The 137,122-nt window shown below is 45.0% G+C and overlaps 15 protein-coding genes and 1 non-coding gene across 24 annotated transcripts; 5 read left to right on the forward strand and 11 right to left on the reverse strand.

Annotated features, from left to right (window-relative positions):
• Nucleotides 1-13,522: 13,522 nt before the first annotated feature.
• On the reverse strand, nt 13,523-18,782 carry LOC131105601 (SRSF protein kinase 3-like). Its single transcript, XM_058053949.2, has 14 exons — nt 18,591-18,782; nt 18,413-18,521; nt 18,264-18,351; nt 18,083-18,170; nt 17,901-18,007; nt 17,297-17,453; nt 16,355-16,380; nt 16,226-16,282; nt 15,841-16,153; nt 15,130-15,227; nt 14,923-15,030; nt 14,780-14,849; nt 14,617-14,709; nt 13,523-14,289 (listed from the first exon to the last, which is right to left on the reverse strand). Exons 1-14 carry the CDS (start codon nt 18,766-18,768, stop codon nt 14,105-14,107), a joined length of 1,677 nt encoding a protein of 558 aa, XP_057909932.2. The 5' UTR covers nt 18,769-18,782; the 3' UTR covers nt 13,523-14,104.
• A 2,877-nt stretch (nt 18,783-21,659) lies between these two features.
• On the reverse strand, nt 21,660-37,090 carry ccdc120b (coiled-coil domain containing 120b). 3 transcript variants are annotated; one of them, XM_058053674.2, is made up of 12 exons: nt 36,905-37,088; nt 32,874-32,978; nt 29,767-29,857; nt 29,577-29,681; nt 28,981-29,111; nt 27,572-27,673; nt 27,356-27,476; nt 26,269-26,328; nt 26,017-26,170; nt 25,824-25,925; nt 24,158-25,183; nt 21,660-24,030 (listed from the first exon to the last, which is right to left on the reverse strand). In XM_058053674.2, exons 4-12 carry the CDS (start codon nt 29,626-29,628, stop codon nt 23,940-23,942), a joined length of 1,839 nt encoding a protein of 612 aa, XP_057909657.2. In that variant the 5' UTR covers nt 29,629-29,681; nt 29,767-29,857; nt 32,874-32,978; nt 36,905-37,088; the 3' UTR covers nt 21,660-23,939. The 3 variants fall into 3 exon arrangements, with proteins under 3 accessions (XP_057909657.2, XP_078650566.1, XP_057909586.2); XM_078794440.1 differs by lacking the exon at nt 32,874-32,978 and having other exon boundaries at nt 26,269-26,325; nt 36,905-37,090; XM_058053603.2 differs by lacking the exon at nt 32,874-32,978.
• trnac-gca (transfer RNA cysteine (anticodon GCA)) lies at nt 28,115-28,186 on the forward strand. The gene has a single exon. It is a non-coding gene; the product is annotated as a tRNA-Cys (tRNA).
• A 1,441-nt stretch (nt 37,091-38,531) lies between the features above and the next one.
• mbd1b (methyl-CpG binding domain protein 1b) lies at nt 38,532-47,227 on the reverse strand. Of its 4 annotated transcripts, none has more exons than XM_058053133.2 (17): nt 47,082-47,227; nt 46,112-46,589; nt 45,525-45,683; nt 45,110-45,242; nt 44,763-45,046; nt 44,557-44,639; nt 44,285-44,325; nt 43,867-44,007; nt 43,699-43,782; nt 43,544-43,564; nt 43,357-43,461; nt 42,652-42,813; nt 42,405-42,566; nt 42,237-42,311; nt 42,085-42,165; nt 41,655-41,741; nt 38,533-41,137 (listed from the first exon to the last, which is right to left on the reverse strand). In XM_058053133.2, exons 2-17 carry the CDS (start codon nt 46,420-46,422, stop codon nt 40,667-40,669), a joined length of 2,400 nt encoding a protein of 799 aa, XP_057909116.2. In that variant the 5' UTR covers nt 46,423-46,589; nt 47,082-47,227; the 3' UTR covers nt 38,533-40,666. The 4 variants fall into 4 exon arrangements, with proteins under 4 accessions (XP_057909205.2, XP_057909116.2, XP_078650567.1 ...); XM_078794441.1 differs by having other exon boundaries at nt 47,036-47,197; XM_058053222.2 differs by lacking the exon at nt 42,652-42,813 and having other exon boundaries at nt 38,532-41,137.
• Nucleotides 47,228-47,604: 377 nt separating this feature from the next.
• On the reverse strand, nt 47,605-52,505 carry cxxc1b (CXXC finger protein 1b). The gene is made up of 14 exons (XM_058053810.2): nt 52,358-52,505; nt 51,926-52,041; nt 51,756-51,856; nt 51,525-51,658; nt 51,261-51,416; nt 50,433-50,579; nt 50,249-50,356; nt 49,990-50,168; nt 49,071-49,278; nt 48,883-48,993; nt 48,759-48,808; nt 48,586-48,682; nt 48,300-48,452; nt 47,605-48,206 (listed from the first exon to the last, which is right to left on the reverse strand). Exons 1-14 carry the CDS (start codon nt 52,358-52,360, stop codon nt 48,060-48,062), a joined length of 1,710 nt encoding a protein of 569 aa, XP_057909793.2. The 5' UTR covers nt 52,361-52,505; the 3' UTR covers nt 47,605-48,059.
• A 448-nt stretch (nt 52,506-52,953) lies between these two features.
• LOC131106798 (uncharacterized) lies at nt 52,954-55,453 on the forward strand. The gene is made up of 4 exons (XM_058056641.2): nt 52,954-53,086; nt 53,701-53,868; nt 54,580-54,777; nt 55,173-55,453. Exons 2-4 carry the CDS (start codon nt 53,742-53,744, stop codon nt 55,451-55,453), a joined length of 606 nt encoding a protein of 201 aa, XP_057912624.2. The 5' UTR covers nt 52,954-53,086; nt 53,701-53,741.
• A 229-nt stretch (nt 55,454-55,682) lies between these two features.
• On the reverse strand, nt 55,683-62,850 carry tfe3b (transcription factor binding to IGHM enhancer 3b). 2 transcript variants are annotated; one of them, XM_058054215.2, is made up of 9 exons: nt 62,690-62,850; nt 61,096-61,320; nt 60,788-61,012; nt 60,285-60,380; nt 59,103-59,214; nt 58,607-58,663; nt 58,447-58,522; nt 58,214-58,361; nt 55,683-57,670 (listed from the first exon to the last, which is right to left on the reverse strand). In XM_058054215.2, the coding sequence occupies exons 2-9, from the start codon at nt 61,285-61,287 to the stop codon at nt 57,206-57,208; spliced, it is 1,371 nt and encodes a 456-aa protein (XP_057910198.2). In that variant the 5' UTR covers nt 61,288-61,320; nt 62,690-62,850; the 3' UTR covers nt 55,683-57,205. The 2 variants fall into 2 exon arrangements, with proteins under 2 accessions (XP_057910198.2, XP_078650570.1); XM_078794444.1 differs by having other exon boundaries at nt 62,647-62,846.
• Nucleotides 62,851-63,015: 165 nt separating this feature from the next.
• On the reverse strand, nt 63,016-67,878 carry gnl3l (G protein nucleolar 3 like). 2 transcript variants are annotated; one of them, XM_058053475.2, is made up of 16 exons: nt 67,740-67,842; nt 67,159-67,259; nt 67,036-67,079; nt 66,581-66,688; nt 66,387-66,503; nt 66,011-66,094; nt 65,784-65,919; nt 65,570-65,673; nt 65,315-65,459; nt 64,993-65,080; nt 64,339-64,516; nt 64,107-64,249; nt 63,889-64,025; nt 63,465-63,622; nt 63,206-63,380; nt 63,016-63,119 (listed from the first exon to the last, which is right to left on the reverse strand). In XM_058053475.2, exons 2-16 carry the CDS (start codon nt 67,169-67,171, stop codon nt 63,052-63,054), a joined length of 1,698 nt encoding a protein of 565 aa, XP_057909458.2. In that variant the 5' UTR covers nt 67,172-67,259; nt 67,740-67,842; the 3' UTR covers nt 63,016-63,051. The 2 variants fall into 2 exon arrangements, with proteins under 2 accessions (XP_057909458.2, XP_078650569.1); XM_078794443.1 differs by lacking the exon at nt 67,159-67,259 and having other exon boundaries at nt 67,740-67,878.
• A 267-nt stretch (nt 67,879-68,145) lies between these two features.
• Nucleotides 68,146-71,712, reverse strand: LOC131106522 (blue-sensitive opsin-like). Its single transcript, XM_058055722.2, has 5 exons — nt 70,354-71,712; nt 69,377-69,545; nt 69,129-69,294; nt 68,815-69,054; nt 68,146-68,466 (listed from the first exon to the last, which is right to left on the reverse strand). The coding sequence occupies exons 1-5, from the start codon at nt 70,730-70,732 to the stop codon at nt 68,362-68,364; spliced, it is 1,059 nt and encodes a 352-aa protein (XP_057911705.2). The 5' UTR covers nt 70,733-71,712; the 3' UTR covers nt 68,146-68,361.
• Nucleotides 71,713-71,863: 151 nt separating this feature from the next.
• Nucleotides 71,864-73,487, reverse strand: LOC131106464 (blue-sensitive opsin-like). The gene is made up of 5 exons (XM_058055590.2): nt 73,019-73,487; nt 72,770-72,938; nt 72,535-72,700; nt 72,231-72,470; nt 71,864-72,096 (listed from the first exon to the last, which is right to left on the reverse strand). Exons 1-5 carry the CDS (start codon nt 73,395-73,397, stop codon nt 71,992-71,994), a joined length of 1,059 nt encoding a protein of 352 aa, XP_057911573.2. The 5' UTR covers nt 73,398-73,487; the 3' UTR covers nt 71,864-71,991.
• Nucleotides 73,488-76,734: 3,247 nt separating this feature from the next.
• hcfc1a (host cell factor C1a) lies at nt 76,735-89,012 on the forward strand. Its single transcript, XM_078794445.1, is given in 28 exon segments — nt 76,735-77,087; nt 78,134-78,333; nt 78,772-78,920; nt 79,880-80,040; nt 80,124-80,332; nt 80,409-80,493; nt 80,575-80,681; nt 80,752-80,931; nt 81,014-81,270; nt 81,272-81,499; nt 81,572-81,754; nt 81,837-82,058; nt 82,178-82,282; nt 82,378-82,594; nt 82,688-82,824; nt 82,950-83,097; nt 83,179-83,399; nt 83,545-84,364; nt 84,453-84,598; nt 84,718-84,852; nt 84,946-85,168; nt 85,262-85,537; nt 85,612-85,718; nt 85,803-85,937; nt 86,003-86,188; nt 86,274-86,571; nt 86,648-86,711; nt 86,785-89,012. Coding segments are annotated over 27 exon segments (5,235 nt in total). The 5' UTR covers nt 76,735-77,087; nt 78,134-78,137; the 3' UTR covers nt 86,825-89,012.
• A 3,350-nt stretch (nt 89,013-92,362) lies between these two features.
• On the forward strand, nt 92,363-96,983 carry gata1a (GATA binding protein 1a). The gene is made up of 6 exons (XM_058074199.2): nt 92,363-92,457; nt 93,731-93,949; nt 94,048-94,539; nt 95,483-95,628; nt 95,700-95,825; nt 95,895-96,983. Exons 2-6 carry the CDS (start codon nt 93,736-93,738, stop codon nt 96,180-96,182), a joined length of 1,266 nt encoding a protein of 421 aa, XP_057930182.2. The 5' UTR covers nt 92,363-92,457; nt 93,731-93,735; the 3' UTR covers nt 96,183-96,983.
• Nucleotides 96,984-99,572: 2,589 nt separating this feature from the next.
• Nucleotides 99,573-103,842, reverse strand: adnpa (activity-dependent neuroprotector homeobox a). The gene is made up of 4 exons (XM_058088092.2): nt 103,476-103,842; nt 102,947-103,059; nt 102,770-102,853; nt 99,573-102,673 (listed from the first exon to the last, which is right to left on the reverse strand). Exons 2-4 carry the CDS (start codon nt 103,052-103,054, stop codon nt 99,704-99,706), a joined length of 3,162 nt encoding a protein of 1,053 aa, XP_057944075.2. The 5' UTR covers nt 103,055-103,059; nt 103,476-103,842; the 3' UTR covers nt 99,573-99,703.
• A 178-nt stretch (nt 103,843-104,020) lies between these two features.
• Nucleotides 104,021-108,703, reverse strand: LOC131138835 (DEP domain-containing mTOR-interacting protein). 2 transcript variants are annotated; one of them, XM_058088104.2, is made up of 9 exons: nt 108,507-108,701; nt 108,264-108,442; nt 108,070-108,193; nt 106,475-106,653; nt 106,179-106,391; nt 105,965-106,102; nt 105,825-105,895; nt 105,397-105,501; nt 104,021-105,312 (listed from the first exon to the last, which is right to left on the reverse strand). In XM_058088104.2, the coding sequence occupies exons 1-9, from the start codon at nt 108,587-108,589 to the stop codon at nt 105,187-105,189; spliced, it is 1,218 nt and encodes a 405-aa protein (XP_057944087.2). In that variant the 5' UTR covers nt 108,590-108,701; the 3' UTR covers nt 104,021-105,186. The 2 variants fall into 2 exon arrangements, with proteins under 2 accessions (XP_057944087.2, XP_078650758.1); XM_078794632.1 differs by lacking the exon at nt 108,070-108,193 and having other exon boundaries at nt 108,233-108,442; nt 108,507-108,703.
• A 676-nt stretch (nt 108,704-109,379) lies between these two features.
• mafbb (v-maf avian musculoaponeurotic fibrosarcoma oncogene homolog Bb) lies at nt 109,380-111,183 on the forward strand. The gene has a single exon (XM_058075950.2). The coding sequence runs from the start codon at nt 109,594-109,596 to the stop codon at nt 110,578-110,580; it is 987 nt and encodes a 328-aa protein (XP_057931933.2). The 5' UTR covers nt 109,380-109,593; the 3' UTR covers nt 110,581-111,183.
• A 17,887-nt stretch (nt 111,184-129,070) lies between these two features.
• fam83d (family with sequence similarity 83 member D) lies at nt 129,071-135,155 on the reverse strand. Its single transcript, XM_058065134.2, has 4 exons — nt 134,514-135,155; nt 133,279-133,446; nt 133,017-133,141; nt 129,071-130,924 (listed from the first exon to the last, which is right to left on the reverse strand). Exons 1-4 carry the CDS (start codon nt 134,991-134,993, stop codon nt 130,099-130,101), a joined length of 1,599 nt encoding a protein of 532 aa, XP_057921117.2. The 5' UTR covers nt 134,994-135,155; the 3' UTR covers nt 129,071-130,098.
• Between the last annotated feature and the right edge of the window lie 1,967 nt (nt 135,156-137,122).

A 137,122-nucleotide genomic window follows, 5' to 3' on the forward strand; every position in this document is an offset into this window, starting at 1 on the left:
TTGAAACCCAGCTAACTATGCCTTGTTGAACTGCAGTCTTTGTGAAACCCAGCTAACTATGCCTTGTTGAACTGCAGTCTTTGTGAAACCCAGCTAACTATGCCTTGTTGAGCTGCAGTCTTATGTGAAACCCAGCTAACTATACCACACCTTGTTGAACTGCAGTTTTTGTGAAACCCAGCTAACTATACCACACCTTGTTGAACTGCAGTCTTTTTGCAACCCAGCTAACTATTGCTTGTTGAACTGCAGTCTTTGTGCAACCCAGCTAACTGTACCACACCTTGTTGAACTGCAGTCTTTGTGAAACCCAGCTAACCATGCCTTGTTGAACTGCAGTCTTTGTGAAGCCCAGCTAACTATGCCTTGTTGAACTGCAGTCTTTTTGCAACCCAGCTAACTATACCACACCTTGTTGAACTGCAGTATTTGTGCAACACAGCTAACTATTAAACTGCAGGGTTCCTGCGACCAGCGAACCAGGCCTGTTGAACTCCAGTGGTTCCCGTGACCAGCGAACCGCTCCTGTTGAACTGCAGTGGTTACAGCGACCAGTGAGCCGGGCCTGTTGAACTGCAGTGGTTCCCGCGACCAGCGAACCACGCCTGATGAACTGCAGTGGTTCCTCCGACCAGCGAACCGTGCCTGTTGAACTGCAGTGGTTCCTCCGACCAGCGAACCGTGCCTGTTGAACTGCAGTCTTTGTGAAACCCAGCTAACTATGCCTTGTTGAACTGCAGTCTTTTTGAAACCCAGCTAACTATGCCTTGTTGAACTGCAGTCTTTTTGAAACCCAGCTAACTATGCCTTGTTGAACTGCAGTCTTTTTGAAACCCAGCTAACTATGCCTTGTTGAACTGCAGTTTTATGTGAAACCCAGCTAACTATGCCTTGTTGAACTGCAGTCTTTGTGAAACCCAGCTAACTCTACCTTGTTGAACTGCAGTCTTTTTGCAACCCAGCTAACTATGCCTTGTTGAACTGCAGTCTTTGTGAAACCCAGCTAACTATGCCTTGTTGAACTGCAGTCTTTTTGAAACCCAGCTAACTATGCCTTGTTGAACTGCAGTCTTATGTGCAACCCAGCTAACTATACCTTGTTGAACTGCAGTCTTTGTGAAACCCAGCTAACTATACCACACCTTGTTCAACTGCAGTCTTTGTGAAACCCAGCTAACTATGCCTTGTTCAACTGCAGTCTTTGTGAAACCCAGCTAACTATGCCTTGTTGAACTGCAGTCTTTGTGAAACCCAGCTAACTATACCACACCTTGTTGAACTGCAGTCTTTGTGCAATCCAGCTAACTATTAAACTGCAGGGTTCCCGCAACCAGCGAACCGGGCCTGTTGAACTCCAGTGGTTCCCGTGACCAGCGAACCGCTCCTGTTGAACTTCAGTGGTTACCGCGACCAGCGAGCCGGGCCTGTTGAACTGCAGTGGTTCCTGCGACCAGCGAACCGCGCCTGATGAACTGCAATGGTTCCCGCGACCAGCGAACCGCGCCTGATGAACTGCAGTGGTTCCCGTGACCAGCGAACCGTGCCTTGTTGAGCTGCAGTTTTTGTGCAACCCAGCTAACTGTGCCTTGTTGAACTGCAGTCTCTGTGAAACCCAGCTAACTATACCACACCTTGTTGAACTGCAGTCTTATGTGCAACCCAGCTAACTATGCCTTGTTGAACTGTAGTCTTTTTGAAACCCAGCTAACTATGCCTTGTTGAACTGTAGTCTTTTTGAAACCCAGCTAACTATGCCTTGTTGAACTGCAGTCTTTGTGCAACCCAGCTAACTATGCATTGTTGAACTGCAGTCTTTGTGAAACCCAGCTAACTATACCACACCTTGTTGAACTGCAGTCTTTGTGAAACCCAGCTAACTATGCCTTGTTGAACTGCAGTCTTTTTGCAACCCAGCTAACTATTGCTCGTTGAACTGCAGCCTTTGTGCAACCCAGCTAACTATTAAATTGCAGGGTTCCCGCGACCAGCGAACCGCGCCTGTTGAACTCCAGTGGTTCCCGTGACCAGCGAACCGCTCCTGTTGAACTGCAGTGGTTCCCGCGACCAGCGAACCGCGCCTGATGAACTGCAGTGGGTCCTCCGACCAGCGAACCGTGCCTGTTGAACTGCAGTGGTTCCCGTGACCAGCGAACTGTGCCTTGTTGAGCTGCAGTCTTTGTGAAACCCAGCTAACTATGCCTTGTTGAACTGCAGTCTTTGTGAAACCCAGCTAACTATACCACACCTTGTTGAACTGCAGTCTTTGTGAAACCCAGCTAACTATGCCTTGTTGAACTGCAGTCTTTGTGAAACCCAGCTAACTATGCCTTGTTGAACTGCAGTCTTTGTGAAACCCAGCTAACTATGCCTTGTTGAACTGCAGTCTTATGTGCAACCCAGCTAACTATACCTTGTTGAACTGCAGTCTTTGTGAAACCCAGCTAACTATGCCTTGTTGAACTGCAGTCTTATGTGCAACCCAGCTAACTATACCTTGTTGAACTGCAGTCTTATGTGCAACCCAGCTAACTATACCTTGTTGAACTGCAGTCTTTGTGCAACCCAGCTAACTATGCCTTGTTGAACTGCAGTCTTTGTGAAACCCAGCTAACTATGCCTTGTTGAACTGCAGTCTTTTTGAAACCCAGCTAACTATGCCTTGTTCAACTGTAGTCTTTGTGAAACCCAGCTAACTATACCTTGTTGAACTGCAGTCTTTGTGCAACCCAGCTAACTATGCCTTGTTGAACTGCAGTCTTTGTGAAACCCAGCTAACTATGCCTTGTTGAACTGCAGTCTCTTTGAAACCCAGCTAACTATGCCTTGTTCAACTGTAGTCTTTGTGAAACCCAGCTAACTATACCACACCTTGTTGAACTGCAGTCTTTGTGAAACCCAGCTAACTATGCCTTGTTGAACTGCAGTCTTTGTGCAACCCAGCTAACTATTAAACTGCAGGGTTCCCGCAACCAGCGAACCGGGCCTGTTGAACTCCAGTGGTTCCCGTGACCAGCGAACCGCTCCTGTTGAACTTCAGTGGTTACCGCAACCAGCGAGCCGGGCCTGTTGAACTGCAGTAGTTCCCGCGACCAGCGAACCGCGCCTGATGAACTGCAGTGGTTCCTGCGACCAGCGAACCATGCCTGTTGAACTGCAGTGGTTCCCGTGACCAGCGAACCGTGCCTTGTTGAGCTGCAGTTTTTGTGCAACCCAGCTAACTATGCCTTGTTGAACTGCAGTCTCTGTGCAACCCAGCTAACTATGCCTTGTTGAACTGCAGTCTCTGTGAAACCCAGCTAACTATGCCTTGTTGAACTGCAGTCTCTGTGAAACCCAGCTAACTATGCCTTGTTGAACTGCAGTCTTTGTGAAACCCAGCTAACTATACCACACCTTGTTGAACTGCAGTCTTTGTGAAACCCAGCTAACTATGCCTTGTTGAACTGCAGTCTTTGTGAAACCCAGCTAACTATGCCTTGTTGAACTGCAGTCTTATGTGCAACCCAGCTAACTATACCTTGTTGAACTGCAGTCTTTGTGAAACCCAGCTAACTATACCACACCTTGTTGAACTGCAGTCTTTGTGAAACCCAGCTAACTATGCCTTGTTGAACTGCAGTCTTTTTGAAACCCAGCTAACTATGCCTTGTTCAACTGCAGTCTTTGTGAAACCCAGCGAACTATGCCTTGTTCAACTGCAGTCTTTGTGAAACCCAGCTAACTATACCACACCTTGTTGAACTGCAGTCTTTGTACAATCCAGCTAACTATTAAACTGCAGGGTTCCCGCAACCAGCGAACCGGGCCTGTTGAACTCCAGTGGTTCCCGTGACCAGCGAACCGCTCCTGTTGAACTTCAGTGGTTACCGCGACCAGCGAGCCGGGCCTGTTGAACTGCAGTGGTTCCCGCGACCAGCGAACCGTGCCTGTTGAACTGCAGTGGTTCCCGTGACCAGCGAACCGTGCCTTGTTGAGCTGCAGTTTTTGTGCAACCCAGCTAACTATGCCTTGTTGAACTGTGGTCTTTTTGAAACCCAGCTAACTATGCCTTGTTGAACTGCAGTCTTTGTGCAACCCAGCTAACTATGCCTTGTTGAACTGTGGTCTTTTTGAAACCCAGCTAACTATGCCTTGTTGAACTGTAGTCTTTTTGAAACCCAGCTAACTATGCCTTGTTGAACTGCAGTCTTTGTGCAACCCAGCTAACTATGCCTTGTTGAACTGTGGTCTTTTTGAAACCCAGCTAACTATGCCTTGTTGAACTGTAGTCTTTTTGAAACCCAGCTAACTATGCCTTGTTGAACTGCAGTCTTTGTGCAACCCAGCTAACTATGCCTTGTTGAACTGCAGTCCTATGTGCAACCCAGCTAACTATGCCTTGTTCAACTGCAGTCTTTGTGAAACCCAGCTAACTATACCACACCTTGTTGAACTGCAGTCTTTGTGAAACCCAGCTAACTATGCCTTGTTGAACTGCAGTCTTTGTGAAACCCAGCTAACTATACCACACCTTGTTGAACTGCAGTCTTTGTGCAATCCAGCTAACTATTAAACTGCAGGGTTCCCGTGACCAGTGAGCCGGGCCTGTTGAACTGCAGTGGTTCCTGTGGCCAGTGAACCGCACCTGTTGACCTGCAGTGGTTCCCGCGACCAGGGAACCGTGCCTGTTGAACTGCAGTGGTTCCCGCGACCAGCGAACCATGCCTTGGTGAGCTGCAGTTTTGGTGAAACCCAGCTAACTATACCACACCTTGTTGAACTGCAGCCCAGCTAACTATTGAACTTCAGGGTTCCCACGACCAGCGAACCGTGCCTTGTTGAACTGCAGTCTTTGTGCAACCCAGCTAACTTTGCCTTGTTGAACTGATCTCCATGTTCTAATCTCGCTAACCATACCATGCCTTGTTGAGCTACAGTCTTTGTGCTAACCCTGCCTTGTTGAACTGCTCTCCTTGTGCTAACCCTGCCATGTTGAACTGCTCCTCTTGTGCTAACCTCGCTAACCATACCATGCCTTGTTGAGCTGCTCTCCTTGTGCTAACCCTGCCTTGTTGAACTGCTCTCCTTATGCTAACCCTGCCTTGTTGAACTGCTCTCCATGTTCTAACCTCGCTAACCATACCATGCCTTGTTGAGCTGCAGTTTTTGTGCTAACCCTGCCATGTTGAACTGCTATCCTTGTGCTAACCCTGCCTTGTTGAACTGCTCTCCTTGTGCTAACCCTGCCATGTTGAACTGCTCTTCTTGTGCTAACCTCGCTAACCCTACCATGCCTTGTTGAGCTGCTCTCCTTGTGCTAACCCTGCCTTGTTGAACTGCTCTTCTTGTGCAAACCTCGCTAACCATACCATGCCTTGTTGAGCTGCTCTCCTTGTGCTAACCCTGCCATGTTGAACTGCTCTTCTTGTGCTAACCTCGCTAACCATACCATGCCTTGTTTAGCTGCTCTCCTTGTGCTAACCCTGCCTTGTTGAGCTGCTCTCTTTGTGCTAACTTCGCTAACCATACCATGCCTTGTTGAGCTGCTCTCCTTGTGCTAACCCTGCCTTGTTGAACTGCTCTCCTTGTGCTAACCCTGCCTTGTTGAACTGCTCCTCTTGTGCTAACCCTGCCATGTTGAACTGCTCCTCTTGTGCTAACCCTGCCATGTTCAACTGCTCTTCTTGTGCTAACCTTGCTAACCATACCATGCCTTGTTGAACTGATCTCCTTGTGCTAACCCTGCCTTGTTGAACTGCTCTCCATGTTCTAACCTCGCTAACCATACCATGCTTTGTTGAGCTGCAGTTTTTGTGCTAACCCTGCCATGTTGAACTGCTATCCTTGTGCTAACCCTGCCTTGTTGAACTGCTCTCCTTGTGCTAACCCTGCCATGTTGAACTGCTCTTCTTGTGCTAACCTCGCTAACCATACCATGCCTTGTTGAGCTGCTCTCCTTGTGCTAACCCTGCCTTGTTGAACTGCTCTCTTTGTGCTAACCCTGCCTTGTTGAGCTGCTCTCTTTGTGCTAACCCTGCCTTGTTGAGCTGCTCTCTTTGTGCTAACCATGCCTTGTTGTGAACTGCTCTCCTTGTGCTAACCCTGCCCTGTTGAACTGATCTCCTTGTGCTAACCTTGATAACCATACAATGCCTTGTTGAGCTGCAGTCTTTGTGATAACACTGCCTTGTTGTGAACCGTTCTCCTTGTGCCAACCCTGCCCTGTTGAACCGCTCGCTTTGTGCCAGCCCTGCCCTGTTGATCCACATCCTGCCCTGTTGATCCACTCGTTTGTGCCAACCCTGCCTCGTTGGAATTCCACTCTGTTTGTGCCAACCCTGCCTTGTTGAAATGCTGCTCTGTTTGTGCCAACCCTGCCCTGTTGACCATACCCTGCCCTGTTGACCATACCCTGCCCTGTTGGGCTGATATATCCACTGTTGTTTTATTTTTGGGCTCGCTGTGTATGCATTGTTTTCACTGTTTTACTGTTCAAATTTTAATATTCATTGTGAAGCACTTTGTGACCTCCTGTCTGAAAGGTGCTATATGAATACATTTTACTTGACTTGCTGTTGAAATGCTCTCTTTGTGCCAACCCTGCTAACCATACCATGCCTTGTTGAAATGCTGCTCTCTTTGTGCCAAATCTGCTTTGTTGAACCACTCTGTTTGTGCAAACCATGCCTTGTTGAACTGCTCTTTGTGCCAACTCTGCCCTGTTGACCTGCTCGCTTGGTGCCAACCCTTGGTGCCAAGCCTTGGTGCCAACCCTGCTAACCATACCCTGCCTTTTGGAAATGCTGCTCTGTTTGTGCCAACCCTGCCTTGTTGAAATGCTGCTCTGTTTGTGCCAACCCTGCCTTGTTGAAATGCCGCTCTGTTTGTGCCAACCCTGCCTTGTTGAAATGCTGCTCTGTTCATACCCTGCCCTATTGACCATACGCTGCCCTGTTGGCCATACCCTGCCCTGTTGACCCACTCGCTTTGTGCCAACCCTGCCCTGTTGACCCGCTCACTTTTGTGCCAACCCTGCCCCATTGACCATACCCTGCCCTGTTGGGCTGATATATCCCATTTTTTTATTTTTGGGCTCGCTTAACTGTGTATGCATTGTTTTTACTGTTTTACTGCTAACCATACCATGCCTTGTTGAAATGCTGCTCTGTTTGTGTCAACCCTGCTTTGTTGAACCACTCTGTTTGTGCCAGCCCTGCCCTCTTGACCCGCCCTGTTGACCATACCCTGCCCTCTCTTTGTGCCAAATCTGCCTTGTTGAACCGCTCTGTTTGTGCAAACCATGCCTTGTTGAAATGCCGCTCTGTTTGTGCCAACCCTACCTTGTTGACATGCTGCTCTGTTTGTGCCAACCCTGCCTTGTTGAAATGCTGCTCTGTTTGTGCCAACCCTGCCTTGTTGAAATGCCGCTCTGTTTGTGCCAACCCTGCCTTGTTGAAATGCCGCTCTGTTTGTGCCAACCCTGCCTTGTTGAAATGCCGCTCTGTTTGTGCCAACCCTACCTTGTTGAAATGCTGCTCTGTTTGTGCCAACCCTGCCTTGTTGAAATGCCGCTCTGTTTGTGCCAACCCTGCCTTGTTGAAATGCCGCTCTGTTTATACCCTGCCCTATTGACCATACGCTGCCCTGTCGGCCATACCCTGCCCTGTTGACCCACTCGCTTTGTGCCAACCCTGCCCTGTTGACCCACTCGCTTTGTGCCAACCCTGCCCTGTTGACCCTCTCACTTTGTGCCAACCCTGCCCCGTTGACCATACCCTGCCCTGTTGGGCTGATATATCCCATTTTTTAATTTTTGGGCTCGCTTAACTGTGTATGCATTGTTTTTACTGTTTTACTGCTAACCATACCATGCCTTGTTGAAATGCTGCTCTGTTTGTGCCAACCCTGCTTTGTTGAACCACTCTGTTTGTGCTAGCCCTGCCCTCTTGACCCGCCCTGTTGACCATACCCTGCCCTCTCTGTGCCAAATCTGCCTTGTTGAACCGCTCTGTTTGTGCAAACCATGCCTTGTTGAAATGCTGCTTTGTTTGTGCCAACCCTGCCTTGTTGAAATGCCGCTCTGTTTGTGCCAACCCTGCCTTGTTGAAATGCCGCTTTGTTTATACCCTGCCCTATTGACCATACGCTGCCCTGTTGGCCATACCCTGCCCTGTTGACCCACTCGCTTTGTGCCAACCCTGCCCTGTTTACCCACTCCCTTTGTGCCAACCCTGCCCCGTTGACCATACCCTGCCCTGTTGGGCTGATATATCCCGTTTTTTTATTTTTGGGCTCGCTTAACTGTGTATGCAATGTTTTTACTGTTTTACTGCTAACCATACCATGCCTTGTTGAAATGCTGCTCTGTTTGTGCCAACCCTGCTTTGTTGAACCACTCTGTTTGTGCCAGCCCTGCCCTCTTGACCCGCCCTGTTGACCATACCCTGCCCTCTCTTTGTGCCAAATCTGCCTTGTTGAACCGCTCTGTTTGTGCAAACCATGCCTTGTTCAAATGCCGCTCTGTTTGTGCCAACCCTACCTTGTTGAAATGCCGCTCTGTTTGTGCCAACCCTACCTTGTTGAAATGCCGCTCTGTTTGTGCCAACCCTGCCCTGTTGACCCACTCTCTTTGTGCCAACCCTGCCCTGTTGACCCGCTCACTTTGTGCCAACCCTGCCCTCTTGACCATACCCTGCCCTCTTGACGCGCTCCCTTTGTGCCAACCTTGCCCTGTTGACCCGCTCACTTTGTGCCAACCCTGCCCTCTTGACCTGCTCCCTTTGTGCCAACCCTGCCCTGTTTACCCGCTCCCTTTGTGCCAACCCTGCCCTGTTGACCATACCCTGCCCTGTTAAGCTGATATATTCCGTTTTTTTATTTTTTCGCTTGCTTAACTGTGCATGCATTGTTTTTACTGTTTTACTGTTCAAATTTTAGTTTTGATTGTGAAGCACTTTGGGACCTCCTGTCTGAAAGGTGCTATATGAATACATTTTACTTGACTTACTGTTGAAATGCTCTCTTTGTGCCAACCCTGCTAACCATACCATGCATTGTTGAAATGCCGCTGTGTTTGTGCCAACCCTGCCTTGTTGAAATGCCGCTGTGTTTTTGCCAACCCTGCCTTGTTGAAATGCCGCTCTGTTCATACCCTGCCCTATTGACCATACCCTGCCCTGTTGACCCACTCCCTTTAGCCAACCCTGCCCTGTTGACCCACTCCCTTTAGCCAACCCTGCCCTGTTGACCCACTCCCTTTGTGCCAACCCTGCCCTATTGACCCGCTCACTTTGTGCCAACCCTGCCCCGTTGACCATACCCTGCCCTGTTATATATCCCGTTTTTTTATTTTTGGGCTCGCTTAACTGTGTATGCATTGTTTTTACTGTTTTACTGCTAACCATACCATGCCTTGTTGAAATGCTGCTCTGTTTGTGCCAACCCTGCCTTGTTGAAATGCTGCTCTGTTTGTGCCAACCCTGCCTTGTTGAAATGCCGCTCTGTTTGTGCCAACCCTGCCTTGTTGAAATGCTGCTCTGTTTATACCCTGCCCTATTGACCATATGCTGCCCTGTTGGCCATACCCTGCCCTGTTGACCCACTCGCTTTGTGCCAACCCTGCCCTGTTGACCCACTTGCTTTGTGCCAACCCTGCCCTGTTTACCCACTCCCTCTGTGCCAACCCTGCCCTGTTGGCCATACCCTGCCCTGTTGACCCACTCCCTTTGTGCCAACCCTGCCCTATTGACCCGCTCACTTTGTGCCAACCCTGCCCCGTTGACCATACCCTGCCCTGTTGGGCTGATATATCCCGTTTTTTTATTTTTGGGCTCGCTTAACTGTGTATGCAATGTTTTTACTGTTTTACTGCTAACCATACCATGCCTTGTTGAAATGCTGCTCTGTTTGTGCCAACCCTGCTTTGTTGAACCACTCTGTTTGTGCTAGCCCTGCCCTCTTGACCCGCCCTGTTAACCATACTCTGCCTTCTCTGTGCCAAATCTGCCTTGTTGAACCGCTCTGTTTGTGCAAACCCTGCCTTGTTGAAATGCTGCTCTGTTTGTGCCAACCCTGCCTTGTTGAAATGCCGCTCTGTTTGTGCCAACCCTGCCTTGTTGAAATGCCGCTGTGTTTGTGCCAACCCTGCCTTGTTGAAATGCCGCTTTGTTTATACCCTGCCCTATGACCATACGCTGCCCTGTTGGCCATACCCTGCCCTGTTGACCCACTCGCTTTGTGCCAACCCTGCCCTGTTTACCCACTACCTTTGTGCCAACCCTGCCCTGTTGACCCTCTCACTATGTGCCAACCCTGCCCCGTTGACCATACCCTGCCCTGTTGGGCTGATATATCCCGTTTTTTTATTTTTGGGCTCGCTTAACTGTGTATGCAATGTTTTTACTGTTTTACTGCTAACCATACCATGCCTTGTTGAAATGCTGCTCTGTTTGTGTCAACCCTGCTTTGTTGAACCACTCTGTTTGTGCCAGCCCTGCCCTCTTGACCCGCCCTGTTGACCATACCCTGCCCTCTCTTTGTGCCAAATCTGCCTTGTTGAACCGCTCTGTTTGTGCAAACCATGCCTTGTTGAAATGCTGCTCTGTTTGTGCCAACCCTGCCTTGTTGAAATGCCGCTCTGTTTGTGCCAACCCTGCCTTGTTGAAATGCCGCTCTGTTTATACTCTGCCCTATTGACCATACGCTGCCCTGTTGGCCATACCCTGCCCTGTTGACCCACTCGCTTTGTGCCAACCCTGCCCTGTTTACCCATTCCCTCTGTGCCAACCCTGCCCTGTTGGCCATACCCTGCCCTGTTGACCCACTCCCTTTGTGCCAACCCTGCCCTGTTGACCCACTCCCTTTGTGCCAACCCTGCCCTGTTGACCCACTCCCTTTGTGCCAACCCTGCCCTATTGACCCGCTCACTTTGTGCCAACCCTGCCCCGTTGACCATACCCTGCCCTGTTGAACTGATATATCCTGTTTTTTTATTTTTCGGCTCGCTTAACTGTGTATGCATTGTTTTTACTGTTTTACTGCTAACCATACCATGCCTTGTTGAAATGCTGCTCTGTTTGTGCCAACCCTGCTTTGTTGAACCACTCTGTTTGTGCTAGCCCTGCCCTCTTGACCCGCCCTGTTGACAATACCCTGCCCTCTCTGTGCCAAATCTTCCTTGTTGAACCGCTCTGTTTGTGCAAACCATGCCTTGTTGAAATGCTGCTTTGTTTGTGCCAACTCTGCCTTGTTGAAATGCCGCTCTGTTTGTGCCAACCCTGCCTTGTTGAAATGCCGCTCTGTTTGTGCCAACCCTGCCTTGTTGAAATGCCGCTCTGTTTATACCCTGCCCTATTGACCATACGCTGCCCTGTTGGCCATACCCTGCCCTGTTGACCCACTCGCTTTGTGCCAACCCTGCCCTGTTTACCCACTCCCTTTGTGCCAACCCTGCCCTGTTGACCCTCTCACTATGTGCCACCCCTGCCCCGTTGACCATACCCTGCCCTGTTGGGCTGATATATCCCGTTTTTTTATTTTTGGGCTCGCTTAACTGTGTATGCAATGTTTTTACTGTTTTACTGCTAACCATACCATGCCTTGTTGAAATGCTGCTCTGTTTGTGCCAACCCTGCTTTGTTGAACCACTCTGTTTGTGCCAGCCCTGCCCTCTTGACCCGCCCTGTTGACCATACCCTGCCCTCTCTTTGTGCCAAATCTGCCTTGTTGAACCGCTCTGTTTGTGCAAACCATGCCTTGTTCAAATGCCGCTCTGTTTGTGCCAACCCTACCTTGTTGAAATGCCGCTCTGTTTGTGCCAACCCTACCTTGTTGAAATGCCGCTCTGTTTGTGCCAACCCTGCCCTGTTGACCCACTCCCTTTGTGCCAACCCTGCCCTGTTGACCCGCTCACTTTGTGCCAACCCTGCCCTCTTGACCATACCCTGCCCTCTTGACGCGCTCCCTTTGTGCCAACCTTGCCCTGTTGACCCGCTCACTTTGTGCCAACCCTGCCCTCTTGACCATACCCTGCCCTCTTGACCTGCTCCCTTTGTGCCAACCCTGCCCTGTTGACCATACCCTGCCCTGTTAAGCTGATATATTCCGTTTTTTTATTTTTTCGCTCGCTTAACTGTGTATGCATTGTTTTTACTGTTTTACTGTTCAAATTTTGATTGTGAAGCACTTTGTGACCTCCTGTCTGAAAGGTGCTATATGAATACATTTTACTTGACTTACTGTTGAAATGCTCTCTTTGTGCCAACCCTGCTAACCATACCATGCCTTGTTGAAATGCCGCTGTGTTTGTGCCAACCCTGCCTTGTTGAAATGCCGCTCTGTTCATACCCTGCCCTATTGGCCATACCCTGCCCTGTTGGCCATACCCTGCCCTGTTGGCCATACCCTGCCCTGTTGGCCATACCCTGCCCTGTTGGCCATACCCTGCCCTGTTTACCCACTCCCTTTGTGCCAACCCTGCCCTGTTTACCCACTCCCTTTGTGCCAACCCTGCCCCGTTGACCATACCCTGCCCTGTTGGGCTGATATATCCCGTTTTTTTATTTTTGGGCTCGCTTAACTGTGTATGCATTGTTTTTACTGTTTTACTGCTAACCATACCATGCCTTGTTGAAATGCTGCTCTGTTTGTGCCAACCCTGCTTTGTTGAACCACTCTGTTTGTGCTAGCCCTGCTAATGGGTTTTGATTCTCCTCCGTGAATCACCACCTTATCGTGGTGGAGGGGTTTGAGTTCCCGAGTGATCCGAGGAGCTATGTTGTCTGGGGCTATATGCCCCTGGTAGGGTCTCCCAAGGCAAACAGGTCCGAGGTGACGGGACGGACCAAGAGTGATTCTGAAGACCCAAATGAATAAAAACAAGAGGAGGAACCGTACCTCACCCGGATGTGGGATACCGGGGCCTCACCCTGGAGCCAGGCCCGGAGGGAGTGGCTCGCAGGCGAGCGCCTGGTGGTCGGGCCTTCACCCGTGGAGCCCGGCCGGGCCCAGCCCGAAGAAGCCACATGGGATCTCTCCCTCGTAGACCCACCACCTACCGGGGAAAGCATAAGGGTCCGGTGCATTGTGTGTTGGGTGGCGGTCAAGGGCGGGTGCCTGGGCGACTTATTAATAGCCCCCCGGCTATGTGCGTACGCGCCAAACGGCAGTTCAGAGTACCCGGCCTTCTTGGAGTCCATCAGGGAGGTGCTGGAGAGCACCCCAGCTGGTGACTCCGTCGTTCTACTGGGAGACTTCAACGCCCATGTGGGCAATGACAGTGTGACCTGGAGGGGCGTGATTTGGAGGAACGGCCTCCCTGATCTGAACCCGTGCGGTGTGGTGTTATTGGACTTCTGTGCGAACCACAGTGCGAACTAAAAAAAAAAAACTTGGAAAGGGGGAAAAATATTCTGTGACAAGTTTGGGGAAAACTGAACCACCAAAGCAAATTGCATAATGAAATATCTTGCATATGTTTTTAAAAAAGTAAAACAAACTCAAGAACAACTTGTGTGTGTGAGGTCTTGTGTGTGCCACAATCACTTTCACTTCACAATCACTTTTTATTGATTGTTCGTGATCATTATTACAAATGTACAAGAAATGACTGAGTAAAATGTTGCATTTTGTGTACTTGCATGGACAATAAGGGACTTGCAGGTAGACTATTGATACTGTGTGATACTATTGAATGCAGATGAAAGAAGAGTAAGATATATTGTTGAATAAACACTGGCTACAGACTGCCGTGAGAACACCATCAACCAACGTGTCTTCCTTGTGTTGTGAGGCAAAGAATGGGAAAGAAAAAGCAAACCACGTAACATGTTCATGGTAAAAGAGGACAAACGCTTGTCACGCAAGCGTACTAACACGGTAACTGCATAAGACTTCACACTTATTGTGTCATAACTTTAATACTCCATCTTGCTGCTGTATCTACCATCTAATTAACACTAAGGTTGTAACAATACTTAGCAGATACTCATACAGTGGTACTCATACAGTTGGTCGCTGTGCCCGGATTCAAAGCGAATAAAGCTTTGCCTGTGATGCCAGCACCAGACTCAATGGCCTCCGATAGCCTCCAAGCCCAGGGTGGCATGGAACGCGTAAAGCAGACTTTTCAGGATGTGATCCACGGGTGTTGCAGACATTGAGCTGCTGTGGCTCTTTTTTCTGGCTGAAGCCGCAACATGGTCAGGAGGAAGGAGCTGAACTGGGCCGCTTCATCCTCGGCCCACTCGTACTTATCCAACAGAATTTCTAACAAGCTCCACGGCTTCAGCTTCGAGATGTGCCTCAGTTGTCCTGGATGGAATCGAGAACAGATTTGTCGATTCAATTGTTTATCCTTGGGATTTGAGCTTTGGAAATACAGTTGGGGTCAGAAGTGTAACATTCACTTATGATGGGCTTCAATGTCTTATTCGGTTTGAGTCCTTCTGATGGAACATCCTCATCAAAAGAGCAGTTGAAAAGAAGAATATACAACTTTATTCTCGTAATATTACAGGTTGGTTCTAGGGAATTTACGGGACTTTATTTTTGTAAAATTCCGAGTTTTTTTTTCTTGTAAATTCCTGACTTTGTCTTAAATTTAATGTTCTGACCAGACATCTTTTATTGACTTTTTACCTTTGTGGTTGAAGAATATTTTGTATTTCTTCCCAGAGAGGGCAAACTGTGACGGAAGGGCTCCCAGCAGTTCAATAATGTGAGCAATGTGATCTAAAATGACACAACAACATCTTATTTGTTTTGTCAATTACAAACACATATCCATTTGTAGAAGATCCACCTTCTTCACGGGAGAACGTGGCCCCTGACTGAGGGTCAAAAAGATAGTCTCCTGTTGCCAGCTCAAAAGCCTGTCGTATGCAAAGACGGACACAGTTGGTCTGCATTGCATTGAAGCGCTTAGAAAAAAGCTGCTCTTCTCACCATGCAGGCAGTACTCCAGATGTCAGCCGGAGTGCTGTAGTCGGCCCCGATCAGGACCTCCACGGAGCGGTACTGACATGTTTGGATGTCCTCGGTAAAGTGTTTGTGCTACATGGTCACACGGATGGCGTATAAGCACACAAAATGTTCTCTAGTCTGCAAATTTTTATAAAAAAATATTTCTTTCTGGTTATGTTTGTTACTCACCACCCAGCAAGCGTTGCCCAGGTCGGCGATCTTAATGAGCAGCTTGTCGGCGTTGTGTGGCAGCAGGAGGTCAAGAGGCACATCACAGTTGCTGCTTCCTAAAATACATTCAAGTATGACAGCACAAACAATCTGGACTAACTTTGTTTCATTTTCAGCAGATAGGGGGCTGGGCGGACTTTGATTAATCTACCAAATAATCTCTAATAACTCAAAATGGAAAACAGCACAAACCAGTATAAACGGTACTAGTTTTGGTTGGTCACCTTGTCCTTTTGTTTTGGGTCTAGTCTCGTGAGTTCACTTATCCTGCCCTTCTTTTCAGTCAGTCCGTCTTTGTACCTGGCTAAGCCATTTAGATCTGCACGGGTTTTCATATCAAATGATTCCAAAAGTATGAAATCCAAAGCAATGTTTCCAACATCAAACAATAAATAAATCCAATGAATCTGTTCCAAGCAGCCCAACAACATTTTGACCTCTGGAAAGTGCAACTGAGGTTATGTTTGTGCAGGCCTTTATCTGTTTGTGCTCAAAAGAACTTGAAAAGTTCGAAATGGATTTGGATGAAATTTTCAGAAATTGTCGGAAACGGGATATGGAAGAACTGTTAAATGTTGGGGCTGATCACCGTCTGGATCTAATCATTTTTTATAAAGGATTCGTTAACATTTGTTCATATGCGTCCACAAAACCAGCACCGCCACTGACCGTGAGGGGAAGAGACTTTGTCTGCAGTCTGGTGTAAAATTCCGGATCTGGGAGCCTCTTTGGGGATGTCTGGCAATGAAGAGGTGAGCTTTCTGTGATGGAGCGCAGGTGAGTCGGGCCCATCCGACAGCAGCAAGGTCTGCCTCCGTAATTTGAGGTCAGCAGATGGAAGCAGTGATTGACAGGTTGCGCTTCGTGTGCTGGTGGGTGTTGTGACCGTTTCATTTGGATTGTGGTCGCTCTCTTGTCCTTGTTGCTGCTTCTTCTCCTTCCTCATCAGTCGTTTGAGTTGGGATCTTGAAGCCTTGCTGGACTGCAAGGAAATGAGGGAATAACGAGTGATTCGGTGTGCTTGTGTGGGTTCCTTCCAAGTACACAAACTTACCCAATTTCCTATGGTTTGGAAAACGCCCGTAAGCCTTCCCATTAAGTTGGACAATGTCTAAAAAAAGGTTTAGGAGACATGAAATCGGATCTAAATATCTTGGTTGAAAGACTGAGATTATAAACTTACTTTTTTTTGTTTGGTGCTGGAGTCCACTGGAGTAAAATGCAAAATATTAGTATTAGAATATAAAACTCAGTGGCGGCATTATTCATTCATTCATTCATTCATTTTCTACCGCTTTTTCCTCACGAGGGTGCTGGAGCCTATCCCAGCTGTCTTCGGGCGAGAGGCGGGGTACACCCTGGACTTGTGGCCAGCCAATCACAGGGCACATATAGACAAACAGCCATTCACACTCACATTCATACCTATGGACAATTTGGAGTGGCTAATTAACCTAGCATGTTTTTGGAATGTGGGAGGAAACCGGAGTACCCGAAGAAAACGTACGCATGCATGTGGAGAACATGCAAACTCCACACAGAGATGACAGAGGGTGGAATCGAACCCTGGTCCTCCTACCTGTGAGGTCTGCGCGCTAACCACTCGTCTGCCGTGCCACCCAGCGGTATGATATGAAATCATAAATCACGGTAGGCTCATGTTTGGTGTTTTCCATCAATCAAACACAAATATATTCGTTAGCGCTGTAAAAAATGACGTGTTAACGGTGCTAATTAATCTGGAGTCATTCATTGTTTTTTTTGTGCAATTAAGGTATGCTCAACAGAGCAAACATGCTGAGCGGTTAGCACGCAGGCCACACAGCTAGAAGACCTGAGTTCGATTCCACCCATCTCTGTGTGGAGTTTGCATGTTCTCTCCGTGCATGCGTGGGTTTTCTCCGGGTACTCCGGTTTCCTCCCACATTCCAAAAACATGCTAGGTTAATTGGCCACTCCAGATTGTCCATAGGTATGAATGTGAGTGGGAATGGTTGTTTGTCTATATATGCCCTGTGATTGGCTGGCCACCAGTCCATGGTGTACCCAGGGTGGATAGGCTCCAGCACCCCCACCCTCGTGAGGTTAAGCGGCAGAAAAGGAATGAATGACAAACTGGGCTCACCAGGCAACGCAGGGAAGTCCGGCAGTTGCCACAGTTTGGTGTTGGCTGCCATTTTCTGAACGTAAACGTCATCCACCCGCAGGAGGATGTTCTCCGGCTTGATGTCTGTGTGAATGATCTTGCACTTGGTGTGCAAATAATCCAAACCCTGCAGAACCTGAAATATGGAAGGTAAACACAAGCAATTTCACATTCTCACTCGTGGGCAAGTTAGTCTGCAGTGAAGCTAGCATACAGCGCGTGTTTGGAAGCCCCCAAACGCCACACGGAGTACGGGCGGAGATTGGAGCCCGGAACCACCCGGCTGTGAGGCAGCCGTCATAACCACGAGCACCATCATGCTGCTCTATAAATAGGCCGTGTAGCCGCAAGATATGGGCCGGGTTCCCATTTGCATACTTGTATACTTACACTTAGCTTTTTGAGTGCACTCGACACATTCCCAATGCTAACAAGCAAAAAGAGCAGTTTTTTTTGCGAGTGGAGGATAATAAACAATAACTTAGTTAACTCTAAACATATACTTTGATTAACTATTCACACAAAGGTGCCGCAAGGCATGCTGGGAAACAGTCTTTCTTTGTACTTGTCCGTTACATGTCACCTGTCTGATGATGCTCTTGACACACGGAAGTGGAAGACCAGTATAGTTGGATTTGATGATCCACTTGAGGACGTGTTGGCCCAGCACCTCCAGAACCATGCACACATCTGATGAGCAATTAAGGACAGATGTTTTTTTTTATTATTTAACGACTTCATTAAGACGGCAGCAATATAGGATACGCTCCCCGTTCACTCCAAAGATCCTGAAGTCATCGATGAGGTGAACAACGCAGTCACGGTTCAAATCTCTGGGATCGCTGTCCCTCACCTGATGATGGATGGACAAATTCATATTCAAGCTCAGCAAATATTAAAGAAAATATATATTGTAGTACAATAACAATAAAAGGGTCTCACTGACGCATTTGAGAAGTTTGATCTCATCCAGTGCCGTCTCTCGGTATGTCGCCGCACTTTTCACCACCTTCAGAGCCACAAAACGGCCTTTTCTGCATCCATGACCACGCATCATTCATGAGCGGTATTCCGGATCACATGATCCATACTTACGTCATATCCCAGCAGAGCCACACGGTTGAAAAGTGGCCCCATCCCAACTTTTTCACAACCTGGTATCGGTCCACAAAGATCTCGCCAATGTCTACAGGATAATAACCTCCTGCAACACAGAATGAAAATGAAGGGCGTCCCCGAGGGGGCTGAGGGTTAGTGTGTGTGTGCTGTCTACCTATCCCGTATTCTGCAGGGTTCTCCTGGTCATCATATGGTCCCACAGCCTCAGGGGGGGCGGGATGTTGCAGAACGGAGACAGATTTGGGACTAGCAGGCGGGTCTGGAGCAGAGCGAGGAGATCTGGCTTTAACAAGGGCGGATATAGTGGCAGCGTACGAAGACGACATTTTCATCAGGCGGCTGGTGAGTCCAGACTGAAAGAGTAACGCAACATCTGCATCAGTTTGTCAGCAGGCTAACATCCATCCATTGAGGGCTGTTTTCTGAGTTGATTCATCCAGGAATCAAACACAAATAATTAATGGTTGGTCCACAAAGTATCAGGAAATATGCAAAAATGTCCATCAAAGATCCAAAGTCAAAGCTGAATATCTTGATTTACCTAGATCAGGGGTCAGCAACCCACGGCGCCAGAGCCGCATGTGGCTCTTCAGCGTCTCTGTCGTGGCTCCCTTCGCAATGCTCAAGTATTTTTTAACACTAGAATGAGAAAAATACGCATCTTTGTAATGAGTTTTGGAAAAATATCTGACTTTCTGTGAGTCCGTATACTAGCTAGAGTACTTGATCAACTCCACTTTTTCTCCTCTGAACTACTTTGATACCCCAAAATTCCCTCCAAATCTGGCAATCAATCAAAGTCTTGGGAGACACGCAATTCGTTGTGGATTTGAACACGTCGCTACACATTTCTTAAGGTGCCAGGTATTGAGGTTTCACCAAGATCATCACGCTTTGAGTTGGCTTCCATTACAGAACACTGTACTTCTACTTGTTGGATTCTGCTCTTAAAACTTAAGATAAACTTAAAATAAAGAAAGATTCAAACTTTTGAAAGTTTATCAGATATTGTTTTTAAATTATGTTTTGCGGCTCCAGCCTAGTTTTCTTTAGTGAGCGAGGGGGTAAAATGGCTCTTTTGATAGTAAAGGTTGCTGACCTCTGACCTAGATAATACACATACATATATATATAATATACACATACATACATATATAATACACATACTATACCTGTATAAAGATAACAGGTCTGCTTTCATGGATGATGGACTTTTTAAAATATTTGTGAGGCTAAATAAAAAAAAAAAACAATGAATAAGATATCAAAATATTTGTCGATTAATGGGATGATCGATTAATTGTTGCAGCTCTACATCCATCAATATTATCAATATCCTTATTCAGGCTGATGAGAGTTGAAGCCAATCTCGGCTGAGACAAACATTCAGTCAGACTTAAAGGTAAAGAGTGTGAAGTAATGCAGACTGCATGCCAGCCAGCCCAGTGAACCACTACACTGACCCCTCCAACATTTGGAATATGATAATGAATATGATAATGAATAAAAGAAAGTACGCCACCATTGTACCATTGTCCTTGCTAGTTGCTCAACTGCGCCCCTGCTGGTGGCATCCAGTCATGCACGATACGGAAAGGCACGTCTGTGGTGTCACTCGATGCCATGCGTGGGTTGTTTGTGTCGCTGGTTGTACGGCCTTGTTGGCTATGACATTTCAAAGGAGCCATGCGGCAAATGTGCACGTTTATTTTTAGCCAGACAAAATAGCAAGTCAAGCTCACAACTGAAACAGAAACTCTTCCTCGTATTGCATAAAGTAGGAAAGAAAATGAGTGACTTGGTAACTTTACATGTAAAGTTGTCAGGAGGACCAAATTACCAGGAACTCAAACTGAGTGTCATGAAAGATCTCTGCAACACTATGACAGCGACTATTATACTAGTTGTTCTTGAACATACTCCAACCTAGTACACGGCACAAGTACTAAACAGTAGAGAGGAGCCAACCTACCTGCTGTACGTCCACTTTTGGTCTCCAAGGAGGGAGGTCACACCGTGCACGTGTACACCAGGTCCCCCACCCACAGTCTCATAGGCTCCGTCTCGGCCTGCTGGGCTGTGGGACCCACAACACTTATCCCAGGAATAGCCGACCACTGGAAGAGCACGCTGCATTCTTGCATAGCTCTTCCTCCAACTGCTGCACCCCGCCCCCCCCTGCAGGGGTGCTCACGCTTGGTCAGCACACAAGCGTATGATCTGTCGCTTATGTTATTATATGAAATTAAGTTTTAAAAAGATGAAATACAAAAAATGTAACAGTAGTAAAAATAGAACAACTGCTTATGTTTATTCATGTGCTTGTTTTGCAGGGCTTCTTAAAATATGGATAATGTCTCCTCCCAGATCTCCTCGTAACAGCGCACAGAATCCATAACCCCTTTGCCATATGGTCGCAACAGTCAAGCGGTTGGGACCATTCAAAGAGTGATAAGAGTCATAAGCCAAAACTGAGGTGAAATAAACACAGGAAAAAAAAAACTTAGCAAGGCAAACCTTGTAAAAATTAATATTAATATTGGAAGGCTTTTTTTGTCCTAATCAATGCTTCAATTCCTGGCATAATACCCAGTCCCGTATTTTAACGTCTACACAGTAGTCTTATTATCCTTACTTAGAGAAGAGCGGGATCGGACACACTGGTAAGAAATGTCATAAAAGCAAGGAAGAAACACTAGAAATATGATTATGGAAATTTGGAATGGGGGTCCCTGTTGTTTACCTTTTGGCCCAGCGTTCCATACTGCAGGTTGCAAGCATCTTATAATCATGGTAGGACCTGGAGGGGGGCTCATTTTCAACTTGAATGGTCAATGAAGTCACCACAGTCACATGGAATATTACCAAATAGAACTAAAGAAGTTAAAATAGTTAAGAAAGAAAATAATAATACTACATTTTTGGATCAGTATTTGATATTTTATCAAATCTGTGTTTTTTTTTCCAAGTGCTTTGACCATTTTTTGTGGAGTTGCATACACAATTGCCAAAAATCTCACAATGTTAACCAATTCCTGGATAGAGATGGTGATCCGGATCGCCCATATCCCAATATTTCCAACAATTCCTGAAATGGACCTTTGTCCATGTCCAAAAGAAATACGTCCAAAAAACGTATTTCTTGCAGCCTTGTCGTATCCATCTTCCCATCCACAAGGTTTGGAAACCAAAATAAAACGGTCCACTCCAAATGTGTCAACTGCAAGATGAGACTTTATTGTAGTAGAATGAACGCACACTCATACGTACGTGTACATACAGTATCAGTATAGCCTGATGTCATAGACCTGCTAATAAAGGGAGGTACTTAAATATAGTTTTTCAAATATTAACAAGTCACACTGCTGAATATAACGTTTGTAACATAACAAATTCATCCCCGCGCTGACTGATGAGAAGGAGCCACAGTAGATTGCTACAAAGTCTTCAAGTTTAGGAATACACGGCTTTTAGAGCTACAGCGTTTCTTTTCAACTTGAAGAAAAATAAATTTTCACCTCCAGTGCACAGACTTTTGGTCTCGGCACAAAACTGTACGCTGTGTACAGTACAAGAAAGCGTATTGTTCCACAGGGTGCTATACTTTGTACCAGAGTAGAAAATACGACGTGGACATACAGGATGAGGGATCAAATACATTCAAACGAGTCAAACATTGTGTATGGCAACTCAATATGTCCCAAAATATGCTACCATTTTATGTCATAATCACATTTTCAGAGGTTTATGTTGCACTTTCATTAGAAATATAGACATTAAAAAAATCATACAAATGAATTGAAATGCTAAAATCATTGCAAATGGTAATAAAAAAAAAAGTATGAACTTTGACAAATAGTCTGGAGTGAGGCCTGCTCACGCCGTCATTCAGAACCGCAGCCCTCTTCTGATCGTGCCACTCGAGTCGGTGCAGACTCATGATTATTATTATTATTATTATTACCTGTGGTTGGTTGTAACAATGACTGTATATTGTTAGTAAGGGAATAAAAGCTCAGTACAATCCACACTATGTACAGACTCAGACAGGCGTCCCGCAGAAGACGACAAGGCTTCGTTTGTCCCTTTTAGCGATCCTTGGCAGCACTAGCGCCCGTCTCCTCTCCGGGTGACAAATCATCGGGAATTTAAGGCTTAAGATGTTCATAAAGTGCTCTCCGTACGACAGTCACGTCCACGCCGCCACCGCATTCGGAAGAACGAGCTGGTCTCTCGTCATACGGTCGTGTGCTACTGCCGTCCCGTAGATCTCATAACAGGCCTCGGCTTCTTCCTCAAAGTCTTCCATCTAGAAATGAGGCCGAAAAAGCTACAAATATCAACCAGCGCCGATGCCCATGAATGACATCAATTTTAGTGACATCATCAACCGCTCGAGGTGATACAGTACGACTACGCTTACGTACGGAGGCTTAATACGAGAATACACATCGTTTTTACGTGACCTTAAAGTCATCTAACCAACGTTTAGTTCTGCTCTATTAAAAATATGGAGGCACTCCTGTCTGCTACGCCGGTTAGCTAGCGTTCATAAAGCATACGTTTCATGTAGAAATATTACACGCTAACGATGGATCTGCGAGATGGAGTGACAGCGCTGCGCCCGAGATGGATCCATCGTTAGCGCACAAATCGATCGATTTCCACGCTCACAATGGATGTAACTGCCTTGCGCTGGAGACCGATGCTTTGGCACCACACTGACGATATAATCGTTATAACAATCGTTGATCTGCTAATTGCATACAATGACAGGGTTAGGGCTAGGGCTAGGGTTAGGGTTAGGGTTAGGGCTAGGGTTCACACTCCCCCCGCCGAGAACGGTAACAAAGTGAACTGCTTGACAATTAATCAAAGATTTGAAATTTGCATGCATGGACTTCTTGTTGATTCTCGTAAGTAACAACGCTCAGCGCTGCCATCTGTTGGCATCTAAACAAACTACACACATCCATCCCGGGCGCATTAATATACCATCCATTGTGAGCGCAGATCCATCGTTGGCGCGTGACATCAACGTCGACAAACGTGATCCACAAACACACCGGCATGTCGTAATACTTGGTCAACACACGTGATTCATGAGCAATATATTATTCCTTCTTCTTAATATAACTGTTCATATCCCACAAGATACAAAATAGTCATTTCAATGTGTAAAAAAGTATATCTCGGGAGAATATTTTTTTTTTGTGTTATCTTACGGCTCATGTTGGAGCAAAAATATATAAGTAGTAGAGCGTGGCCATATTGTTAGTAAATGCACCCCCGCCGCCTTAAGGAGTTACGTTGAGAGACTTGACGAGGCGTTTTGACACTGGACATCTACACTTGGTCTTCAGTCCTTTTCTGCTGAGGTTGCAATGTTTTATTTCACTGTTGAGGTCTCGTTGGGTCCACTCGTTTGTCTTAGGGTGGATGCATGGTGCTACCTGGAGCGTGTGTGTGTGTGTGTGTGTGTGTGTGTGTGTGTTCTGCTGCGTCAGACAAGGGTGCCTGGATCTGTGTTGGCTTCCTTCGAGGTCCCTTCTTGTGTTTGAGGAGTCTCCTGATAGAGGGACAGCTCCATCGACCTGTTGGGGAAACGAGAGATGTCAAATATCATGACATGAAATATGATGACATGAAATATCACGACATGAAATATCACGACATGAAATATCACGACATGAAATATCACGACATGACCTTAACACACACCTGCCGTGCAGCGGGTGCCCGTGGAAGCTGGCTGAGGGCGGCATCTGAGGCCGGTGGGGGTTGGCGGCTTCACCCTGGACAGTCTGGGCCTGTCCCACCAGAGGGTAGGGGTGCGACAGACGAGAGATCCCTGCTTCGTGGCCCTTGGGGGGGTACCCAAGCGCGTTCCTCAGGTACCAGTCCCTTAGCCCCTCCAGAGCCAGGGCTTTGTGGAGGCTCCGTGTTGAGTCTTCCGGGGTAGGGAGGGAGAACTGCGGGGGTCTTCGGCCGAAAGCGGGGCCGGAGAGTTCAGTCTGGTAGGGAAGCAGGTTGGGGATGGAGGAAGTGGTCGTACCAGACGCAGGAAGCTGCGACTCGTACGCAGACAGCAGGATGGCGTCCTGGGGTTGCTGCTGCAAAGGAATGAAGGGCCCGCAGGATTTGGTTCTGGTCACTTTGACCCTGCGCATGTCGGCTTGAGACCCCCGGCCCACCATGGGGCTGTAAGGAGGTGCGGCGCTCGGGAGGTGCACCTGGGAATGGGAGAAACCGTTGGCATGGGGGGCCACCCCTCCGCTAGAGGGGCAGTGAGGGGGCAAGTCCTGCCAGATCCTGCCTGTGGACTGGAAGAGGTGATGCTGGACTTGCATCCTCTGCTGCTTTCCCCAGATGTAGTCCATCAGCAGCTCGTTGTAGCCCGCCCCGGCCCCTCTGCCCCCCATGGAGAGACGCATCTTGGCCTTTTCTCCGGAGCCGTCGGCGTGTTTCTCGGGGCTGCCGAGGTGAATGTGGCGCAGCTTTCCGTCCGTGAGGGTCTCGGAGCTCTTGTAGGGACCTCCTTTTGGGTGCATTCCATTTCTGGGTGCTGGATCGTCGGGGAGACTGGACCGGTCTAGCAGGGCCTCCGAGCTGTTGCTGCGCCTGGCCCTGGAGTTGTACGGGCAGCCTCTGCGGTCAGAGGGGCCCTCCTGGGCCAGCGGTATCATGTATGGCACATCGAGACTGCCGGACCACTGCTTTAGGCCGTTGCCCCCAGGACCATCCGACCTGTGGGGGACAGGGGAGAGAATCAAGGTCGGTTGGCTGGCTGGGTGCTTCAGCAATGTCCTGGGGTTTTGATGGGGGGGGGGGGGGGGGTCCTGATGTTCCCACTCTTTTTTGTTGTTCTGTCTTATGTAAGATTCTTATGTCTTATATGATTATATGTGGAAAAAAAATCACTTATTGAATTGGTAACTGGGTAGGATTTACTAAGCTCTGCTTCTTCCTGCTCCTTTTAAGACATGTGTAGTAATAGGTGTTGTGTATGTATATATATGTGTATGAATATGTGTGTGTATGTATATATATGTATAGTATGTATATGTGTACATATATGTAAGTATATGAATAAATATTAAATGTATATGTGAGAAACCTTCATGTAACATAGTATGCATGTCTGTAATAAATTAAAAATAAAAAATAAAACCTTCATACCTGTCCAGTTTAAGGACAACACAGCCAGGCGTGCGTCATGTCCTGCGGCCACTAGGGGGCCCCCAAGACCGACATGTGTCATTAACTAGCCCAATCAGCTACTGAAGTACTGATACACCATCTGTATTCCTACGTCGGTCAAGGATGGCCCATTCCCAAAGCTCTTAATCCCTAAATCATGCCGAAATGAACCGGGATCAAACATTACCTGACATGAACGCTGATGGGTGCCGTTCGGGCCAAGAGAGGCGTGGCCGGAACGCTTCGGCCTTCAGCATTCGTTGTACTTCTTGGTAACGAGTGAGTCGGGCTACGAAAGGGCAAAGTAATGTTTTATGTGTTTATCCCGCACATCACGTGCGAGCCAAACCTCGCTAACTCCAAACGTTGACTTCAGGTACCTGACGGAGCTCGTGACGGAGTTGCGGCGTGTCCGCATTTCGTAGTAAATCTCCACAGGGGAGAGTTTCCTGCTGATCCTGTGGTCGGGACTCCCCACGGTGAGCCGAGGCTGGGACAGCGAGCGCTGGTCGGCAGCCACACTGGGGGAGGACTCTTTGGAGAGGAAATCCACAGACGTGGAAAAAGGAGGTTGACGTGACTTGGAATGTGAAATGTATAGCGAGCGTGTTCAACGTGAAGACGGGTCCTACCGTTGTCGTGAGACGTTGAATCCGACATCGAGCTTGTGCTCTCTGACATGACGCTATCTTCTGGAAGACAAAATAACGGCTCCTGTGAGTACGTTTGGATTGTTGCCGCGGGTTCAAGGAATCCTTCTCTTTATGTCTCGGCCCAAAGTCTAAAGTACATTTTGGGTTTTGGTCACTTGTGATATGAACGGGTTACACTGTACACCCAACTGTACAGTTCAAGTGCAGTAAATAAATACTCATGTGTACTGTGGTCCTTCTGCTGCTAAATGACAAGCTTTCTAATCCGTTAAAGACGTCCAAAACCAAAATAGAGTAATAGAGAAGAATGAAAGTACCCCCAGTACAGGGGTCGGCAACCTTTACTATCAAAAGAGCCATTTTAACCCCTCGCTCACTAAAGAAAAACATCTAAAAACAAACAAATATGTAGATTAAATATCTTTCAAAAGTTTGACTTTTTTATTTTAACAAGTTTCAACAGCAGAATCCAACAAATAGAAGTACAGTGTTCAAGTGTGATGGCCGCCAACTCGTAGTGTAATGATAGTATCATCTTGCTTAAACTTCAATACCTGACGCCTGAGGAAATGTGCAAGCAATTGCGAGTCTCCGAATATTTTGGAGGGAATTTGGGGGTATCAAAGTAGTTCGGAGGAGAAAAAGCAGAGTTGACTATCGGGTCTCACAGAAAGCCAGATTTAAAAAAAAATCATTACAAAGATGCGTATTTTCGCCATTACGGTGTTAAAAAAAAATACTTGAGCCACAACAAAGAGGCTTAAGAGCTACATGCGGCTCCGGAGCTGTGGGTTGCTGACCCCTGGTCAGATTTTCAATCGTGTTTCTCACCTTCTTTAGAAACGTCTGTCTTTGGCCCCGTGGTGGGTTATTTGGCAGTCACACTCAATAAAGAGTAGAGTGCTTTGTTTGGCCACTTAGGGACACCACAGGGCAAACTAGTTTGTTTACGTGAAATACTGTATGAAACCCGAGACGGTTTGTATTCGGAAAACCAAATCATATAAAAACTCTGAGTTTGACTGTATTTTATTTAACGAAGACCTCAGTTAAAGGTGCGTGTTACCTGTGTGACACCCCCGATGAACCGTCCTTTTGCTATTTGGAAGGTTCCTGTCCGAGTCCGCGTGTCGGTACAGGGCACCGCTAAAGATGGTTTTCATCTGCCTTCTCTGGGCGGCTTCATCCTGCAGACCGAAGGCCATTTGATCATTTGCGTTAAACCGGAGCGCGCAAGTCAAAGCCGGCGGAGCAGAATTGATATTCAAGGTTGACGACTTACTTCCGCCTTGCCGTTGGGCGGCAGGCCAGCCCTGCGCTGCACGGCGGGGGGTTTCTCCCCCGTCTCCAGAGGGAAGGCTCGTGGCAACTTCCCAGTCAGCTCCTGTGGAGGAAATCAATTAACTGAAATCCCTCATCGCGGCGGCCAAAGGATCGGAAGGATTTCATAAAAAGGACACCACTTAACAGATTGCTTTAAGTCGCTATAAAAACCATCCGATAAATGCCTTGCTGCTGTGAAGCCGTTATGGCAGAGGTAATGTTGCTGCCATAAAATACCCCTACAGCAGTAACGGGGGGGGGGACGTGAGTAGAGCTCACAATAAAAGGTGTTGGCAAAGAGTCTTCGACGGCTGTCAATCAAGAGCTGAGACAGACGTGCGTCTATAAGACGGAGACCAGTTTGCATTGTTTCAACAATGACTACTTCCGGAATCGAACATGAACAGGATCGTGACACCAACTTGTTTCCATGCATCAGGTGCAAAAAAAAAAGAAAAACATAGGCTGAGATGTCCATAAAATAAAATAGTGTCTATCCAGTGGGGGTGTAGCTCAGTGGTAGAGCGTTTGACTGCAGATCAAGAGGTCTCCGGTTCAAATCCGGATGCCCCCGGATACGCAGAAGAATAGTCTAAAAATACATTAATTAATTGTTTTCAATTGTATTGTACGGCGGATGAGTGGTTAGTGCATCACAGCTAGAAGAAGCGAGTTCAATTCCAGAAATTCAATTCCAATTTGCATGTTCTCCCTCCAGGTATTCCATTCTTGCTACTAGGTTAATTGTCCATAGGTATGAATGTGAGTGTGAATGGTTGTTTGTCTATATGTGCCCTGTGATTGGCTGGCCACCAGTCCAGGGTGGACCCCGCCTCTCGCCCTAAGACAGCTGGGATAGGCTCCAGCACCCCCCACAACCCTCGTGAGGATAAGCTGTAGAAAATGAATGAATAAATGGTTTCCTTCTAAGCAATTCTATTTTATCTTTGCGTTGTTTCCAATCATTTTTCATCTTATTTAAAGATGTACATACAATATGATGAGAACTTGATTGCAGATTTGTTATCTGAACTAAAGATACTTTGTTTTTAGTGCATCATTTTACATGATCTTTATCTTCAACCAAAAGCCAGAAGAAAGACACTTCTGGAAAAGCACCGCATTAAAAAAAAGTCATAGGCTAAGTCCAACAATGACCAAAAACAATAAAAATAAAGATTAAATAATAATAAAGTCAGATACTGCAAAGGAAAAAAAGCTGAAAATGTTGAGTCTCGCTGATTCTGTGGATTTTCAATAAGCTAAGATGCGGTTTGTAGGCAGTGCTAAGGTCAAAGGTTATACTACATAACATGCAAAGCACAGTGTGGTGGCGGGGGAGGGGGGTACTTAATACTTAGTACTCACTGCTTCCTGCAAGCAGACCAGTTTGAGCTCCTCCACGCGGGTGTTAAGCAGAGCCTCCAGGGCCTGCTTCCTCTCTTGGAGAGCCGTGACCCGCTCGGCCTGCAGCTTGCCGTCCTGGCAGCCTTGAACATCTACACGCATGACACATATGACACACATGACACACATGATACACATGATTACCCTTGCAGCAGCTACCAATTACATGGCAGCTTTTGGAGGGTGGGGGTGTTTTTTCCACTTTGACAATAGTTGTCTAGAAAGTGTGTATTTTGGGGCGTCAGCTCCCAGTCTCACACACACACACACACACACACACACACACACACACACACACACACAGCCGTGATAAGATGATCAGACAGCTGAGGTGTCGGCGTGAGAACAAAAGGCCTTGACGCTGGCAGCTGTTGTTCCAGTTGCTCGTTCCCTTGAGACAAACTCTCGTGTTTTCATTGGCTTGGACCGCCAGTAAAAACACGCTGGGAATTCCTCCAGGCCATTCCAGGCTTGTCCGGACACGAAGGTGTGTGCCTTCACACACACACACACACACACACACACACAAGAGTGTGGGAAGTCACGTCACGGCTCACCTGGAGCTCCCACCAAACCCATGGAGGTGATCAGATGGCCTTTGACCTCCATGTGATGTAATAACGGGGACTAGAAGGATTCACGCTCCCAGCCGCGCTCCCAACCTGAGGAAGCCAAATACGGGATCAGCCGCAGGATGAGGCGGACGCCCACATGGAAAAGTTGCGTTGTCCGTCATGTGTGGCTCACCTCGTATCGGCCATGCGTTGAGTCGGTAGGTCAGCAGTGGATGAATTCGGGCGTCTCCTCATTCAGTCGCGGCATCGGGAGACCTCAGGAGCTGACAACGGAATCCGTTGGGAGATATTTCAATGCATGGAATGTAATCTATGATTATACGGATTATAGGGGAGCATGATGGCGGACATGATGGCACACCTGCCAGGACATCCGGGTCGGGAACGTCTTCCCACAACATGCACGCTATGTGAAGGTGGGGGTGGGAACGGGGCTTTATATGTCCTATGATTAGAGCCCTGCCATTGGCCGGGGTGGACCCCGCCTCTCGTTCAAAGTCAGCTGGGATAGGCTCCAGCCGGGACAACAATTGAAATGGATGACATTTCGGAATGGAACATCGGCCGATTGACACCAAAGTTAACTTATTTCTCCCAAACTTGGTGGAAAGAAGAAACGGAAACACATCACTTTCTAGATTGACAATGTGACAAAAGTCTAGTTTGTTATCTGTTTTAAGTTCATAAATTATAAAAAAAAAAAAGGTCCTCAAGGCGAAGAGTTTAAAATTAGCTCAGTGAATTAATTAGCAAGTCATTTGTGAAGAGGTGCTGAAGTAATATTAATATTATATTCAGACAAAGGAGCTCCAACTGTGTGATGTACAAAAATAGCAAATGCCGGAGAGGACAAACTTTGCCATCACAGATTATACGCTGTAATCTGGCATACGACACACTTTATGAATGGGATTAACATTAAAATGCACTTTGACTCTTGCTTGATGAAACGTGGACCTTCTAAGTATCGTCCGACGTGCACTTTTGGTCACATGACAGGGTTTCATTAGCAGCCCAATTTAGGGCTGCCATCCAAAAATAGCATCAGTGTTTTCTGCCAAAAGCCTCTCCGTCGACAGCGCTCACAAATCAGCGGCAGAAACGAGCATCTTGCTGTCTGCATGCCAGCGGACTAAATCATGACATGATTCTGCTCAAGCCGCAAATCTCCATGGGAATCCTTGAAGGCCGGATCCAAACGGGCTCCCAGTTTTTAAGGAGAATTGGGGTAACACCTTCATGAGACTTAAACTGGTGGAGGGTCGGGTTAAACCGTGTTGGGTACGCCACTGGAAATTCACTTGTATGTACGGTGGAACCTCGATTCGGTTTTCCAGGAAAATCATTGCCAAAAATTGGGTTAAAGTGTCTAAATAAAAGATCCACGTATTGGTGACCGCGTCTCTGCAAAGATCAAATAGTGTTTCTTTTTGAGTCACAAATGTCATTCAGGGAATGTTCTAATCATGTATGTGTGGGGGCAGTTTATTTGCCCGTAGAACACACACAGAACAATAAACAACTCTGTGTCTGGCTCCTTTCTGCATGTGTTTCACTACAGAATAGCCTACAACGATGCAAAGAACTTTGACAATTCAATAGCGTTTCTCACCTTCATTTTTTTTCAGTGCCTTTTTAAAAGAGCCGTAACCACATGAGACGCAGCAGATGGCATTTAAACATCACCCAGCGCACCTCAGAGCTCCCTCCCCCCGCATATTGAAGATGCTGAAACGACCACAATCAGCCCCTAGCCGCTAGCGGCTAGCGTATTGGAGGCACACGGCGTTGGGCCGATGATCGGATAAGAGATAACGTATCACGGGACTTTACATACAAGAGAAAACTGCAAACCAAACCACCACGGGGATCCGACCTTTTCAGTTTAAGTTTTATAGTTTGGGAAAAGAGCAGTCGTCTCCGAGCTAGACGGGCTTTTTGGGTCAGACGAGAAGATCTAGGGTTTTGTTTTCCCGGCTCAAACTACATCAAGATTGAGGTGCGCTTCGTGTACACACGTACTTGGAATGCTTCCACCGAGTTTGCACTGACTCCCGTCCGGGGTCTGGATGAGTAACGTGTGAAAACCAACGCCATCCTCCACCTATTGACAGACTAGAGACTAGACACCGCTCAGACTAAAGACCACATGAGTCCTATTACACAGAACCAGATCAGCCATGGGGTTTCAAGTCATTCTTTCCAATGAGCAGGAGTTCCATCGGGGGGCTGCTTTGTCATGTCTGCACTCTGGTGATCTGCACACCTAAGCACTAAAGTCTCTAAGGGGGCAGACTGTTGGTGGAGTTCTTCTCCTGGACGGTTGCTAGGCAGCTCAACAAGGGAGCCAAAAGTCTGGAAACCGTAACGTTTGCCTGGAAAACAGGTGCTACCTTTTTACGTGTGGGCCTTAAACGCCCGACGCAGGGTGTCTGTATGGCCCCCACCTAGCACGGAAGTTAGCAGGACAAGGAAAAACCAGGGAACCCGTTTCCAGGACACTTTGTAACGGGGTGACACGGACCAGAAAGGTGATCTTCCAGATAAAATGGTGGATTTTTGGTTACAGTTCAGTCATCATCACCTCTGTGTTTATAGTTTAGTTTAGCGAGGTAGGCTTGATGTTTGTGTTGACTTAGGCTTAGATCTCCAACGGGATCCAACGTGCGTGACGTGCTGGTCTTCCAGCGGTTCCTAGTCATGTCCGACAACCTCTACAGACGTTTGCGTTTTTTTCGGGATGCAAGACAAACTTCACCCGGGTTTGGACAAAATGTCAAAATGTTTTTCATCCTTCGCACTTCCCAACTCTTGAGTGGCCAACACACAACAAATAAAGTTGGAATTCTTGGAAAATTAGTTTGCGGAAAACGTTACAATGTTACAGGAATCACGTCAAACTATTACGGGAATGAAGTCAAAATGGTAAAAATAAGAAAGTTGACATAATTTGGGAAAGAAACATCCTTTCATTTTCCTGACGTGATTCCTGGTGGAAAATGTTTGGACGCGTCCGCTTGAGCCGAGCTTGAACAGCTGAGGTCCGGAGCGCACGGGAGCAGCATTTGTCCTTGTCAATTTGTCAAACAAATGGTTGTTCAAACACCAAATGGATGGTGACGATGGGCACGCCCCCCCCTGTGAGGTGACTAATGGGACGGCCACTGGAGTTGATGTATCAGGAAGAAAACGCCAGGAAGACTTTATCCGAGGAGCGTAATAACAGCCTACGGGATGGGTTGCATGGTGCAACACGCCGTCCCATAAACAGCAACGCACCTCAGGATGAGCAGTGGAAGCACCAAGTGCTGGAACATCTGGAGCGCAGATGCCTGGGAGATACAGGTACACCAGCGTGGACCGCATCGCATTCCTTAGAGGAGCCTGAGGGATCAGATAAAGCGGGCGCCGCATCAAAGGGAGGATGGAGGCAGAGATATGAACGCCGGGCGATTATGGAACACATGTTTTGTTTTTGCACGGATAGGGGAAGGGGGTCGGGGGGGGGGGGCGAGGAGGTGCGGGGGCCATGTTGGTTAAAACATGAGCTGCGGTGCGAGCGCGCTTCCTCTGTGCAGCTCCGCATCACACGAATGCAAATCAACAAGGAGTTTAATATTCAAGTCTGCCGGGCCAAACGCTGAGAGAGTCTGTGACGCGGGTTCAAATCCCGCGACGCCTCGGCTCGCTTTGCGGCTTCTCACATTTTAAACGGCCGCATTCAAAAGGGAAGCCGAGGTACATTTTGTTGGCGTCTCACCAGGATTACCAGGACTCCGCTGTCACCTTTGATAAGGCCCTCGGTCTCGATAGAACGTCAGTAGCTTTACGTAAGATATAGCCACTGATGATCCAGTGGCGGGTTTCCAACAAGGGAAAGAAAAACTCGAGGAAGTCGGTATCACGTGATGTTGGTGTTTACGTTTTACTGGGCATGCCCCATTGACTATTCTGGTTGATTATAGCGCCGCATGTAGACACGGGATTGGAATATTCCTTTCGGAAAGGTCATTCGGAAAGTCAAAAACTCCTCATGTAAACGTGGCTAATGATGTACCTTCTTTTTAATTGTCCCGCCAACGGAACCAACGCATCCACATCCATAAGTCTTCCTGAACTTGGGACGAGGTGCAGTTACTTCATTTTGGAGGATGAGACGCCAAATACCAGGAGAACGTCCTAGTCAGATATTACGTCACGAGCCGGGTCGGTGAAAGACGACCATGAGCCAACGTTGTCAGATGCCGTTTCAGGTCACCCGGAACGCCGTTGCCCTGCGGATGAGAGGCTGGAACATGAAGTGTTCCGTGTGGCCCCCTCGGGGCTGTGCGAGTGTTTACACCAAGTTTTTAACCGCTTGTTCATGCAAACAAGCCTTGTACGACGCCCGCAGACGCCGCGCTACGTCGGAGTGAAGTTAGGTCAAGAGGCGTGTTTATTCTTGCTGCCGGCTTGTCGTCACCGTCAACAAACTGCCAATACACACAACACGCTTTTGGTCGTAGAAGAAGATACGATGCTGTCAACTAAATAATGGCGTCGTACTAAAATATTTTACATGAACTCATTAAAGATGTACTAAAACATCTTGTACGTTTTTTGCATAAGAGGTGATGATGCAAAAAACACGACCACAAGGTGGCAGAAGTGGATTTTATAAGAATTGAGTCTGCATTTTTCTCATAGAAATCCACGCGGGCACAAACATAGTTGGGTACTAGACATTTGTACAGCCCCCTGTGCCCCCAAAAGGGGGCCCGCCCCACTGATTGAGAAGCACTGATATATAATCCAAGAACCCTTGAAAAATTGAGTTAAATACGCAGGTGGAATTGCGGAATCGGAGCCGATGTCTCCCTGAACCACAAGTCCAGGCGTTACATCTGGTTGAGGATTTCGTAGTACCGTGAAGCGGTTGACATCTCAATAAAGTTAGCAGAGCTACATCCGTTTCGGAAATGTTGGGAAAATCGGTCCATGATGTATGGCGTCAATAAATGTGAGCATTTTTGCATTTATTAAAATCACTCAATCCCGGACATTTTTCAAAAGACAACACCTTCAGTGTCGGCCATTTTGGATGACAGATTGTGAGGCAGACTTTTAAATCTTTGAGAAAAATAAAAAAAGATAAGATCTGCAACAACGCCCAATATTTAGCTCCATTCTCCCGACAGAACGATCCCAACACTTTCATCCACGTTTTAAGGTTTATCAGTTCGTGGTCGTTCCTCGTCAACTCGCCGTCGTGGAACAGCTGACACGTAAAAGAGCAGCTGAGACACGTGACGCTTTCACGCAGCACAGGTGAGGCCGTGCGGTCGTCACCTTAACCGTCGGTGTTGACACAGCTGCTGCTGTTGACAACACCGACGGCTCAACGCCAACCAAGACGGGTCGCGACCGCACGTCTCCCGCTGAGACGAGAAGGACGCTGCTTCTTCGGACAAATCCTGACGACTTTGTCTTGTTTGTTTGATAAGCTGCAGACATCTGACTTGGCTCTGCCGGCTCCAACAATATCGGACACTTGATAACAGCGGCGAGTCGGAGGAGTCATGGTCATGGAATTGAACATTTTTAACTCATTTAAATCATTTAGCTTTTTACTGATACTGAAAATGTGCTAAATATGTTTATGTTTTGGCTAATAATTGGCTTTATTCAAACAGAAAACAGTATGTTTTTTTTTATACACCGTGAAGGATTGAAGCCGCGAAATTCCAACCGCATGGCGACGGCCGACTATACGGGTTATTTCCCTTCAACCGTTCTGGATCATCCATGATCATCCAGATCCAAAAGTTCTGAACCCAAAGAGCCGTTGCACGTCACGCTGACAGGACCGTGTCCGTTTAAACCCGACCGGGCAGCCGGCCCCCGCCGAGCTGAGCGGCTAAAGCGCTACACGGGTCCTAGCGTGAGCTTATTCTGCTTTCCATATTCATCAAATACGGATTCATAACACGCTTATCTGCACTGACCGGCGCTCCCGCGCCTCCGCGCTCACCCTTGCACTTTTGACAGCAAGGAAAGTGAGATGGCTATCCACCTGGATTCTGTTAAGCCAATGTGGGGGGGGGGAATAAAGTGAAGAATGTGGCTCAGACGTCTGAGGGGATTATTTCCGTACATTTTCCCTTTTCTGCGTAACACCTGAGGGATGTGTGTGTATTGTCCGGGTTTGGACGACTCTAATCTGCTTTGCTGGTGTGTGTGTGTGTGTTGCTCCCACTCACACCTCTTGATAAGCTTTGGGACTTCCCTGATTCCCTGAACTCACCAAAGGTTATATGGGCTTGTTTTGAAATGCATTCCTGTATTTAAAAAACAAAAAAAAGTTGCCGACTGCATCGGGTTGATGTCTTGTGGGCACAGTCACGAGATAATGTCACCTTGACTGAGCTTAATAGCAAAATCTGCACTGATGGGGGGGTCAAGGTCCACTCCCATGATGCTTGCCTAGCAACATACCAAGCGATGGAGCGATGGAGCGATGGAGCGAGGGAGCGGCTCATTGACGACTCGGCCGTGAGAAAAGCAGGGAAAACAAACACGGCGGCGGCAGCATGTGTAGAAAAGATCAGGATGAAAGCGGCCATTAAGGCTGTCATAAATCAAACCAACCCAGCCCTTTTGGGGGGGGGGGAAGGTGTGAAGGCCAATCAGTTGAAGGCGTGACTAACTTTCCCAACTGTTTGGCTTTAAAGTCACATTGGAAAAACAGAGATGTGTTTAGCAAACAGCACGGCAAAGACTTGCAGAGAATCCCCCCCTGCAGGCATTGACTGACCCTCACAATACAATTGGGAGCCCCCCCACCACTACCACCACCATCACCCCCCCACCAGAACCCGACAAGACATCCTTGTTGAGGAATCTGATCATGATAGGCCTTCTCTGCACTGCTGCATTTATAAATGGCAACCATAAACATTTGTGTATATTTTGGCTGTAAAAACATTTTAGCAAGGGGGGGGGGGGGGCATGACACGCATTTCTCCTGCAAGGTTTGAACGCATGCACTCGCAATCCGGGACATGTGCTGCATTTAATGACTCACTCATACAAACCGACACGCGTTCGTTTTTTTTTTTTACCTTAAACTGAAGGAACATACGTTTAAAAAAATAAACATTCCATTGCTCATCATGACCCCCCCATTCCCCCCACCCCCAACATACAGACATTTATCTGCATAGACGCAGACCACAATATGAAACAGACGTTCCGGTAAGGCCCCGTCAATGACACATACATGATACACATGCTAGCATGAATGTTACACCTCGGAGAAGAATCCCCCTTACCGGAGAGCATGACCGATGGCTTAGGAGGTCTCCATGGTCCGGGAATAAGAAGCCTTACCGGGGCGACACGACAGGGCGAAATCCCCCCCCCCCCGAGGAATCTTCACCAGGACGTAAAACGCCAACAAACGCGCCCGTTCATGGCGGCTCCTCGTCCCGATTCGAATTCACGACCTCGCCGCCCGCTTTAGTCTCGTCGCCAGAACCGTGCGCATCTCAGCTGAGCTACCACCGGAAACAAGCGCGTCAAAGCCCGCCCTCCGCAACAGCCAAACCCCGCCCACACGCTGCACGCCCCAGGTGCAATCAAACGAACGGACGAGTTCTAGCATCCTTGGGCTTCCAAAGTAACAAGTCAGCCATAAATGTGGGCAAAGTCGTGTATGATAGATACGAGTGTGCTTTTTTTATGTTTTAATCCATATTCTTGAGGAGTTATAATCATAGTTGTAATTCACCAACGGAAGCTCCACCCTCTGGCGACTCAACAGAACATGGAACGGCAGTTCGTCCTCCTGTCCAGCAGTCGGCGCTTTTTCTTCACTTTTATCTTTTTACGTAGTATTGTTATTTTCTTGCACAATAATCATAACAAAATGTGTGCTTATAATTTAATTCACGTGTATCTGATGGCTCTGGGAGGATCAGTCCAAATATGGATGATACTAAGGATACTATCAGCATCAGATTAATTTTTCAGTCCTGTTTTATTTGTATTTTACCAATTTGACCCAAAACGTATCGCTTTATTATTTTGTTAATATTGTTAGTTTCATATTATTGTATTTATGTACTGATGAATTAGAAGAAAAAATGTAAACATTTCAAGTAAAAAGTGTCGACATCATTACCAGTATCAGCAATGTTGGTCCTGTGTTTAATTATTGATTATAAACAACTTAGTGGGCGTGGCTGATCCCGCAAAGGCCTTTTTTCATTGGCTAATGGGGCAGTTGTGACACAGCCCTATGAATTCCGCCTGGCAACAAATGGCCACATGACGGTACGTCATAAATAAAAAATCAAATAGTTTTATTTCAGTTGTAGTGTGTGTACTACATTAATGAACGCTGATATTTAACAGCATATCCAATGGTAGTACAGTACAGTACAGTACAATACAGTACAGTACTTTTCTGGTGTTTGTTTTCCACAGTCTGACATTTTTACGGTCCTGGGCCTTGCCTGAACAAAAATGGGAACCTCCATTTTATTCTAATTTAGCCGCAAGAGGATTTTGCAGAAAAGATCAACAGGATTAAAGTGTATGAATAATCATGGCGGATGGCCACAAAATGAGGTACACCTGGCAGCGAGCGCGACACGCAACGCTAAACACCGCATGAAATAGACGTCTGTCTCTCTTGGAGCACCACAACAAAGAAAACATGTTGATGACTAAAATAGCAACGACAGCATCGCCCTCAGGAGAGAAGGTGCAGGAGGATTGTGCTCCGTGTTTTCGACTAAGGGCTTTAATACGCTTGCTTAAAATAGCAAGGCAGTAAAAGGTGTAAGGGAAGTGGTGGTGAAAATAAAGGTGTGCGTCCTAATGAACTATCAGGGGTCCCAAGCCCTCCCCCCCAGGTGTGGACCTGCCAAGAATAAACTCTTAAGGTAACACGGCACACCACGGAATAAAGTCACTTTTAATGGACCCTCGGAACGAGGCTGAAATGAATATTTATTTCAACAGAATTCTCCAAATATTTAAGACAATATTGAAGAGATCCACAGTTACTTGAGGAAACTGGACGACAGCCCGGCTTTTCGCAGATGTCGCCTTCCAGGACCGTCAGCGAATCTCAGGTCTATTTTTGACACTGCTCGCTCCCCCCTCCAAAATTCACATTTTTTCTAATTTCAGATCAACATTTGCAATAAGAGTGACTATAAACGATTGGATTATTCTCCATTGTGCCTCAGACGCCCCACCAACGGGTGATGATGTCAGATGATCAATACAACAGATGGCGCTGGTGTTTATAGAAGCTTCACTTTTGCATCTCAATGCAACCATGGTGCGTTCAGGGACAGCTGAATAAAGTGCAAAATCTCAAAGCTGCATTTGAAGGAACCAAAAAGACTTTCCCCACATATACAGTCCTGCTTAAATGTTTACCTGGGGGTGTGAATGTTATCGAATGGGGGCCCTTCATGACTCCCAATTTTAGCCATTGTTTTTCCAAGGTGGAATGATGATATCAGGTCTTAAGTGGGGAATTCCACTAAAGCGGGTTCATAGTCACACATTTTCCCCCACTCTGGTTTTCCATGCCAGGGGGGGTCAGTCACCACAGCGGGTCAATCGCATCGATGACTGTGGATTACTTCTTACAACGAATGCCCTTCCTGACATTCCGAGCTCTCTGCCCCCACCAGGGACCAGGGCAGTCAGTGCTGATGCATTCAAACACTCGTACTTTTCAGCTGCTTGAAGTGATCATTTGGAATGTGAAGTGGTTGAAAATGGCTGTGTTTCATCATGGTCACTAAACGTTACTAGGGTTTGACCTTGTCTATTTAAAGACCACTGGCGACTGTGAGTATATTCCAGCCTGATTGTGGTTGGAAGAAGACCCAAACTGTAACCCTTAGATGAAGCGATATTGCTTAGGATGTTGAGGAACCAAAAAGACTGGAGTCTGACATGAACACCAGCAACACCAGCAACACCAGCAACACCAGCGTCACGCTCCACAGGGAGGCTCAGACCACGAAAGATCTGGCAGCAGCTGTACCTGGGCCACAATGGGGTCATCCGATTGGATGACCATCCCAGACGGACGTCAACCTATTCAACATGTGTGGACGAGACTCTGTTTAAAAGGTGGATCTGTGGCAGAAACCAGTTTAGATAATTCCAACTTTGCACCCAATTATTAAAATGTGTGCATCGTATGATGATTCCACCCCAGAAAAAGGGCCCAGCATACTTTGCCATCTGCCAGGCACACAAAGTAGACAACATGTGTCAGTTAAACCTTTAGTATTGTAGTATTTTGAAGTATGTGTGAGTAAAAAACAAAAACTTCACAGCCTTTTCCCCACAATATTTTGTTGGTATAAAACATGAATTTACAGTAATGTATGACAATATTAGGAGCTATGGCTTACGTGTAATATATTGAACCAAAGCCGAGTCCATGAGCTGTGAAATGAATGCATGAACATATCCTGTATGATCTAGGATCATAAAGGCTACAAGACCACAGCCTCCAATTCAGAACGTACCAAGATGTTGCATAAGAACTGCATCTGTTCCTGATAATGATCCTATCACCATACAGTATATGCACATACTAGCAAATCTGTCCAAATCAGGCCAAATGTATGGATGAATTTAGTAAGACAGGGGTATGTTGTAGACACCTTTATAAAGCTCTTTGTGATGCGATTACAAAATATGGAATGATATCAATAATCCATGGAGAAAAACAAGTAGACAAAAGACACAACCCCACCCAAACGTTTTGGTAAAAAAGCTACAACAGGGAATTAACGGGGATCGTCACACCTGAGGCATAGGTGGGGCAAGAGAAGTGGAAATATTCCAAAACGGGACGGGGGTATTGCTTCCTCAAGTAAAAGTGGATCGGCCAGCACCACTTACCACACATAGGGGCCATCGCCCTGCCCAAATTCAGATGTTCAAAGAAAGAATGTCCAAGGAATGCTTTTGGTGACGCTTCAATCCCAGCATTCCAGGACAGAAGAATTCCATAATGCAACAGCGCCCTCTCGGTCTGAGGTTGAACATCCTCATCCACGGAGCAACTTGCAGTTCGAGCAGATGTCCACGTTTCTCTCCACTAAGAAATCGCACGTCGAGGCCCGCTCCAATGTGATGGGGCCGTTACTGGACAACGGCCGTCGGGGGGGCAGCCCCTGGCACAGAACGTAGTTCTCCAGGCCCAAAAGCAAAGTGACCACTTCAGTCACAGAGGTCAGCTTGGGTGGGTAATCGTCATAGAGCGGGTGAGTGGGTGACAGCGGTTGATTTTGGACGGTGATCTGAAAGAAGAAGCCGGGGTCGATCAGCACGACGGTGTCCGACATGCTGGACTGTTTGGCACATTGGATGAGCTGAAGCTGTGGGCCCTCCGCCATGATGGCGTACCACAGGATCGGCAGTGTCGTGTCGCGCAAAGAGGCCAGCAGTTTCTTGAGGTGTTCGTCGAGTTCTTCCGTGCTGACGGCAGGGTTATCAGCCAAACTGAAGATCTGCGTGATCTGAAGAAGTCAAATAATGAAAGAAATGGTCAGTCAGAAATCTTGAGCAATTAAAGATGCCTCACTCACCCTGGCATAATGGCAGCTTTGTTTGCCAATGGAAGCTATTTTTCCGAGATCCTTGCTTTGTTAGATATCGTCTGACAGGATGTACTGCTGCAGCATGTTTTTATTGTGAAGGCAGGAAGTGTGCTCTTTTGTCTTTGGGGCTTGATGGCCGTGTGGTGTAAGTGAGACAAAGCTGCGTCTGATAAGAAGCGCCGGCCGAGCCCGTCGTCCTTTTGTGGTGTTTTAATTAAGACCCTGGCTTCCACATATTTACCATCCAAAGGCCACACGTGGGAGTAATTCCACACCGTGGACATGGCGAGCTAGTAAGCTTGATGCACGTCATCACTTACACCCTGATATCAGTATCAGCTGATACCAAAATCTGATACTGAAGTGAACCTCATTCTTTGGACGATATCGCCATCCTTTTTTTTTTTTTTTTTTTGACACATAACCCGTCGCTTACCATTGGCAACTCTTCCTCATCTTCTATTTGTATTGGAACGTCCGTGTCAAGGTGAGAATCATCTTCATCCCATTCATTTAGCACTTCCTGCAAACAATAAGCACGAAACATGCACACTTCATGTAGTACTAGAATAAAAACAACAACAATGACCACACCGTATGCCAACTGATACTGTATGCACAATATAGAGTACAAATACACTGACTGACTACCGTGTGCGTCAGTATACTACATATAGTACATGCCTCCTGTTACAATAAATATGCTCACGTTTGACTGACACCATCAGAGAGGTATTCATTTCTGAATATTTTACAACTGCACGCCCCCATACGAGACAGCCGTTTTATATTCAAATAAATCATCAATAGGATGATCTTGTTGTTCAGTTCAGAAGCACAGCAGGATAATATAAACATACACTTACCTGATGGGAGCTTTTATGGCTGCTTCGGTCAATATCTGGTCTTGCCATTCGCACTTGATCTTCCAAATTGGAACGAACTAACTGCGGAAAGAAAGGAGTACACGTTTCTTCTGATGACGTTCGCCTGCTGTGTTGAAATTCTATTGTCACACCTGTTTAGTAGAGTCGGGTTTCGGGTTGATGTCCAAGTATTTGCTACTGCTGGAAGGTTCGGAGCCCCAACCCATCTAAAACAGCCAAGCAGAGAGTTCATTGGGTCTGAGAGAACACATGTAGGAAACAACACCTAGAAATGGTAAAAAAAAAAATAAAAAACTAACGTCTGGCAGGTCATCGTCGGAGAACTCCAAGGGGAATGTGGTTTTAGTCTTCTTTGAATTTGTCTTTCGACTGTACGTGTAGTGAGGCCTTGGCCGGCCTGGCAGCGACGGGTCGGCGGACTTGCAATCGGCGTGGGTCATCTGGAAGGGCAGCAGGTGCCTCTGCAGAAAGAAAAGCAATCCAGCGTTGTCAAGTGAGTACGTCACGACCGCTCGGACGCGACTTGGGGTACTAGCAACGTCGTACCATCGCCTGTCTCTGACACTGTCGCAGGCGACACTTCTGCCTCTTTTTGTTTCTGCCACCAAACTTGGGTTTGTCCACGCAGAAATCGCACGTGCCGCAGTCCTTCCTGCAGAGACACGCGTTGCATTTTCCACAAGCGCGCCGTTTACGCTTCTTATGCCACTGAAAACAAGAGCAATAGGATGCAACTTAGGGCTGGGCGATGTATCGATATTTTTAAAATATCGATATTTCTTTTAAGCACGATATGAAAAACAAGTATATCGTTCATATCGACAAAGACTGGATTGGATGCGGAGGTCTCATGTTTCAAGATGGCGCCGCCCAAGTGCAAGCTAGTTTTGCTGCTCCGTATCTTCTGCTGCGTTTTTAGTGTTTAATAGTCCTTATGATTTACTTTCTGACTGTTTTGTTGCCATGCCGACCCCTTAAGCAAGGGTGCAGCTAAGGATGTTCACCTTGTTACGTTTGCAAAACGAGATGCTAGCAGGAGCGTTTGAGGGGGATGAGGGAGCCGGTGTAGAATACGGTGGCGCTTTGATGAGGCAACATAATCCAGGCTTCATTAGAGCGTTAGAAATAATTCGCGGCGGGTCTCGGAATGTAACCCCGAGGATAGCAGAACTACTGTACGTATGAGCATGTTACTACAGTTTTATAGAAATCAAACTAAACACTAACGTGAACCAAAGACAATACACTCACATCATCATCGTCGTCGGTTGACAAGTCCTCCTCATCATCGAAGTCCATAATAGCAGAAAAGTTCTCAGTGTCACTGCTTTTTAGACTCTGGTCTAAACTCTGGTGCTGCAAGAGTAACCACGCATTAAATGTTGAACACAAATCTTAATTTTTTCCATGTAAATGATAAGACACCGGGAAAGCCTACCTGTAAGTCTTGAATTTCCCTCTGCAGAACATGAACATAAAAGACATTATTAGCTAAAGGTTGAGCTATATGAGTAATGTAAAATCATGAAAAGGTCGTCATGGTCTAGATAATTCTAAACCTACATGCATTGTAAATGCAGAAAAGTCAAATACCTGAAAACTCATGCTATCGTCCAGGAATTCTGAAATGTCACTTTGTGACATTTTCTGTGGGAGGAGGTCTTCACTTTCAGAGCCCTGATAGGAAATCATGATGGCGACAGACAGACATGTAAAGAAGTGTAACTACTTAACAATAACCAGCGTATTTCCTAAGCCCACCTTGCGAATGGGACAGATGCATTTGCGCATTCGGCACACTCGTTTTCTGTTCTCTGGTCCTTGTAGTCCATTCTTGCAGTTGGCACACTGGCCACAGTTTGCTGTGGTACGACATCCCACACACTGCCCGCACGGAAACCACTAAAGTTGGTGGAAACGTGATGAGAAAAGCAGTTATTATTATTATTATTGCATTTAAAGGTTAGAATATTTTGCTGATGCAATTTGTAACTACTAATCTAATTGATTAAAATATTTGGCAACATATAGTACAAAGCTAAAAAAATCTGAAACATGGTTTATAGGTATTAATCGGGACCAATATATAAGCCAAAATAAACTCTAATACAAACTATATGCAAGACTGCTGACTGATGCGGAATGGAAAAAATATGCTGAACATTAGAGGGGGCATTACCTTCCGGAAACGAACCATTGGGTGTTCATTTGCTTTTGAGGCTGTTAAAATATATCAAAGAGAGAGAAAAGTCAATAGTGAGCAATTACATCCATATTTATGCAATACTACAGTGTTTCCCATACCACGGAAATGCAAATGTGTCATGGCCAATAATGCAAATTTCACCATTACATGATCACCCTCCACCACCACCACAAATAGATTGCTGTCCTGTAGGAAACCCTGTAATACTTCAATAATAATTCTTCAGAATGATAGTTTTGACATACCCCAACATGGCGGACAGAAGGGCCTCTTTCTTTGCCTATCGTACCAAGTGCCAATAAAGAGCACACCGCATCTCCAACATTTCCTGTGGAGAAACACAACAACCCTCAGTCCCGCCGTACTTGAGTTTAGGATTGCAATAGAAGTAGCGTTGTATCAACAGGTCGTTCACCGGTGATTGAAAAGACATTTAAAGCTCAGGACTCACAGTTGATTTTCGTCTGTGGCCATTTCTCCGTTTATTGAAGGCAGCGGTCGAGATGACGGCGGTCGATGAATCTTAATTTTAATACTGGGTACCACATTGTCATTGCCGGCATTTTGGGGGTGATAAGAATTTCCCATTGTGCTCTGCTCGGAAAAAAGCATTTGGTCGGAACATACATCTTTGGGCCAGTCGTTGGGAGGGACATAGGGGGAGTCTGGAGTGTCCGTCCCGTCTCCCGTGTTCATCCAGCTTGATTCAGTGTAGCTGCGGTCCTGCATTTTCCTCTGGTGGTTCAAAAAGAGCAGTCAACATAACATTATCTTAAATATGTCAAACCACAGCAATACCTTTCCTCTGCCTCGAGGTTTCTGTCCTTGGCCATTGTAGAACCTCCCCGCTTTAAAGTCAAAATTTGACATGTCAACTCCCACAAGCAACGCCATCAGCTCGACTTTGCTCCTCACCCGATCGCCATCTGGGCTGTGAATTCAAAAACAGGTCAGTGATGAATGCAACTTTTATTTTCTTAGTTTTTGTGTGTATGTACAAGTTTTAATAAACCAAAGGGGTATGATGAGGGAGGGTGGAAAGCTCAACAGTACCACAGGTTGAATTATTTTAAGTTTGCTTCAAGATTTGTTCTGTTTACTGGAAATATCTAATGTCGAATCCAACTCTTACATTCAAAGAAGAATAAGAAAATACAATATCTGACAAAGTATGCAACATTTTGTTTCCGCCTGACCAGAACCCGTGCAATACCTGAGGTAATACACATCCTTTTGGCCGATGCTGCAACCGGAGCGCCGGATAACCTCTTTCCGTTTCCAGCCCGCTCCAAGATCGGGGACGTCAACCCAGCCTTCTTCGGGACGTGAACGCTTGCGTATAAAGCCTCCATTGCGTCGGTTTCCTGCACGCCTTCAAAATAAATAGTGACCATACATGTTACAAATGCAGATACAAATAAGCTTCAGGCCACAAAGTGAGAGCTTGCTAAATGCTAAGGCAACCAAGACACACATTTTTCTGATGTGGTTGCTAGCTAATGTAGTGCAGTTGTGACTTTCATTGCAAACTTTATGATTAAGTTCCTTGCAATCATTCATAAATCAAAATAATGGAAAAATAGTACAGAGGAAGATTGAATGCAAATGGTTGATGATTATTAGTACCTACAGAGACTGCCTCAAAATAGATTTCTATAAATATAAACAAAATCCTCAGGTAAACTGCATTTCCTTTTATAGTATTGTGACGAATACTCCAATTCTATGTGTCATTTTGTGTCATCAAGTCTATCTCGCATTGATTTAAACTCATGACAAGTAGAAGAACAAATAACTTACTTCGTTTGTTTAAAGGCATTTTCACTGCCCCCAAAACTATGACTCTTTTCGCTTTCTCCTGCCAAGCTTTCCTGATCACCATCACTTTGCTCGTCATCTTCAAGTGGTTCCAGCCAGTCAACAGGAGGATTACCAACATGGTCCTTTTTTTCATCTTTTATTTGCTTCTCCTCCTCTTCTTGGGTTTGTCCAACAGGATCCCATGCAGGTTTTTCTGCTCCATCTTGTTTTTCTGTGTTCTCCTCTGCCCTTTGTTCAACATCTTTTTCCACAGGGTCGCTCCCAGAAGGCGGCAATGATTCCTCCTCCATTGGTACAACAATTTAAACTAAAAACAGTCCTCTTGTGGGGGGAGGAGGGGTGGTAGTGTTGGTTTATATTACAGCATCCTATTTGGAGCGTTTTCACACCATATGAGAATTCTGTCTCCTCCCTGCGGCCTCTGGTGTTGGTCAGGGGCTAATGACTTGTCTTGTTACTAAACATGAGTTTGGCAAAGAAAGGGTTGTTAGTAAACCACCATACATTCATGTTTTTCTAAGTATACACACTGTTCACGCATGAATGGTTTGCCAATAACATGCAATCAACACAACATTTCGTATATATACTTAACGTGATACTGCTGGTTAGGCATGGTGACTAACAAGCACTTATATGTAGCAAATATTAACCAGGAATCAACATTGTTGAACTCGCCGAGTGCATTAAAAAACGTACTAATGTTCCTACTAAATTAACCAAGGCTATAACATTGTTACCGTTCATCGCCGGGCAAACACACATCCCACAATATTGTTATTATGTACTAGATGTCGTTGTATGAAACACTGAAGTCACAGCTATGCTAACGTTAGCAACCAAATGCTACAGCTACACTTCCTACTTCTAATGGAGAAATGCCAAAATCCGTAAGTATTTTACCGCTCAATTCACGCTGTCGGTTCGTTGGGTCAACAAAAACACATACCTTTAGCGTACGATATCCTCGATGCCTGACACTAGTAACACCACTGTTCTCCTGTTAAGGGGTGCTAATGTTGCTAGCTAGCATAAATGTAGCACCGACGGAAGCGACGGTGGGACCTAAACATAGGAGGCAACCGAAGATGCCTGTCTAGAAAGTTACCAGAACAGTTTTTTCTTGGCAAATAAGTTTACTGGGGTGGATTATTCTCATTTCAATCATACTCGTTGGTCTAAAACACATACAGCTCAAATAGCAAAGTTGGACATCCATACTTGAAAATGACAAAATTACAATTTGCAAGATGGAGTTACCAGTAATACGCAGTGGTTCCTATTAATGCAGTCCCCCGTTTATGTATTTTACCAAACAATGAAAGGCCTCATAAAGAACTACTTTCACAGTCATTATTTAAGGATATCTTACCCAAATACATGTTCTTATTTCACACGAGGTTGCATATGATATAATTTAATGTCATTCACAACTAATCAGGCACATAATTGACACACAGATGACCCAGTAAGACATTTGAAGGAGTTTATTTACAGCAGCGGTGTCCAAAGTGCAGGACAGGGTCCATTTGCAGCCCGTGATTCATCACTTATTGGCTCGCAACACATTGTAGAAATCATTTAAACCAAAAGAAAAGCGAAAAATACAGCAAATTGTTCAGAGAAAAGGCTGAAATGTTGATAGTAAAAACTAGAAAAAGCTTTCTCTTTAAATATATAGCATTTTTTTTTAGCCTTTTTACAAAATGTAACAAATATATAGAAATAAACAGGATTTTTTTTTTTAAAAGCACAGTATGCTGCCCTCACTGGAAATGTTCATAGCAAAAAGTTGGTTAGTCTCTCTCTACACAGTCAGGAAAATATATACTCACGTTACCACCTCAAGTTCATTATGATAAAAAAATTATAATTATTCAAATAGAAAATCACTTTTCATTGTTTCATGTTTCTCGGATGGATTCCACTATCTATCCTTATTACAACGCAGGTCAGTTGTCAAGGGATCATGTTGAATGGTTTGGTGCAACATCAGAGCGAGTAGACCAGCTCTGTTGGTCATGGCGGCCCTGACATTCCGTTCTTGTTCAAACAGCTCGTCCAACTTGTACCACTGCGGGTGCAGAAATGATACAAGTTACTACAATAGCGGGAACAATACAGTACACACCTTTAATCTAATACTTTATGAATACTGTATACCCACCACCCTGACTCGCTCCAAATCCACTTCAGCCCGCCTGAGCTTTTCCCAGTTGTAATGTTTGTTGCACTTCCGTTTGGACACCCTGCAGTATTCGCCCGTCAACTCAAAGACATTTTTCACCAACGGACACCCGCACACCTCGTCCACAGGAACCTGGACACCAGAATGAAAGGAGGATGAAACATTCACATGTCAATTCATCGGGGACTAAATTATTTTAATCATTGGATTAATGGATGTATCTATTATCGTGACAGGCCTACGATGACAGAAAGGTTGCGGTCACCTTTGGGTCTCTGGAATGTTCCGGACACAAAACCTGAAGCCTCTTGCAGTATGTTTTGCTTTGGGGATTGTACACATCACAAAAGAGTCTGGTCGCTCTGTGTGGGGGGGAAAATACAAAACAATAAAAAATAGCGACATGACTAAACTGACAGGATGTTAGGTTTTTCCTACCCTTCAATTCTTGTCGGATACATGGAACCAAAGGAGGTCTGACTCTCATACTGCGAAGATAAAAAGACACGTTATGATGCGGCCTCATCTTAAAGACGCAGTAACCAAATGTAAGAAACATCACCTTAGCATAGCACCTCTCCATATGTCTCAGTGCCACTTTTGGATTGACGGGATGGCTGCAGGACACGCAAAAAATCTGAAGGTCTGTGTCATCACCATCCCCTTCGTTCACCTGAAAACAGGAGACGAAACACAAAAGACGAAACATGAGCCTGCTGACAACACAGCGATGGAAGAGCGAATCATCACCTCCTCGTCCTGCTGCACCGCCTGCTGCTTGGCCTTGGCGATGATGCCTTCCAGCTCGTGGAAGCGGCGCTCCATTTCGGTGAGGCGCAAGCGAGCGTTCTGCTGCTCCCTGCGAATGCGCTCCAGTTGCTTCTTGCCGTGCTCCTCCGCAATGCACGGACTCTGCTGCCACTGCTGGATCCGCTGAGGGAGGATCTCGTAGATGCGGCTGTGGAGAGCCGTGCACACATGAGTCCTATGGGACACTACACAACGCTTTCTAAACCTTTACGGTCGAGTACCCTTCCAGGCATTTGACCTGCCGCCCTGCAGCTCCAGCCCCTGCACACCTTCATTCACTTTTTGGTTTATTAGTAATTCCAGGTCGAAAATGTTTTCGATTTTTTTGAAAATTTTCACACCACTAAGTGTACCTGTACACCATCGCTCATAAAACAAAAGACATATTTGTAATACAACACATATGTTACATATATATGTTTTGCTTTTGCTTAGATTGCAGTCCTGTGGCGAACATTGAATTATAAATGCCCTTTATACTCTGCTGTATATGAAAAATGGCAAATGTAGCATGACAAGTGACATTAAAGTCACATACAGACGCTGTGCGATCAGCGTGAAGAGCACCATTTGTCCTCAGGCGCTCTTTACAAGAGACCGTTGTAGAATAATGCACATCGTTTGTAAAATGAGAGCAGAATATTATAAAAGCGCCTGGGATACAAGCAGTCAGCGCATAAGTGTGATATGAGTGTGAGAATATTTGTCTTTTGACAGAACTTTTCGAAGTGCAAAGCAACCAAAACAGGTTAAATGACCTGTGTGGACGCTAGGGGGTGCAAACGCACTTACTTACGCTTACGCGCTTAATCATGTGCACGGCACTAAAGGAGCCGAAAAGAAAAGTGACATCTCTTACTTGGCCGCTAACTTCATGCCACATTCCTCTGAGCAGTATTTGGAGTTGGCTCTGGCAGAGTCAACGCAGTTCGGCCCGAGACACTGATGCCGCCCTCCGTGATCCCGCACGTCACCCCTCTCGCTGTGTCGGTTTCGGTCCTTGTGCTTCTGCTTTTGCTTGTGGCGCCGGGACTCTTTCTGAACACATCATTTTTTTTTTATACCCCAAATGTTATCTTCGATGTCACCACAGTTTCATAAGAAGATAACGTACTTACTTTCTTGTCAAACTTCTTTTCTCGTCTCTTGACATGTTTCACCTTCACAGCCTTCTTTCGCACGACAGGACTGAAAGGCGGCTCGTCGTCGTCGTCCGTCGCCCAGCCCTGGTGAAGAGGCAAGCATGGAGTTGCTAACACGACGCCTTAAAATGAGTAGCGCTTGAAGATGAAATGTTGCTACCATGTTGTCGTCCATCCCTGCCGCTCGGTACTGCTGGTAGAGATCCAGCTCGCTGTCGTAGTCTTCGGAGTATCGTCTCCGTCTGTGGTGGTAGTTGTCTCTTCTCTCTCGCAAGGACATCTCCTCTTCTTTTACGCGGAGCATTTTCTATCACACCGAGCAACAAAAAGTCCCAGAGTTAGTTCAGAGTTTCCAAATGTGGAATGCTAGATGGCATTTGTGGCGCATTGGAAAAATATAATTAAGTGGAGAAAACAGCAAAAATGGAAAAGCCAGCTGGAATTTTACAAAAATAAAGACAAAATATCAGGAGACAAAGTTATAATTTCTTTCACAAGAAAAAGTAGAAAAAGGTTGGAAAGATGGTTTTTTAAAATCATAATACTAGGAGAAACAAACACTAATAAAATTGTTTTTTGGAAAATGTTTTTTGCGCAAAAAAGTGGCAAAAAGATGTGATGATGCAACTGCACAACAGAAAAGATCATGTCTGGTGCAGTTTTAAGATATAAAAACAGCCACAAGGTGGCAGCAGTGTATTTTAGAAGAGCTCAGCAAGAGCTTGTAGCGCCCACGAGGGTACACAGTGATGGGAAATTTTAATGCATGCACACGTGCACAGTTCAATTCCAAATGTGGAAACTGTATAGATACTAATACACACTAATACCATTGCCATTTTTTCTATAAATATATATAGAATTTATTAGCCTATGCACATTTCATATTCCAGTATGTGGTCTTCGTTGGAAAACGTTTAGACACCCCTGGATTGAGACGAATCCAGACTCTAACATATCAGAATGGTTTTCCAAGACAAACACCTACCCTTGCTCGCACTTCACACTGCCGAAATCTGCATTTCTGCCTTATTTTATTGGGTCCCCCAAACTTCTTCATGTCTTTGCAGAAGTCACACTGGGCACAGTCTTCGGTCCTTCGGCAGGGCTCACATTCACCGCACATTCGCACGGAGCGCTTGACCTGCAGAACACAAGGAGCAGATTTACTGCAAGGACCAGTTTCATTAATATTGGTTCACTAGAGAGTCCTTGTTTTCTAATTTGGATTCTCCAAGCCTGAACAACTCACTTTTGATCCACGCCGCCTTTCACTTTTGTAGTCTGGAGTACTCGGGGTGCTGTATTGGGTTCTATCAGAGTCCGGTTCCTTGTCGCGGTTTTTCTTTTCTTTTCTATACTTTATTTCTAGGAATGGGTTTTCATCTGGGGAGAGGAGAAGGAAATAGGTCATTGTTGCTGTATTTTCTTACATCATTTTCTTACAAACAAGAGGCAAGGCTAACGTGTTTTGATACATCACCTCTGCATGTCATGCAGTACCACTCCCGGATAGCCTTGGCCATCTTCTCCGTGATGTTAATGCAGTTGCCATGGAACCATTCATTGCAGTTATCACAGCCGCTGAAAGGAAGAAATAGCATTTATTTTACAGACCGTAAGAATGAAGCAGCAGGGCCGGTGTGTGCATACATCATGAAACAGTTGATGTGTGGTTTCCTGCAGATGCAATACAATGGTGCATTCTCCCCGTCCATACCGCCGGATTCTGGTCCTGGTGCAGGATCGACGTCAGACGCTTCGCTTTCCTGGGAAATGCAAAGAATCCATTGCATTTTAAGTTACTTAAAACCGACGAGTGGCTTGTTTACAACGTGTAGACGCTAAGCTATGCAAGTGCTACACCTCAGTGTTAATTTAAGGTTAAGGAGAATTCTAATGTTAAAGTTAATGCTACTTTATCACAATATCTGCACCGAAAACATTAGCTTATCGTGCTGGGATGAGAAACAACACTTACGAGGTACTGATTACACTGCTAGCGGAAGTTAGGCCATATTTAGATCAGCCAACGAAAAACAGCAAATTTAGTTAAGTCTTACATAAGCACACGTCAACACTTACCATTAAAACGAGTTTCCTATAGCTGAGGGACGTACAAGAAATAAAAACAACAGTTAATGTCGCGAAAGGCAGCGAATCTCTAAGCGCGCTAACCAGCGCTAGCCAATAGCTCGGAGCTGACCTACGAAAATGACGTCATCCCAATCGGCAAGAGTCGTCTCTACTCGGAGAAGCCTCAATTCTCATTGGACAATCTTCTTCTTCTATGGCTGCAAACAAGTAGCTAGAAATTCGGGCGCCCTCTTCAAGACATTGCCTGCAGTGTTTCAATGTTTACAGTAGCCTTGTATGTACTGTATATTATGGGATATATTTATTTATCTTATACATATTTATAAAATATAGTTTTTTATCTCATCTTATTCTTATATTATTCATCATAAGTGGTAATTATAAATTGATTCATCTTGATGTAGAATGGCATCAAGTTGGCATGGATAAAGGTGGAACAAATAATACATATAATTGCATTTTTATTCATTTGTTGTTTCATAAATATGTGTGTATTTAATTATCTTCACCCGCACCATCTCAGCCTGATTTATTACAGCCATTTGCTGGTGTGACTACACACACACACACACACACACACACACATTCTAGCATGAGAGCATGAGTTCCTGCATGATGCTACAACTCTGATGAATGAGGGCTACAGTGTATCACAGGAAGGGAATATCCTTGGTTTTATTTAGGTATTTTTTCATCAACCAAATGATGGCATTCCACGTGAGTACAGTTGTTTGTTTCTTGAGGGGATACCTATAGCTTAAATATCATAATTGTAATAAGAAACTGTACCAAAAATACATTTTCAGTGTCTAAAATGCAACTGAAATCAGTCAGTAAATGGGATCTTTTATTCCGCATGCAAATCACAGGAGTGTTATATTTTTAGTCAGAAAGGATCGATTCTGTTGACTCCATTTGATGGCCGCCTGCCCCCCCAAAGTCATATTTCAAAATGTTGAAGTTGGTGTTATTCTGTCCTTAAATTAAAAGAAGAAAAATGTCAACCTTTCACACAAGGCGAGGCACCTGAAAGCATGTATTATTCATCAATAGCAATTCTCATACAGCTGTCAGCATATTGGCATATTGGCACAGCCTTTCATCTTATCAATGTTTCCAAAAGGGATTTTAATAATAGATTAACTTTGCTGCTTTTTCCAAGACTTGACAAGATCGTAACACACAAGCCGGTGCATCCGAACCGAGTAGGCAGGGAATAAATTATTCCTTGTGCAATTGAATCAAATGAAATGAAGTTAATCTTACCGTGTAATCGATACATTTGAATGAAGTATTAATAATAATTCATGAATATTTCTCCCATATTTTAGCTTTAGTTGATTTTGAGTTGAATATTGTTGTGGTGGATGTTATGGATGCTAAACCAAACGCTGCAGAGAGGCCTGAGGGGATGGATGATGGATGTGAGGACTTGGCGGAAGAAAGAACGGTTTTGGAGACCTCCATTCCACCCGACAGCTTGACTTCCTGTAAAACAGGTATTTGTGAGTGACGCTATCATATTTCTTAGAAAATATATTCAATTTTTTTTTTGCTTCATTGAAGCATTTTCAAGCATAAATGAAGTAAAATACAAATATAAGACACTGAATACCTGACACTGTGAATGAGTATTCTGCACTGGCCACTAGGTGTCAGTAATGTGACTAATATTTGTCACTTCCTGTCCACCCGCCACTCAGCTCCCCTAGGGAACACATTTATAGCAACACACGATTCTTATTCATGTCTTATTTTTTCTTACTATGTTTACTATATTTGGTAATAGGAGTATAAATGTTGACCAATCCAGGGTGTACCTGCTGGGATAAGCTGACCCTAATGAGAATAAGCGGCATAGAAAATGATGGATGGATGGAGTGTAAAGGTGACCATAGGGAGGGGTGTTATTTCATGTCTGGAGGGCTCTAATCATGTTAAAAGCTGTATTTAGAAGTTTAGAAACCAGTTTTCTATGCTTTAAGTATGAAAATATTCCATTTACAAATGAGAAATACTACTTTGCGGTAATTGACTTTATCACGGTCAGGTCTGGAACCGATTAGCCGTGATAAACGAGGGACTACTCCATCAAAACAAAGTTTCTGACTTCTTTTTTCAACATAGAATTTGAGACCCATGAAAATGAAAATCGTTTGTATTGTTTGTATACTTCCAGTGTTATTTTTGGAGACATTTGTGTTACTCAGAGACCCAAGAAGTGGACGTGCAGAACAGCAAAAGCCCAGCAGTCCAGGCTTCAGACCTACCCATCAACAACTCCAGTTCTGTGGCGCACCCGTGTGCGTTGCCGTGTGCCACAGATGTGAGCCAGTCGTTGACATCGGAGAAGAGTCAAGGGCAGATGAGAACAAACACCTCCACCATGAAGCCACTAGATGAAGATGGTAAGATCAGCACACCTTCTCATCATGCATCATGCTATTCTTCTCAGGGCATCCAATCCACAGTTCAGGTTGTCTTAGAAGACAGCTTTCATCAGCTCATGCTCAAAGACTAGATGACCATTGACCCACCTCAAACCAAGATGGCTGCGCCTTGTTTATTGGTTCGGAGGCTGAATATTGAATCAGGTGGTGTCGCAGTCCTCTGTTAGAGATAGTTTCCCTCACTCCTCTTTCAAATCATCGGCTCTTTCTCTTTGAGCATGAACTGATGAGGCAAAGCATCTCCTAAGACAACCTGAAGAGTCCAGTTGCGATGGATTCAGTGCCCTGGGATCAGCATAACCTGGTCATAACATCCAATGTTCACCTCATTTGTCATGATGTCCTTCCCTGAGACCTCTGCGCCGCCATCCTGTTGGCCTGCCTGTTCTGCCGCCCTCTGGACTGTTTACTGGCCACGGTGAGCGGGTGTAACCAGTGCGTTTGGTCGCTATTCTCCACGCTGTTCTGCTGCGAGTCCACCACCCTTCAGCCTCTCCTCGATATCGCCCGATACTGTGGCAGCTGCCAAGATCTGTGCTGCTCCCATTGCGACTGCAGTATCTGCGATCTCTGCCTCCAGGCTACAGAGTGCCTGGACCTGGCCATGGAAATCTCACAAATGTTATACCACTAGCAGCAGTCTTGGCGGCAGGCCTGTCACTATGACGGATATGTGAATTAATAACAATAATCAATAATTATGCCACATTGTCTGCACACCTAAAACACAACCATCCTTTTCAGTTTTCCCAGCTGGGAAAAAACTACTGATGGTAGATCAATACGCTTATATGGCCTAAATTTGATGTTATAGCGACAGGCCTACTTGGCAGCAAGCATATGATCACACTTAGAGACGCATCTGAAAAGAACGGTTTATTTGTTCAAATGTGCTCTATTGCGGAAGACACAAAACATGTACATTTGTGAAAGGGTCGGACGTGCTTGTTGTGTAAAACAGTTTGGTGTCTGATCTGGGAATTACCATCCACACCAGTGGCACCAAGAAAAAAATACAAATTTAACTCCTAATAAATAATCATCAATACGCCTTTAAGGTTTCAGTTTGTGTTTTTTTGCTGGCAGCCATGGGAAATTCAAGCATATAATTATTGAAAATACTTTATCTGAAATACAGTACTAAAGTGTCTTGAAAAAATCAACACATTCATTCCCAAAAGTTGCATGACACGTTTAATGAATGAAATGCCTTTTTATGGGTACTTCTTAGATGAACCGCATCGTAGAAAATAGTGGTCTACTTGGGACATGATGCATTCTTAGATCACACACACTTCCACCTCCACGACAAAATATGAACTGGTAAAATCAGCCAGTGATCACCAAGGTCAATGGAGACAAGTCACAAAAGAACTACTCAAAAGTAAACAAATTACTCGGGTATCAAAAATATCAACTACAGCAAAACCCAACTGCATTTCTTATAAGCTGAAGAAACTGAAAAATAGAACAGTAAGAATTGATGTGGCTACACCGGAAGAAGTCCTGCTTTGGCTAACTAGCTGCAGCAGCTCATTTGGGTGGTGGGTAGTGGGTTGGGGGTGGGGGGTTGCACTACACTGTGTGTCACTGTAGGAAAACGGATATAATATTTCATTAAATGCATAGACTGCAATAACATAAGGTGCAGTGCAATTGCTCTAAATAAAATATTCTTATATACAAAGGAGGGAAAATATTTCACCATGTGCCAATTGATTTTCAGAATATCCCTTTTGTACCTGCTCCAGACGCCCCCGCCAGAACAAGCAGGCAAACCCTGATTCCAGTCAAAAAATAACAGCTATATCTCTGCTTCAACATTTGCTTACGCCAATATTGTCATGTGATAAAACAAAAATATTCCCTATAATAAATTCAAGCAAAATTTATATTACTCTTAATCTTTAAAAAATATCTGAGAATGTTAATTAATTGAAATGTATAAAAATGTAAGCATCCCTAGTGGACAATATTATATTTTATACTATTGCATTTACAAACACACACATAATCATTCAAAGTGAACAAAAACAGTTAAAAAAAACATATAGGTTAGTTTCAATCTGACTTTTTTTTCTTTAAATGTTTCTGGCCAACTTTCTAGACCAGACCTGGGCAAAATACAGTCCCTGGGCCACGTCCCACTCTGTTGTCTCTAAAAAGTTGTTGCCTTTCAAAAATGTTCTATTTCGAATGCTTTGTTTTGTTGATGAAATTTGCTGATCTTATTTTGTATTGCTAAGCCCGGCTGGCCGGCCCTTGGCAGGATGTTGTTTGTCACGTGGGCCCTTGGTAACTTATCCGCCCAGGCCTGGTCTAGACTCACCTACCGTGATGGCAGACTGCATGCTGACATTCAGTCTCTGCGAGCACTCAGGACTCATCATAAGTCCTCATCCATATCCAAGCTGCTCCTGCGGCTGCTGCTTTTAGAGGCACCCGGTGACAAAGGAGAGAACAGGGGTTCAGCCGCCGCCTCCGGGGAGAGGGCGCACCCGTCGTCCATAAGAATGTCTCCCAAGCCCACATCAGGGTAGAGCGCCGAAGCGGAGGTGTCTTCCAGCTCGGCGAAGCTCAGGCTGCCCAGGTCCAACGGGCTGCTGATGGTGACTCCAGCAGGGGACTCTGATGAAGGTGGTGACAGGAAGGCGGTGGGCAGAGGGTGTCCGATGGCTGCTGCACCCAGACTGAGGAGGTTATGCCCGGACGTTGCTTCTGCAGCGTGGGGTAAGCACTGGCCGTTCTGCGGGGCTTGCGGCTGCTGCAGCAGGGCCGGATTGGAGGTCAGACCAGAGGAGATGCTGCTGCTAGAAGAGAGGCCGTGGACGCGTGCCTGGATTTCCAGTTCCTGAGGAGAACCGCAATATATTCATTTGTGCTAATTGACTCTTATGTCTCAAAAACACTGTAGCTCCTTTGGCACTGGCAACATTATCTGTACAACCAAAGCGACCAAGCTACAAGATCGCGGGTGCAAGAGGTCCAAATTAGGGTGGCTGGGCTCTCCCTTACAGATAAGGAGGAGGTGACAAGCACTGTCATCCGGGAGAAACTGATCAGAACCGCTACTCCTCCACATTCAGAGGAGCCAGATGAGGCGGCCTCGCGGACACGTCCCTGGGGAAAGACCCAGGACACGTTGGAAAGGCCGTCTTCTCAACTGGCCTGGGAACGCCTCAGGATCTGCTGAGAGGAAGTCTGGGCTTCCCTGCTTAGCAAAGCAGGTGCTTTGCATTGTAAAATACGACTAAACAGGAAGTGAGACAGAGCCCCTCCCATAGAAAGAGCAGCAGAAAGAAACACCGTACACGCTTGTGCTTCAATGTAACGACCTCGATCGCGGAGGAGGCTATGAGCCGCCTCAAATCCATCCACACATTTGAATACCAACCTGGATACGCAACATTAAACTGTGATTCGCCTGCTCCAGTTTTTTCTGGCGCAGTTCGATGTCCTTGGCTCGCAGTTGCTCCTTCTGTAACTTCCGGATGTAATCCACAGAGGCCTTCAGAATGGTGCCTTTATTCCAGCGCATCTCACTGTGAACAGCACAGGAATATGCAGATGCGGGAATATTACATCGGCTTTCTGCCGCTGCTGCTGCTGAGCAAACGTTACACTTACGGGTCACTGGACTTTGGTATGAGAGTACCGAGCTCCTTTATACGATCGTTAATATTGAATCTTCTCCTCCTCTCAACTGTTCAGGACAAATAGTGAAAGAATTGTTGTTAACTGCATTCAACAACAGAACTGCATTTCGTAATCACAAGTGTCAACTTACTCAGGTTGTGGTTGTCTTTTTTCTGTCTTTCCTTCAGGAGGGCCTTTGTGTCAGCATCTGATAGGGAAATAATGCCTTCTGAAACTACTTCAAACGTGTTGGACTGGAGGTTTTTCAACGTACAGTGGTCCCTTGTTCAGTGTGGGGGTGAGGTTCTAACAATAAGCCGCAATCAAGTAGATTTTTATCATAAATGTTTTAAGGCTGCAAACCCCTCGGCATACATTTAAAACACTTGTACCCAGGCACACCCATGTAAGGAAGATGATTCCATAATGGTGCCCTACAGTCGCATAATGTCTACCTTCCTTTGACATGTCCAAAACTCCAACTTTCTTTTGGTTAGCATCTTCCTGTGCAGAATGTTTTGTCGGGGAGAAAACTTGCATGGAGGAGTTTGACTGAAATGGTCTACAGTTCCTTAACCAATCAGGACGCAGAACACACACAAAAAATGGGACCACTGGATTAAAACAAATAGCAAATTTGTCCATACCAGTAACTTCTGTTTTTATTTTGGGAAGATCAGCAGGGCAGGAGTTGCTAACTGTGAGAGTGGGTGCTGCCATTCCAGGGCTGTGATAGACATCCAGTAGATTTCCTGGGAGCTAAAGGAAACAACATTGTTAAAAAAATACTTCTAAGGCATTGTGTTACAGCATGACCTTCCGATTCCTGGTGCTACAACTCAATGTGATCCACACGTAAACAAACACCCAGCATGTATCCCTTCCAAAGATCACAAACTGGCTTTACCTCGATGTGCTTCTTTTTTCTTTCCTCCAACATCACCATAATCCTCATTTTCTGTGAAGTAGCGAGTGCTATGCGCCTGTAAATGTGGCAGCTTTGCAGGCTAGTCTTCAGTGAGCGCTAACAACTTGGTCGGACTTCTCTGCCTCGTATCTTCTGATAACATACCCCGCCCAGGCAGCACGTTTGTGACAAATGGTGAGTGAGTGCCAAAAGCATATATTTACTCCTACAACTAGAATACCTGGCTTTAAAGAGACAGTGCATTCAAGGAAACCAAACTATATATATCTACAAAGACTGTATGACTGCTTATGTCATTTATTAGTGAAAACCTGGGATGCTCTGATCAGACTTTTAAGCTGTCAATTCTGATCATCAGGACTGAAGAGAACATAGGTCACTGGTGAAACTTACAGAGGATGAGGATGTGAGAGTACATTGGTGGAGTTCTAGCAGGACTTCCACGTAAGTCAAAGCGAGCACTCGACGACACCCGATTAGAAAGGGTGGTCATCTCGTCCGATGGATTCAATTAGAGTTATTAGCTTAGTCTTCTGACCATCTCACACACAGGGGAGGTTGTTGTCCACATGGCTAAGTTAGCTGCACTGATGATCACACAGAGCGCCTCAAAATCTCCCATTAATGCCGTATTTATAAAGCTTTTTAAGGTCCTACCCCCACAAGATCGTTTTTGGGCATGTGTTGGCAGCTGAGTTCCACATGGCAGATGTGATTGTTGATGTTTTGTGGGAGAACGACCTTGCTCCAGATGTTAGGGCGCTGCAGGACAGGATGGCTGCAGGCTGCAATAGTGCTAGCCGCAGGTGATCTTGCCAATTTCACAGAAATCAGCTGATACTGATCGGAGCATCCCTGGTGAGAACACTTTTTGAAAGACGTAAATGTGGAAACGTCTTACCGTGCTCGGTAACTGAAGACCTGAGTCAATCAATGTAATGATGTCATCATTAAAACTGGACTCCAGACTAATGATGTCGTCAATAACGTCTTCAATCTAGAGAACAAACACACGCGGCGCAATATAAGTCAGGTGACAGGCGTTACGTATTCACAAGTAGCGTTCACACACAATGTACAGTATGTGGTGAAAACGGATTCACTTTGAATGGTAAAAATAATTCTGCCTCATGTCTAAAGATGCAGGCGCGTGCGAGAGGAGGGCTGGCAATCTGTGGGTGCAGTATTTAACGTCATATTGTGACACCGAGCCAACAAGTATATGATGACAAAAGGCATGCAACATCACAGTGGGACTTGGGGGCGCATCGCCGCCGAACAAACAGAAAGTAATTAGGTACAAAGTGAGCAGAAGGCTTGGCCTCAAACGTCTTTCTCAACAACAACGTTGTACCGTCTACTGTATCAGAAAAGTGCGGCTGAAAAATAAAGAATCGGGCATACTTCCTCCTTGTTGGAGCCGATGTTAAGTAGCGCCATCGGGCTGTTAGGGGCGCTGTTGGCAGTGGGGGCCACCTCGGGGGCAGAACTGCACTGTGGCCCAGGCGACACACCTAGGGTCTGAGTGACGGCGTTGTTACTCAGCGTGGTCGAGAGGTACTGCTTCACCTGCTGCCTCTGCGCCTGCTGGATGTGATACTTGGTGGGGTTCTCCAAGTGGGTCTGCACCTGCAACATTTCAACGGCAGCTTCTCTTACCCCATACACATACTTCATACACCTTAGACGGGAAACAGGAAGGACGCTCTTACTTTTAGCACCTCCACAGGCACCTGCGCTGGAGGTGGCCGGGCTGTATTTGGATGCAGTGTGACAGAGATGGCTGGAGTGGAGTCCGGGGCCCGGAGCTGAGAGGCGGAGGCCTGCTGCTGGGCTTCTCGCCTCTCCTGCTCCCGAGCTTGTTCTCGCATCAGCTGCTGCCGCATCAACACGCGTGACGACATGGCTGAGGAGAGCGATCACGGTCTAATATGGAGCTATAAGAGCAAAGGAGAAGAACAGCATTGAGACGTTCATCTTTGCTTTGTTACATCTTTTTTCTTTCAGATTGTCCCATTTCAGTCCAACCATGCAGGTGGTCCTCTCTAACCACATGTAGAAACTTCCTCTTTGGCGTTCCCTTTCTCTTCCTCTCTGGCAGCTCCATCTACAGCAGGGCTCATGAAAGTTTTTCCACCTGTCACAGTTTTTTCTTAAAATATATATAAATTGTTACCATATCTTGATTTCCAAAAGTGGCCTTTGCATCCTTTAATTTCTCAGTAAAGAGTTTGGACACCCCTGATCTAGAGCATCCTTGTCACATCCTTGCCTCACCAAGCATCTCTGACCTCGTCTCCCAGACGTCTCATTTGGGATGTTCCTCTGAACTGCTCATTTCTAATCCTGTTCATCCTTTTCACTCCCAATAAATTATAATCGTCAGCGTTGTCTCCAGATCATACATCAGGCCTCGTCGTACCGTCATCTTCTACTTCTTTCCCTTCACTTTCACTGCTCTTCTGTCACAAAAGACTCCTGACACTACTTTCAGTCACCATCATTTGTTCACAGAAATAATGTGTAAAAGAAAATGACATTTTCACCTCATCTACATCATCCGGGTCATTTTGCCACTCTTTAGGTGGCACAATAGGTAGGCTATCATTTGTCTGTTTTTTAACCTACACAACAAAAGACCATTAATCAGCATGCAGCAGGATCTTCTACAGTTAACACATCAATAAGATTGATCACATCAGGGCAACTCGGGTGCAATGTTGCTAGCATGTAACAAATAAGGGATAATTATGCCCTTTAGTGTCTATATTTAGTCTCTATTATGTGCAATATATGGGACCTTCAACAAGTTGCTACTTATTCCAACGAGCTGGTTACGTTAAGTATTTGTCATCATGAGACTATTTAAAGCGACTTCAACACTAAAGGGGTGTTCATTGGCTGTCATGCAACACACACTCCATAATACTATTTAATTGTTTAGACTGTTACAGCGTTTTATTCATAGCTAATTGAACCAGAGCCGTTTCCGTGTGCACGCATGTTACGTCGCCAAATTGACAGCTGTGTGTTGACAGGCCCACTACATTCCAACTTAACACTCAAGATCGATATCGTATACGACGAGGTTCAAATAACTAGCGGCTACGTTTATTTTTTCCTTCTACGCACTAGCTGAAAAACTAAAGAGACAATCAGTGTTTAAGAGTAAAAAGCACAGCGTCAGTAAAAAAGGGGAAGTTGTGGCTTAGCTAGCTAACTAGCTAAATGAATAATTGCCAAAGAAGCTAAATGTAGCTAACCTGGTTCAAACAACATGGCTAAAGATAGGACTTTTAAACGTACTGTATCACAAACAGTGTCCGACGGGATCAAAGCCATGAAGCCACAAAGTTGACTGTTTCTGTGGCCATTTCCAAGTAGTTTCATTAATAGCAGCAGCCCTTAGCCATGGCCGCCCCGACCAGCTTGTTTACCTCGGGCCAACGCGCTGAGGTCATCCCCCCTCCCTCCCACTTTAACCCGGAAGTTGTTGACTTAATGGAGGCAGTTATGTAATTTGCTAAATCATACAACGTAGTCCTGTCTAACACGTTTCTGTTCCATTGTAAATGCCATTAAGCAAAACAAAAAGCACACCACTTTTATCATGTTGTAACAACCAAAAAGTATCCATATATAAAGACAATCTTTAATTATTTCTTTAATCAACTATCACAAAATGAAAAATCCATTGCAGATGTCAAAGTGTCTGAGAGTTTGGTAGCAAGTTTGTCTGCAGAAGAAAGAAACAAAAAAAACATTAAAGCAAAATGAAACAGAGTAGCATAAGCATTTACACTTGGAAGTTGAGATACAAACCAGCTCTTTTTTGTTGCTTCTTCCTCTTCTTGTTGGCAGCAACCAGGGCCTGGCCTTGCTGTAATGGATCCACCTTCACGATATCCTTCAAATCTGGAGCCTTGGGCGCAGGATCACTTTCCCGCAAATCACTCTTTGACTTCTGAGATTTGATTGCCACTGTCATTGGTCCAAACTATGATGGCGGGACAGACCGTGACAAAGTTCAAGAAACACTCCACCGAGATATAATTGGATAAGTCGGTCGTTTTTGCCATACCTCAGGATCCTGACCATCCTCCATAGATTCAGCTTCGTCTTTCAATTCGGGCTCCTCACCTTCCATTTCCTGGTAAGAGGGCGCTTGAGTCTGGTCGCCATACGTCATTCCAGTGGTCTCAATGCAAAATGCCATTGGAATATCAGCACAAGATGAATCTGGAACACAATGAAAGCATATCACATCTACAATAAAGTGTCACTGGTGATTCTTCATTTAATAATAAACTAACTATTCACAAAAGATCGTCTTTTCATCACTCTGTTTGCATCCTGCAACACATGCCATTATTTATCATTAAAGAACCTATGGCTCTTAGGAACTGAAGGACATGTCCATAAGATGCTCCGGCATCTAAAAGAATGTGTAGCCGCAAAAGTGGAGTTGAAAACATGCAGTACATAACAGCATGAGTGACCCTTACCTGCGAGAACCTCCTGATTGCCTTTTTCAAGTTCATCCCAGTCAAAAGCTTTACCCATCTCCGTCACAATCTCGGCGCTGACGTGCGTAGGAAGAGTGTGTGTCTCAGGGGGGTGTGTGAAGTAACTGATCCTTCCCCTGAATAGCGTTACACACCGGGATTAACACCGTAATGGAATATAGCTCTGTAAAGGCTTGAAAATCAAACATTTTACGCACCCCGTCCAGTCCATTAACACGCTCTTCGCTGCTTTGTCAGTGTCAGGCAGCCCTCCCTTTCTCAGCTTGCCCTGACGTCGTGCCAGCAATGCCAAGAACTCTGGAGCTGTATTAAAGTCGGGGACGCCGTAGTGTTCAACGATCTGTGCATCCATGAAAAGCGGTGTCACGCTAGTGTCGTCGCTTGAACACTCGCTCACTGAACTGACAGTCTGACGAGACAGCAACATACCTGTGCCTTGTTGCAGCGTCGCAAGATGGCTTCAACTGGAGGAAGTGGATCAACAAGCTGCTCAATTTTTACACAATTACGTAGAATCATAGCTGCGTCGGTTGTTGACGTTGCCATGACAATTCCAGGACAATCAAGCAGCTTAATGTGTTTGTCCAAATGCACCTCTTGAAGGCACCTCAAATGTTGCAGAGAATAGGGGAGCTTGGTTATCAACAGTCATAAGATACCCATTTAAAAAACAAAAATTGAACTCAAAACGTGACCCGAGTATGAATAATTAGATGAGCTGTCCACAGAACGAGTTTGAATGAGAATGAATATTACAACAAGTTCAACAATGGAGTCTATCTAGACTAGGGATGGGTGCCTTTGACATTTGAACTGATAACTCCGTGTCCACAGGGGACAAATCAGTTGAAAACAAATGAGCAAAAGAGAATGGAGTAAAAATAATGTTGTCATGTTATACACTACCACGACCACTAGGGGTCGCTGAATTGCTTTGTGTAGAAGACAGGGAAGCTACACTTATGGCTGTTTTGGTGCCTATAAAAGTAGAGTTGTCGGTACCCATCCCTAATCTTGACAGTCACATTTACACAAATGATAGTATGGCAGAGCTTAGCAGCATCATTTCTAACATTTACTCACTTGGTGACACCGGGAGTCGCACCGACACTACATGCTCTTGCACGTTTTAGACTGTTGATCAAACTGCTCTTTCCCACATTAGGAAACCCTGGTAAAAAGAAAAAAAAGTACACAGCATTATCACCACTTTATGCCTCTCACACAAAAAAAAAGTAAAAGATGTAGAAATACTTTGTTGGGATCAGGTACTGGGGTTTATAAAAATGTACAACTCCAGCTTTGGTACTGAATACGTTAAGTACAGCTTCAGAATGGGTAACCACAGATCCAAACAAAATACACGTTGTGTACAAATGAAGTGAGTGTTCAGTTGCGTTCTTACCTACAACGCCTACGGTGATGGCCGTTTTTATGTCCAGGTTGCGGCAGTAATTACCGAGTAACTTCATCAAGCAATCTGCTCCAACACAAGCGCTGCTGCTGAGAAGCTCTGTGGGGGCTTGAGTCACTGGGACATTACTGCGTTTCTGTCAAAGCCGAGAAGAATAACGCGTTATTAAACAATGCATCCCTGAAAATGGCTCAAAGTACTTGGAATAAAATAAATGAAAAACATGCGGAAACGTTTGACAGATACCAAATTTTTGGACTGTTGTTGAGTAGACGCTTTGAAAGCCACGGTGGGAAACTCATTCCGCAGATACTTGATCCACTTCTCCACGATTTCTTTTGACACCAAATCTAGAATCGGCATAAAGCATTTCAAGGCAGACACATTTAAGTCAAGCACCTTGAATTTTCAAGCATTTTAACATTGGATGCCATCGCTCCGTGTGCCGGGTCGAACTTGCCGATTTTATTGAGCACCAACACAATCTTTTTGTTTGTTCCACTTTGAATGACTGCCTGCTCAACCTGAGGACATCTGCACCCTAGAGGATCGCGTGCATCCAAAACCTCCAGGATCACATCTGCTGCCTCCACTACCTGCAAGATATGGTTTAAAAACAATTCCATCATAGTGCAAAGGACTCATCATGGTGTACATAATGAAACAACATCGTGGAACAAAGCTGACCTTTTTAAATTCTCGATAATATGCTTTTCTTGAATTCTCATTTTCAAAGTTCACATGTTTTTCCAAACCCTGCATCGCCGTTTCCTGTGAACACAAATAAACTGTTACCATAGAAATTGCAGAAGTTGATTAGTGGGTAGGAGTTCATTGGACTACAAGCGACATAGATGGATGGCACTGCAATACTGCCTCTGTCCACCAGAGGAAGCCAGAGGAGCCATCGATGGACAGAGCCCAGAGGGAGGCTGACATCATTGCAGTGCCCCAACAAATGTTCAGACGCAATGCCTCAAGGGAAAACTTAAAGTGTTTGAATGTTTGAAAATGGACAGGTCGCCAGCCAATCACAGGGCACAAACATCTGCTGGATATTTACCCTCTGCTCAAACTCTCTCTGCCTCTGCAGGATGTCATTTTGAAAGCTCTGTAAATTCCTCCTCTTCAACAGCTGTTGTTCTCTGGAGATTTTCTGCCTTTCTTGGAACGCTTGAAGCTTATTTGGCAAAAAGAAATACAAAGTTTACTGTACACGTCACCTTAAACCAGGTAAAAGTCTCACAGATTTATTACCCGTTGCTTCCTGACTTCTTCTGGCTTTTTGTCCTTGGTTTGCTGTGCAGATTGCTGCTCTTTATTCGTTGTCTGGCCCGAAGCATCCGCCTTTCTCCCATCTTTACTCTGTGGAGAATAAACATTTTGATTTTTTTCCCCAGAAGACTTCATAAGTAGAATGTGTTTCTCGTTATGTGCAGACATAATACAAAATACTTGCAAGCTTAGTTAGCACGAGAAATCAGGAATATATTTGATGGCATGTCTAAAAATATAAGTAATTTGCAGCCTCTAAATGATAAACAATCCCACACAGCTCTATGACATTCACACCAGCTGATTTCGCCAAAAATAGTAGGTTAATATGGCACAAAATGGTGCCGCATACAAACAATAATCATTCTTTACCACTGTATGCGAGTCAAGCGTCAACACAAGTTAGCCGAGGCGGACATTTGTCAGTGGGCGCTTACCTTACACTTTCCAAGAAAACCAAGGCGCTTCGCTCGTTTTTGTTCTGTAAAATACAATATATTGAGTACACAATTAAAATCGTGTTGATTTTGAGACAATGTCTAACTTGAAAAGCTGCGTACTTGATTTAGACATAGCTCTTTCCACACGGACGGACTTCACGTGCTTGGCTATGTCGATGACGTGAGCATGCGCAATACGAGGTGCGTAACATCCGGTATAACTTCAAAATAAAAGTTATGTAAGCGGGAGAACGAACGTTCTGTTGCAACTGTTACTGTACTTAAGAGAAAACAGTCATTCTATTGCTAATTGCTATATGCTATGATAATCTATTGATCAGTATCTAAACTTTGAATTATTTGGATAACTTTGAATGTGTTTTCTTATGCTATCCAAATGTTGATCTATGATCTATAATTAATCAGTTTCTTGCGCAATTTAAGTTGAATTCACATGTTTTGAGTGTACAATTTCCCCTCGTTTATCGCAGTGATAAGTTCCCAAAATAGCCTGCAATAAGTGAATCTTTTTTAATACAATTAATATATGTTTAAAGGCTGTAAAACCCATCGCTATACACTTTCACAGACAAGCAGTAACATCTCTCTCTTGTTGAATCACTCTCAAAAACGTTCAAACATCGACTGATTTTTAATCATCAACCTACATGACTGACATAATAAATTATAAAGTCACTCACAGATGTTTCACTCCTGTGATATTGTAGTGGTTTTATATCCTTGTTAAAACATCGTAGCACTACTCCTCCTGTTGCCATCCTCCCCTTTGGAACCGAAGAGCCATTACAAGCTAGCATGCAGGCAAGCTACGGTGACACATGTAGGCGACAGGGCGGGGGCGGGCGAAGGTGCTTGATTGACAATGATCTACAGCCAATCAGGACGCAGAAAACAATAGGCGGTGCAGACAGACGACAAAGAGAGAAAGCGAGTGAGAGAGAGAGAGAAAGAGAGAGATTGACTCAACTTCACACAATGCAATTCTTCTTAAAGGGCCAGGCTCTATTTGTAACGGCGTTCATATCGTCAATAAAAAAAGAAACCCAAAATAAATTAATATTGAAAGAAAGAAGACACCATGCCAACATAATCATTTATTTTGTTAAAAGACGTTTGTTTTCATATTAATTTTGTGCTGTATTTACTAACAGCATGTCCTTCATTTACACACATTTTAACAAACTTGCAATGTAAGTAAGACCCCACCTTTTCTACAACAATCTCTGTCTTTCTCTAAAACACACCTCGAATGTGTTAACAAAAGTCTGTATTTTTCTTTTATCATCATTTACCATGAAGAATTTAAGCAGGTCCAACTTTAGAGACTTCAGTGACTGACTGACTTGCTGATGTTTCCTCATCATCACCTCCACTGAGCCCGATCATCTTCTTGAGACAAGAGCGGAACTGAGGGGAAGAAGAGAGCTTGATAAAGTAGTATTTTTGTATGCCATAAATACATATACAATGGTATGAACAAGTTTGGACATCCCAGATAATAAAGACTTTCCTTTTCTAAATCACTGGTTGTTGGCATCAGCAATTTCAGTTAAATATATCATATAGCAGACCAACGCAGTGATAGATGGGGAATGAAATGAAGTTTATAGGATTTACAGAAAGTGTGCAATAATTATTTAAACAAAGCCAGGTGCAAAAAAGGGCCATATTTGTAGTGTTACTTTTTATGTTAAACAGAATTAAAGTTTGCAGATCGGCTACAGTTCAGAATTCTGAATGTGGCAAGATTCCAACCTGTTTATTGAGGATGATGTAGATAACTGGGTTGTAGACTGTGGACGCTTTGGAGAGGCAGGACGGGATGGTGGCGAGCCTCAAGTCAAAAGGTTGCCCGCGGTTATTTACAACCCAAACAGCAAAGGAGGCATAGGGCAACCAGCACACCAGGAAACCCAGGACCATGACGACAACCATCCTGCTCACCTCCTTCTCTGCTTTTTGGGTAGAAACAGACTCCGCCTGGGCTTTTGCCGCCTGTTTAATGCGAGAGAACAGACTTGCTGATACTCAGGAAATCATGAAATGACACCAAGTAACATGAAACGTACAGATTTCAGCACAAAAAGCAACTGTGAGTAGCAGAAAACAATAGTGGTGAATGGCACTGCGAAGCAGAAGCAGAAGAGGAACATCACATAGGACTCATTGTTGAACTTGTTGTTGGTGGTGTACCAATCCGGACCACAGGAGCACTGCATTCCCTCCGGAATGTACCTGAAGGCACACAAACACGGCATGAAACAAGATAGCATGACTATCACAAAAGCAGCACAAATCGTGCAGTATCTTATAGTACCTGCTCCATCCAAGCAGTGGAGGAACTGCAGCCATCAAAGCAAAGACCCAAGTGGCCGCACAGCAAGCTATAGCATGGTTGGGTCTAAAAACAAAGTTTCCAAGAGGTTTGCACACAACCAGCCACCTTTCCAAAGCGATCACTGCCAGAGACCAGAGGCTGACCATACCTGGAAGAAGACAGAATGCATAAACAGTCATTACTTTCCTCTGTAAATGTACGCTTTGTGGACATAAATTAAATTAAATTAAATTAAATTAAATTAAATTAAATTAAATTAAATTAAATTAAATTAAATTAAATTAAATTAAATTAAATTAAATTAAATTAAATTAAATTAAAAATTGCATTCCAGCGGAAAAAAAGACGTAATTTTATGTGAATGGACTTCCTCCATCCCTACATCCTTTATGTGACTTATCCTCACTCGGGTCCCAGCTGTCTTTGGGGGAGAGGCGGGGTACACCCTGGACTGGTGGCACACATAGACAAACAACCATTCCCACCCACATTCATACCTATGGACAATTTGGAGTCACCAATGAACCCTTTTTGGAATGTGGGAGGAAAGCGGAGTATCCGAAAAAACCCACATGAGATGAGATGCCCAAGCAGAGATTCAAACTCAGGTCTTCACTACCTCCTGACTGTGGCCTACATGCTAACCACTTGACCACCGTGCTTTTTGTATATCGCTTTTCAAGACACTCAAAGATGCTTATGCCCATATTTACCTGAATATTCGTCTTATTTATATGGTATATCGTATACCGTGGTACAGTACAGTCACATGATTGCTGCAGCATCCTTTAATTGTACTAAGATGTAAGTTAGCAACGTGGTATCACTTCAACTCTAACATCTTTAGTTTGGTCGACATGAGATGCGATTATTGCCATCGTAAATAAACTAAGCATCTTATTCACAACACATATCACAGTATCACAGTACCACAGTATCCTTTCACGTATACTTACCCCCAAGAGTTGCTGTAAATCCCTCAATCTTGCACCCCAGGGGCCCAAGGACCATGTATCGGAAGGCGAAGCAATAAAAACACGTGAAGGAGCCTACGGAGGAGACGATCAGGTTTGCCACAGCCAAGTTGACCAGAATGTAGTTGAGGTGAGACCGTAGCTTCTTGTGTTGGGCGGTGCACGCGATAGTGAGGACATTGATGGTGGTGCCGGTGATAAATATGAAGAACATAAAAGCCGACATGGAATAAAAGATGGCCTTGGTCCCGAGGTGATCCTGGGGAACGAGGAAAGGGCTGAATAGAGTCATGTTGTCCGTGTCCAAAGGGACGGGGATCCAAAAGTCATCCGGGAGCTCCATGGGGTGATTTCTTCTCATTTTTCTGTCTGGCGACTAGAATAATAACTGAAAAAGATGATTATGGTTTGACAATGCAGGTCGGTCGTCTTGTGTCTCTCTCTTATTGTGACCTAAAGCTGCATTTGTAGGAACTTTGAAGGCTTCTCTTAATTGGCTCAAGGGAAGGATTTAAAGATTTGGTTTAAACCCCCAGACGGGCGCACACGCTACGCTTGATTTGAGATTCTGTTATGTAGCGCTTATCGATTATGCATATGATATACCAGTTTCCTGGATTACTATGGGGTGGTTAGCATGTTGGCCTCACAGTTAGGTCGTGTGCGAGATCTGGGTTCGAGTATCTTTATGTGGAGTTTGCATGTTCTCCCCGTGCGTGTGTGGGTTTTTTCCGGGTACTCCATCCATACCCTCACGGGGAATGCTGGAGCCTATCCCAGCTGACTTTTGGTAAGAGGCAGAGTACACCCCAGACTGCTGGCCAGGCGATGGCAGGGCACATAAAGACAAACCGCCATCCATACTCATATTCATACAGTCTCCAATGAACCTAACAGGCATTTTGGGAATGTGGGAAGAAGCCAGCGAACCCGGAGAAAACCCAGCCACACACAGAGATGTACTGTGTTTAATATTTTTTCATTAAATTAAATTGTATTTTTACAAAATTATATTTAATGTTAATAAATATTCATATTAATATTCTATTGAATGGTTTTCTGGGTTGAAAATGTAAGTTATTTTATAAAATACTTCAAAAATATACTTCTAAAGCGGTTCACATTTGGGCTCAAAGGAAGGAGGGCTGCATGTTTGAAACCCAGTGGGAGTCCAAAATGTGCAAATATGCAAAATAAGAATTGCTCAACTGCGCTGCGGACGCACCCTCTTTGGCTTGCATGACTATAGAATAGAGTAAAGTATGTAAAATAAACACATAAAAAAATACAAATATAGTTTATAAAAATACATGTGAATGAATGCAAATGCATTGCGGCTGTGCCTACGCATGTAGTTTACCACCACTACTGACTGCGGAGTGAATGTAATATCTATTAATGCGCTTTATTATTATTATTATTATGTGAAAAATGTTTGTTGTGTGTTTCCATTATTGTGTTGTTTTTGAATGCATTGTATACAATTCAGCAATTTGCTAAAGAATTTTTTTATTATAATGATTTTTTTGATTTTTTTAATATGCGAAAACATGCATTTGTAGTTATTTACAACTGACTCACACAACTCATTAGTGGCATACAAATGAAGACGTCCACGGTCTAAGCAGGCCCAACTTTGGAGACTTCAGTCACTGATGTTGTTGATGTTGATGTCTCTTCCTCACCACTACTCATTCCCATCATACCCATCATGCATGAACGGAACTGTTATGGGAAGAAGGATAGCAAATGAATGTGTTAGTTCCACACCGGGCTCTCACTTTGGGATCTATGGGTTTCTTCTTCGGCACTAAAATGGCACCCGTCTAAGTGGACGACTAGCACGGCATTGAACAGACCTGTTTGTTAAAGACGACATAGATGATGGGGTTGTAGACTGCGGAGGCCTTTGAAAAGCAGGAAGGTATGGTGGCCAGTCGTAGGTCAAAGGTTTGCCCACGGTTATTGACAACCCAAAGAGCAAAGGAGGCGTAGGGCAGCCAGCACACCAGGAAGCCGAACACCATGAGGACCACCATCCTGGTCACCTCCCTCTCTGCTTTCTGAGTGGAGGCCGACTCCGCCTGGGCTTTTGCTGCCTGCGAGTGAGGAACCGTTTGATGAGACACTTAAACAGACAGAAAACACACAAATTGACGTCACCATTTTCAGTGTGATGAGCAGCTGAGCGTAGCAGAAGACGATGGTGGCAAAGGGAACGGAAAAGCAGAAGCCAAAGAGGAACATCACGTAGGACTCATTGTTGTATTTATTGTTTGTGGTGTACCAGTCTGGACCACAGGAGCACTGCAGGCCTTCAGGGATATATCTGGAAAACACAAATGATCTTTTTCTGTCTGTGCGGTGAGAAGAAAGGTACGGGATTGCAGATACCGACCGACTCCATCCGAATAACGGAGGGGCTGAAGCAATTAGCGCAAAGATCCAAGTGAAGAGACAGCATGCCAAGGCGTGGTCGGGCTTGAAAATAAAGTTCCCAAGCGGCTTGCAGATGACCAGCCACCGTTCAAAGGCAATCACAGCAAGAGACCAAAGGCTAACCATACCTGGGGCAAAACAAAGAGGCATTGAAATCAGGGTTGATATCGTTACAGTTGAGTTTGGTGCATTGCTGGTTATCGCTCACCGCCAAGTGTCGCCAGGAAACCTTCAATCTTGCATGCCAGCGCTCCAAAGATGAAATATCTTGACGAAAAAGAGCAGAAGGCAGTGAACGAGCCCACACAAGACACAAGTAGGTTTGCCACCGCCAAGTTCACCAGGATGTAGTTCAGGTGGGACCTGAGTTTCTTGTATTGGACGGTGCAAGCAACGGTGAGAGCGTTGATCGCGGTGCCAACCATAAACACAAAGAACATGAATCCAGCCATGCCGTAGAAGGTGGCTGCGCTCCCCAGATGGTCCTGAGGAACCAGGAACGGACTTAGCGATGTGATGTTGTTTGTGTCCAGCGGGATGGGTATCCAGAAGTCTTCTGGCAGCTCGTTGCCTCGATTTCCCCTCATTTTGCCTCACCAGTTCCTTGTTTATGATATGGCTCAAGCAATCACATGTACTACTGCATCGCCAGCGTCCCTACAGTCTTCCTTGGCTCGTTGGGAGGAGCGTTTATATAAGGAACCAAAAAAAACACTTATCCTCATTAATGGATAAATCACTTCTCTAATTGACTAACTGATTTAAGTTTGCATTAATCGATGTAATTCATTTAGCGGTTTCCTGTTCTGTCTTTGCTGCCAAATAGGTTAAACAGCTCTTGGATTCAAGTTTTGGGAGGCGTGATCTCAATGTCAAGAGCACACGGGGCACATTGCATCAATTTGTGTCTTTAAATATGTTGCTCAAACTGTACCCACAAAGACATGACCAAAAGTATTTGCTCACCTGCCGTGACTCACATATGAACTTAAGTGCCATCCCGTCCTAACCCCCTTCAACTCTTCCTGGAAGGCTGTCCACAAGGTTGAGGAGTATGTTTATTGACCATTCTTCCAAAAGCACATTGGTGAGGTCACATTGGAGAAGGCCTGGCTCTAAGTCTCCGCTCCAATTCATTCCAAAGGTGTTCCATCGGGTTCAGGTCAGGACTCTGTGCAGGCCAATCAAGTCCATCCACACCAGACTCTGTCATCCATGTCTTTATGGACCTTGCTTTGTGCACTGGTGCATAGTCATGTCGGAAGAGGAAGGGGTCCGCTCCAAACTGTTCCCACAAGGTTGGGAGCATGGAATTGTCCAAAATGTTTTGGTATCCTGGAGCATTCAATGTTTCTTTCACTTGGAAGGGGCCAAGCCCAATTCCTGAAAAACAACCCCACACCGTAATTCCTCCTCCACCAAATTGTGGAAAATGTACCATTCCCCTGGCAACCTCCAAACCCAGGCTCGTCCATCAGATTGCCAGATGGCAAAAGCGTGACGACGTCTTTGCACTATGCACCTCAGCATCAGTTGACATGGCCGACCACTTTGTGGCTGACTTGCTGTTGTTCCCAAACTCTTCCATTTCTTATATTACGGCTGACGGTTGACTGTGGAATATTTTGGAGCGAGAAAACTTCACAACTGGATTTGTTGCACAGGTGGCATCCGATGACAGTTCCACGCTGGAATTGATTTTATACACTTCATTCGGATGCCTGATTCTCATCATTTGAATGGGTGAGCAAATACTTTTGGCAACATGGTGTACGTCACAGCGATGGCAGGGTCAAAATGTGCTTTTGCAGCTAATCATGAACTTTAGTCCTCTCCAACAAATCACTTTAAACAGGTTAATCCCACTTTCTTAAGGAAGAGCACAGCAGGCCTTTACCTACTAATCTGGTTTCCGGCAGCATCAAATCCTATAATCTCACTTGCTGTAGCCCTGCGTAATCCACTCTGTGGGTTTAACTAGAGATTTGTGTTACCTCTTTGGCATTTTCCCTTCTTCACGGCACAAGATACTGACAACATCATACAACTGGGAAAACCAACAATTCAATGCAGTATGTTGATGCTTGTACAGGTTTTGAGACTGACACAAAGGTTTTTAGAATGGCAATGTGCATATACTCCAGAATGTTGTGAAGATTAGATGAATTGCAAAGTCCCTCCTAGTCAGGAAAATGAGCATGATCCCAACAACAGCAATTCCACAGCATTTCAGCCCTGTTACAAAAGGACCCTCTGACATTATGTCAGTAATCCTTTGGTTTGGCTGAAGGTGAGAACATTTTCTGGTAAATGTATGACTTTACTCATGTGAATGTACAACTTTTTCTCGTAAAGTTGCGACTTTCTCATTTTTTTCAACGCGACCCTATAACTGCTTCGTACATGTGCAAGGAATTGCTTTGAAATTACTTAATCTTGTCTCCAAACTATTACACGTGCTAATCTGTCCCTGAGTAACCTTCTTTCTGTTAGTATTAAAGTGGGTGACGTATGGGTTTCCTCACTTTTATCAACAGAAAACACCGTAGCAACGTGTCAATCACAAACACATTGGCAGCCATCCACTCCAGTATATTCAAATTGAAAAGTCAAATGAAATAATATAAAAATGCAAAATGCTTAGCGCTTTTCAAAGTCTTGTTTGCAGTGCTTGCCAGTCTACAGCCGATCCCTGGCTTTGACATCACGATCTCTTTAGGGTTTCAAAGTTGTTTTAATGATTGTTCCCTAATGCTCTTACTGTGTATAAACCCTTACAGGCAGCTCAAAGCAGTGCAGAAGATCAAGATCTCTGAGCCTTACTGACCCATTTAAACCAGCTTCCAGTCACTCTCCCAGTTGCTGCGTATGATATGCTGAGCACTGAAAACGTTGCAATGCGTGTGCTTGTTTTAAACAAGCATTTATCTATGAACCTGAATAACACAAGGGACGGTTTTAACTTCCATGGCAATCACCTTCATTCTAGAACTTGGAGAACATACTGCGACCATCTGAACGAGGACCCGAATAAATGCAACACCATACAGGCTTGAGACAAACTGAGCTAAGATTCAAATCAAAATACTGACAAATCATGTTGGCCTGCAACAAATACTAAAATCTATTTGGTTTTCTCTGTACGTTTTTTTACAGGGATCTTTTTAGCATTCATGAAATAACTATTCTATACTGACCTCTTACTGAAAATGGCAACAAGAAAAAAAAATAATCTAAACTAGCTGCCTGCTGGTGGAAGTCACCAAGGCAAAACAAGAGAAAGCCTGACATCTGGTGGATTCATAACTTTTCCTATTTTGGTGTAATGTCAGAACCAAACAAACATTGGAATCATTGGAAATTAATAATAAATATATATCCACCGGTAATTTGGTTATTTGACTTCCTTGGGTATGTTATCCTGTTATCCTATGCATATGATGTGTTATTCTGGTTCTACTATATTATTATATTACATTATTTAGCAAGAATTAATTAACAAGAACAAGAACAAGAACAAGAATACATGTACTCGCATTTTCACTTGTTACAGCAATTTAAGATAAAAAATCGTATAATATATAATAAATACCATAAAATATTATATTATTTAAATATATGAAAATACGACCCTCGTGGGGATAAGTGGTAGAGCAAATGCATGGATGAATGGATGACTTGTTTGTACAAAATAATGTTTCGATGGAGGGCGTAACTATATTGCTACAACGAATGTGGGCGTGGTAACTCTATAAAGCATGAGAAAAAAATATTTATGTTATTGCTTAAATGTGATAATTGTGAATGAATATGCATGTATACTTTTATTTGTGTGGGGCGAAAACAACCTGCAACATTGAAATAAAAAGAGACTCAAAAACGGATGTCGCCATCTTTAGTAAGGGACAATAAACCTTGGACGATATTGTAACTTCGTGTAATTTGTTGAAACGAATATTATACGGTGCAATAATATTAATTTGTAGCGTTCATTAAATACCTTCGTCGCGAATGCAATTGTATACCGATTTACTGACGCAAAGTGAAAATGTGTATTAATTTCTGTCCAACATAGTCAGCAAGTTGTTCTCCGTCGCCATGTTTGCTTTGGGTGACGCCAACTCTCTTCCATTTTCCTCCGCCTCTGGTTGTCAAGAAGATGGCAGCTTCCAGGCAGGCATGAGAGGAAATATTTCTTCGCAAACTGAATGAATCTGGATTATTACCACAACCTCAGACCGCCCATCAGTGCTTTTGCAATTACTGAATCGAATTAGGTACGTGCATTCTACATATATTTGCCCGTCTTTATTTTGTAATGTTTTGTTGTGGCAAACCGCCCGGCCATTTTTCTTGAGGGAGCCGTAGAACTAGGCCAATTGTGAAAAGATGGCTGCTTCCACTGACGGCATGAAACATAATAACACTATGTTTTTGCAGTTGGACACGGTTTAGCTATACTCAGAGGATTTTGTTGCAACGTTGGTCGTAGAAGGTAACGTTTGCATGTCAAAATAGTGTGAAAATACATTGCATTTAATTGTAAAATTGTGCGACGCTTTGACAGATGCTAGCCGCTTAAGCTAACCCTGTTAGCATGGGTTCTTGGATTGAGCAGCTAGCCGCTAGTGCTAACAAAATTCAAGCTAGCGAACGTAATAAATGTGCGTTTTGCTGTACTGTATGCGGGTTGTAAGACATCAGGTTATTACAGTATTTGGTGTTGTTTGGTGAACTTAAATGCTGTGTTCCGTTGTTAGTATATGCGTCGGAACGGCTCTGGAGAATGCTAAGTTTATTAGCTACAATATGGCGACTCCCAGAGAGGCATGAAAAAAGCCGACTCCTGTTCATGAGTTTTAACTGTGATTAAAACGTGAGTAGTCGTTTTGTATGGTTCTTTGCGGTGACACATTCTAGTTATTTTTAATTGCTGCATCGGTTAACATTTCTGTGTAAATGTATTCGGCGGTCGTGTATTTTTCCTCTTTCATTCGCTTCCGCCATTTTTCAGACTGGCAATAGCGTTAGCCGGGGCTTGTTTGGTTACAAGATGGCTGCTTCCATGGATTGTATTCAATGGTTAGAAACAACCAATACCAAACTTGTATAACTGTGATTTTATTCACTGACATGTGTTAGATGTTTCTCAAAGCTCTCACTTGAATTTCGTTTTATGGACTAGTTTATCAGAAACTGTAAAGCTATCGGCGCACAAACTGCAAAGTTTCCCCGGTGCAGAGTTATTGTTTTTATGTTGAGGATATGCGGTCGCTAGTCGTCATATCAGTGGACTAATGCTCCAGTGTTCTTTTTCTGATAGAATCATGTCTGTCCCTGGTTCCGCGGTGACTGGAACCTCGGCGTCGGTTCTGCAGCCGCGGTGGAAACGGGTCCTCGGATGGTCCGGTCCTGTTCCCCGGCCCAGACATGGGCACAGAGCCGTGGCGATTAAAGAATTGATGGTTGTGTTTGGCGGAGGAAACGAAGGGATAGTCGATGAATTACATGTCTACAATACTGGTAAGAATCTTTTTGAACTTACACGTTCACTTCCTATTTATTAGTAATATACATACACATATCAGTGTCACAATGTAAGCCGTAACATGTTATTATCTATCGAATATCTACGTCTAGAAATGAGCAACATTTATTTCGTAAAAATTGACTGTTTACATGCAGGATATTGACGCTTACAGGCCGCAGCAGGCCTGAACAGTTTGAAGTTTAAGTGAATATGTCTCCCTCTGCTGGAGAAGAGTCGACATTGATTATTAAAAAAGGCGGGCTAAAATAAAATGGATGCACAAATGACAGACAGTCGATAGAAAGCTGTTTGGATGTATTTTTGCACATGTACTCCTTGCGTGTATGTGTTTCAATGCCACTTTTAGGCAAATTGCTGTCCAAATTGTTCATGTTAAATGTCCTGTTGATGTTATTGTTTTCAATTTCCAGCAACAAACCAGTGGTTTATCCCTGCGGTTCGTGGTGACATTCCACCGGGCTGTGCTGCCTATGGATTTGTCTGTGATGGCACAAGGTTGTTGGTGTTTGGTGGTATGGTGGAATATGGAAAGTACAGCAATGACCTTTATGAACTACAGGTAACTTACACTTGTTGTCATTCTTGTGTCGATTTGTGTCTTTGTAGAACCCTAACTTCAAATGCTACAATGAAATTATCTGTCGGTCTGACTTGCAGTTGGACTGTGCTTTGCACAAAAAACAGCGGTCTGTTTTAGGTCGAGCTCAGGCATCGGCAGCCTTTTTAATATTAAAAGAGCCATTGTGCACCTCTTTCACTAAAGCAAATTAATATTTGCTGGAGCTGCAATACATAACGCAGCGTATAAATCCATTTTGAAAAGTTTTCATCCTTTTTTTTGTTCTATTTATTATAATACAGAATACAACAAACAGAAGTGCAGTTTGCGTGTACGCCTGCTTTGAGTTAAATTAAAATGTAATTAATTTTTAAAAATTAAATTTGAAATTAATTCACTTAAAAAAACACCATAGTTGTAGATTAGCAATTTGAAATAAATAAAAATAAAATTAGAAGTGCTTTTTGACAAGGCCATTTCAGTGTGCAGACATCCTCTTCAATGTTCTTTCTCAGCGAGCAGTCAACGAAGCATTGCAACATACAAAAAAAACAGACGGGTCTGAAATAAACTTTTTTTTCTGCAAAATAACGCATACCAAAGAAGCCGCCTGCAGGTAAAGGCAAGTGCTATCAACCAGGATGTGACTCATACTGTGTTTGAACCGAAATAACTTTGCAACAAAAAGAACATCAAATGAATTTTGTCAAGGTTGAAGGGAGGATTCCACGGGAATGTGCATTTAGCTAGTTAGCTTTCTTTGCTAGTGTACAATGGCAATTGAAGAGAGTATTCTGGAGCTGAATGTCATAATGCCAACCGTCACATTTAGTGAGCTGTGTGTTAAATGTATACATTTTTATTAATTACCAATTACCAATGTCATTTGCTAGTAGGTGTGGAACGTAAATGTAGGTCAATTTATCAATGAAAAACCTTGAGGTTGTGTTCTGTTTCAGGCCAGCAGATGGGAATGGAAAAAGTTAAAAGCCAAAAATCCCAAAAATGGCCCCCCTCCTTGTCCACGTCTTGGTCACAGTTTTTCCCTGGTGGGAAACAAATGCTACTTATTTGGGGGGCTTGCCAATGACAGCGAGGACCCGAAAAATAACATTCCCAGGTACAGTCACCAATAATGTTTGACCCTGTGTGTTACGATTGTGCAACATGATCTCGGTTAATGTGTAGCGTGATTGTTCCCAGATACCTGAATGATCTGTACATACTCGAGCTCCGTGCCGGATCCAGCGTGGTTGCATGGGATATTCCCATCACTTATGGAGTCCTGCCTCCTCCCAGAGAGAGCCATACAGCGGTGGTTTACACAGAAAAGACAAGCAGAAAATCTCGTCTTATAATCTACGGCGGGATGAGCGGGTGCCGTCTTGGAGATTTGTGGACTCTTGATATCGGTAGAGGTTATGACCTGATTATGCAGCCCTTTGAGACGCTGCTTTTTTGTAACAAATGCATTGTTCCTACCTCCAGATACCCTGGCGTGGAACAAACCATCAGTGAGCGGTACGGCGCCTCTTCCCAGGAGTCTTCACTCTGCCACCACCATCACTAACAAGTGAGACAACTTGCTGATTATTGGTTTGTTTGGAATTCCAGACACAAGCAACTCATTATGATTCACGTGTTTGCTGTGCAGGATGTATGTTTTTGGAGGATGGGTTCCGTTGGTCATGGATGATGTGAAAGTTGCCACGCATGAGAAAGAGTGGAAGTGCACAAACACTCTGGCTTGCTTAAATCTCGGTAGGTCTAATTCTACTTCTGTTATTGAAGTCATTTGGGTGCAAGATTTAACTTTTCATTTTTTCTGTAGACACCATGTGTTGGGAGACGGTGTTGATGGACACTCTTGAAGACAACATTCCCAGGGCTCGTGCTGGCCATTGTGCGGTGGCCATCAACTCCAGGCTGTACGTTTGGAGCGGCCGTGACGGATACCGTAAAGCATGGAACAACCAAGTCTGTTGTAAAGACCTCTGGTACCTGGAAACTGGTATGCTTACCTTGATTGGTTTTGTCCCGTCATCTTGCCGTCAGTCAGAGCTGTTGACGTTTCTTGTTCTCCGCACTGACAGAGCGGCCGCATGCGCCTGCTCGGGTGCAGTTAGTCCGTGCCAACACAAACTCCCTGGAGGTGAGCTGGGGTGCAGTATCCACCGCAGACACGTACCTGTTACAGCTGCAGAAGTACGACATCCCCGCGACTCCAGCTGCAGCCTCGCCAGCCATGAGTACAACCCCTACGCAGCCTTTGAACTCTCCCAAGAGTCCAGCACCGGCTGCTGCAGCCCCGTCCCCACAGAGCCTTCCACAAACTGGTATTACAACTGTCTTTCCTCCTCACACCTCCAAAAGAAAGCTCAACTCTGTGTGCTTTGTGCATAAAGGCTTGTTGCATCTTTGTCAATTTTGCAGCTGTTTTGAAGGTTGCTCAGCAATCTGCCACAGGTGCATCTGTTGTCACAGTCCGCCCGAGCCAGCCCGGGAAATCCCCCGTCACTGTGACATCCCTTCCTCCTGGTGTCCGAATGGTTGTGCCTGCCCAGGCCACCCAAGGATCGGTATGTACATGTTGCAGCATTTCTTCATAGATGCATGGTCAGATGAGTAAGTTGACTGTCCTCGCGTTTCAGCCAATCGGAAGTAGCCCTCAGATGAGCGGTATGGCAGCATTAGCTGCTGCGGCTGCAGCAACACAGAAGATCCCGCCGTCCTCTGCAGCAACCGTGCTCAACGTTCCTGCAGGTGCCACGATTCTCAAAACAGTAGCCGTTTCCCCTGGCACAACCACAGTGAAAATGGCTTCCCCGGTCATGGTACATATCGAAACGTTTCCATTTCCAAATGTGCACGTGCAGAAGCACCGAGCCAGGCGTTCAAATGGTTTTGTCTGTCCAGGTCAGCAACCCCGCCACCCGTATGCTGAAGACTGCTGCAGCCCAGGTGGGCACAGCAACGGCCTCTCCCACCACCACCACCAGACCTATCATCACTGTGCACAAGTCTGGCGCGGTCACCGTGGCTCAACAGGCCCAGGTGGTAACCACTGTGATGGGAGGAGTCACAAAGACCATTGCCCTGGTTAAGAGTCCCCTCACAATGGGCAGTGGTGGAACTCTGGTAAGAAGAAAGTCTCATTTTATTGTAAAATAAAGAATGTGAGCACAGGGCGGTGTTATTGATATGCATGACAATGAGTCAATTAAGCTTGAATGATTAGTCTCTTCTCATATTGGCAGATCTCCAACCTTGGCAAGATGATGTCGGTGGTTCAAACCAAACCAGTGCAGACATCTGCGGTCACAGGACAGGCTTCCACGAACCCTCTCACCCAAATCCTCCAGGTCAGCTGTCTGCACTCGTGAATGAAGAACAGTTTTCTGTTCTATTCCTGTACAGCACATCAGACAGGCATAACTTTGGCCCTCTCACTCACCAGACAAAGGGTCCCCTGCCAGCTGGCACTATTCTGAAGCTGGTGACCTCTGCAGATGGGAAGCCTGCAACAATCATCACCACCTCCCAGGCTGGCGGCACAGGAAACAAGCCCACAATCCTCAACATCAGTGGGGTGTCTCCAAATACCACTAAACAGGGTCCCACAATCATTAAGACCATCCCCATGGCGGCCATCATGACCCAGCCTGGAGCGACAGGTCTGAACATTTGAACTTTGTTGCTGTCCCTCACCCGTCACAACTGTCACATTTCAGTTTTTACAGTTGGCATTTGTGCTGTTGCTTCTGTAGGTGTAACAAGCAGTACGGGCATCAAAACACCCATCACAATCCTGACGACGAAGGTGATGACGACTGGAACACCTGGTAAAATCATCACCGCGGTGCCCAAGCTGGCGACTGCAGCTGGCCAACAGGGTTTGACGCAGGTACACGGCAGTAACATGTACAATACTAAACTCACTGCTGATGCTTTGGCATGTCATATGATATTATATTATAGCTCCTGTGCAGATTTATTTCAAATAAGACTCATCCTGAATGTTGTCTGTAGGTTGTGTTGAAGGGTGCTCCTGGCCAACCGGGGACTATTTTGCGTACTCTTCCCATGAACACAGTTGGTGGTGTTCGCCTTGTTACGCCCGTGACGGTATCTGCTGTTAAACCCACGGTCACAACCCTGGTTGTCAAGGGAACAACTGGTATGGAATGAAATTTCGAGCATATATTATAAACGCTTTTGCTTTTGAACGTTCCTTTAACACGGTTTGCCTCCCGTCTAGGCGTCACCTCTCTTGGCACAGTGACCGGTACAGTCTCCACCAGCCTGGCGGGCGCCGCCGTGGATACTGCTAATGCATCACTGGTTACTCCCATCACCACGTTGGGGACCATTGCGACCCTGTCCAGCCAGGTCATCAGTTCACCTGCAATTACCGTGTCGGCCGCCCAGACCACCTTAACGTCTGCCACCACACTGCCCTCGTCCACCATCACAGTGCAGGTGACATGCGGCGACATTTTTGTCTGTTTTGAGTCCTGAGTAATTTCTGAAAGTACAAATGAGCTGCCTTGAGAGGCAAATAGGCAAGTTGTCTATGTGATTTTATAATATTGCTTACATTTGTCATAATTTCCCCCTGAAGCAGCCCACCCAGGTGACACTGATCACAACTCCCAGTGGTGTAGAAGCCCAGCCGGTGCAGGATCTCCCAGTGTCCATCCTGGCTTCGCCCACCTCTGAGCAGCCCAGCTCATCTGAGGCTGCCGCTGCCGGGGACGGGTCCGGCACGGTCACACTGGTCTGCTCCAACCCGCCTTGTGAGACGCACGACACAGGAACCACGAATACAGCCACGACGTCCTCTGCCACCATCGGAGCAGGGCAGGTTTGCTCCAACCCACCCTGTGAAACCCACGAAACGGGAACCACAAACACAGCCACCACCTCCTCCGCTACGATTGGACCAGGGCAGGTGTGCTCCAACCCTCCGTGTGAGACCCATGAAACGGGAACCACCAACACGGCTACAACCGCAGCATCAAATATGACTTCTCTGCGTGTGTGCTCGAACCCGCCGTGCGAGACCCACGAAACCGGGACAACTAACACAGCGACCACAGCATCTGCCAACATGGGGGGCGCCCAGCAGGTGTGCTCCAACCCACCCTGTGAAACCCACGTGACCGGCACCACCAACACAGCCACCCAGGCGTCTTCCAACATGAGCGAAGGCCAAAGTGGCACAGTGCAGAGGGTTTGCTCCAACCCGCCTTGTGAAACCCACGAGACGGGGACGACTAACACGCCATCCACAGCCACCTCCAACATGGGAGGAGACCAGACCAGCACAGCGACCGGCACAGTTCAGAGGGTTTGCTCAAACCCGCCCTGTGAAACCCACGAGACTGGGACCACCAACACAGCCACCACTGCCACCAGCAGTCTCGAGACAGGAGATGGCACAGGTACCAAGATGACTGTTTTTTGCATCACGTGTTTCTTTATGTATTTCAAATGTTTTTGTACGATATTACATTTGTTGTCTGTCAGCAGCTCAGCAGCCAGAGGATGCAACTGAAGGCACAAGCAGCACCGAGGAGGCCTCCACCACTCCAGCGGCTGGCGTAGTGACCACCACCCAGGGCAGGGCCATTACGACCGTCACTCAGTCGACACCTGCCCCCGGGCCTTCTGTACCTGTAAGAAAGGCTCTCTTCATGACAGCGTAGAGCTCATCTTAAACTGATGAAGCTGTGAATGGGTCATGTCTGTGGTGTTTTTGCTAATGGGCCTTTTGATGTCCGTTTCCCCCCCCCAGTCGATTTCGTCAATCACAGAGGGGGTGAGCGCTGCTGCCAGCTCCACAGAGGAACCCATGCAGACGGACGAAGCGGCATCAGCAGAAGCCGCACCTGCAGTAGAAGGAGCGACTCCTATGGAGACTCAGGCGGAGGTAAGTAAAGCTAGCCAGTGTTCAATCGGGGAAAGCGTTTTTGTACATCACCAGTCTTTTGATGCCATGCCTTCGCTCTCATGTTTCTGTCAGGGGGAAGCATCAGCAGTACCAGTAGCCACGGCCACAGCCTTGAACCTGCCGTCTGAGCTCATGTCCGAGGGCCAGGGAACCACACTGATGGTGACGGGTCTGTCAGACGAGGAACTGGCTGTGACTGCTGCAGCAGAGGCCGCCGCTCAGGCAGCAGCTACTGAAGAAGCTCAGGCCCTCGCTATCCAGGCTGTCCTTCAGGCTGCTCAGCAAGCTGTAATGAGTAAGTCTAGTTTTGGCTGTTTGTTTTTTTATTTTTATGAATCATTTTCAACAGCCCAAATTGTCATACCTGACAAAAATACTTTGCGTGCAGATGAAGGTGAAGCAGCCGCAGAGGGCCAGCAAACCACCAACATCCCCATCATGTTGACCCAGCAGGAGCTGGCGGCGCTGGTGCAGCAGCAGCAGCAGCTGCAAGAAGCCCAGGCTGCCGCCCAGCAGGGCACAGTAGACGCAAGCTTGCCCACCGAGGGCCTCGCTCCCGCCGACAGCCTCAACGACCCTTCCGTGGAGAGCAATGGACACAGTGAGATGACTGCTGCAGTCACAAGTGCCGTGGCCTCCCTGCTGCCGCGGACCACCGCAGAGAGTAAGAGTGTTCTTTTCACCGGCGATGTTTTCTTCAAAACGTGTCTTGATCTCTCCCGTCTTCCTCTTCCACAGCGCTAGCCCCCTCAAGCACATTTGCACCCTCCGTGTCGGTGGCGAGTCCAGCTAAGCTGCAAGCAGCAGCTGCGCTAGCTGAAGTAGCCAATGGCATCGAAGGAGAGGTGAGGCGTTGCCCAATCCTCATGCTGCCTTTAGTTACGGAGAATAACATTGAACTGAACGTGTGGCGTGTTGTTTGTATGCAGAAGCAAGCCCCCCAGCCTGCCCCAGCCAAGCCTGTTGTCAAGAAAGAGAACCAATGGTTCGATGTCGGGATTGTCAAAGTGACAAATATGGTTGTCACTCACTTCTACGTGCCAGCAGACGATTCTCAAGGAGATGTAGGTATCTCTGGTGGCCCCCTCTCGTGCTTCGTTGGCTAATGCTGTGCTCTGGTGTCCAATAGGACGACTCGGGCATCATGCCAGACTACAGCCAGATGAAGAAAATGGAGCTTCAGCCTGGGACCGCATACAAGTTCCGTGTGGCTGGAATCAATGCTTGCGGCCGTGGCGCCTTCTCCGAGATATCTGCTTTCAAGACCTGCCTACCCGGGTTTCCCGGAGCACCCTGCGCCATCAAAATCAGCAAGGTAAACTCAAAAGTAGTTCCTGTTGCTTTTGGCTGCTGCCGTTTGGCCAGACGTGTCAACGCCACCCCGGTTTCCTGTCTCACAGAGCTCAGACGGCGCTCACCTGACCTGGGAGCCTCCCTCTGTGACGTCGGGGAAGATCATCGAGTATTCCGTGTATCTGGCCATCCAGAGCAACCAGACGGCTGAGGCCAAGGCCTCCACCCCGGCCCAGCTAGCGTTTATGCGCGTGTACTGTGGACCCAACCCCTCCTGCTTGGTGCAGTCGTCCAGCCTCTCCAACGCCCACATCGACTACACCACCAAGCCAGCAATCATCTTCCGCATCGCCGCCCGCAACGAGAAGGGCTACGGTCCTGCCACTCAAGTGCGATGGCTGCAGGGTAAGATGGGCCACTCGGACTAAATGCTAGAACAATAAGAGCATCCCGTTTCATCAATCCACCTTTGGCTTTGTAGAATCCGGCAAAGACGCTGCCTCTGCAAAACCAGCTGCCAAAAGACCGGGCACCTCTCCTGATACGTAAGGACCTCATCTTACCTTCCGAGCTCGGAAACACGCTGTACTCAACTGCTTTTTATCTGTGCTCTTCCAGTAAGGCTACTGGTCCAAAGAAAGCAAGGACGGACCAGTGAGGCTGCCCAGAGATTCCTCCCCTTTTGTCCTTTTCCTACTCGCTGTCCTTTTATCAGGAAGACTGACCTTCGACCCCTCCACCTCTTCATCCTCAACGCCATCCTAATCACCATCTCAGACCACAGCCCGATGAAGCCCAGATGGAAGCAATCTGAGATCTTTCTGTAGATACCCCCCCCCCCCCTTTCGTCCTGGTTCTGTTGGCCATGCTATTTGTAGAGCAACATAAACTTAGAAGCACATTATCCCCCCCCCCTCCGTCATTTTAACGTTCTTTTTTTGGCTTGTTTCAGTAGTTGAGCAGTATAGAGAAGCATTTACATATTTCACAAACTGGGAGCAGCCCGAGCGCTACGTTACTTTTTGTCTTTGTTTTGTCCATCCGGGATGTAGAGAGAGACTACATGAAATGTACAGTGTTGGAACAACATGGTGGAGGCATTCGATTAGACGGGAGGGAAAATTGGTATGGAAACAAATAAAGCACTTGTCCTTGACGACAGGACATCACCCCCACCCCCCCACCCCTTTCTTTTATGCTCCCATTTGCTTCTTGGAGAACCAAGTCCGCCAAGTCACCTCGGCGGACTCCCGGGAACGTCATCACTGCGATTTTTACCCCAAGACGAGGACTGGTGGCATCAGGATGCGGACACGAGGAACACATTTGTAGAGAATCAACCACCAACTTTGCTACGACTGAGACTTGCAGCGCGCACGCAGGGAAAAAAAATCTTGCAAAATCTTCCCAAAAAATTAGCAAGCAAAAGGCGCAGAAGATCTTTTTGTGTAGTTTATTTTTGTATTTTTTAAGCTTTTTCTTTGTCCTTCTCCTGTGTGTATGTTGTGTGCATTTTTAAAGACATCACTTTTTTTTAACTATTCTTCACCCCCCCCCCCTCCAGTAGTTTGTGTTTGTGGGCAGACCGTGGCCGTTGACGTCGCCACTATATTTTTAAAAGTCAGCATCACTTGGTTGTGTGTTGTTGTTATTGAGATGCTTGTGATGAAGAGCCAGACTTTTCTATTTGTTCCAAGTAGAAGCGCAGAGGTTCTAGGACTGAAGGGAACTTGAAGTGGACCCAGGGAGAGCTTAGACTTTTGTTTACTACGACTTTCTCCACGCGTTGCTTTGCACGTGTTGCTTTGTTTGCCAAACATGGAGTTCCACAGGGTTCACACCCACCGCCCTTAACATCCCGCTTTGTTGTCACATGCTTTTTATGCTCACGAATGTGCTATCTCACCTCTTTTCATTTCTTATTTTATTTTACAATGTCCAATGGTATTATTAGTAGGCATGCCCCCCCCCCCCCCCCCCCCCCACACCACCCCACCACCCGCTTCAAGGATGTATGTGAATCCATTGAATAAATTGACATTTCCCCCCCTTCCACGACTCCGTGCAGACCTGTGTGAGGTTGTCTTGGGCAGAAAGCTTGCATCACTTGTAAATGAGTTCATTCATCAGAGCACAGAATAAAAGCAAAGCAACATCTGGGCCTTTGATAGAATCACCTGTCAGAGCGTTTTCACATCACGGTCATCTTGATTGCCTTTTTGTGTCTTTACTTGTCAAAGAAAGAAATCTATACAGAAATCTATATAAAACTATATCTAGTCTCCTTGATTGTTTTCAGTTGGGAGTGTGAATGTGTCGTCCAACTGCACTGGCTCGTTTCGGTTTTTCTTCCCTCCTGCTCGCATCTCCTCCTCTAGCGTTCTCCGAAAGAACTTTGTCTTCACATGCATTCATTTTTTTGTGCGTGTCGGTGTGTCTGTTCAACCAAACTAGACATGCATGCAACAGCCGTGTATTTTGGTAGTGATGCCTTAAGTTAGATCATAAGCTGAAGGTTCTACAAGAAAAAAAAAAGCAACAAAAAAAAAAATGGAATAAGTTTGTTCCTCTCTCCATGTGGTATACAATTGTGTCCTTTCCTTCCTCAGTACCTTTGCGGGGTGGCTCTTTTTTGCGCCCTTGTTAGATAGCTCATCAGCAGCGGCGCCCGGGTGTTTCTGAACTTTCCCTCCCGTGTTGGGACGAGCTGCTCTGGGCACCGACGGTTGTTTCTCTGGGCTGATTGCAGGTTACCTGGAAATGTCCTGTATTTTCCAATGTGTGTTTTTTTGTACTGTAGGAAGTAATGTATCTTTTATCATCAAAAAATAAACATCTTAAACATACACGGGCTTTGTGCTTATCTGGGACACCCCCCCAAAAAGAACAACCCTCAATAAAATTGTTCTCCATTGATAAAGTCAATTTATGAGAAAAAAAATCAATATGTGTGATATTGTCCAACTGTCAATCTCTGATATCAGCCAATACCAATATATATAATAAGACATATCTCCAGTGAAAAAATAAAAAATCAAGTATTTCATTCCAGGATAACAAAAAACAACCCCACAAAAACTGGCGAAACAAAAAACAACCATTAAATGATATTTGGGATGAGCGCTCGTATCAAACCAAATCAACACGCCATTGGGTGGCCGTTTCTAGATTCACCACAGGAGGGCAGTAGAGTCTTCAATTGTAAGACTGTCGTCTGCCAGTATCATCAGAGTCATGAATCATTTGATTTGATCTAAATACCTGCCACACACTGTCGCCACCTTGTGGACATTAAAGAAAACAGCAGGTTGTCGCATTCATGTTGAATAAACTAAACTGCCGGAGGACAGTATGTGCTGTAACGAAGAGGAAAAATTCATGTTAAAAAAATATTAATGCTTTCATAAATGAGAACGACAGAGTAATAGGGTATTAGACGTAATATAGTATTAGGCTGTATATATTCAGACATCTTTTCTGGTTAATTTCCGACTTTTGAAAATGTCATAAAATGTCATATCGTAATGTACGACATTTCCTTGTAAATTTACGACTGTACATTTACAACTTTATTTTGTTATTATATCTCACATATTTTTCTGATAAATTTACAACCTTATTCCGGATAGCTCAAATTATTTTAATACTCAGGCAATACAGGCATTGCCTGAGACAGCTATGAAAAGTTGGGGCTTATGTGACCTTTGGCCTTGGGCAATTTTCCGCCTTTTTTGTCGTGAATTTATAACATTATGCTCGTAATTTATGAGTTTTTGTAGTAAATGTACTTCATTCTTGTACATTTACAATATAATTAGTTTTTTCTTATGAATGTACAAGTTTATTGATGCGATTTACAAATGTTTGGATGTTCTTGCAGTTTCGGAAGTTGAAAAATAATTGTGATTATCGTTATGATGGAAGCATTACTGATGACGTTATGAGGCCGTGTTTTATTGTTTAAAAAGAAACTGAAGCCCAAATGGACCTCCTGGTCTAGAGGTGCTCAGCAGGTTCCTCCTGCCGTTCCAATAAGTTAACGTAACGTCCCCGGCATAGTAAAGTCCACCAAAGTGTGTGTGTGTGTGTGTGTGCTGTGGTGGACGTCCCAGAAGGCCCTGCGTGGCAGAGATAAGAGCGCTGTCTATACACAAGTTGATTTCCTGAGAAGTGGCCGTCAGTCCCTTGAATCCACCGCAGTGACGGACGACGCCAAGAGCCGTCGCACCGGAGCGTCCAAAGGAGACCATAACCGGGGGGGCCTTGCGTCTGCTGCTTTTACTCGAACGGGCACGTGCACACTCAACCAACAGTCACTGTGTTGCGTGTGTGTGTATGTGTGTGTTGTGTGTCTAAGTTGTGTCTGTCAGCCAGCGGCTAATTCCTGGCCTCCCTCCTTTCATCGTGATAAGCTCTTATCTCCTCTCACACAGCAGCACAAGACGCATCCCTGCCCGGCTGTCCTCATCTCTCTCTCTCTCTCTCTCACACACACACTCACACACACACATTCACACACACACACACACTCCTGCCCTCTTTTTCACTATTTACACGACTCACAAAAAGTTTGAGCTATTCAGCTTTAAGATGAAATTTCAGAATGAACCCAAAATTGGGGGTTTAGGGACGCTAAAGAATGTAACCAAAATATTACAAACACATCTGACACGCATATTTGCATGTTTCAGATAATCAAGCAAATGTAAATATTAGTCAAGGCCAACACAACTGAACACAAAATGCAGTTTTAAATGAATTGTTGTATTATTATTAAGGCAGAAAAAAAGTCCAAAGCCACATGGTTCTGTGTGAAAAGCTATTTCTAAAGTTTTGGGACTCCAGCAAACCACAGTGAGAGCCACTATCCACAATTGGCGAAAACAACCTTCCCAGGAGTGGCCGGCTGACCAAAATAATGACCCCAAAAAAACCCTCAACGACGACTCATCCAAGAGGTCACGAAAGACCCCACAACAAGATCCAAAAAACAGGAGGCCTCACTTGCCTCCGTTAAGGTTCGTGTTCATGACTCTACCATCGGGCAAAAACAGACTTGCTTGTGTCAATTTTGCCAGAAAACATCCTGATGATCCTTAAGAACTTTGGGAAAATATTTTGTGGTCTGAAGAGACAAAAGATGAAAGTTTGGAAAGGTTTGTGTCCCATTATATACGCCGTAAAAGTAACACCCCATTTCAGAAAAAGAACATCTTACCAAGAGTAAAATATGGTGGTGGTAGTGCGATGGTCTGAAATGAATTTCATTGAAATGAAAGGACCTAATTATTAATTACTGATATCAACAATATATATGTATAGATACAGATATCAATGCACAGAATGACAGTAGTTCATGAGGAACAAACCTAACTCAAACCTAATCAATACTCATTAGTTCCTCATTAGCTTCTCAGTAACTACTGTTTTTTTATCCACCTTATTGTAAAGTCAGACAATTGATACTTTGATTGACAATTGATACTAATCATTGGAGTAATGTTTTTCGGAAACTTTGGAAAAAACGATACCAGACTGAATTTGACCCGGATCTGACACAAAATCAGTGATATCACACCGGACCTTATCAGTAATGGATGGGATTTTATACCATGCTTTTCCACCAATGGTGGTAAACTACATCTGTAGTCACAGCTGCCCTGGGGTAGTCTGGCGGCAAACGTGGCTGCCGAGTTGTTCCTACGACCTCCGCGGCCTCCCCCAAACATCCATTCCCGTTCACACGCCGGTGGAGGCAGCGGGATGATTGGACTTTTTTCTTCCCGTCCTCTAATTTCCCTGAAAACTGTAAATGAACAAAGAGAGAAAGAGGAGAGAGTTGCAGGGCTGTTTTGACTATCAAATGGCCGCCATGTCCGCATGCAGGCCATGTGCTATCAAAGCGCATCTCTCTCCATGACTGCGGCGCTTTGCATCGCCGTGACGCTCTTTTGTTTTGTTCACTTGTCCGTCAAACGCTCGCCAAAGTAGCGTACACGCCGCCATTCAACATCCCACGCAGCCGCACTTTTATCTGCAGCCGCAAGTTGATACCGGCCGAGGTTTGGGGACGCCAGGAGCCATGACTGCATTGCACAATTGGGAATTTAGAATTTAGGCGGTCACGTGACTTTCTCTCCGGATGGAGGCGTGTCTCCATAAAAGCTGGCCCCCATCCCTCCCTCTAACTGTTGGCCCCAAAAGTTTTTTTCTCGAGTCAATGAGAAGGTCACTGAAGTTGTGCCGCCCTCCACCCGACAGGACATAAACATCTGACCTCTCCTCATTAAGGTAAGTGACCCCCCCCCTTTCATTTTTATTTTAGCCTTTTTATAGACTTTCTAATGCTAAGAAAATGTTCATAAATTTATTATTCTTGGTTCTTGGATGAAGATGCCTCCTGTGGCCTGTTTTGTACTTGGACGTTTTATTTCTTGAATTGGGACTGCGGGGGGTCTTCTGTTCATTGGGCTTGCCATGCATCAATTTACTGCTTTTAATAATAATAATAATTAATTTAATTTAATTTAATTTAATTTAATTTAATTTAATTTAATTTAATTTAATTTAATTTAATTTAATTTAATTTAATTTAATTTAATTTAATTTATCATATCATGTCATATAACATAACATAATATAATATATAAATATTCATTCATTCATTTTCTACAGCTTTTTCCTCACAAGGGTTGCGGGGATATATAAATATAAAATATAATATAATGTAATATAATATAAATACAAAACCTATAACCTATATAAAAAGATATAAAACTTTTTATTTTTCTGGCAAACATTTTGTTCATTCATAAAATTCTAAGGATGTATTTCTATCATAGCGTTCTATTCAGTAATATTTAATATTAATAATAACAAATCATTTTTTTTAACATAACATGACATAACATAACATAACATAACATAACATATTAAAAAGATATAAAACCTTTTTATCTTTCTGGCAGACATTTTGTTCATTCATAAAATTCTAAGGATGTATTTCTATCATATCTTTCTATTCAGTAATATTTAATATTAATAATAACAAATAATTTTTACATGACTTTTTTATTCTTTTGCTGCATATTAAAATGCTTTATGTTTGTCACGCGTCAATGTTTATGATCATCAAATAAATCGAACACAACTGAGCACAAAATGCAGTTAACATTTTTAAATTTAATTCAAAATTAATTTAGATTAATTGAGTCAGATTAATCTGTCAGTCTAGAAAAAGTTCTAAAGCTATTGCTAAAGCTTTGGGACTCCAGCAAACTACGGTGAGAGCTGTTATCCACAAATGGCAAAAACATGGAACAGTAGGGAACCAAAAATGACCCCAAGAGACAACACATCCAAGAGGTCCCAAAAGACCCCACAATAACATCCAAAGAACTGCTGGTTCAATGTTCCTGTATCTTTTGAAGAACCTGAAGACTAAACGTTTACCTTCACGAGGTTGTTGGCAGTCCAGCAGTCATCCTCAGGACCATCACCATTCCCACTGAAGAACACTTTTCACCGGTTTCCATAAATTGATGCACGTGACGTGTTCTCCTAGGTAAAATGGAGGATTCCTCAGAGCCATCTCATTGGGTGTCTTCATCACTGCTGGGCTCAGATCCTCTGGTGGCCTTCTCCTCCGAGTCTAGTCTGCTACCACCAGGAGAAAACAGCGATGCCTTCTTCTCCTGCCAGGACGCAGATTACACCAGTTTATCATCCTTCTTCTCCAGTCCAAGTCCGAGTCGAGCAGCGTCCACCTACAGACACAGCTCAGGTGGGTGTCGGTGGTCCCCCATCAAGGCTCCCCAAACATCATTTGAATCCTTTCACCGTACGATAAAGGATTTTAATGAATTCCGTTCTGTCCAAAAGTCCGCCAGGTGTTCTCCTCGCCGAGTCTCCTCAGCAACTTCCAGCTGCTGGACGGGCCCACCAGTCCCTCACCGTACGGCCCTGCAGCCGGCACCTGGACCAGCAGTCCTCTGACCAAAACCGCACTCCCGACATCTTCGTACCCGGGGGTGTCCTCCTCCAACCCCACCAGAGAAGGATACTCGTCTCCAAGCGGGGGGAGCAGGGAGAGCCCCCAGCCTCAGGAGGCCCTCAAGGCCGAGCGTATGAGCCCGTTGGGGGGCTCCACGTCCTGCGGCAGTTTTCTAAATCTAACCCCTGCTGTTGGGGGCCTGTACACGCCGTCGCCCCACCCCCACCCCCACCCCCACCCCCACATGCTGAACCCTTACGGCTCCTACATGGCGGCCTCTCAGGACTACGGAGCAGCCGGATACTACGGCAACCCGGGGGCCTGGATGAGCCCCTCGTTCTCGCCGAAACTTCGCAGCAAGATGAGAATATCCACACCGGGTGAGCGCAATAAATATTATGATCCATAACACAAACATCAATGATATATTTATACGTACTAAATATTCATCAAAGAAACAAACTTTTGCTTTTTGGACCCCAAAGACAAAATACTTGAAGTTATCTGTTGATGTATTTCTTTCATCTTCACCCGAGAAACGCAATATCAGCAATAATTATTTAATATTCTAGAAAGCATTTTTACATTTTCGTGTTTATATGACCGAATATTCAGAATGATCAGGTTTTTAATATAAGATAAGATATTTAATTTGCATTGCACAGCAGCAAGAGTACAAAATCACTTAAGCAGTACAAAATACACAATATAACAATAAACAATATAAATAACCCAAGTATTCACAAATCAACAATTTTACCCAGAATTATATACAAATACAGTATCAGATACTATGAAATGAGATGAGATATTGAGTTAATATGAGGCATTATAGAAATACTTGCTAGAAGTATTTGCTAGAAGTATAGAAATATTTGCTCAATGACTCTGATTCTGATGCCCTGTGATTGGCCGGCGACCAGTCCAGATTACCGCCGACGCTAACGAGGACCAGCGGTCATCCTGGACCTTGGTTCGGAATTGGCACTAAGGTGTCTCCGAGATCCAAGTTTGTAATCCTGGAATGACTCCAGGCGGAGTGTACTCATACAAACCTTGGAATTGAACGTAACATTCCGACCACTTTGACGGTACAGTCGAACCTCCGTTTTCTCACAGCCAGTTTTTCTATGATTCATTTCCTGTTGAAAGGTTTCGCCAAAATGTCACAAAATCAAATTCACAATTTTCCGAGTTCCGCTCTTAAATAACCCGCCATGGGGGCAAAAAAAACCTTATCCCGGCACCGTGATGACTTAATTAGATCTTCGGAATGAACAGGAAGTCTGCATCAACACTAATAACACTTAATTCCCGACACAGAGGCCCGAGAGTGTGTTAACTGCGGAGCGACAGCGACCCCCCTGTGGCGTCGTGATGGTACAGGCCACTATCTTTGCAATGCCTGTGGACTGTACCATAAAATGAACGGCCAGAACCGACCCCTGATCCGACCCAAGAAGAGACTGGTAGGATGCTGACGTCTTAAAGGCGGGAGAGAAAGAATTCCAGAGAAAGATCCTGTTTTACTTTGTTCCAGATCGTCAGCAAGCGGGCGGGAACGCTGTGCGCCAACTGTCACACCAGCACGACAACGCTGTGGCGACGCAATGCAAACGGCGAGCCCGTGTGCAACGCGTGCGGACTCTACTTTAAACTACACAATGTGAGTCACTCCGAACTCAGGATGTTGACCATCGGGTATTTGACTACTGACACGGTTTTTAAATCCCAGGTTAACCGACCTCTCACCATGAAGAAAGATGGCATCCAAACCCGCAACAGGAAGGTGTCGAATAAGAACAAGAAGAGCAAGAAGGCGGCCATGTTGGAGACGTTTGCAGAAGTCCCCCAGCCGCCTTCCATGGAGGACACCGGGGGGCCCTTCGCCCTCAGCCCCTCCACTCTTCTGACCTACAGCCACGCACCGCACTTTGTGGCGAGCCAGCCGCACCTGCATGCCGCCGCCCCTTTGCCGTACACGCACCACCACAGCGCCGGCATGGTGCCCACTTTGGTGTGACGGAGGTCCGCCGGTCACATAAACGCACAAACTTGATGTCCTTTTCTATCACTTATGGTATGTGTATCTGCTCAGCGTGTCATGGCGTCTGAATTACACGCAAACGAATAAAATATGAGAATCGATTCAGGATGGCTGTGGACTCACTGAAATGATTCGTTCACTAAACTCTCATTGTTGACTTTGGTTCATTCACTCATTTTTTACCGTTTAATTAGGGTCGTGGTGGGGGGGGGGTGCTGGAGCCTGTTCCAGCTGTCTTCCGGCCGGGAGGTGGGGTCCACCCAGGACTGGTGGCCAGCCAATCCCAGGGCAGATATAGACAAACAACCATTCACACTCACATTCATACCTATGGACAATTTGGAGTGGCTAATTAACCTAGCATGTTTTTGGAATGTGGGAGGAAACCGGACAAAACACGGGGAGAACATGCAAACCACCAGTCCAACCTGGCCACCAGTCCAGGGTGTACCCCGCCTCTCGCCCGAAGACAGCTGGGATAGGCTCCAGCACCCCCGCGACCCTCGTGAGGAAAAGCGGTAGAAAATGAATGAATGAAAAACAAAAACTTAAACTATATTAGGAAAGCAGGAAGTGAACAAATGTAACAGTTAGTGATTGTAAAAGTACCAGATGGAGGGGTAGGATTTAATAAGCTTTGCTTCTTCCTACTCCTTTTTTTGGACATGTGGAACTGGGAACTGATTATGGGATGCACTCAATTGGAATCTGATGCATGTTCAAATGAAATAAAACCATTACCATTACCATTACCATTACCATTACCATTACCATTACTATTACCATTACCATTTCCATTACCATTACCATTTCCATTACCATTACCATTACCATTACCATTTCCATTACCATTACCATTACCATTACCATTAGCATTACCAAGATTTTGCTTTTGAAAGATGATCTTATGATGATCAGTGGACGATCAGCCTATTTCACCTTAATGTTTGTTTGCAATAAATTGCTTCGTCAATTTTTCGTCAATTCTTCTTTCTACTTAAATCCTCCTTCACATCCAACAGTACAAAGTGTATATGACAGCTGAGAAAGTGATGGAGTGGACACGTAGTAAGCCCTGCATTTGATCCAAGCTGATATGACATAGTTTTGTCCCTTAAAGACGTGACGGGGGTAGTCGGTGTTTGTGGTACTACTAGCTATTCGGGAGGATACTTAGCATTGACTGCGTACTTGATGCTGAGAAGCATCGCTGCTAGCACACATCAATGAGGCGTAGCTGATAAGTTATCAGTGACATTGCAGACCTCAGACCAGTCACCTGCTGCTGGCATCTTCATGCTCACACTCCCCGCAGGCAACTCACAGTGTGGCCCCCGGGGGACACCCATTGGCCTTTTGCAAGCGTGCAAAGAAGTATAAGAAGTATACGTGTTGTGGAGAATTAATAGTACTCACATTATGCTTGTTTTGACTGGTCTCAGTCATGTGGAAACAACCTTTAGTGTTCCAGTTGAACATCATATATTTAGTGTGAAAATGACACTTGCACTGTCTAAGATCATGAAAGGCACCGTTCCATTAAACAGCACTGACATGCAAGATTTATACCCCCCCCCTCCCCTCCAACTGCTCATCTGCTGTTTATCTGCAGTGAGCAACTACGTTGTGGGGAACAAATGACAGAATAGATTAGCAACCACAGGCCTTCTGACATTTACACACAAGCTGTGGCGGTTTCAGCTACGGGCCACACGGGCAAGTGCCCAGGGAGGCATTTAAGGCTCGGGGGGGAGGGGGTTGGGGGTTATTTATGCTCTGCGCTTATTTCATTTCATGCCCTCTACAGGTGGGCAGTCCCCAAATGAAGTGGAGTGTCCAACACACACGGCACAATCAGCATATTAGTATTATTTCCCTAGAAAAATGACCAAATTGTGAGTGAGTCAACAGGAGTTAGTTGACTGCTAGTTGTGGTGTCGACGATGAGGGGGTGATAATTAAACGTCAAATAAAAAAGGACAATTGAGAAAATGAGGAACAGGGGAAACCAGCCAATAACAACGGAATGGAGCTGTCATCACTTTATGTAAATCATATTATGGAATGGCCCTCCCAGGGCTTGCACTTGGTTTGGTCCAAGTGTAAAATGCCAAATCAGTTTCCACCCTGCCTTCTATAATATGTTCTATTCATAATAAACTCTCGTGTACCAAGCATGATGTGTATTTGACATCATTTAGCCTCATAGCATTCAGCATTCATACAATATTGGTACACAGGCGCCACACCAAGGAAGTCAAGAGGCACTGCAATTCCACCCCCCCCCCCCAACTGACAATACAGGATGTAAACCCTTGACAGATAACGCTGTGTATGTTGTGTTTACTTCACTGGCCTGTATTTGGCACTAAACTAGAAATACTACATGCACTTGCTCTTTATTGGTATTGGTATGTGGTACTTGGTATAAGGTACTTTCTCTGAGTCTCCTATATATTTTTTTTTACATCAGAGAAAAAAAAGGTCCAAAACTGCAAACATGGAAAAAATACAGATAAAAGCACACTGAGAAAATGTCTGAAATGTTGATACTAATAACACATAATTTTGCCTTTATTTATACAAATCTGATTATTTTCAGTATACGGCTCACAGTGGATAAAGTTGGATATCCATGAAGAGAATGCATTTTCTGAAATATTTATTTGAAAGCTGAAAATAGACTGATTGTAATGAAATATCAGCAGAATCTAGTCATTTCAGAAATAAAATAGAAGCTTTGTACTTTTTATTCACACATAATCTACCTTTACCATGACAATCTGATTGACGCCGTCAAATAATTAAAAACCTGTCTAATGCTAAAGGAAACTATTTTAGTCAATGACATTGTTAAGTAATTCCAGTGTGCTGGGCTATTGTTTATGGACTAAACTCAGGTTGTTAGACCAAGCATTAGCACCCCCTGCTGTTAGACTTGAGTACTGCATGTGCACTCAGCCTTCATCCTGGTTTACTGAGTTACTGCAGCCTTTTGGAATATTAACATAGTTCAAAAATATCATGTAGTCAACCCTGAAGTATAATGATATATACAGATACACATTAACCTTTTGGTTGATTTTCAAAAAATGACTCGGGGGAGGGGAAAAGTATTTTTGTTTTTTATTAAATAACATTTTATTCAATTTTTTTCAATAACTATACAGTTTCCAAATAAACACTGGCAATATAGTACAGTTTGAAGTCAGCTCATTAAAAATATATCTCTCAGAAATGAGAACATGTCGTTTATAAGTGTTAGATAAAGTATATACACAGATAACCCCTGGAACAATGTGAATGTGTGGTCATGTGATAACACTGCCGCCGAACAATACGCATGCATGTCCGTAACATTTTATCCAACCCTCCCTTTTTTTCAACAATTAAGAAAAAGACACATACTTTCATTGGACAATACGAGCCAATGGAACTCCTTGTTCAGATGATTGCTTGAAGGCACACTTGCAACACGGACACCAACAGGAAGGGTTTCAAGCCTCTCTAAGTCCGTCTTGCAAAGATTCTTCATTGGCGTTTAAAGGCTCGAATGTGCTTACATGTGCCACCTTTGCTGTTGATTCTGCTGGCTGTTGGGATTCAGTCTTTTGCAGGTCCGGGTCACCATCTGTGTCATCTACAAGCATTGGTTCTGTTTCTGTTATTTCTACCGGCTGTTGGGGTTCAGTCTTCTGGGGGTCCGAGCCATCGTTACTATTAGCAACAGGCATTGATTCAATTTCTCCTGATTCTGCTGGTTGTTGGCATTCAGTCTTCTCCAGGTCCGAGTCATCATCTGTGTCATCAACAGGCACTGGTTCTGTTTCTTTTGATTCTGGTTGTTGGGATTCGGTCTTCTCCAGGTCCGAGTCATCTGTGTCATCAACAGGCACTGGTTCTGTTTCTTTTGATTCTGGTTGTTGGGATTCGGTCTTCTCTAGGTCCGAGTCATCTGTGTCATCAACAGGCACTGGTTCTGTTTCTGTTGATTCTGGCTTTCGGGATTCGGTCTTCTCCAGGTCTGAGTCATCTGTGTCATCTGTGTCATCAACGGGCACTGGTTCTGTTTCTGTTGATTCTGGCAGTCGGGATTCAGACTTCTCCAGGTCCGAGTCATCTGTGTCATCAACAGGTACTGGTTCTGCTGATTGTGGCTGTCGGGATTCAGTCTTCTCCAGATCCGAGTCATCTGTGTCATCAACTGGCATCGGTTCCGTTTCTGTTGATTCCGGCTGTTGGGATTCAGTCACCTGCAGGGCTGACTGATTATTTGTGTTATCAACAGACATTAGCTCTGTTTTTGTTGACTTTGCCGGCTTTCGGGATTCAATCTTCAGCTGGTCTGGGTCACCATTTGTGTTAGCAACAAGTATGGGTTCTGTTTCTGGTTCACTATCTGAGTCAATCAAGATGGGCTCATTGCATATGATCCGTCTGGCAGGGGGCATGCTCTGCGGTAATAGTTTTGTAGACTTTTGTGTCATGTTTGGAGTACCGGACTTGAGGCCACCAGGCCTGGCCTCTGACGTACCGTCACGCTGGATGTTCTCAAAGACGATGTCGTGCTTCACTTTCTTGAGAGCCTGCATGTCAAAGCCCAGCAGCACGGATGCGTTTGATGTTTCACATTGTCTTTTACACACATTTTGCATGGTTTCAAAGTGCTTACAGATGTCCGCTTTCCAAACCCACAGACTCGCAGACAGTTTCTTCTCTTCTTTGGGGGAAAGGTATGGTTTTTGATTGAAGTAGGCCTTTAAGAAGTTTTTCCGAGCCTCATATGTCTTATTCTCATTGATTTTAGGTTTTAGCGCCAGGCCGTCTTGACCAGCGTGAGCCATTTTCACCTTCCTTGGGTGAGTTACCGCACGTGTTGGCAGCTGTTTCTTAATGATGTTCACTCCTGAAGAGTGAAGGGGCAACGCTGCCTTGGGACCTTGCATTCCCGGGTTCCTCCCGACTCCTCGGCACTGGACAAGATGCAGCGTAATTGTGGAAGCCACCATGTTACTAGTGTACACTCCCAAGCAATGAATGCACTTGTATGTCAATCTTTTTTCAACGGGATGCATTGTTTGGAGTACTTGATGTCGCTGTCTCAGATGAATTACCAAAGCATCGGGGGCGGGATCTTTTAAAATGGCGCAACACAGCGGACACATTGGCCTCTCTATCTCATTGGCTTCCATCACCGTATAGAACATGTCCGGCGATTGATTCGATAGCTCTGAAAATGTGGACGGTGTCGCTTTGCCGTGAGGGCTGCCCATATTCAAGCCGCCCACCGAATGATCTTGGCCGTCTGCCTTCTTCATGTTAAAGGTGAGAATGTGAAGCTGGATGTTCTGTTTGATGGTGAGATCAAATGTTAAGGGTGATGCTCCCGGGGGTCCGACATAAGCCTCAAGGTGAACCTGGCGCTCATGGTCAAGAAGTTTTTCAACACTGTGGAAAGCGGAGTGACACTGCGGACAAGTGATTCCGTGTATTAGCATGTGGTTCAACAGTGTATCACTGGGCAGGTAGCGGTTGCAGAGCAAACACTTGCTCGTGAAGTTATGGATTTTCATGATATACTTGGCCAGAGCCCACACTCTCCTTGCCTTGTGAGCACTTTCAAAATGAGCACTGTAGAGGTTCTCAGGAAAGAGCTCATTGCACACGGTGCATATCTTCCACTTCTGTGTCTGGCCTGTACTAAGACCAGGCCCGCTACTTTCATCGGCGGTGCTCTTGGTGGTAGGAACGGGGTCCTCTTTGGCAGCGACCACCGACTGATTTTTAAAAACAGGAGCCGCTGGCTTTAAGTAGCCAATGACTTGCGACGTCGTATTAACCACCATTGGTGATCCCCCGTTGACAACCATAGAGGACTTCTGGGACATGCTTGGTAAACTGGAGACCGTAACATTAGAATGTCCTATCATGGTGGTCACTTGAGCACCAATGCGCTCATGGTACTCAATGACATGCTGCACAAGTGACTCGTAGCTTTTTGTGGTAAACCTGCAGCGTTTACATAGGATGTTATCGCCGTTGAATGGGGCGCCATTTTGAACGGATGATTTGGAAACCATACCCAGATACGGTGTGGCGACGTGCTTAAAATGTTCCCTGTAGATGTGCCTCCTCACGCCGTTGTAGAGAGTGTCGCGGTACATGCATTTTTTGCAATAGTACATTGGCCTTACACCACCATTGGTGGCCCTCTTTGGCTGTAACTGCCGCTGTCTCGTGGCAGCTATCCTCGCAGCCTGCTGCTGTTCTAGCTTGTCTTTGTGGAATATTCTTACATGGATGTCCAACGTTGACTTTTTCCCAATAAATACACAGTAAGAGCATTTGAGAAGAAGTCTGTTTTGAACTGTTTTTTTGTGTGCATTACGGAAGTGATTCTGGTAGCTTGGGTAGCTTCTGGAAGAAAAATGACATACTCCGCACCAAAAAGGCCTCGATCGATATCCCTAAATGGTAACAGGGAGTACATTACATCACATATTACAATGTCAACTTAAGTAATATGAAAACGTTGAACAAAATAACAACAACAACATATTTACCTGTATTTTAGAGTAAGCAGGGTGCCACAAACAGACATCAGTATGTGGCATATCATTGGAAAGTTCCTCATCTGAGCAAAAGTCCTTCAAATCCCAAAAGAGGAAAAAAAGAAAGAATGCGAAGGAGTATTACGATTACAAAACGAGTTATGGAACACATCAACTAATCATACTCACCTTTACCACCTCCTTGCAATACTCCAATCCAATATCTTCAAGAGCAATTTTAACTTTTGTCCGAGCTTTCCTGAGTGTTGTCACGTCGGTCACTGGGACTTGATACATTTCTCCTGCCACACACAACGTTCACATGCGGTCATGATACAAGGAGTCGTTCGCCAATCTCAGTACTTTGAGAGTACCGTTATTTTAGCACATAAGTGACCCATGTGACGATTGACTAGAAGGCCCGATGGATGGATGTTTTTAGGCGGGTACGCTTCAGTAAAGGGGCTTCAATCTACCGAGGATCAATCTGCCTGTAACTGCGATGAAGCGCCCTCTTATTGCTGCCAACTGTAGATGCCCACCATTATCGGAGCTATCGAATACGAGATGTGTACATTATATTGGATGTTTCCCGCCAGTGTGAATGTATTAGCTGTTTTATTAGCTCCACTCAGCTTGGTTAGCCTTTTGAACGTCTTAGCATCCCTTTGCCACACAGCAGTCCTTACTTTCTACAATCTGCGTATATTTTACTCACCTTGCGATAAGCCAGGTGGGCCGATAACCTCAGTGCACAAACAACGAAAAAATATTTAGCGGCCTGTTGATGTTTCTTCAGCTGAAAAAGCCGGTGCAGGAGCTGTGCTTCGAGGCTAGCTAAAAAGCTAACCAGTCAGGGCGCTATCACAACCACTGGCACGACGGAAGGATACGACGCAGGATGTAAGTAATGGGCATCCGTGGGAAAAGAACGTCCCCGAGAAAAATGTTTGTCAGCACCACCCAGTGCACTGTGTAAAAAGTTGCAACAGTGGACAATTAAAACCTGCTAGCTTGTGGTATCAAACCAAAGTAAGCCGACTCGAAATCCAAAATGGCGTAGGCAGGCGGAAGTCGTAAGGAGCAACCAGCTCTGCTACGCTATTGTGGAATTTGATTTGAACATTATTTTATTTCATACGAATATTTATTTTATTATCGCTCACTACTACCACTCATAAACACACTGGAATAAATACACGTAATATTGGGTTACGTTGCACTATTTACAGTGCAAAATATCTCCATCCTTGTTTCACTGTTTTACAAAGATATACTAATAGTTGTGATTGACCACGACGGGGGTGTTGCTGTTGTTGTAATATAAATAATACAACAATAACGGTAAATTTGACCAAAAACGATAGATTATACTTCTAAATAGCAGAAATATGTACAGTATGCAAGTAAAAAACATTGTTCCGATGGTAGTATTGTGTTGTAGATGTTTTGAACTGTAATTCACGGTGTAACTGCAGGGGGCAGTGGCGTTTGCTTGCTGGGTTAGTGCCAGTGCGGAAAAAGAGAGGAAGAGCCTTGGCGGTAGCCAGTGGATGTACTGTATATGTAATCCACAATACACAATTATCCACGATAATTTAGAACAGTTTAAAATACCTGGCTATTAGCGACAACAAACAGGTTACACGACTCTGCACTGCGCCCAATGTTGTGCATTACCTCAAGTGTCTCACAGCCGGAAGGGGGCGTTGTTCTGCCAGTGGCAGCATTTTCCAATAGTGGTCTTTTTTGTTCGGTAAAACTGTATGTAAACTATTGTATATGTGGTATGTGGTAAAGTTTTATTCTCGACCAACGTCAAATCATGTATGTACGATAATGTACCTCAAAATACGATCATTTGAAGCTTCTCGTATGATAAATTGCCATTTTCCATTCGGCAACAGTCGGTAAGGTTGCCAGATGTACGACACCCACCGTTCTACATCCCAGTAGTAATAATTCGAGACACTCCCATAATGTAGGAGAATTTGACCCGCAAATGCAAACAAGATATATTTTGCACTCTACTTGAGGTTTTCATTCTTAACCATAATCTTAAAATTGGCATCTCTATTCTTTTGGTAAATTGCTCAACCTTCAAAGCTGCTTTCACACCTGTCGTTTGGTACTCTGTTGTAGTCCAAACCTAAAAAAAACCCCAATAATAACGACATTGGCGTTTTTGTCATTGACCTGTGCAATAAAATGAAACATAAAGTAAGCAGTCATTGGGAAACATTTGCAGCTTAATATTAAGCTATTTCTACTAGCTCCGATTACACAAAGAACTTCTTAAACATCCTGTACTTTTATAGCGCTATTGTGCGGTTAGCTCCACGAGAAGGTCAAAATATCAAAAGCACCTGGTGTGATGCAATTCAGTGACATGTCTGATCAGAAAATCCCTATGCTCCCGGCACATAACGTTATTCCAGTGGTTCCATCACTTCAAGGACAACAATGCGAGGTCCTGTCATCACCAATGTGGTCAACGTCCTGTAGTCCAAAGGGAGTACACACTGTCCGTTCAACTGACAGACAAATTGCCGCACCTGAAAAAGGCCATGGTTTGAATAATCAATGTTCATAGTTTTGTTGTTTATATATGTTTTTATTCCCAGTTTAATATGCATCACCTTTACTCCGGCAGCTGCTGCAGGGCTTCCAGGGTCAACAGCTTGTACATAACAAGGAGCCACTCCCCGAACCACGAAGCCCCATCCCAGTGCATCGCCGGTCACCTGGGATAACAGTGAGTTAACATTTTATATTAATTTAACAAACATTTATGCTTACATTTGCATCTATGGCCAATTGAGAATCTCCAATTAACCTAACATGCGTGTGTTTGGACTGTGGGAGTTAACCAGAGTAGTTGGAGTGAACCCACACAAGCATGGGGAGAACTGAAAAGTCAGAACCGAATTAGAACCCAGAACAAATCCCCATATATTTCAATGTGTTTGAGGGTGAACACGTGGAGCCAAATCTATTTGTGGTGGTCCACTAATACCACTAATATATGGAAACACTGCAATAAACGATAGTTGCTACAGCAACTCACCGTCAACACTCTCTTTGTGAAGGGTGCTCCTGGTGCCAGTAACTCTTCACAAGTAAAATGTCTTTTAAGAACTGCAAGAGCGTGACTGTCATTTCTCCAAATAGTTGCAACAAAAGAGCCAGACTTTAATGTACACTTGCCAGATTTAGGGTTGCATCTTATGACCGGGTTTGATGACAGCGGGGCAAAAGGAGGAAATCCAGCAGAGTGAAGCTGAAGGGAACTCAAGCTTCCTCGACGCCCGCTAGTCACCTGTTTCGGGTCTTTACTGGCTCCCACTGTCATTAAATGGTGTGAAAGTCAACCGGAGTAGAACAGGAGTATGCCACCATATGGGGAAATCATTTTTCCGACCTAACGAAAAAGCGCCTTCGGCCTCCTGGGGTTGTTTTTTGCGCAGAACAAATGGACTCTCAGGGTGGTTGTCTTCATGCGTTGACACCACTGTGCCTTCATCATCATCTTGCTCACTCTCATTCAGCAGCTCCGACAGGCGTCGTCTGCGGCGGAAATTGATGCAAAACTGATAGAGGAGTCCACTGTCAAAGAAATCGTGTTTTTTAGCCACTGTTGACGAGAGTGAGAGAGAGCAAAATGTTATTGCTCATATTTTTCCTCAGACTTGTTTTTTTGTCATGCTGTTCTCTCACCGTGCTGAATGATGCCATGCTCTTGTAAAGCACGGCACAGCTCAAGGCCGCGGCGCCGGCTCTCTGCCTCTCCATTTTGAAGTAACCAATCAATGAGCTGGCAACCAGGAAAAGAGCGCTGATAGGCAACACCAAGCTCCTCTCTCAGCTGCAGAATTGACTGCTTGTCCCCTATGAGGCTGCATAAAGCGTTTCCCATACAGTCAGTTATTTGTAGTGGCACCGAATAAACACATTATCACGGGACTGTCTGTGAATGGAGCTCTTGGTCCACCTCATACGCACCTGGGCGTAGCAGGAGGGATCAGTGTTGCCAACTCAATGAGCCAGTATTCAGACTCTTGATCACACGTCTCCAACTCAAGGCCTGGGGGCCAGATGTGGCCCGTGAAAGCCTGGGAATAATGTTTCTCCATAATGCACTGCACCTTTTTCCTTCTAAAGATATTTGTTCTTTCATTTTCACCAATAAATTATACTGCGTGTTGTTCCTCTAAACTTCATGCCCCATGTTATCAAAATAAATACTTCCCCTCCCATTTTAAAGCAAGTTAAAGTTAAAATATAATAATCAAATGGATGGGCAAGTGTAATACATAATAATATCATGAGGCTATATTCATATTTATGTTCATCCATTGTTCATGATGCTTATCCTCCCGAGGGTCGCGGTATGCTGGAGCCTATCCCAGTTATTTTGTCTTGTTTTGCTTTTCATGGTTTTTGCTTATTTTTTGTCTCCTCCAGTGTGCATAGAGGTGCAGGTGCACCATTGCCAATTACGCAAATTAGATTACACCATCTATCCCCCTCTCTCCACAACCCACCACCACAAATAGATTACAGTCCTGCGGGAAATACTGTATAAAGTATAAATTCTTATGTAAGAAATAGAGCATATCCATAGAAAACCTTCATGTGTGGGTGATTATGAATTAGTCAATTATGCTGCAAAGTGTTCCTAACACTTTTGTCAGTGTTTTAAATGACAAAACCCAACATTTTATGTAAAATACTTTGGCCATGGAGGCTCTCACAAGGCAACATTAAAGGAGCTGCATGAATGTCTGAGTGGTTGTGCGCGAGGCTGTGTACTGCCTGCCAAAGCTTTGCAAAAACAAACAAGTCCCCAAACGGAAAGAAGATTGAGTAGTTTAGTGTTTTCAGGTATGATTCCAAATGGATGGCATGAAAACCGTACCTAAGTAAACTAAACTAACTCAACTAAAAAGCTGTCAGTACAGCATCGAGTTTCAACCAACTCATCAACCTGAGTTTGAATGTAATCTTTGGGGTTACCTGAAGTGTCCTCGCTATCTGATAGGATTATATTGCAAAATAAGATGTGTCCTGCAAATGAGATCAGAATTAGTTTGATTAGCTGGACACCTGGAGAAAAGCCACGCAGGCACGGGGAGAACATGCAAACTCCACACAGAGATGCCCAAGCAGAGATTGGAACCCAGGTCTCCCCGTCTCCCGACTGTGTGGCCAACATGCTAACCACTCCTCCACTGTGCATTTTTACTATTCTATATTTTTCGTTATTTCTGCAAACTAAAACGAACGCAGGGCTGTACACCAAAAGCTCTTACTGTTCATACAGTCGTTGTCCTCTCATAAAGATTTTCACTTCTGTATTGAAGGGGGATGTGCCGTCATCTTTGCGGAAACGGTACAGCAGTTTGGCGTCCTTGAACTCTGACCTCTTATCACAAACTACAACAAAACAGAATTTTTTTTTAGCATTACTATCACCTTGTACAGGAGTGTCTCGGTGCTTCATTACCATGGTGAACAATGTCCTGGTCCATGAGGTGCTGCATCAGACAAACGGCAGTGGCCCGATCCGGGGCCTCCTTATGGCTCACGAGCCAAGCTATGAGCTCCTGCGCTACAAAGCAATTTGGATATGTTCTGAGATGGTAGCGTCTCTCCTTGATCAGTTTTCCATCATGAAGCCTCAACCTTGAAGCGAAACTGACATCATCCGTCTAACCTTGACAGAATTTGAAATATGAATATGAAATACCTGAGTTGTTCTCCAGCAATCATAACTTCAGCCTTGTGTTGTCTATCCATGGCATTTCTCCGGATGCTACTTCTTCGCTCCATGTTTGTCTATTGACCAGAGAGTGGGTATAAAGCAGATGCTCACTCCAGACGTTGAGGTGTTTACAAAATATACACTGAAAGACACCGAAGCCAAGCACCATGTTATGTATACACACATGGGATAAACACAAAGAAATGATGCACAACCACTTGACGGCATTGTGTACTTTTTGTAGCTGTAAAACCAGAGTGTGGGTTCTTACATTTTAAATACAGAAATGCCAAAACATGTACAAAAAATCATCCTTTACAAATAATATCAATAAATAAATAAAAACTGATTGATGAACTTGTAAATAACGTTTATATATAATTTATACATTATGAGACACTTATGCTGTACAGCCACTGTACTGAGACACTTGTAATGTGGACAGATGGCCACCAGATGTCAGCATTTGCCAGCGCAGTCAGAAATCAACAGCCGGAGTGTCGGACGTGAATATTTTGTTGCTAAGTAAGCTCATCAGGGCTGCAAGCAGAGTCTAGTTAATGATCGATAAACGCCTCAGGTGACGATTGAATAATTGATCGCTTGTACGGATGTTTCGCGTCTGCTCGAGCAACGATGGTATTTATCATACACATATACATGTCAGTAATAGAATACGTGATGAGAGAAGCAAAAGCTAGATGCAGGCTAGATGCATTAACGCGTGTTAGTCAAGTGACGGTCACGAGCAGCTTGTATGCAAATTTCCTGTGGAGCCTTCTCATTGGACAAGAGCGTGGAGGTGTAGTCTGGGGGGCGGGGACGCGGTGCCGTGCAGCTTTATGAAGTAACTGTGCCCCGCTTGCACAGTCAGACGTGTGGTCCAAGTCCTCAGACACTGGTGGAGTTTCACTTGGTTCTTATTTCCTAAGAAGGCTGACTGCTGCACACTTTGATGCTGTGGGAGTCATTTGACCTTCTGGGCGGATATCCATGTTTTGGAGTTTTTGGATCGACTGCATGAACTTGTGGACATTTAGCAGCTCTTTGACGAGACAAGAAAGCTGTTAAGATGAGCACCGATGCGCATTCACATCTGGGACTGCAGAAACCCCCCATGAGTTTTGTCAGCGACTTCGACTTGATGAAGTTCGGGGTCAAAAAGGAGACGATGCAGGCGATAGAACGCTCCCTCATCGGGCCATGCGGCCAGCTCCACAGACCGGACTCGGTGTCTTCCACCCCTGGCAGCACACCCGGCAACTCTGTACCCTCGTCACCGAACCTCCCGCCAAACGAGCTACGTAACAACCCAGAGGGTGACCCCTTTTGGATACCCAACAACGGGGCTTACCCTCACCAAATGTACCCCCAAGCGTTTGGGCTCACGCCCGAGGACGCGGTGGAGGCCCTCATCGGGGCCACAACGCAGCAGGGACATCCCCCGGCGCCTCACAGCCACCACCAGCCGCCTTTCCCCGTTGAGTACGAAAGCTACAACCAGCTCAGCGAGACGGCCCACCACTACTCGGAGCTCTCTGCTCCCCCAGATATGCTCCCGAGCAGCCACTGCCAAGACCCCTATCTGAAGAATGACATGCGCAGCGCGTCCCCTCAGTCCCCGGACGAGCAGCTCGAGGCCACCGGTGTGGGCCACCATCATCACCACCACCTCCTGCAGGGGCAGCACAGGCGAGCCAACGCCGACGTGAACTTCTCCGATGACCAGCTGGTGTCCATGTCGGTCAGGGAGCTCAATCGGCTCCTCAGGGGCCTCAGCAAGGACGAAGTCATGCGTCTCAAGCAGAAGCGGCGAACCCTGAAAAACCGAGGCTACGCGCAGTCGTGCCGCTTCAAGCGCGTCCAGCAGAAGCACATCTTGGAGCACGAAAAGACCAGCCTGGTGTCCCAGGTGGAGCAGCTCAAACACGAACTGAACAGACTTATCCGGGAGAGAGATGCGTACAAACTGAAATGTGAGAAGCTGTCTGGTGCAAACTGTTACCACGAAACCGGGTCCACCAGCGACAACCCTTCCTCGCCAGAGTATTTAATGTGAGATGCGCTGATTTTCCCAGAGAACTGATTCTTATCAATAACCAGCAGTCGACTTTGCTCTTAAACAATCAGTCCCATGGATGGATTCTTCACACTGAATTCAAGTTGTGGGACTCTGAGATCCCACGTAAAAGTAAGAGATAGAAAGATTCAACAAGTTCTGAATGAGAAGAGCCCAATAAAGCATGCATGCAGGACATGTGTGACAGCTTCTGTTTGAAATCACATCCTCTGCAAATGATTCCTATTCCTGTTATTTCTTTGAATCCATTTTGCTGATTTGGCTTTGTTTTTTTTTTTTCTTACCAGTTTCTGTTCTTGCTTCTTTGAAACATTGACCAGAATAACCGTGCCAGTTTTGTTATCACTATCGAGCTGAGCTGAGCTTCTGCTGGACAGATGTCTTCTTGACTTGCTTGTCTTTTTTAGGAAACGACAATTATGCAAAATGTTTTTTTGTGTTTTTCATCAACTATGGATCAATAAACCTCTTGTGACTTTTTCAACTAATTCTCATCTCTTCATGGAATTTGCAATACAAACATTCCACGTGCACATTTGCTCTTTTATGTTATGTCACATATGAAGCTATAGAATATTGTAGTTATTGAGTCCTTCGCAAATGCATAAAAGAGTGCATGTTACCTAAGAAGGGAGGCTCAGGCAAAGGTAAATTAGGTAATTATATGTAATTTGTATCCTGAAAAGAGCCAAACATGATGGAATGTACTGTCCACTTTTTCAACCTAATGGGTATTCTAGCGCCTAACATATACTGGGATCGGTATATGCACAATTGCAGAGTCTTTGTTTTTGCGGTGAACGAGGGGACAAGTGGCCCTCTCTCCTTCTCTGACCTTTACCCTTCAAGGAGCACTGCTTCCTGTGGGATCCCGTCATGTGAAAGCACAGGAGGCAGGCTGGCAGGGGCTGCGGGGAGCAGATAAAATGCAGTGGAAACCAGGCTTCCCCTCGACTCCTCTACTCTCTTCCTCAGTCAAACAAATCACATCTGCACTCGGTGACAGAGGAAGAGAGAAGCCGCGAACCACCGCAGCCGACTTGGCGTTCCTCTGGACACTTCCAGGGGAATGTTTGCACTTGATACCCCCCCCCCCCCCCTCCATACAGTTCTGTCCTGTTAGCCATTTTGTAATCCGCAAGCAAATATCCTGAACACGGAACCTTCTCCGTTCACGAGTGCAATAATATTTAGATGACCACCGTGCTTCCCAGGCCAATGTGATAAGCGAGGCTATTGAGAAGAGCGTTTGGAACCGACAACACCGTCAGAGAAGACTTTCTGACACTTTTTCCAAACAGGTGGCTGACGTAATTGCACCATCCCTTCTCTTTTCTTTTCATGGGTGACCCCTGACAGTTCCCCACGCGACCCTCTCACCACAGGTGCAAAAGCACTTTCCTCCCTGAAAAGCACCTCCTGCTTTGGGACTTCACCAAGCAGATAATATGGTGGCAGTGGCATTACCAAAGATGAATATGTTTATTACTGATAGTAGGTTTGCTTTAGGCGGGGCATGTGGCTTTAGACTGCTTTTAGCTAAGGCTTATATTCAAAATGTGAATGATTATATGTGGGAAAAGACACATTGTTTACGGCAATTCATTCTTAATGATTAACTTTGTAAATGATATGATGCCACATGTGCAATCATTACATAATAATAGGGGAGTTGCTGGTGCACACAGCCTTTGTTTATTTACTCGACTTGCTCCGAGACGTTTCAGCCCTTTCAAGAAGTGCCTTTCTTGTGCGTTACTATCTTTGACCGCGTTCAGGCCTGCCGTGTGGATTTCTAAGCGTGGGCTGGATAATGCAGCGCCCGTACCGGCAGGGAAGAGGGGCTTTGTGGTGCTGTGTGACAATGTACGGGGTGCCATTGTAGAAACGATTAGCCAGCTCTTTTCCCTCGCTTGTGATAGGCTGGAGCGGCTGATGTGAGAGGCACACATTTCCCCCACCCCCGACGCCCCGCCGCAAACACCCCAAGCCCACAGCGCCTGAGGCAGGCTACTGAGTCAGCAGGAGGGAAAGGTGTCTGCACGTCTGTGGCATCAGAATGGAGAAAGGGAAGGATTGCACAAAAAAAGGAACACGATGATGAAGCAGGTTAAAGAGGAAGCGTAATCACGTCTTGTATTGTTTCAAAATCCCTACCACTGTGGCCTTTATTAATCAGCGTGACCAATACGACATCCAAACGCTTTCCAGTGAAGCTTTGCCAATGTCGGGCTGCGTCAGAGAGACAGTGGACACAGACAGAAGAATGCTGCAGAGAGTTGCCATTGTGTGGCCAGAGTCAGAGGAATGCAGGCACACGGACACCAATGATCACAGCCAGAGGCCTGGAGCCTCAAGAGGAGGCCCGGGCCGACAGAGTCCAGCATCACTTAGCTTTTGGACCCGTGAAACAAGATTTGTTGGCGAAGAGCTCCTGAGTGACTGTCGGAGATTAGATAGAAAGTAGCATTAGCTCATCAGCAGAGTAAACATTTGTTTACTCAAACAAACACTGCTGATCAAGGAGGGGCTTCTTTGCTAACGCTGATAATTGTTTTTTTTTCGACGGTCCCAACGTCAGGCGGGTTCCAGTTCCAGTTTTGCAACAGTAGAAGCTCGCATTAATGATTTGTCCGAGAGCACAGCTACACATGAAGCGGTGATTTGGACGGACGACAGGATGGACGAGGGGCTTCCTCTTTCACTTCCTATATGGGGACGCAGTCAAGTGACTCTTTGTGAGAGCGTTAAGCTTGTATGTCGCAGGAAAACACAGCTTGGATGGCTGCGGTTTCCGTTCAGGATGTCCAGTCGTTTCTGGGCAGTTGTGACACTGTGAATCATGCGGTGATCACACACGCACACTCATGCGTCTCCGTGGGGAGGGCACACACAAATGCAAAATGAGTGCAAGTTTAGCCGGATTGATGGGAAGCGAAATGTACGCGTTTGTTACATTTATTTCTTCTTTTACTGCTAGATAAAAGATGATAAAAAGCCATAGCATTTCAGTATGTGGAATCAAACTATGGAATGGATTGAGTAAGGAAATCAAACAATGCACAACGATGAGCCAATTCAAGAAACAATACAAGCAAGGATGAAGAGTCTTGAACCAGTCATGATGTGTTATATATATCACTATATTGACACTTACTATGGTACCCATTATGGCATTGGATGCTCATATCACCTAGTACTTCGGTGCGGGACAAAACATTTTAAAAATTTAAAAAATAAAAACAAATTAAAATTAATTTTTAAAATGTAAAACATTTTAAAAATTAAAAACAAATAAAATTTAAATAAAATAAAAAAAATAAAAATAAAAAACCTTAAACTATATTAGGAAAGCAGGAAGTGAACAAATGTAACAGTTACTGATTGTAAAAGTACCAGATGGAGGGGTAGGATTTAATAAGCTTTGCTTCTTCCTACTCCTTTCGGACATGTGGAACTGTGAACTGATTATGTGATGCATTCAATTGTAATCTGATGCATGTTCAGATGAAATAAAACCATCACCATTACTGATTTTCTTTATGCTTAGACCTCAGAGGCATTTTTCACTGGCTCCCACATCCTGACAGATTCCTCAGTAATTACGAATGTACTACCGGTAATGACTAATGTTATCACATGACATGCTACGACAAGATACAACTGAGCGGATTAATGTGTAGCTCTGGAAGCATAATAAAGTTTGAAGACCTCCCTTATTGGCTGCCGCAAGGCTTCCTGGAGACGTGGTGTTCAGTGTCTTTGTGCATGAACTTCTCGCCATCTGATAGGACAGAGCGCTGCGCTGATAAAGAGCTTGTCACGTTTCACTGGACACCACAGAGACAGCTTTGACAAAGTCCTGTTTCATTACCGGGTCCGGACTTTGGTCGTAGAGCAAAGGGTGAACTACTGTATGTAATAATTATACAGATGTCTCTCGTTGTGAGGGAACAACATTGGACGAGATCTTCATATAGACTGAAGGATGTTCATGTTTTCGGCTTCATTGTTGTGACACTGCAACTTTACAGGATAAATGAGGCCGGTCAACACAGGGGGGGGGATTATCCAAGAGAGTCGACCTCTTTCCCTTTCTTTCCCTGTTAGGATTTCCTGTTCTGTTTTATGGGGGTCGTGCAGCTGGCAGGCGCCCTCCTGTTTCTGTCCATAATAATGACAGACATCTATTAGTGCACAGTAGAAACACGAGCCATAGAGGTTAACTCAGCCACCTTTGCCCCCCTCCCCCCACCAACACCACCACCACCACCACCTCCCCAGCCGCCTAACAGCCTCTTCCCTTTCCACAGTTCCTGACCCTGGTATACAGCCCACCTATCTTTAGGGCCGATCATTGTGTCTCTTAGTTGCTGTTAAGCAGAGCTCCGCTGATTTAAGGGTCAGCTTCTGCACACGTATGTGCAAACTATGGAAGAAGGGCTGACCTCCAGTCAGCACTTGCTATCTCCACTGTACGACACGTCGCATCTCCGCTACGCAGCATCCTTGTTTATGGATTTAGTTTTTATATGTTTTTTTATACATTAGGTATGCTTTACTGTAAGATGTGAGTCTGTGTTTATCGCCTCAACACGGCGGACACGAGACTATGGCGGTGGTGTCATATGTTCTGGAGAAGTGCAACAAGTCTGCTTGAAACTGGGTGTGTCACTCTCCCACTAATGTGTCATGTTAGTGTCATAACTTGTCCCTCATAGTTATCCAAAGGTGGCTGGCAAACTTGAAGCCATTGGATAGAAACCGCTTGAATATCGGATGCCGTGGACGTGACAGTCCAAGATGTTGGCTCAATGGCGAGCACTTTTGACAGTCATGCCTCAGAATGCGGGGATGGTTGGATCAGGCGGGTTACACACTAAAAAAAGTTGCATTCCCAAAATAGTTTTTTTAGAATAGAATGTCAAGTTCCTTTTTACTTGCATCTCGAATTCCATTGTTGGCCAAACACTGTGTGCCTCGTTTCAGCTTGTTTGGGTGGAGAAAGAGAATGCTACATACTGATAGTTGTCAAATGGACAAATGATCGAACCAACACTGTAACACCGTTATAAAATTAGAAATCAAATACCAATATCAAATATCCATATGAAATCAAAATAACAACATAACAACTTTATGAACATCAACAAATGTACAATAAACCTTATGAAACTTTATTTAGAGAAAAAGGCGGGGTACACCCGCGACCAATCACAGGGTGGCAAACAACCATTCACACTCATATTCATACCTTTGGACGATTTGGAGTGGCTAATTAACCTAGCATGTTTTTGGAATGTGGGAAGAAACCGGAATACCCGCATGCACGGGGAGAACATGCAAACTCCACACAGAGATGGCCAAGGGTGGGATTGAACTCGGGTCTCCACCACTCAACCACCGTGCAGCTAATAGGTCGTAAATAGGTTTTGATTTCTAAATAAGGAATCCTATTTATTGGAAATTCACTTATCACCAACTGGTCCAGAACTAAATGACTAAATGATAAAGGAGGGATTACCGTAACATAAATTACATTCGGATATTCCTCCCCAAAGTCCTGATGATGGCCTCGGCCTTGGCTGAGATACAGCAGCAGCTGGGCGTCACAGAAGAGAAAGTGAAACGTGTAAGGAAACACACCGCCCACACGTGGCTGAGGAGCATGTCCAGGCTGCACAGCAACACGTTGGGGGCCTTTGGCGAAAACCCAGCAACCCCTGAACCCTGCTTGCACACCATCAGATGTTAAGCAACATTTGACTATAATAGTGGTGAGACCCCCCCTCAAAGTTACGTGGGAAGCCCAAGTCATTTAGATTGTTGTTTCCATTGAAAGAACACAAAAGGGTGGTAATCCGCCTCGGCTGGGGCAGCGCCGTGCGTCGTACGCCCGCCCCAGTTAGCCTGCAGTGGTGAAAAACATTTGCTGTAAGAGTGTCAGCTTCAAGTCTCTTTTGTACATGTGAGGTCAAAAGGGCAGCGCAAGTGTGTGAGTGACAGCAGTAAGGGCGACCGGTCTATATTTAAAAGCAAGAAGGAACAGGACTTTGACTCACGTGTGGACCCTGTTTCCACACAACATTGTCAGCATCCGTATGACCTGATGACAATCATTATTTTAGGATACTTGATTATGACATCTGTCGCTTACATTATTAGATTGTGTCTGTCATCGCTGTCCTCTTGGAATAGCTTTTATTGATTGCTCAGAAAATGTGATCCCGTTCTTTTAGGAGGAGATGATGAGGAGTTGATCTTCCGTGTTGGGACGGCGGATGCGCTGTTAAACTGTGTTGACATGTTGGCGGCAGCTGAGGTGTTTGCAAAGGTTGCCGGTCACTGATTGGCGGAGCCGGTGGAAAGCGCAAGACTTTTGCTTTCCCACACGGCGTAGACTTTGAAATTGGAGCAGTTTCTCCACAGCTTTATCAAGCTCCCATCACCGGATAGACCTGTCAGAACCGCGGCTCCTCGGCAACAACTTGTGTTCATTGGAGGTAGAACAAATACAGTCAAAGCTGACTTTTTTTATGATTGGCTTTTCGACTCGTTTATCGTACAATATCGATCGTAATGAACTAGCCGGTTGACTCGAATTCTATTATTCTGCAAAATCAGGTGCTCAAATAAAGCACCCTAAGCCATGTGTTGGTGACCCATTGCATTTTTTTATTGAGTGAGACTGCCAAATAACCCGCCATGGGGCCAATGAAAATTGCAAAGTATGAAGATGGGGTCTCCTCCCGTCCGACTTTTTCATTTCATTTGTCATTTGTAGTTGGAATTTACTCAATAAAATGTAATTTTGTTCATATTTTTGGGTGCGGATACATTTGATTTACATTAGTTTCTATGTGAATTTTTTTTTTCTTGAACCTTTTGGAAAAAAATACTAATGAAAACTGAGGTACTTTTAATCCAGACTTGAGTTGAGGTAGCCGGAGTTTTCCATGCAGACGTTCCAAAGCAGTTAATATGTCAAATAAACACGAGATTGATGATAGAAGTGTGGCAGATAGCACGTCAGTTATGCCTTCAGTCTTGACTGTTTTCAGAACAACTCGCCTCCAGGGCTACTTCAACATGCACACACCTTCATCGCTATCTCGGCAGCCCATCTGCGTCAGCAGTGGACTGGGACACGAGCATGAGAACTGGAGGCGAGCCTGGTCCTCAGGCCCACGGATAGGGGCTGTGCTGTCAGAGGTAAACAGGTTTTATGTGTCTGTGGATTTTTTTTCCACCTGGGGAAAGGTAGCTTCCCACAGGAGTAGCGAGAACCTTGGTGTCCCACACTTTCCTCTCTTGGCTAGAGAGTAAGTACTTCTTGGCGACACAGTCCTTATCGTTTCATCTGCCAGACCACTTGGTAGGAGGATGGCGGATCAGTTGGGGTTAACGTTCATCCATCCGCTGATAACTATAAACTATTTAATATTCCAACTAACAGCATTCCTTTATGTTTGTTTGAGAGGAAGTTACTCCATCCAAGGTACTTCAAACAGAGACTATGCTGGTAATAATGTTCTTAATGCCTTTTGTGGTTGAAGGAATTGATCCATTCAACGTCAATCATTGCCTTCATCGATGTCATCGATTGACTGAGTATTGATTGATTCCACAATAAGAACAAATTGATGTTTGAATAGCATCTCAAGGCATCGGCGATAGGATAGGATCTCTGTTCTGCAGCTCTAAAATCCTGCAGCTTTCCGGAGGATTGGTTTTGGAAAGTGTGAGTGAATATTTGTCAATTTGCTGTCCCACACTGGCTTAAATTCTCAGTTTCAAATCATTCCGATGTTTTTTTTTGCAAGCGACTCAGGTTCTGTGACAGAAATGAGCCTTTCTTTTATTTTACGAAGATGCAAATACAGTGGATAAAAGGAACCCAGGGCGTGAAAAAGGTGATGCCTTTGCTCCATCGTGAGCCACCATCACAAAGAGAGCTTGACCTTGCCTTTTGCCTCTTGGCTGTCTGACAAAGCAATCCCCATGCTCTGGTGCGGCACGGCTGTCCTCTAAATGAAAGTAGCTGAGAGAAGAAGGGCAAAGAGGCCTATGGAATATCAATGTGCAACGCTCTCATTTAAGATTAAAGCTTTGAATAGAACCCTATGGAGCCTCTTCCCTAAGAAATGCTTGACATTTTACCCTTGCTGACTCTGGATAAAAAGGTGCGCCGCGCCACCGCTATCACCACCTCCGCTAACTAGCTGCGCCTCCTCAACTTGCCCTCCATCCTCCAAATTCATTGTGGAGTTATTGACTTAGACTACAGTCGCACTTGGAGCAAATAAGTGAAATGGATCCTCTTACTGGCAGCCAACGATAAGAATACTGAAACAGCTGAAAGTGTCGGGATCAGCAAAATGGCCGAGTATGGAGGCAAAATATGAGGACACTCGGATAAACCCCGACAAGGAAATTCTTTACAATTAGAGGAAACATGGGCACGTGTTATTAAAATGAGTTTTTAAGAAGGATGTAATACATGAGCCACCTATTGATGTCATTATTGTTTACAATAACATACAGATGTAAAACATTCATCCTAAAGGGGGCAATTCTGTGACTTCAGTGATAGGATTCAGCTCTTCGGCTTCGGTTTGAATCCCCCAAAATGTTCTGCATATTTCATGGGCAGTGCCAATATTGTGTTCTATGGCTGTATAAACATGGAACTTACCAAAAGAAAAAAAAAATCTTACCCTTTTCTGTTCTTTAGTAATCAGTAATAGAATGGTAAGTTTCAGGAAAATATCAGTTCCTAACTAAAAAGGGAGGAAAAACAGCTTTTCGTGAAAAGGTTTTGGTTATTCGTGGCTTTTGTGACGTCTAAATAACCATACCAACATAAACATCAACATATCAATTTATTTACAAACATAAAACTATGAACTATTTACAATTTTCACATTTGTAACGCAGCTACTGTATTTGTGTGCATGCAAATTTCCCTACAATGTGTGACCTTCTGCCTGCTACACTCCTCCACGTCTATCACTTCCCTGCCGAGCTCTCATCAAATGCGCTTCTGCCACCTAGTGGCCATTGTTGTTTACTATTTTTGCCTCTTGCGCCAAAAAAAAAACCAAACTGTAAAATGACGTACAACATAAATACGTTGTTGGGTATGACGAGTGTTTGGTATTGAAAGAGCTCATCAAATCTGGTGCTTGTGTGTCTCACAACATTACTGAATACTATACTGTACATCATCAAAATGTCTTTATGCTTGAAAAAAACGTTCTTAAATATGAATATTTTCACATTACTATTTACTACTACTATTTCATAGTAAAGGAAGCATATTTTTATTTCCCAACATTCATGTGAGGGAGGAGCTGCTTCCTATATCGGTATCGCCAACGGACGACATTGGACATGGTTAAGAAAGTAAGAAATTATCTGTAATATTTGGAGAGTCTACATTGTCCGTGGGAGTGGACGGTTGTTTGTGTCCAACCCACCGGTGACCCAAATGAGGACAAACAATATGTAAAAATGAACACATGAATCCCAAACTGCTGTGTGTATCATCATGGTTTTGGCGGCTATGAAGACAATATAGAGAATCATATTCAAATGTGGTCTGTGGCGGTAATCCCACTGGTGATAAACAGAATTCCACATCACGCTCCAACTCTGCAGTTAACTGAATCAATGCAATTCCACTTTTGCTGATCTTGCAGACCGAGACCCTCCCCCAACCTCTCTCTCTCTCTCGCTCTCGCTCGCTCGCTCGTTCGCTCTCTCGCACGCACACACTCCCTGGTGGGGCCGGCCTACCCATCGTAACGTATTAGCGGTGGAAGTCATCACACAATCAAGACAAGGCAGCGTATGAGACGTCAGGCCAATTTGTTTCCTTCTTGGCGCTACATCACATTAGCAGGGTAGCTATACCCTTGAGCTAAATCTAAGTTCACGTCGAGGCAGCAGGCCGTCGGATGGCGATGTCAGCACTTTTTAGATGGCTGCTGACATGTATCCACAGACTGACAAGCGAGGGGGGAAAAAACACGGCAGCTTGAAATACGGTCCTACGGGTGTTCCTTTTTTCTCAGCTTGTAGTTCTTATCCCGAGGCAAGAGCGAGAAGTGTGAACATTTAAGAAAATAGCACCTCGGTCAGAGGTTAGCGTCATCAGAGGATTCCGCCAAGTGGATGAAAAGACCCGAGACCCACTCTCATCAGGATCTCGGCCCAAATGTGCCGTACCCTCCCTGAGTCACGGGACAAATACCACTCAAAGAGGCCAGTCGATAGTTCAATTATCTGATATCTGTCTGCTTTAATTAAACATATCATTGACCATCCCAGGACAAATTATAGCCATCCCATTACCCGTGAATGGAATGGATTTGGCATAACCACCACTTGACCCCCCCGCGGATTGACCGGCCTTAAGTACAGGGTCAGAGTGTATCCGCCGCTCGCCGCCTTCCCTCGCGAACGCCGTCTGATGTGGCGCCGGTTTTGCCCAAAACAGTCGGAGGGGGAAACACAATGGCTGCGAGATTATCATACTGCCTCCGTTTGACTTTTTCTAACTGAATTCATGAATATATATGAATCCATCTTGCGTCTCAATCTCAAGCACCCTCCAGCTGCTGCCATTTTCTTTGTTCCCCCCACACTGTTTTCTTACAGGAAGTTACAAAACCAGACCCTCGTGCTTTGGCTTTTTTAGTCACAGTAGGAAATGTAAACCTGTATTTTGCAAAAATAGTCAATAATGCTACATCAAAATAATAATAATAATAATAATGTTCGGGCTTTACTTGAAATCCAAATGATTTGGATAATGAACTGCCCTGCAATAAGGAAATAAACATAAATAAACATCTGTCATTGCATTTGCGACCTTGTATAACCTTAGAAATGATACCGGTTTACCGGCCGGGACACGGCTCAATTTACTTTACAGCGCACTAAAATGTTCGGGGGGGGGAGCTCAAAATATAAATATTGCTAATATTGCTTAATATAATATATAAGTATTCCTTGGAAAAAAAATAAACTGGTTTAGAATGTGTGCAAAGCAAAGCAGACACTTAATGATATTCAAGGCTAGAAAAATAGAAGGTCATCATTTTCTTTATTGAGCATCAACAATGCAGCATAATCGCACCACTAACATTTTTTCCCATTTTTTAAAACATGAATCATTCATTCATATTCATATTCACAGCTTTTTAAAAATGTGTTTATACATAACTTTCCAAACAAATGTTTCATGTAAAGATGTTCCTTGTAAACAGTTATGTTCTCTGCACTCGCCTCGCCCGTTTTTGTCTTAAACCTCCCTCTTTTGGAACTTTTAATGTCATTTGAATAATGTGAACATCCAGCAGCAACACGACATTTTGGCATGACTACTATTTTGAGGAAAAATACACTAAAATATACCGCTCATAAACATAATAAGATATTTATGTCATTTATGACCCTTTAAATACTGTTGAGGTGTGATTCAGTCCGGTCCTGGCATTTTGTTTTCTGGCCAGAAAGATGATTGATGTCTGAGGAGGCCACCGCCGCAGCGATATGTCATGTCGTTCGTATTCCCTAAATGTCACACCCTCGTAGCACTTGTGCCTGGCATCACACAGCAACCCAAGAAGCCGAGAACACACACACACTTTTCTCCATGAATGTATCGCCAACCTTTGGACTTCGCCACTACTCCTTTTAATAGCTGCGTCTTATGGATCATCTGGAAGCCTGCTGAGACACGCAGATGGGGAACGGATGGCGAGGCCAGTCAATGAGCCAATCAATGCAGGACATGCATCAATAAATGGATAGAGAGCTGCTGAAATAGACACCAGCGTAGAACATCATCGTGTGCGGCACACGGTGCAGATGGCTAATACGGGACGTCCTGGCTGATTAGGTGTCCAGTTGAATAACGCACACAGCAAACACGCCGCGTCATTTGGAGAGGCCGGACACCAGCGCCTGGCGCCTTGTTTTACTTTCACACAGCTAGCGTTTTTTCATTCTAGCAAGTCCTTGCTATTTATTACAGAACAGTGGTTCCGTATGTAACGTACATCCAAGGGTGTCCATGAACCCGTCTCATCCTGTCATCCAACACGGTGCTAGTTTATCATTCAAACAGCCACATGTCTTTATTGGCCTCAGGGCTGGCTGTATTATGGCTCACAACAAGAACCTCGCCAGGAGATAGATGTTTATCGACATACAGTATACTAGAGATTCATATTATTCATATTTATAATCATCACCATGAATTACCATGTCTGAAATATGCACATTTTTATTGTATTTTATTGAAATAAAAATAAACAGCAGGGCGGGGTCGTGTATACGTGTATATTTATATGTACTAACAGCCCCAAATAAAGTGGTTGCTTTAATAACACGACATTTCAGTCACACTTAAACTGTTATTATGAGCAATGACGAGTTGCATTCAAAGACACCGCGTCATTTCAGTTGTATTGACAAGTTTCGAGTGAATTTTTCTGCACTTTTGAGCATAAATGCAGCAAACAAAGTGAGTTTTTCTTTGCATTTAATAAAGGCGTTGTGATGTTCTGAGTGTCCCTGAATGCATCATGCGGTCTATCTAGTGACAATGAGGAAGTGTCATTGGCGTGATAGTTTGGAGTTGGAGATACATACTGTACTGCTGATGAGTCAGAATGCTGTCGCCGACGCCACCGCCGCTGCTCACACGTATGCATCAATTACGCAAATAAATTTCCCATAATTAATGAAATAAATGAGTCAACAGCTGTAGTTGATTATAATGAATAATTGATATGATTGATTTGCCGTGCCGGGTATTTTAATGGTAATCGTAGTTGTTGATTTGATTTCCAACACGCATCACGCAAATACTTTTTGGGTATTCTAATGTCCCCAAAAGGGGGCAGGAAGTAGGTAGGAAGATACCGTGATGAGACAGCCATCGCTGTGCTGTCCGTCCACAAGCATCCCCTCATGTTACGGCAGGATAATGCACGGCCCCGTGTCGCCAGGGTCTGTACACAATTCCTGGAAGCCGAATACATCCCACTTCCTGCTGGGCCAGCAGACATGGCGTATGCTGAATTTGAGGTGAAAAGCGTGATGAGATAGTTGATGTTCCGCGTGTGAGCGTCTTTCCCGCCAATGTTGTGTTTTGACTCAGGTGCGTCCGTGAGCAGATCGTGAGTCAGTGCTTGGACACGGGTTGTTGTTCCATTGTCCATCAGCAGCATCCCGCTCTCTGATAACGTGCGTTCCACACCGTGTCAGCTGCTGGGAATACGCCGCGTCGTAAACACAATACGTGCGACGCCCCCCCCCCCCCATCCTTCAGCTCAAGTGTCAAGACACTACAGCTGCTCCTAATGGGCCGTGCCATAAATCTCCGGAGAATGGCTGTTTTGAGGGGTGGCTGCTGAGGAGCAGCTGTACCCTAAATATAACATGAAGGCCTCAGCAGGACGCGTTGGAGTCAACATGCGGTTCGGCACGGAGAGCTTATCAACAATGCCTCCCACCTGCACCGGCCCCGCCCGAGGCCTCGCATCAGCGCTACCACTCAGGAAGTCCACGTCAGTGGTGGCGCTCTGACTCTGACTCGCACCCCCAAACAACAGGAGGATCGGGACTACGGAATCATACATTTGACTTTAACACGGCAAAACATTCACAATCAGCACCTCGTGGTCTGAGACGGCGCGGGGGGGGGGCAGACTAAGCTCATTTTATCAGTGTTTTCTTCCAGTCATGTTCATCCTCTCCATGGAAGTACAAACTGTATATCCACACCTGCTGATAAAAATACATGCAGTATGCAGTCATGCGTATTGGAGGACTTGGTACAAACACTTTCAACAGAAGGATGCGTGGGGGGGGATTTTTTAATGTTTATAATTTGGTAAACGGGCTGAAAGCCAAATTCAAAACGCTAAGAAGTGTTTACAGAAAAAACAGCCGCTTTGAGCTGCAGTGGACAGACATACACTATTATTATTGGTTATTACTATCAATATTTCAACTTTTTGTTTGTGCCATTTGTTTTTATTTGTAATCAGCAGTTGTCTAACGTCTGCACGTTTGGAAAGCGTCACAGCTGCTAAATAAGCCAAAAAATGAGACAAGTCGAGTTTCCAGTGCCAGCATTTGATAAGGAAGGTGAAGAAGGTTGGCTTCAAGAAATAACACCAAGCAAAACACGGGTGTCATCCTCGGGGGTTTCTTCTCCTCCCTCGCTGCTCGTCATCGTCGTCTTTGTCAACAATCAAGTCTTCCAGCAAAGTAAAAGTCACATGATATCTTATCATTTAGCATTTATTATCGCTTTCATGAATTCTGCTGACTAGCAAAAAGTGTCCGTCCATCTGTTGGTGACCTCCAGCTGAAACCACCTTGGGTTCTCCAGCAATGATCCAATGAGCCACCTCTGAAAAGGCTGAAGAAAAAACAAATGAAGACTTTGGAGAGGCCTGGTCCGAGTCCAGACCTGGATCCTATGGAGATGCTGTGGTGTGACCTTAAAAGGCTTCATGCAGGAAAAGCCTCCAATGGGGTTGAAGCAAAGTATCACAAACGGGGGGCCCAACCACTGATTTGGGGGGGGCGTCGCTGTTTCACACAGGGATTTTTTTCTCCCTTCATAATGAAAAGTTCAGCTCTGTTATCGTTGACTAATGTCTACATTTGATGATCTGAAACATCGAAGTGTGACAAACATAAAAAATAAGAAATGAGGGCGGGGCCAAGCCCCTGCATCTCATTAGTTTTTTTAAGAGCATGCTGAGGGCCAATAAAAAAACAAGCCGCAGGATGAAACGGCCCCCGTGCAACATTTTGGACACCCATGCTGGTGCGAAACCAATTTGGTTGGGAGTCTTTGGAGATGCCAAATTGTGCCTCTGGGAGTCACTGCAGCTCACAATTTGGCTAATGAAGGCCAAGTAATCAAGCTTCTAACTCGTCAAGCGTGGTTGCCATAATTAAAAGGTCAGTATCGGGAGTGCGGTTCCCTACTGCCGCCTTCCCGGAGTACGACGCCAAGTACCAGTCCCACTGATGAAGACTAGTCAAGGCATCAATCCACCTCGGTCCCGTCTGTCAGTCACTGAAGCAGCCTAACGCGGTGACGTGTATCCATCCAATAATCCATCGGGACCACTTCACCGTGTCTGCGTCATAAAATACCAACATGGTGGAACACAATAAAGCAGCTGGCCTTCCAAAAACGACCATGTCCGCCATCCCAGCGGACCCATCATCATACGTGTTCTTAACTGGGGACAAACTGCAAAGCACATTTTATGAACCTGTGGCGTGCTATTTGTAGCTATCCCAATAAAACACAACAATAATAATAATAATAATAATAATGATGAATTAAAAAGGGTGATTACACATTGGCATAGCACTTGACTTGTGATTCCAGACATGCTGGCTAACTGGACGAGAGCCCGACGCTAACAATATTTGGAAGGCAGCGATCTTACACCTTTTGTCAGACTTGCTGACATCTACAAGGATTTTAGCCAGCATGCAACCTCCGGGGATCATAAGGTGACCCGAAGAGGACGCCGTCCGTCAAACATCCGTTATTAATAATAGTAATAATAATAACAATACATCCCATTTCTATCATGCTTTTCTACGTGCTCAAACTCAATTTAGACCAGGGGTCTCAAACACGCGGCCCGCGGGCCAAATGTGGCCCGCAGGACACTAGTTTGATAGGAAAGTTTAATGTTAGTTTGATGTTCATGTACCCAGAAAAAATGATTACGTTTGATTCATGTTCATGTTAAAGGTTAAATAACTGTTAATAGTTATCCTCCCTATCCGTGTGGAAGTGGTAAGTTTTTGGCTATTTAAGTTTAAAGGAAATAACTTGAAGGCTACCGTTTAGGTGGCTAGCTCTCTAGTTTGCGAGTTAGCATGTGTCTCAAGACCCTGCAGTTGCGCAATATGTTGTAAATAAAAAAAAGAGTATAAATGTGACTATAGTCGTGTTTTGTCATGTCTACAGGGCTCTAATAATGCTTTGTTCATTTTAATCTGGAAAAAATCATTTGTCTACCCACCAACTATATGTGGTTTTTATTATTTGCCGTTTTATTATTATTATTATATTTATTTATTTATTACTGATTGATTGATTTTCTTTATTCTTGATTTGTTTATTCATTTTTCATCTTATTTTGTGTAGAAAAATAAAAAGTAAGATATTTGAGAACAGTGGAATGTTTTATCAGAGCTTTTCTTGTAGAAAATTGGAACCAAAGCAGTTTTTAAAATTGTTTTGTTTTTAATAAATGTGTTTTTTGGGGTTTTTTTTTTTGGAAAACCTGATGCGGCCCAGTCTCACCCAGACCCAAGTTCCAGTGGCCCCCAAGTAAATTGAGTTTGAGACCCCTGATTGAGACGGTCAAGGAATAAGTCCAACTTAGTCTCAATGCTTTGAACCGAGTACCAAAATGATTGTAGTAGCGTCCATATGTACTGTACATGTTTATCATTTCATATCATTTAGTAATCATCATAACAAATCCTGAATGCTAACACAGCCCAGACCTGCAGCGGAGGTTTTCCATACGCAAGAACAGGGCACTCTCTGGTGGCCGGAAGCTGCTAGTGATGCTTCCTGCTGCAAGACCCTCCAAAAGTGAGGAGGCAACAAAATCCTTGATACCGCCTTTTCATTTTTTCATCACGCGTGAGATGAAATATGAAAAGGTTCCGTGTTTACCTGTGAGCCTAAGCTAATAGGTGCAGACTGTTGTGCTGTGCATCCCCTAGCGCTTCCCTAATTACAGCCAGTGGTTGCTTTGCAGCAGCCTATTCAAATCAAATAGCGTTCTCTCCCGTATTACTTCCATTGTACTTGCTTGGAGATCAGTCCCCTTCAGCTGTGCCGTTTTACATAATGAACGCACAGGCGTTTGATGTGTTTGCCTGCGAGGAGATGCACGCTCGGCAGGAGGAGCCGCCGCAGGGCCTCGTGTTCTTACCTTCTTCCTTTGCAAGCGTTTAGAGCGCTGGCTGAATTAAGCCTGAAGAGTCCCAATGTCAGTGAAATATACGTTATTTTGTACATGGTTAAAACATTGGGTTGCCATTAACCAGTCGCCTGGTGATTAGCATTCATAAGGGGAACGTGCAGCGGCTTGTTCAATGCATAGGCTGAAAGGCGACCACATGCTGAGATGGTTGGAGTCATACAAATGCTAAAATGCATCTTCATAACTACTCCGGACTCATTTAAAGCCTCGCTATTCACGTCCGACAAAAGGCTTTTGTTGGATGTGATTTGCGAAAGCGTGAGATGTGCTGGTAAAAAACACCTGAGCTCATTCCATTCATTATCTCAGCCAAGTGCATTCGAGCTACGCTAACAAAGCCGACGCACTTCCAGATGGATAGAGTGTTGCATCCAGACAATGTCATCACAGCGCCGTTACTTCTGGACCATTATCTGACCAGACGTTCATCTTCAAGGTGCCGTTTCGCCACATCGGGCGTGTCCGAAACGTTTTCCACCGTTGGCTGTGTCGTGTAAAGTTACCTGTCCCGTCATTTATGGTAATGGTAATGGTAATGGTAATGGTAATGGTTTTATTTCATTTGAACATGCATCAGATTACAATTGAATGCATCACATAATCAGTTCCCAGTTCCACATGTCCAAAAGGAGTAGGAAGAAGCAAAGCTTATTAAATCCTACCCCTCCATCTGGTACTTTTACAATCACTAACTGTTACTTTTGTTCACTTCCTGCTTTCCATAATAAAGTTTTTGTTGTTTTTTTTAAATAATGCACCTCGTACTGAAGTAGGAGGTGATATGAGCATCCAATGACATAATGGGTACCATCGTAAGTGTCAATATAGTGATATATTGACACTTATATATTTATTAATAATTATTATTTATTATATTAATATATACTTATATATTGATGATATATCATGACTGGTTGAAGACTCTTCATCCTTGTATTTAGCAAACATCAACTGCTTGTATTGTTTCTTGAATTGGCTCATCGTTGTGCATTGTTTGTTTACGTTTCTGTTTATGAAATATAGTAAGAAATAGAAATAGTTACATTGTGATTCAACAACATAATAATAATAATAATAATAATAATAATAATCCCACATTTTGATATTTTCTACAACCTGTTGGAAACCTGTCCTGTATTTTTGTTCCATGTGCTCTGACCGTTTTTGTGGAGTTTTATGCATAAATGGCCAAAATGGTCCTATCTCGCAGGGTTAAAGAATCCTTTCAAAAAACAGACGGTGATCCGCAACCCCCCCCCCCAAAAAAAATGTAGTCAACTGTTCTAGATCCCATTTTTGACAATTAATGAAAATTACATCCAAATCCATTGAGAACTTTTGAGGTTATTTTGAACACAAACAGATAAAAATGAAACCAAAAAATGAGACCTAAATCACCAAATACTTTTATATTGATTTTTCATGCAAGATCTTACAATAACGGTTTAGTGTTTCATAAACTGGAAAAATTCCTTATGGGAAATGAACAAAACGAGTGCAAATAACGGGAATGTTTTCCTACTAATTAACACGTTGCTCCGGATCCGCAAGCATTAGATGTTGCCGTGCAAAGTAGGCTTTGTCCTCCGTGGGTTCCTAAATCTGTATACATTGATGTGGAACACTCGCACCTCGGGCGGCGAAACATTCGACACATCCAGCTCAGCGGGACTAAAACTGAACACACTTCTCACTACTCCAGCCAAGACTCTGATGTGTTTTGATCATTCACAGCAGGACCTTTGGTGCACGACAGGAAGTTGAAAACACTCCTCATGCCAGGCTCAGCGGCGTTAGCGCCCGTGCAAAGCCGCTATTATGTGGAGATTCAGGAGGACGCTCAGTAGAGCATTGCTAATATGGAGTTATGCACACATTCCTACCTCCTGCTTCTTCTCCTGTCTGCAAATATATCTTCTGACTGCTTCGTAAGAGTCTATGAGACGGCGTTTAATAAGCGCGTGTAAATAATCAGCATCAATGACGGAGCTTCTCCAAAGAGGCGCCGCCGGCCCAGATGTTGTCTCCGCTCATTTAGTGCAGAAGACGGCCGTGCTTATTGTCTTTGTCGCGCCACGTTGGCAGGGTTTGCTTCCTCGTGTGCTCTGAAGCTTCTGATCCCGTCACTTGATGACAACTTGTTTGCAGTTTTTAAAAAGTGTAATCGGGCTTAAAGTGAACACAGCACGCCACTAAAGAGCAAAAAGGCCACTTTATTATTAGCGAGGCACAACGACGAGTATATTTAGATGCGTTTAGCACAGCCGTGTTTGATTCCATCAGCACAAAGGCACTTTTACATTTCTGGGAAGGTCAGTAATTACAGTGACAGTAGTATTGCACAATTTCTGCAGTATTAAGTAGTATTTCGTAAGAATTGCGTAGAAAGGACTCAAAGAAATGCAGCGGCTCAGGGAGAAAAAACCCTAAAGTCCAACTAGTGAACGCATCTAGCGCTTGGCCATGTGACCATGGCTTTATCGGGAACCAGTCCAGGGTCTGTCCACGGGACGTCTTTCGGTACGCCGTGCACCCCGTGAGTTATGGCGGCGATGTCTGCTAGCTCTCGCCGTTGGGACAGAGCGGCCATGAGGTGCTCCAGCTTGGAGCGGATGGCCGAGTAGTGGTGCTGGCGCTCTTTGGTCAGATTATGAAGGCAGTCCTTCAAGGTGCCGGCCGGGGCCGCTTGGCCGGGAGAGGTCACCCGCTTCGGGCTCCGGGTGCCGATATACGGGGTGAGGTCGGGGTCCTGCGCAAACTGGAGGTCGGTTTGCGTGTCGCCATCCGCCGCCGACGAGGTAGTCTGAGTGGCCGCATGGCAGAACGCTACGCCGACGGGCGCTAGTTTGGTTTCTGCAGGCTGCTCTGCTGGGGAAGCTAAAGCGCTAGCGAGGACGTCTTCTTGGACGTCATCACCCGCGGTGGACTCGTCTGAGGCGGCGCCGCCGCTTTCACCCGCTTGTGGAGAGGAAGCCTCCCGCTGCGGATGCAGTGTTAGCGGCGGGAGCCGACGGCCCGGCGTGCTGGTCCCGCGCACCGACTCCGCAGGCCTCTCCCTCCTCGGGTATGGCGAGGAAGTGAGCAGATGTTTGGCGGGAATGTGCTCAAAGATCCCGCTGTTTCGGACGCTCGGAGGTCCTCGGCCGTTTATGGGTAGAGACTGCGCGTAAAGGATGCGGAACTCTTCGTCAAATTTCTCCGTTATCTGCCCAGAAAGCTCAATCAGGTTGCTGGTGTTCAATTTCCCGTCGGTCCAGTTAAACCTGCGTGCAAGATGGACAGGAACCAACATGAAGGACCATCAGAAGCTCCGTCTTTTAAGACCAAAACGGTGAGCGTGGCTCATGTGAAAATGGTTCAAGTCCCGCTGTGGAGACGATATACATAAACCAAGCAACTGATGGAGACCCACCATCGTGCTTCCTGGCGCCATCTGTGTGGCCCGCTTGCCGTGTGTTGGTCAACAACCAAATAAATAGCAAATCGGTGTAGTTCCACCGTTTGATTTGTCTTCAGCGTGCATGCGTGTTGTCGGATCCGTGGTGCATCGGACACGTGAAACGGGAATGTCCATGTTAAATTCCAATTGCTACCACATGTGCGGTCCAGATTAGAACCAGATGAAACTTTTGACGGATCCTCTGTGCACATTTTTTCCCCAAAAGAGAAGCTATTATGCACGGACGATTCTCTTTTTTTATATATATTTCACTCTTTTATTTATGTTTGCTTACAGTTTTGTTAACTCGATAACGACTGATTTACAGACCTGATGAAAATCTTAAAACCAAGGACTTCTTCAGCAAGAACATCAGTCTTTTGGACCATCCCGCATGTCCCCCTGATTGAAACCCCACGGAGAACATTTGGGGACGAATGTCAAGGATGTTTATAAAAATGGCCATCAGCTCCTACCAGTTGGTGAAGCCATCTTCACCCCTTGGACCAACGTTCCCAGTAGCCTGCTGGAAACAGTCAACTCGCGTCAAGCGTGCCCGAACCCATTTTTGAAGTAATGAACAAGAACGGTGGCGCTACTCATTACCGAGTCCTACTCAGGCATGTTTTGTCCTTGTTTGGAGAGTTTTTTGTCATTTTTGGAGTGATGGTCTTAAACTTTTGATCGGCTGATAAACAGCCTCCTCCAGTTGAATTATCCTTTTCAATAAATGACTTTTTCTGAGTGCTTTTTGTCACACTCCCCTTCTGGGTTTTGCATGTCGGAGCTCTACTTGAAACCTCATTAAGATCCAAATGTGGAACAGGTCAATTCTAGCTAGTCTGGTCTTCAGACTTTCATCAGGTCCGTATTGCTGACATCCGCCCATTGACGTCTGTAAGGATTCTCAGAGGAATTGAACGGAAGCATCCTTGGTATGGAGGCTTTGTGTGAAAATTAAATAAATACAGAAGCCACTTAAAGCGGACCTACTGTGCTTTTCCACTTTTCTGACCTATAAATGTAGTTACAATGTTGTATTCTCGTGTGGAACCATGCCAAAGTTCCAGGTAACATTTGGAGATCTGCCCTGAAGGAAGTTTGGGAAGGCTCAAAACGCTCGGTTTCAGAAGGCGTGGTAAAACTGCTCCTTTGTGATGTCACAGAGGAGCGGGCTTCCTTATATGGTTTGGTCACACGCCTAACGTGCTTTCTATCGCAGCAGGGTGTTATTCCGTGGTTGGAATAAATTAAAACAGAGCGTTTTTGCAGGAAGCCCAAATCCCAGGAAATACAGCTGGAATGGTTGCAGATTCTCCCAAATGGAAAACGTCTTATGTGCGGGTTATTGTGTGTAGCTGCTCTATTGTGCTGAAGGGGAAAGCCGAAAGAGAAAGAAGAAGATTCCCCCCAAAAGTGCAGTTTTCCTTTAAATGTGAATTAAATAAAACAAGACATGAACCAAAAGCCAAATATGATATTATGGGCTGTTCAAAAAGAATGAACGGATTTCAAAGGGCGATATTCCTCTCTGACGGGAATCAGCACATCCCGATCCACTCAGTTGGTTGCTTTATTCTAATGTTTAAGGTCAACGATGTTAGCGGTGGAGCATAAACGAGATCCTTTCCATATCCCCAACGGCGAGGTCTGAGGATCTGGCATGATCTCGGTTGGGGCCCCCTTCCGACCAACATTTCCGGAGGAACCATGTGCCCCCCTGTGGCACCCATTCAGATCTTACAAAACTCGCCTTTCAAACGGTCACTGACTCGTTCAAGGACGATGCTTGAGAACCGAATGCGCCATGAAATCCGCTCATTCTTCCTGAACAACCCTGGACTTTGGAGGAATATCGGCTCCTCATAGGAGATCCTGGAGGATACATTAAGACTCTACCTGGAATAAATAGTCACCTGTATGAGCCGGTAGCCGCTCGGATGCCATCGATAAGCATGAAGCGCTCGTGAACTCTCCCGGTGATCCTTGCTCCCGATCTTGTGTAATAAGTCGTCCCAGTTATGGTTCGCACTCTCATTTGCTTTAAGGGTTTTTTTTGTTTTTTTTAAAGAACGAGACAAAAGAGCAGTGATCAGACTTGCCCGGTTATACCAACTCTCAAAGGAAATATTTGGACTTAACACCAGCAGATGTTCACTTAAGGAACCGGAAGCATACCTGAAGGTCATCCAGGCGCACGCCAACGTTTCTGCACATCTTGAGGAAAGCGGGGCAGCTGGACTGGTCCAGCAGAACGTAAACGGGGACCTTGCGGACCGAGCATGCCTCTTGAAGATCCTTAAAGATATCCAGGTCTGTCAGGGAGTCTGTAACTATGGCAATCACCTGCAGTGGAAAATTACACAATGACTTTCGGGCTGCTGCGGTGTGGTAGCGGCGGTGCTCGTCGAGATGTTCGACAGGACCGCGTCGTCCTGATCATCAAATGCAAGGCCTCGCTCAAATAAAACTGGGAATAACCGGGAATCTCAGTCAGACACGCTCCCCTTTAATAAGTGTGCTGAGGCGCCCGCTTCCAACAGTCGCCTGTTACTATGGCGATCTGCAGTAACACTTGGTCAGCAAACAAATGACCCCCCCCCTCCCAAAAAAAAGAGACAAGAACCTTTTATAAGGGATTTGTTTTGCAGTGAGATTTTCCACATGGGGTGGAATTTCACATGCTGTTGTGTACGCAGGATTAGACATGGATGTTAACATTAATCTCAGATTTAAGACTTCAGTCTGGCCGTGGACGCGTACAATCTCATCTGCCTTATTTGAATGAAAATGCATGGATTATTTTAAGGAGGATGTGCCAAAACAGAGAAATGTCTTCCCGCTGATAATTATGCACAGTTCCAGTCTTTTGTGCCAGAAGTTCCTTACCATCACAAAAGGCTATTATCTGCCGTCTTAGCTAATACAAAATTTCCAGATTTAACAGGTTGCGTCGACTCCTTTTCCACAAAACTGACAAAAGGCAGAATTTGTAACGCTCTCGAATAAAAGAGCAACTTCAAAACGACAGCAGCAAAGCAAGTTGAGGCGCATCTGCTGCAAGTGTGTGCAAAGGCCTGAGGAGCTCCTGACGCTCGGATGGTTTCTTCTTCTTGGAAGACTAGACCGGCTTGTCAGCTCAAATAAGGCGTTATGACACCTCAATGAATATTGAATATTCATCCTGCTTTTTATTGCACCTCCCTTTGGTCATTCTGCTGTCATTAAAATCTGCAGGAAAGGAAATTAGCTGATCAAACAATATACCATGGTGACCATGCTTTTAGTTTTTAAATAAATGCATTATATTCCAATTCATTGACTGCATTTGCATGGAAATAATTGATCCTGTTATTAATATACACACAGACACACACACACACACGAAAAGAAAATATTCCAATAAAACATACCTCTCTGGCACTGTTGATCATTTTCCTGACAGCCTCCTTGCAGGCGTAAATACTCTCCCCATAGCTGGGCTGGAAGTGCGCCACAGCCCTGGTGACTCCCCGGTAAGACCCCGCGGTGAAGGCGGGCCAGCCGATCTCCAGAGGCGGCGGCTCCACGTCCGACACCTCGGGGAAATACGTAACGGACGAGCAGTCCATGGAGCTGCCGAGAGACTGCTCCAGCGCCGGGTCCTCGCCGAGGAACGACACGCACCGCGGGGCCGTGGCGTCGCCGAGGATCCGCTGGATCTCCTCGTCCGACAGGAAGTTGGCAATGTCCTCTTTCCTGAGGAAGTCCAGGAAGTTGTCGACCCCGCCGGACAGCAGCTCCTCCAACGCCAGCCGGTGTCTCTCATTGTACACCTCTTGGATGTTACACCGTCCTCTGTGTGTTGAGCTCGCCCCGAGCGGCGAGTCTTCCAAGCACTGAGACAGCGCCATTGCTTCTGCCCTCTTGAGAGCTTCAAACCCCAAAAGCGTCTAACCGTCCCGCGGGTGGAGGCTTTTTCACCTGCAGGTACGCAGGTTCGTATTTTGTGGTTTAACTCTCTTCCTCCTCGTCCTGTGTCGCGATTGGCTGTCTAGGAACCCTCGTACTTGAATTCTGGCTCTCGATTGGCCAAGTGGGACTGTCATTTTAATGTAAACACTATTTGATTGGCTGGTTTGGATGCAAACATGGCTCGTGGACGTCCCTTCGCTCTGCCCTCCTTCGGCAACAGCAAGAGGTTTCACTCTGTAGTGTTTTCTCGGCCCTTAAACGTGTTGTTCTAAAAAGATCACGAGGTGAACTTTAACTTTATTGGTTGGTATAAATGTTAACAATATCGCCGATACATGTGAAAGATGAATTGGATCTACGGGGTTTCTACGACTTCTACTTCCTGTTGAGACATTTAGCTCCTGTGTGTAAGAATAGCTTTGGTACGGTTGGCCAACATTGAACTAGTTTTACTGTCCGATGATCGTGTCCTGCTATCTCACCTCGGGGAGGGCGACTCGATCCGAATATCGATCACATCGATACCGATGGTCGATAGCTGCGTGATAAGATTGATGATTTACAGTTCTCTTTTATGTAACATTGTTGATATCCTTACTTTTACACACTATATTGTTTTCAAACTCAGGGAATACGGCGGAGAAAGGACGGCTTTGGTGGCAAAAAGTCAAAGATTTTAATGAGAGCCATCAGTTTTTGCTGCTATTTAATTATTTAGCATTATTTTTCTCTAACAATTTGATGCAATAAAAAGAAATCAGGGAATAATTGTTATTTTGTGTTAATAAATTAAATCCAAAATCATTTAATCAGCTTGGAAATTCTCAAGTATTCATATCAGCAATTCTGGCACTACTTGCTATCAAATTGATACCAAATTTGCTGTATCGTCAAACCCTAATCTAATCAAGGTACAAAAGGCAATATTGTATGTTGTAGGTATTGAAAGTGGAATCAAATGTAGGAATTATTAAAATAGGGGAATCGAACCATCCATCATACATTACATTACATTATACAACTTGTTGAAATATGGATGGTAGTACTTATTCAACAAGTCCCAACATACAGTATGTACCCGTGGACCTGAGTTATTTAATTGCTAGATTCCTTAACTTAATGACAGGGATTGTATACAATCCCGACACTAAAGAGTACCTGCAATAGAGAACATAACAGCTCGCCGCCACACCCACATTTTTGTTTTTCAGTTAGGATTTAATGATTCATTATCTTGTTGTTCCTGAGTGCTACATACACGCAATGTCTGGGCTAACTGGAAAGGCAGGGAAAAGGACATAGAGTGTATTTCTAAAAAACAAAAGGTCAGATACGTATAAAACACGCATCGCCCCACAAACGCACCACTGCAGTGGTTCCGTATGCGTCTACTGTTTGTTATAAATAACATTCCTAGCTTGTTTTCATCTGCATCACCGTAACTGATGACTCTCCCCGCCGTTTGTGAATTTAGTAATTGCTATTTATTGCATTGGCTGTTATTACTAGTTGATATTCCCTCAGAATGTTGAAGTCAAATGCCAAATTGGGGGCCATAATGCGGGTTAATACGTCACGGTAATGCCAATAAAGCGTGCATCTGTGCTCGAGTCATCTTAACAAGTTAGTGATACAATCTTGCTGTGAATCCAAGACATCTATCATCACCTCATCGTTTTCTTTTGTCTTTCTTGCAGGAAAGGCCGATATTTCATAACCAATAAGTGGTCGGACTGACAAAAGTAATAACTGGCTCACCCCACACAAAGCCTGCACTTTATTAAGTTGAGAAACAGCAACGCTGTCACATGCCATCACGTGTTTTTCTATGTGGTAGCATCCATTTCTCACAAATGCAGTACAGTAGATCCCCGCTATTCATAACGATTAGAGAGCCTCTGGAAATACGGCCAAAAAGCCCAAAATGCCGATTTTTGATGCTATAATTTGACCCTATAATTTCACTCACATACTTGTTCAATGGTAAAATGTTTAGCTAGTCGCCACTAATGAATGCTAATGTAAGCTGACAGGAAAAGAGATGGCATCATAGCCCCGGTCTAACCTT

The sequence above is a fragment of the Doryrhamphus excisus genome, linkage group LG11 (assembly GCF_037039965.1).
Source record: "Doryrhamphus excisus strain RoL-2023G ecotype Guam linkage group LG11, RoL_Dexc_Guam_v1.1, whole genome shotgun sequence".
Lineage (NCBI taxonomy): Eukaryota > Metazoa > Chordata > Actinopteri > Syngnathiformes > Syngnathidae > Doryrhamphus > Doryrhamphus excisus.

Excerpts from the sequence above, each read along its gene's own strand:
- LOC131105601 (XM_058053949.2), bottom strand. The coding sequence starts at position 18,768 with ATGAAAATGTCGTCTTCGTACGCTGCCACTATATCCGCCCTTGTTAAA. Across the intron at positions 18,522-18,590 it reads CCCTGCAGAATACGGGATAG|GAGGTTATTATCCTGTAGAC; the intron begins GTAGACAGCACA and ends TCTGTGTTGCAG. Across the intron at positions 14,710-14,779 it reads CACGTTCTCCCGTGAAGAAG|ATCACATTGCTCACATTATT; the intron begins GTGGATCTTCTA and ends GTGTCATTTTAG.
- ccdc120b (XM_058053603.2), bottom strand. The coding sequence starts at position 29,628 with ATGGAGGTCAAAGGCCATCTGATCACCTCCATGGGTTTGGTGGGAGCT. Across the intron at positions 26,329-27,355 it reads TCATCGGGGGTGTCACACAG|AAGATAGCGTCATGTCAGAG; the intron begins GTAACACGCACC and ends TTTGTCTTCCAG. Across the intron at positions 24,031-24,157 it reads GGGCACCCGCTGCACGGCAG|GTCGATGGAGCTGTCCCTCT; the intron begins GTGTGTGTTAAG and ends TTTCCCCAACAG.
- mbd1b (XM_058053133.2), bottom strand. The coding sequence starts at position 46,422 with ATGGAGGAGGAATCATTGCCGCCTTCTGGGAGCGACCCTGTGGAAAAA. Across the intron at positions 45,684-46,111 it reads AATGCCTTTAAACAAACGAA|GCGTGCAGGAAACCGACGCA; the intron begins GTAAGTTATTTG and ends TTTATTTTGAAG. Across the intron at positions 42,312-42,404 it reads CCGACGATGACCTGCCAGAC|ATGGGTTGGGGCTCCGAACC; the intron begins GTTAGTTTTTTA and ends TGGCTGTTTTAG.
- cxxc1b (XM_058053810.2), bottom strand. Across the intron at positions 50,580-51,260 it reads AGTGTGAAGTGCGAGCAAGG|AAAATGCTCCGCGTAAAAGA; the intron begins GTAGGTGTTTGT and ends TCGGTGTGATAG. Across the intron at positions 48,809-48,882 it reads TGGAGAGGTGCTATGCTAAG|TATGAGAGTCAGACCTCCTT; the intron begins GTGATGTTTCTT and ends TTATCTTCGCAG.
- LOC131106798 (XM_058056641.2), top strand. The coding sequence starts at position 53,742 with ATGGATGCTAAACCAAACGCTGCAGAGAGGCCTGAGGGGATGGATGAT. Across the intron at positions 53,869-54,579 it reads CTTGACTTCCTGTAAAACAG|AGACCCAAGAAGTGGACGTG; the intron begins GTATTTGTGAGT and ends TGTGTTACTCAG. Across the intron at positions 54,778-55,172 it reads GAAGCCACTAGATGAAGATG|ACCTCTGCGCCGCCATCCTG; the intron begins GTAAGATCAGCA and ends TCCTTCCCTGAG.
- tfe3b (XM_058054215.2), bottom strand. The coding sequence starts at position 61,287 with ATGTCGTCACGCGTGTTGATGCGGCAGCAGCTGATGCGAGAACAAGCT. Across the intron at positions 61,013-61,095 it reads TGCCTGTGGAGGTGCTAAAA|GTGCAGACCCACTTGGAGAA; the intron begins GTAAGAGCGTCC and ends GAAATGTTGCAG. Across the intron at positions 58,362-58,446 it reads ATACCAAAGTCCAGTGACCC|TGAGATGCGCTGGAATAAAG; the intron begins GTAAGTGTAACG and ends TGCTGTTCACAG.
- gnl3l (XM_058053475.2), bottom strand. Across the intron at positions 66,095-66,386 it reads AGAGAGAGTTTGAGCAGAGG|GAAACGGCGATGCAGGGTTT; the intron begins GTAAATATCCAG and ends TTGTGTTCACAG. Across the intron at positions 64,026-64,106 it reads GTGTTAATGGACTGGACGGG|GGGAAGGATCAGTTACTTCA; the intron begins GTGCGTAAAATG and ends AACGCTATTCAG.
- LOC131106522 (XM_058055722.2), bottom strand. The coding sequence starts at position 70,732 with ATGAGAAGAAATCACCCCATGGAGCTCCCGGATGACTTTTGGATCCCC. Across the intron at positions 69,546-70,353 it reads ATTTACAGCAACTCTTGGGG|GTATGGTCAGCCTCTGGTCT; the intron begins GTAAGTATACGT and ends GTCTTCTTCCAG. Across the intron at positions 68,467-68,814 it reads ACATCATCCTCAATAAACAG|TTCCGCTCTTGTCTCAAGAA; the intron begins GTTGGAATCTTG and ends TCTTCCCCTCAG.
- LOC131106464 (XM_058055590.2), bottom strand. The coding sequence starts at position 73,397 with ATGAGGGGAAATCGAGGCAACGAGCTGCCAGAAGACTTCTGGATACCC. Across the intron at positions 72,939-73,018 it reads TTTCCTGGCGACACTTGGCG|GTATGGTTAGCCTTTGGTCT; the intron begins GTGAGCGATAAC and ends GTTTTGCCCCAG. Across the intron at positions 72,701-72,769 it reads CCGTTATTCGGATGGAGTCG|ATATATCCCTGAAGGCCTGC; the intron begins GTCGGTATCTGC and ends TGTGTTTTCCAG.
- gata1a (XM_058074199.2), top strand. The coding sequence starts at position 93,736 with ATGGAGGATTCCTCAGAGCCATCTCATTGGGTGTCTTCATCACTGCTG. Across the intron at positions 94,540-95,482 it reads GATGAGAATATCCACACCGG|AGGCCCGAGAGTGTGTTAAC; the intron begins GTGAGCGCAATA and ends TTCCCGACACAG. Across the intron at positions 95,826-95,894 it reads TCTACTTTAAACTACACAAT|GTTAACCGACCTCTCACCAT; the intron begins GTGAGTCACTCC and ends TTTAAATCCCAG.
- adnpa (XM_058088092.2), bottom strand. The coding sequence starts at position 103,054 with ATGTATCAAGTCCCAGTGACCGACGTGACAACACTCAGGAAAGCTCGG. Across the intron at positions 102,854-102,946 it reads ATTGCAAGGAGGTGGTAAAG|GACTTTTGCTCAGATGAGGA; the intron begins GTGAGTATGATT and ends TGGGATTTGAAG. Across the intron at positions 102,674-102,769 it reads CTGCTTACTCTAAAATACAG|GGATATCGATCGAGGCCTTT; the intron begins GTAAATATGTTG and ends GTTACCATTTAG.
- LOC131138835 (XM_058088104.2), bottom strand. The coding sequence starts at position 108,589 with ATGGAGCGAAGAAGTAGCATCCGGAGAAATGCCATGGATAGACAACAC. Across the intron at positions 106,654-108,069 it reads GGACAACGACTGTATGAACA|CCTCATAGGGGACAAGCAGT; the intron begins GTAAGAGCTTTT and ends CGCTTTATGCAG. Across the intron at positions 106,392-106,474 it reads GCATGGCATCATTCAGCACG|TGGCTAAAAAACACGATTTC; the intron begins GTGAGAGAACAG and ends TCTCGTCAACAG.
- mafbb (XM_058075950.2), top strand. The coding sequence starts at position 109,594 with ATGAGCACCGATGCGCATTCACATCTGGGACTGCAGAAACCCCCCATG.
- fam83d (XM_058065134.2), bottom strand. The coding sequence starts at position 134,993 with ATGGCGCTGTCTCAGTGCTTGGAAGACTCGCCGCTCGGGGCGAGCTCA. Across the intron at positions 133,447-134,513 it reads TGATCAACAGTGCCAGAGAG|GTGATTGCCATAGTTACAGA; the intron begins GTATGTTTTATT and ends TTTCCACTGCAG. Across the intron at positions 130,925-133,016 it reads GCGGCTACCGGCTCATACAG|GTTTAACTGGACCGACGGGA; the intron begins GTGACTATTTAT and ends TCTTGCACGCAG.